General features: G+C 40.5%; 4 protein-coding genes across 4 annotated transcripts in view; 2 read left to right on the top strand and 2 right to left on the bottom strand.

Moving 5' to 3' along the window:
• Nucleotides 1-16210: 16210 nt before the first annotated feature.
• LOC137256523 (serine/threonine-protein phosphatase 6 regulatory ankyrin repeat subunit B-like) lies at nucleotides 16211-25464 on the top strand. Its single transcript, XM_067794363.1, has 6 exons — nucleotides 16211-17350; nucleotides 21215-21375; nucleotides 21702-21763; nucleotides 21951-22141; nucleotides 23917-24004; nucleotides 24419-25464. Exons 1-6 carry the CDS (start codon nucleotides 16211-16213, stop codon nucleotides 25462-25464), a joined length of 2688 nt encoding a protein of 895 aa, XP_067650464.1.
• Nucleotides 25465-40927: 15463 nt separating this feature from the next.
• LOC137256522 (ankyrin repeat domain-containing protein 50-like) lies at nucleotides 40928-42319 on the top strand. Its single transcript, XM_067794362.1, has one exon. It carries the CDS (start codon nucleotides 40928-40930, stop codon nucleotides 42317-42319), a length of 1392 nt encoding a protein of 463 aa, XP_067650463.1.
• Nucleotides 42320-46076: 3757 nt separating this feature from the next.
• LOC137256259 (uncharacterized) lies at nucleotides 46077-111951 on the bottom strand. The gene is made up of 12 exons (XM_067793991.1): nucleotides 111827-111951; nucleotides 70630-70782; nucleotides 62582-62691; nucleotides 61467-61593; nucleotides 60729-60875; nucleotides 54480-56565; nucleotides 52990-53145; nucleotides 52084-52344; nucleotides 50705-50935; nucleotides 49501-49712; nucleotides 48482-48578; nucleotides 46077-47865 (listed from the first exon to the last, which is right to left on the bottom strand). The coding sequence occupies exons 2-12, from the start codon at nucleotides 70642-70644 to the stop codon at nucleotides 47429-47431; spliced, it is 3879 nt and encodes a 1292-aa protein (XP_067650092.1). The 5' UTR covers nucleotides 70645-70782; nucleotides 111827-111951; the 3' UTR covers nucleotides 46077-47428.
• A 12067-nt stretch (nucleotides 111952-124018) lies between these two features.
• The window catches only part of LOC137255787 (dnaJ homolog subfamily C member 1-like), a 10610-nt gene continuing 6919 nt past the window's right edge, over nucleotides 124019-127709 (bottom strand). Inside the window, exons 6-10 of the mRNA XM_067793320.1 lie at nucleotides 127661-127709; nucleotides 126893-127015; nucleotides 126130-126196; nucleotides 125153-125568; nucleotides 124019-124163 (exon numbers count right to left, since the gene is read on the bottom strand). The exon at nucleotides 127661-127709 is cut by the window's right edge and continues 82 nt beyond it. Of these exons, the coding sequence (XP_067649421.1) occupies nucleotides 124080-124163; nucleotides 125153-125568; nucleotides 126130-126196; nucleotides 126893-127015; nucleotides 127661-127709 (739 nt within the window). The 3' untranslated portion in view covers nucleotides 124019-124079. The remainder of the gene's footprint in view (nucleotides 124164-125152; nucleotides 125569-126129; nucleotides 126197-126892; nucleotides 127016-127660) is intronic.

Here is a 127709-nt window from a genome sequence, read left to right as displayed (position 1 = left end):
GCATTATCATCCATCAGTATGAAATCATTGCCAACAGCACCTGCAAACGGTCTGACAATTGGATCCAAGATCTCATCCCGATATCTCACAGCATTCAAACTGCCGTTCCTAATCACATACAGGTCTGTGGAACCGTCAAGAGAGATGCCCCCCCAAACCATGATAGACCCACCTCCGAACCTGTCATGTTCCACCACATTACAGTTAGCAAATCTCTCATTTTTCATCCTCCAAACACGCCTCCTACCATCATGAAAATCCAGGCAAAAACGGGATTCATCTGTGAACAAGATGTTCCTTAAAGAAGCCCTGTCCATATTGACGTGTATTCTTGAAAATTCTAGGCGATTTCTTCTGTGATGCACAGCCAAAGGTGGACGAACAGCTGGTCTACGAGCACGCAAGTTGTGATGGTGGAGCCTATTTCTAACGGTTTGATCAGACAATTGAATGCCAGTGATGTTTCTGAACTCAGAATTAATCGATTTGGCTGATTTTAATCGGTCTCTTTTGGCAATGACTGCCAATTGACGGTCCTGGCGTTCCGTAGTTTTGCGGAGACGACCACTCCTGGCTCTTTCCTTCACTGTTCCAGTCTGCTGATGCCGTTCACGTAATCTGCTGACCACGCTGTGGCTGACGTGGGGTCTTCTGCCCACTTCTCTGTACGAAAGACCAGCATTCACAAGACCAATAGCTTCGGCTGCCTCTTCAATCGATAAATGTCTTCTGTTGGGCATTTTGGCTTGTCAAGATGTTAAGAAACTCAAATTTTGTCAAGAGACGCTCAACCAATGTCATATGCGTACCCAATTGCATCTCACAAATGTGAAGACTGAAACTGAAATTGACTCAGTTGCCTTTATAATGAACATTCCACAATTTCACGTGCAACACGGACTTGGCAGTTAGTGGAGAGCCAGATACCTATGGGGGCAAACTCACGAACATCATTACATTTTCTACAAAAATAGGAGTGGTCCTTAACTATTTTTTGTTGAGTATATTTAATATACTTATGACTGTGACACTTCCTGATTTCTTTACATATTGAATGCATTGACAATTCTTGTTGATTTTACAGTTTGTATTGTTTTTACAGTTTCCTTATTGATTGTTTATGTGACAGTTACATACTGTATAAGAAAAACAATTTTAAAAAGAAGAAAACAAAAAACAAAATGAAAACAAAAAATAAACAGTAGCTCCATGTAGATCTTCCTCCAAATTACAAGTTTAAAAAGCATGTACAACTTTGAAATACACAGAAATACCAAACAAGTTTGAATTAACAAGTAAAACAGATAGGACTATTCCGGACATTTCATCACGCGTGCTTAAAGAAAAAAACAGTAATTGTCACAAAAGATTGTTCACTCTTATGCAAAGTAATTTGGAACTGATCTTAAGCTATTTTGCATTGAAAATACGACTTACAAAACGGTGGGGGCTTTTTTCACTGCATAATATGTCAACCCCGCAGCTGAAGTTGACTTCTTCGCTTATTGTGAAAAAAAAAACATTGGAGGAAGCTTAATTCATGAGTAAAGTGAGTGAGTGAGTTTAGTTTTACGACGCACTCAGCAATATTCCAGCTATATGGCGGCGGCCTGTAAATATTCGAGTCTGGACCAGACAATCCAGTGACCAACAAGATGAGCATCGATCTGCGCAATTGGGAACCAATGTCCCAACCAAGTCAACAAGCCTGACCACCCGATCCCGTTAGTCGCCTCTTACGACAAGCATAGTCACATTTTATGGCAAGCATAGGTTGCTGAAGGCCTATTCTACCCCGTCACCTTCACGGGTCTCATGATTAAAGAGATTTATTTTCTAAACATTGTAATAATCTCCTTCGCAAGTTTATATTTATTTAATTACAAAAGGACATAGGAGGAAGCTTAATCTATGCTATAATATTTAAGTTGCAAACTGAAAACGAACTCTCATTCACATATTCGTGATGGCAGATGCACAGGTTAGAATTCACTTCATCGAGTCAGTTCGTGGAGGATGTTGCTGTATTTTGCGAGAAACAAGTTTCGCCTGAACCCACAGAAGGGAGACACGGGTTACTGGAAGTGCAAAGAGCCTGGGTGTTCAGCATGTATCGTGACAAGCGGAGACCGACTTCAGACAGCTGAGCACAACCACAACCATTCGGATCCAAACTGCATTTTCGAAGTGGATACTTTCAAGGCCAAATTACTACATCGCACCAAGACTGAGGTAGCCCCATCCCCCCGACCTACGACGACGACATCGACAACCTGAGGAAGCAACACGACGTAGTCCCCGATGGCCTTCTACAAGTGATTCCATCCTTCCTTTCTCTCAAGACCATCCCGTACGGGCAACGCTACAAGACCATCCCAGCGCTTCCCACCAAGACATCACTCTTGAGAGCGTGTGGACACAGACTGATGGAGGCCAGCAGTTCCTGCATATTGAACCGAGAAGTGTAACGATGTTAGCCTTCCCGGCCATGAACCGTCTAGACACTTATGAGTGAGTTTAGTTTTACGCCGCACTCAGCAATATTCCAGCCACATGGCGGCGCTCTGTAAATAATCCTGTTTGGACCAGACAATCCAGTGATCAACAACATGAGCATCGATCTGCGCAACAGGGAATCGATGACATGTGTCAACCAAGTCAGCGAGTGTGACCACCCGATCCCGTTAGTCGCTTCTTGCGAAAGCACAGTCATCTTTTATGACACGCATGGGTTACTGAAGGTCTAGTCTACCCCGGACCTTTACGAGTCAAAACATACTTGACATAGAAAAGGAAACTATACATATTATTTAAAACCTGTCGACGAAGGATAGTAAAGTGAGTGAGTTAATATTCAACGTCACATCGGCAATATTTCAGCCATATCGTGACGAGAACATTTAACATTTAATGTTAAATGTACACTATACGTAACTGAAACATGTACACTATAAAAACTTGTCGACGATGGACAGTAAAATACTAGAACATCCCAGATATAAATATAAAACTATCATGAAAAACTAAAACAGTGTAATTAAAGAAGGCTATACAATATAAACACGGGCTATAGATCGCCAAGAACTGAAAGCAGATCACCATACTAGGGATCATGGTGATTTACAGTACCTTTGCTACCTGCATGGACCCTAGTTGGATTTACACCATCCGTTCCCTGGGGAGTGTACGAAATATTAGCCAAAATTAAAACAACAAGAATACTACGATTAAAAACTCGGTAGATTTGAATTTACATCGAATGTTTTGTGACTTACGTACCCTCTCAGGTGGACAATAAAGGACAGTAAAACAACTAGAATATCACAGTTACAATTTAAAACTAGCATGGGAAGTTAAACTGAGAGAACTATCTGGACGGTATAATATGAATCCTTGCTATAGATCGCCTACAAGTGAAGGTAGGTCACCAGACTAGGGACCATGGGGACTTTAAGTACTTTTGCTACCTACATGGACCCCAGTTGGTTTTACATCATCCCTTCAGCTGCTAGCGAGTGTAGGACATGTTAGCCAAAATTAAAACAAGAAGTATTCTACGTTTTAAAAGCCTGGTGAGTTTAAATTGACTTGAAAGTTTTGGGACTTATGTACCCTCTCAAGGGGACAATAATTTTGCAGTACTTTAACCTTCCTTGAGGATACAGCAACTCACAATCGAAGTTACTAACATAAGCTTCCAACCACAAAATATTTATCTATGTACAATTCATTCAACAAATTGAATTCTTTTTAAAACACAATAGTTAAACGAGAGCTAACATTATCAAAATTACCCTTCAAGGTTCGCGATTTGAAATAGTTATCGTTTGTGATGGAACATTCAGTGCAGTCAAAGAAGACATGCTTGACCGTGATTCTTTCATTGCAAGGGATACAAAAGATTCTTAGTATTTAGATAAGTAAAACAATAACGATCGAAATGCATCATCTGGGCTGAAATAGTATTGAGCATCAATTATACTTTGCGCACACAACTATAGTGCGTACAATATTATCGTCCTTGAAATAAGTCCTTGTGGTAAGCCTCAAAACACTGTACACAAAAAGACACATCACAGCTCGAGCATCAGCACATGACATCTCGTCGTTTTCCACCTCTTCTCAGACGTCGACGGTCAGTGAGCCTGCTTCATCCTTGTTAGATATTCTCTTCCTCTTTCTCAAGCCCTGGAACTGGTCGATCAGCCGTTGGGATAAGGCGATACGGAACCATTGACACTGTCATCTGAATGAGTCTTTCATGAGGACGTAGGCTTTGGCGACGGCGACGGCGACGGCAAACCAGAAGAGATAGTGCCACCACTTATTGCTGGCGTGGTAGATGCTCAGCTCTGTCCTGATATGGTCTGCACGGTCGAGACTGTTCATGTCGTTGTTGTAATGGTCCATGACTTCATGACCTGAAATGAAATATACAGAATAAGTCATTGAGAAATATTGCAGTTGAGTGATCTGTTAAATCCTCAAAAAACGCTTATGAAGATGGGCGTGTTGTATTGACACTGAATGCAGAGAAGATTCATAGAATTGCAGATATGCATAAATATTTCAGCCAGGGGCTTGGCTCCATCAAGCAGGATGATTGAATGATGATACGTATGTGTATCAATAACGTAACTGATATACCGGTAGAGACATACCATCCTGCTTTTAACGCTGATGGATGGATTGAGACGGAGTTCATTGATACACTTGATAATCATACAGGATAAGATAATTACGGAGAGGTGCCAAGATCTTTAGTAAGATAATACTAAATACACACAAACTGAAACCAGATATTATACAGAGTAATTTACTCGAAACATGAATTTAACTTTACACACCTGTTTGTCCTTCCACGCGACTTCCACCAAAGTGACCTTTCTGGGCGACCACCATATCTCCTTGATGCTTTACACATTAGGAGTGTAGAATGGAACTCGGAAAGTCCTTCCAGTTGCTCCTGACGGGGCCTTTTGCATATATGCCGACATCAGTTAAACTCCGATATAGTTGAGGACTCATGAAATAATTGCCACAGTTCAAATGTGATGCCTGTTCTCTACGCCGAAGATCATATCCATGACGACTCTGGAACCAAGTTCAACTTCTCCCGTACGGTTCTCCTTGCCGGTGTACACTTGAAAATCACTGACGTCACCGTTCTCTGGGTCTGCCCTCATCCATACCTTGATTTAGTACTTGGTGGGCTTGGCTGGCAGGTACAGTCTGAAGGCAAGTCTACCCCTGAATGCCCCCATAGCTTCATCTATGCTAATGTTCTGGTTAGGGCTGTACTGCGTATGGGTTTGTCACGTGCAGGTCGAATCTTGTGTAGCTTGTCATGTCCTTCCTGGACTCGCCCAGCGTTGGTGCTGGAGTCTGCTACATGGAGGTACTGGGATGTCTTGTTCATTCGATCAATCTTCATGATGGCTGCGACACTATGGCCACCAAACAGGTGAGTGAGTGAGTGAGTTTAGTTTTACGCCGCACTCAGCAATATTCCAGCTATATGGCGGCGGTCTGTAAATAATCGAGTCTGGACCAGACAATCCAGTGATCAGCAACATGATCATCGATCTGCACACTAGGGACCCGATGACATGTGCCAACGAAGTCAGCTGGCCTGACCACCCGATCCCGTTAGTCGCCTCTTACGACAAGCTGAGTCGCCCTTTATGGCAAGCATGGGTTGCTGAAGGCCTATGCTACCCCGGGACCTTCACGAGTCACCAAACAGGTAGTCCCCTATACCTGTCAATGTTTGGTAGATGATTCACAGGCATGTGCACTCGAATGCACAGCCATGCTCGGAATTCTTCTTGGATAACATGAATCCAGTTTTCGTCTCGTCCATATCTAGCTTGCGGTTGCTGGGCATATAGGTTTGTTTGGCTGACGATGATGTCAATGATGTCATCAGTGAAGAACAGCTTCAAGAAGTCGATCTCTCGCATGCTGGATTCGAAGTCCGCTGTCGAGGAAGGCGCAGGTCTGGTGAGAGCTGTCTTCGGCACTGAAGTGAGACGATGTCTTCCATGTGTACCGTGTGTCTTGATGCTCCTCTGTGTCGCTGCTGCTGGATTCTTCAGACGTATCACTGAATAAAACATCACTGTCGCTCAGCTCCAAATTAAGCTCAGTATCGCTGCCATGATCATGAAGGATTTAGTGGAAATGCTCTAACTATGCCCCACAGGTTCTTTTACATCATTCGATGGTGTGTATGATTTCTATTGGCTATATCTTCCTGTTTCTTAGACATCTCATATCAACATTCGCGTGCAAACAAGCTGACTGAATATAAACAGTGGCTGGTCATTTGTTATCTATGACCACTTCAAAGAAAAGGACAGGTGATGGGCCATGGCCTAAATTTCTGAAAAGCACGTTTGGTCACTCAAGAGATTGGATGGGAATTGATTATTGTATGTGATTATCGGTATGTTGTGTTTCGGTGTCAGTTTTGTGTGTTGTAAACACTTAGCCAGTTATTGCACAACGATGTATGAAATGAACACATAAGACACATAGGAGTATACTGACACTTTGGCGATTTTATTTGTTATCAAATATCGAACACAGATTTGGTAGTATTTTTATGTAAGTAAACCAATAACGATTGAGTGAGTGGGTGAGTATTTATTTAACGTCACATCGGCAATATTTCAGCCATAGCGTGTTGAGAAGAAGACGGACATTAATTTTATGATGACTGTGTATATGTTATAAAACCTGTCGTAAAAGGACAGTAAAACAACTAGACTGTGACAGATAAAAAAAAAACTATTATCTATCTCTAATGTAGATTTCAAATTGGGACAATTAAAACGGGCTATAGATCACAAGAAACCTATGATTGTATGTTGATTCAGAAAATGATTGTTATGCATTTTGGGCATAGACCCTGATTTAGCGTAAGTGATTGTAGTTGTGGTGGTTCCAGCTATATGGGGGCGGTCTGTAAATAATCCTGTCTGGACCTGACAATCCAGTGATCAACAACATGAGCATCGATCTGCGCAACAGGGAATCAATGAAATGGAGTATATGTATGTTCAAAAATCCTGTCGACGAAGGACAGTAAAACAACTAGAACATCACAATTAGAATTAAAACTAGCGTGGAAAGTTAAATCTAGTAGCACTGTTTGGGCAATACAATATGGAAACAGGCTACGGAACGCCAACACCTGAAGGTAGATCACCCGTAGGTAGGGATCATGGGGACTTACGGTATCTTTGCTACCTGCAAGGACCCTAGTTGGATTTACACCATCCCTTCAGCCGCTGGCGAGTGTAAGAAACGCAAGCCAAAATTAAAATAACATGAATTGAAAACGATTAAAAACTCGGTAGAGTTAAATTTACACAGAATGTTTTGGGACCTACGTACCGTCTAAGGAGGACAATAATTTTTCAATACTTCAACCCCCTTTGAGGGTACAGCCGCTAACAATTCTAGTTACTAATCTAAACCATCAATCATTAAAATGCATCTATCTACAGAATATATTACTCAAAATTCAACAATAAAATCAATTTCCTTAAAAAGAACAATAATTAAGTGAGAATTAACTTTGTTGAAAAGATCCTTAACTGTTTTGTAGTAAAATATCTATCCTTTATGATGGAGAATTCAACAGTCAAGCAGAATTATCAAAGGGATGAAAGTGAATATGGGTCTTATTTCAGAAAAAAAATCAGGTTTCAACATGATTTATGTCTGATCTAACACTGAATGATAACGTCATTCTAGTCTAAGTTAGCCAAAAATAAGTCCTGTGCAGTAATCATGAAAAGGTACTAAAGCAATCTAGAAAATCAAGCTAAAGCATATCAAAAGAATTAAATAGACTGAAAGTTACATTTTGTGTCCGGATTAATTTCATCCTTTAAATCGTTCCAGTCCCACATGAATCCAAACAATGAATCGTTCTATCAACATCCAGTATCTGTGGTCGATGTCCGCGATTTTGTTGGGTAGGTATTCCGAGTTGAAAGTTCAAAAATAAATAATAAAATACCTGATACATATATTCGTGTAGATCATGGTTTAATTAGAATGAAAACATATTGTGTGTCGCAGGTTATACAGTAAGTGTTGTGTTGTAACCTTCGAAAGTTTTTACCGTCGTGTGTGTTGATCTTGAAGGACCGCCCGCGACCCGACACGTTCCACCTCCTCCCTTGACTGACATCACTCTGTAAATTGAAATGAGCGAGGTTAGAGCAATTAGAGTTACCCATCCTTCTCTCACAGGAGCAGCCAGTAAATATACGATGAATATAAAGGAAACTCGTAACGAATGTTTTCGTGAAGAATATGTGAAATATGTATAGATAGTTACTACATTCACATTATTATACTACATTATTTACTGAACGCTTTATGGGGATTTTCGTTTTTGATAGAACAAACATTAATAATCGAGAAACTTGAAGCGCTGTTAAAATACCTGGTGATTTTTTAAACAGAATATTTCCTTTTTTCTTTCCTATTTGTCATTGTGTTTGTCTCAGTTTTTCATGTTTTGCTTGCTTAATTTCATTTTTGTTAAGACAGTTCCATATGTAGTTTGTTTCAACTCTGATGCTTGACAGAGAACGGTGGTTCATTCCTGGTCGGACATAGCACTGATCCAGCTGCTTACTTTATTAAAATTAAACATGACATGGACTTCTTGGGAGAAAACAGAGGAAGACGGCTTGGTATGCTGCATATCATCTAATTGGGGAAAAACAGTTTCAGGGATCTTATTATGCTTGATTACAGATTTACATTCGAGGTTTGGTGAGGTGAGGTGAGGTTTGTTTTTGCACAGTGCTCGCCGCCAGAGAGTTGGTCTGTGAGAAGTCATTGCAGTAGGGTGGTCAAATCTGAAATTATAAATTTAAGAATGTGTTCAGTATCGGCGTCATTGTCTCGTAAGTTCGTAGCAACCGCTTTTTTCGTCCCCTCCACTTGAAAATACCTTGCGGCACATCCTAATCAAACCTACAACTTCATTTTCCGACCAGGATGTTTGAGCAACCTTTTTCTCGTACTGGCTAAGAGTGGATGCACTTTGGTCGTCAAGATTGACCAAAAGGTGAAGGCTGCAGTAAGACCCTTGCTCACGTTTGGAAAGGGCATGATGCCCCAGAATGATTTCCGAAAGGAAGGATTACCGAACGGCGCTCAACAGAGAGTTGAAGGTTTCTCTGTTGCTGCACGCCCAGACATGGTATTTCTTTTATACTAGTTACTATATTTTTCCCAGCGTTTGTCACGTCAGTTACACTTTCAAGATCAGAGGCAATTTCTTTGAGAGTGGAAAGAACGGAATTGGCCGAGGTATCAGCCATTTCTCTCACACTTATCACAATGTTATTGTTGTCAGCGTCAGTCACGATATGATTTTGAACCCTCTTCCCAAAATGGGAAGTCTCCTCACTGTAAAGTGTTATGTCCGTTGTATCCGAAAGCTGTTGTGCAAAAACATGCTGTTTAATGGCACTCTTTTTCGCCATTTCACCTACCGTAGGTACTGAAGGAATGGCCTTGGATTGAAGGTCAACCAAGCTAAAACAGGCCTTAAGTGTGAATAACCTTCATTTTCAGCCAAAAGATGCAAAACGCATTTAACCGTCTCTTCACTAAAAGCCTTCCCTTTCTTTAAGTCGATGTCTGTTAATTTGGAATCGGGTAGGAGAGGATCCGAAATGGGTGGTGTGAGACCAGAAGAAGTAGAGACTGTCACTGGGGGTACATTACTGTTATTGGTGCAAGGGTGGGATGTAGCAGAGGGCAGAGGTGTTGAAGTGGGAGATAGATTCATTTGGGAACTGGGAAGCAGAAGTAAAAGACTGAAGAGGAAATGGGTTGGTGGGTCAGCGGTTAGGAACAGGTAACATACAGGGGATGGTAACATAAAGGCGGTTGGGGTGGTGTAATGGGGAATTGTGGAATATGAAATGCGGGCGGAGGTCCTGTTCGAGGTGAAGGGGTATTTGCGTCTGGGTTCGGATAGACTGCGATAGTTTAGGGGATCTTGTCCTCTCTTTGCTTGACATATCAAATGGTTGATTTCGAAACTGTGCCAGTTTCTTTTTCTGTGAAGGTGTCTTGCTCTGTAGTAAACTCCTTCTCTTGGTGTCTAGTTGTTTCATTTTTTTATCTAAGTTTCCGCTTGTCTAAACAGGTTCTTGGAAACTGAACATTTTAGTAAGCCAGCTGTTGAAGGTGTTCTGAGTGGGCTTCAACTTAAATAGTTGGAGGACTAAACCCACAGTAATTAAATCCACATAGATCGGTGGAATTTGGGTCATGTGTCCCAGATCGGCTCAAAGTTGAGAAAGTCTGTCTCCACAATGGAGTAAAGCTTTATGAATATATCTATTGTTATATTCATAGTTGACATTTCTGTGTGTGCGTGTGTGTGCACAGTTGTACACCTGTTATGTATCATTTTCATCAGCATCCTTCACAATTACAGAAAATGCCATTTTATAACACTTCATGTGCATATCGATTACCTCCCTTTGAAAATAAGTAATGATTTCTCCCTATCCCACGATGCTTTGCATTCCTCTATGAAATATACAGTATTATAATTTCGCCATGCGAATTCTATTCATTGGTATAATACAGATATGATCTAAGAAACAATCATAAATTTTGAAAGATGTGAAATTTACCCATACCCTCGATCCGATGTCCTGATGAGCACTCGCTTCTCAAAACGATGTCAAATGCAAGGAGGGTGGTGTAATAAGATCTATTTATTAATTATGGCAGCACGAGGAGCACATGGTACAGGCAAAATCTCAATTTATTACCTATGAGGGAGAATATATCGGGGTTTTCATACAATGCCCTAGGGCAAAAATCACTTTCTCTTGGTTACGTGACGTCATTATGACGTCACGCTCCTTCTGTTACGTTGTGTTATATATTCGGCGACGGTGGGTAGCAAGCCTATGTTTGAAAGTAAATTTGTCGTTATTTTCCTCAATTTGGCGACTTCGGTAATGAACAGAATACTACATTCATGCCTTGATATTGGTATATCCCTCGCTCTCGCTCGAAAAATACCAACATTCAGGCACTCGTGCCGTAAGCATAGTATCACATGGGCACTCATGTAATATAATCGATATGGCACAAGCGCTCAGTCGAAAGCAATTTCCTCGTGGCGAGAATATCCATATCATTAAATGAATCACGAGAAATACCTATGCCTTTAGATATTCAGTAACCGATTCCTGAATGTTCGAGCGGAGCATGGAAAGTTCGCCATGTTTCACGATTGACAAGTCAAGCAAACCAAATGGAAGTAACTCTAGAGCACTTCCTTTAAAGCGCGCAGCATAAATACTACAAACATTGAACATTTATGATACGAAATATGACCCTTAATAATTAGCTCTCAAACCTTTAGACATAGTGACCCAAATAATAATTATCACTCAATCAGTAATATAATTTTGAGAAAATACACTCTCGTAACAAACGTTATTCAACTGTGTCCATGCTGAGGATGTTTCAGGGCATACAATTCTACCAGCTACATGTTTTGTTAATCAACAGTAAACTTGACACGATCAAATCCATATTGTCATCATTAGACCAGCCTACATAAGATTACATGAGGTGAAGAGGGCAGCATAAAATGGAATTCTTTCATTGTCATTGTAATTCCAGTGGTATTGCAGTAATCAAAATTAACATGAATCATCAAGTTAAATAAATTTATTATTCAAAAATGAGTGAATACATTTTGTTTAGTGTGATATAGTAACATGTATTTATTTCGAACATGACGTAACCTATCTTCCCCATTAGATACTAGCGTAACCCCTCTTGTGTACTTTCTCATATCTAGGCCGTCAGTTCTATGCTAAATTTAGTTTAAAACCGACCTAGTTTAAAACCAAAGGCGTGAGCGGGCGGTTTTAAGAGCTAAACGTTGCCTATGTTGAATTCCAGTGGATTCCAGAAATTGAACAAACCAAACTATTTATCTTCTAAACAGATGAGTGTTCAGATTAGACTGAAATAACATTGACACAGTGCATGCATGAATATTTAAATGGGAACAAGAGAAAACTGTTCAATCTTATCAATTCAAACCTCGAAACAAGAAAGGAAGTGTGACGTTTTCTCATTGCTTTTTGCTCCAAAGATGAGCAGATATATTTGTCTGAATCAGGACGCTGTCTCTGATCTTCAGATAAACAATGATGAACGCACCGGAAATATACGGCACACCGCTATATGAATTTGCTTAGAACTGTTGATCAACTGATATTTGCTACTTAGTGAAAAATACCCAAACTGGCAAATTCTTCAGGAGTCGGGAAACATTTAATTCTGCAAATAATCCTACAGTTGCAGAAACCACAACATACCTAACATACTTGTTACGTAAAACTCAATTGTTTTCATGAATCCTCTCTTCTGTTGATAATTTAAGTGCAAGGTTAACGAAAATTTATACGAACGTTCAAAGGTCGGTCAGAATGAAACGAACGGGAAATCTTTGTTCCTTGGTGCTATTTTTGATACTTGTATTACAGGTGTATCTTGGATCCAAGATTGTTCTCCGGAATGGTTTAAGCCAAGAATCGTTTTGATAGCATTTGAAATGTATTTATTGAAAACGATGAAGGTATTAACACTTCCTGCTTCCTTTTGTCCTACGGTGAATACAAGACGAAGCACGTAAACACTTGCAATGGCGAAAACCAGTCATCTCTACTTTTTTTAAATTGTGTTCGTAAAGCTTGATGGCATGATTTTCTTGGGATTGAAGTCCTGAAACGAAAGGTCATCTATCTCACTGTTATTATGATCCCTGCTTATTATGGGGAGGAGGGTGTGTTTTGATTAACGAATAGGATAATTACAGGATTTCATTGTATTTCATACTTCAACACACATTTTGTCGTATGATCCCTTGTCCAGCATGTAAAGATCCATGATGTGAACACGGTATTGCACGGCTTATTTCAGCACCGAAGGCTGGAGAACATGGATGTCAAGTTGGTTGGTTGGATTTGGCTGATGGTTCTGAAAGCTGATACACGGTCACTCAAAGGAAGTGACATGAGTATTATTCAAGAGTAATGTCGTGAATGTCATTCAAGGATAATGACGTAAGTATCATTTAAGGGCGATGACATGAGAGAAGTGAGGTGAGTACTATTCACGAGCATTGACGTGAAAGTCATTCGAGGGCAGTATCATTCGAAGGAAGCGATGTGTGCATCACTTCCCTTGTATGACCCACATGTCACTGCCCTTTAGGAACTGACATGAGGGCCATTTAAGTGTAGTGAGGTGAGTATCATTCAACAGCAGTGACGTGAGTGTCATTCAGGGGTAGTGTCATTGAAGGACAGTGACATGTGGGTCATACAAGGGAAATGATGCACACATCCTAAAGGGAACTGACATGAGGGTTATTTAAGTGTAGTGAGGTGAGTATCATTCAACAGCAGTGAGGTGAGAGTCATTCAGGGGTAGTGTCATTGAAGGACAGTGACATGTGGGTCATACAAGGGAAATGATGCACACATCTTAAAGGGAACTGACATGAGGGTCATTTAAGTGTAGTGAGGTGAATATCATTCAACAGCAGTGAGGTGAGTGTCATTCAGGGGTAGTGCCATTGAAGGGCAGTGACATGTGGGTCATACAAGGGAAGTGACTTGAAAGTGACATTCAAGGGAAGTGACACGAGTGACGTTCAGGGGAACAACACACCTGCATGGTGAAGTAAGCTGGCCTGAAAAGAGAAGCATAAGACTTTTCTGCTTGTTGCTCAGGACATGTCTCTCCTGAATTGAAACCGTTAGCTTGATTTTGCATCAGAATGTAACTGTGAGATGATTATATATTAGGCAGGACTGAAGCGTCCAAACTTCACATGAACCCGAATTTCCACTGAACTGGACCCACTTACTTCGTTCACTTCATGCACAGACAGGTCCATGGTCAAGAATTGTCTCAAAGTGGATAGGGTGGCTGTTGCTGTCGTCCTCCGAGGTGGGAAAGGATTACATGGACACAGCTGTCACAAGCATGGTTAGCTTCGTGTCCTGAGGGGGCTATCTGAATGGCTTATCTGAGGCTAGTGGTGCAAATTACAGGTAGTTCGTCCTCTGAGGTGCTGGAAGCATCGCGGTCTAAAGTGGATGGCAGTGGCACAATATTGATAAAAACACTTGTCAAAAATTATTCAAAATCTATGACAAATACCTTCAGTTTTAGTGTCAGAAGTAGTGAGTTTAAAAATGTATAGAGTAATGATTTTGTTTTTATCTTTTGTTATAGAAAAAACAGACGACTCACATGATGTCCCTGGAGTGTAAATATCCAGGAATAAAATCGTTTAGTTTCTTGGGATATTGATGACCGAGGATGTTCGATGGGCGCATAGTGATAAACTGTTGAAGTTAGTTTCAGTTGGTTCTCAGCTTGGTGGTATTAGGCTTCTGTTTGCCATATAATTCTTTTCAGACGCCAGACAGAGGTGTCCATAGCTGCCTTCCCTCTCTACCGTTTATTTGTTTCTCCAAACACAGTCTTACTGATCAATATCAGGCTGCTTCTAGACATCGTAAATCATCCGACAAAACTGGTGAGCTTTGCTTCTAACTTTAATATGATACAGAAGTGCGTATCGGACTGTGTGAAGCTGCTTCTGAAAGTCACTGTTATTCTAATGTTATTCCTATCGACGTCAGCCTTGAAGCAGTGTAGGCCAAGGACAACTGGGACTTGGAGGCTAGGTTATGTCACGTTCAGGAATGTTGGCATCAAGCTGTGTCTAGTTACATGTTCTCAGAATGGATTATGTATGGGTATTCAATACACTATCGACACATTAACTTGTCGTTTATCAAGAAATGGCACAATGAAGACCCAGAAGAAGGAACTATATGTTAGCCTCATAAGGAATCATACAGATGTAAGTAACTGCATGAAAACGTTACTATATGCATTAGTTCATAAGTAATCTTATAAAGCCGACTGTACCTGGTCTTCTCAAAAATGCGCAAGGACACATCAACTGTTAATAGTGAGTGAGTTTAGTTTTACGCCGCACTCAGCAATGTTCCAGCTATATGGCGGCGGTCTCTAAATAATCGAGTCTGGACCAGACAATCCAGTGATCAACAACATGAGCATCGATCTGCACAATTGTTAACCGATGACATGTGTGAACCAAGTCAGCGAGTCTGACCACCCGATCCCGTTAGTCGCCTCTTACAACAAGCATAGTCGCTTTTTATGGCAAGCATGGGTTGCTGAAGGCCTATTCTACCCCGGGACCTACACGGGTCTCAACTGTTAATAAAAAAACGAGAACATTACCACAAAATTAGCACTTGAACTGTATACACGATCTCAAAGCAACACTTACGTAACGTTCGCTTACGTTAACGTTAAGTTGTATTTATTGAAATATTATCAAAAAGCAAGTACACCAGCTATCTGGCGAAGTATCGGTTACTGAACAAGAATGCACGTGCATGTGAAATGTAATGTGAAATGAGTCTTACAGAAGGACACAACTCACACAGCTAATACTTTCGTAGTACGTACTTCTGTTGTTAGAGAATCACGACTGGCCCATGTGCATCCAAGATATGCAGTCAGGGGCAACGATGTTTGAAGACACGATCTAGGAAAGCTGTCTGCGTACAAGGTAATGGCAGGCATTTTTCATAGTTTCATGTAACCCTTGATTGGGAAAATGGAAGTCATTTTTCTATCTGCTAAGGTTAATGGGGTGATATTCATTGTAGTAACTACTTGAAATTAATTAGTCTAACGCTAAATACAAAGTGTTGAATTCCCTTACCCCTGAGACCAGCGCTAATGCCTGAAGCCACCTTACAGGGGCAAGCACAATTAACTATAGAGCCTACGGGTTCACCTTGAATGGAAGGCAACAGTGATTTAAAGATCTGCAAGTTACAAGCTCCACCTTATACTTGTAACCAGTGCTAATTGGCCATAACCTTTGATGCTGACATTGGATAAGTGACAAAAGCAAACAGTCGATTTTAGGTGCCCCCCACTTTGTCACGGGAATAAAAGAATAAATCTATTTTATCTTCTGCCTTTGCTGCAATAAATCATGTGAACAACCCACTTTCATTTAGTTGTTATAAGTTCCACATCTACATATACATCCACGTCAACAGATGAGATGCAGAACTATCCTGAGAAAGCTCCACAACACCAGGCTGCCTTGTTGGAAAGTTTAGTGAACAACCCTCTTCATGATGCCTGTAGGAAGGGGGACCCAAGCCGAGTGAGACGCATTCTGTCCCAGGGGCTGATTGACGTCAACAGGAGAGAAAAGAAGTACGGAAGGACACCACTCATGGTGGCAGCATACAATGGACATAAAACAGCCTTTGGCATTCTTATGAAAAACGGTGCCAACACGTCATACGTAGATAATAATGGCAACAATGTCTTGCAATGGGCATGCATGGGTGGACATGTGGCTATTGTGAGGTATGTACTCAAACGATACAGCATTGCCATTAACTGCAGGGCACATTACGGAGAAACACCACTGATGAATGCTGTATATTACGGACACAAACGCGTTTTTGCTTTCCTCATGAGTATGGGAGCTAACTTGTCACTGGTGGATAAGGGCGGTGACAACATCTTGCACTGGGCATGCATGGGTGGGCATGTGGCTATGGTTGAGTATGTCCTCTCAAAATACAGGTTTGATGTTAACAACAGGGGAAAGTCGGGATCAACTCCCCTGATGACAGCTGCAACTTATGGACACAGAGACGTGTTTGATTTTTTGAGGTGCATGGGAGCTAATGTGTTGCAAGTGGACGATGAGGGCAACAACATTCTGCACTGGACCTGCAGTGGGGGAATTGTGGGTATGGTTAAGCATGTTATCGCACAACACCTTTTTGATATTAACAGTAAAACCAAGACGGGAAAAACACCGCTTATGACAGCAGTATATTATGGATACAAAGCAGTGTTTGATGTTCTCGTGAGCGAGGGAGCTAATGAGTCGCAAATGGATGGCGAGGGAGACAATATACTTCATTATGCCTCACTTGGGGGACAAACGGAGATGATTCAGTATATCATATCACAAAACCTGGTGGACATCAACAGCAGGGGAAGATATGAACGGACACCATTGATGAGAGCGGCGTATTATGGACACAGGAAAGCCTTTGAAATACTTGTGAAGAGAGGTGGTCTAACACAGTTAGTGGATGATAAGGATTACAACATCCTTCACCTGGCCTCTTTAGGTGGACATGTTGAGATGGTGATGTACATTCTCTCACAGAACATGGTCAGTATTAACGCCAGAGACAAGGCTGGAAACACAGCAGCCATCTTAGCCAAGCGTAATAGGAACACGGATGTATATAGGTATCTAGTTTCAAAGGGATGTCATGTTAAATGAATTCTGCTGGGAACTACAAACAGTGAGCACTGTGGTGTCTGATATTAATATAACCTATATTTAGATGTGTTGAAGGTATTTGTCAGGCTCTATGCCATTTGACGGTGACCGGTTGCCAGGCTGATCACTAAGCGAGGGGCGCATTTTCTCTTTTACTTTAATGACTTCTCAATCATATAATTTTTAATCCACTCCTGCGGATAATTGCATTCCAGTCCACACATAGCTTCCAGTACTGTGAAAATTTCAAATTGAATCTTGTTGTATTTCTTTATCTCCATGTTGAAAAGTGGGATCTGAAGTATGTTTATCATAATAGCACTTCTCTTTCCAGTGCGCTTGCTGTAAGCAGGTGCGTGCCACCTGTATTGTAACCTCAATATGATGGATGATGACATCAAGATGTTGCTTTATTGTGTGCGGAAAAGATGGAACGATTGCAGTTCAGCATCAATGGGTACTGAACATTCTTGTCCAAACAGGAGGAAATAGGTAGAAAATCCAGTACTCAGTGTTGCCGGGCTTGTATTATATGCAAACATATCAACAAGGAGAAGATCATCCCAACTATCTTGGTTCTCACTGATAAACATGCGCAATGTTTGTGTAACAAAGGAAAATAAAAGTTCCTTTGGTTTGTTGGTGATAACTGCTCGTTTTCAGTTCTTTCCTCCCCAGTATAAAAAATCTAATGTTATCAATCAATAACACTCCGGGAATCCCCAACACACAAATATACTTGGAGTAAAATGTCTTGGTTACCTCTGCAGCGTCTAATGAAGAAATAGGAATAGCCACACTCCATCGTTAATATGCACAAGTTATCACTTAGAATCACAATTACATGACTCGAAATGAAGTCAAGAGAAATCAGTGTTCAACGGTTATTCTGCACAGGTATATATGCATATACGCTCCATGATGGACAATGTAGGTGCAGTATTCAATACTACTATTGATGTATGTTGCTTATTCGTTCGGTTACTTGTGGAGTAATAACTGAGATGTTCGATAAGATAAATACGTTGTTCACTTATCCCCCGGGGATCATGGGTTGAGGTATCTTCGATGTTTGTTTATGTACCCAGAGCCTGAAGGGTTGAGGTGCCCTCGATGTTTGTTTATGTTCTCTCAGCCTTTCGGCTCTTCGAGGTCAGAAAACATAGACAAACATCGAGGGTACCGAAAACCCATGCCCCACCCACCACCACCACCCCCTCGTACCCAGAGCACAACTGATAATAAACTGATGCTCATTTTAATACGCTGCTACAGAGATCCTACCTGACTTTTTCCAAAGCAAATGGGTGCATGTGTTCCAGTACAAATGACAGAGGTTTTACACGTCCTCAGGGATTGCTCTTGGGAGACACTAAAATTTGAAATAAATGACACATGTTTTCGATAACTTCTTTGTATTCTTTCCACGACGTACTACAGCTAATTTGTCTCTTTTTGTGACTGCTGAGTCGGTGCTCGGAGAGAGCATATGTAGATAAACCACATTGCAAGGACAGAGTCAGTGAGAGTAACAGCAGAACAATCTAATAAGAAGCCATGGCACTATAGACAACCCATGAGGTCTCCCGTCACGACACAAGTATTTGGAACATCCTGCTTAGTGAAACTTGTCTGCCATTTGTCACTTGCTGGATGTGGCTACAATGATAAAATGAGACTTTAGAGTTATGGCGATGCCAGACATATCATAAAAAAACATAATTTCTGTTGTCAGTATCATCAAACAGAAAGATTTCCCCTTTCACTTCATCTCTTCTCTTGTTAGAAATTAACGATCAAGACCACGTGACGTCCCTTAGTCCTTCGGAAACTAGCAATTGACTGGCACATAGTGGCTAGAGGTCGCTGTGTTCGCGGTGTTCGCGGTGTTCTGAGATCATCTGTGGGCGACTGGTTACACGGAGTCATCAACTTAGTTGAAGGGATCTCAGAACATTACTGTCTCTGTGGTCTACCGCCTTCAAGTCTTCAGACTTTTGTGTCCACAGCTTAGGGCTCAGTGTCTAGAGTGTGAACTTTTGACCTCGTGATTGTTGACCACCATCCTTTGTGGCGGGTGATCCTTCTCTTAGCTCTGGAAGATGGTACCAAGCCATTTAAGGAGCTGCATGAAACTACTGGAGTTGGCAATTATTCTGATGGGTTTATTTGCAACATCAAACTTAAAACTATGTGGACCAAAGACGGCTGTCATTATCAGGAATGTTGGCATCAAGATGTGCCAATTAAGATGCATTGAATTTGGTCAGTGTTTGAGGTATGACTATGATGTTGAAACTTTAACCTGTCGTTTATCAAGAGATGCTCCACCAAAGGCTGAGAAGAAGGAAGGACATATTAGTTGGTCAAAGAATCATTCTTACGTAAGTAAAATTAATGATAACCGTTTTGAAAATCTTAAGATTCATTTAAAGAAGCAACCTGTGCGATTTCGAATTTTTCATAAATAGGTGCGCATAAACTATTCTTGGATGGTTAGGATGCCCGGTTTATTCATGTTCTTTCCCAATCCATGAACCTAGTCGCAAAGACATGCAAAAGTCAACATAGAGGCTACTTTGTCTGTGCACAGAACATAAAATTCATGTCAAGTCAATGTTCGTGACGGGGTTCGTTTCATGTTGGACATGTCGGAGAAGGAAATTGCTGAGGGGCTTCACGATCAGGGTGTAAAGGCAGTAAACCGCATAGTGTAACCCAACACATATATTGACTTTTGCTCATACTCCTTTGCCACTGTCACTTATGTCTTTTGAATAATCTTTGTCTAAAGTTTGCTAAGTGTATTGTGTGATTCCGATTTCTTCATAAACAAATAAGCTAAAATAGTTTTTAAATAGATATTATCCCTTGTGTTTGTGGGCATGTCTCTCATCCAGTAAAGCAGTTTGGAATACATGCAAAATCAAACATCGAGACTGCTCGGTCTATGCTCAGAAGTGGTTATAGCTGACACGGCCCCACGGCAGAACGGCAGAACGGCCACTAAATGGATAAGGCAGCACTAAATGGTTTGGCTGAAATGGCCCCATCATTTGCCAAAATGGACGCAAAATAATCAATTTTATTTCTTTGTGTGTCCTTAGTCATAAATGATAGAGCAAAACGTATGCTTTTCAGTTACTTATTAAATTAAATAATTTTGACAATTTCATTATGATTTTATTCTGTTTAAATGGTCATGAGGCCAATAACACATGTCGAAGATATGAATCAAACGAAGTGAATAATGTACAGATCGTCTAACAATATTCACTAGAATTCATGTTTGACAATAAAACATTAGATTTCAGAGTCAGAATTCAAATTGTGTGACAACACACCAACACAATGAAGTCAAACACACAGTCATTATAATAACATTGAGGTAGCAGTTGCTCTCTCGAGTGAATCCTGACAGAGCTGGTGTTTTGACAAACAGTGGCAATAGTACGTGAGTGAACAGGGTAAAAAATAAGTCTGTGTTCTCAAGACTATGGTATGGTGTTCTCTGCGTCATTGATAAGCAGTATTTATTGCTGGGGATAGATAGTTACTGTATATTCACAATGACAAAAACGCTGGGTGATTTGCAATCACAACATCCGGAACACGCCATTAGCTATGGTGGTTATCAACTATGGACACACCGTCTTTGCGACACAGGGATTTGCGCTCTCAGAAATAATGAAGTATGCAGAAGCAAATAAGGTATTTCCTTCACACGCGAACCATGTTCCCGTTCATCAGATCAACAACTCCAGACACAGGATGACCAGTGGGAGTCAGACATTCGGCAGTTTCAGCACAAGTCTTGAATCCGACGTACCAGAGGCAAGGTTACCAGACATCACTGATGCGAACAACTTCATGCCCGCCACGTCTGAAGATGAACTGAATCAGCTGGAGAAGTAAGCCATAAAATTTACCTGAATACTGATTTTTGTAATGTGTTTTCTTCAACAGTAACATTGTTAGATATGTATAGGCCGAAACAGATTTTAATACTGACTCACGTGTAATAAAGAACTGCAGTCTTGTAGAAACACTGAATTAATTATTGCCAAATTATTCAGACCAAAGAAGCCCAAGGATTTGTCATTTCAGGTACTTTATCATTACTCAATAACAGTGCTTTCCACAGTATGTCATGAATGCAAGTGTATATCTGTAGAGTTTACGTTTGGATTGAACGCCCATTAAATCAACATTTTAATAACTTTTATTGTTACTGCAGGCTACTGAAGACTTCCTCCAAACTGGCCTCCTGCTTGGAGACATCAAATACAGATGGGAGAGGCATGTCCTTCTAGCCACTGACAGACATTTGAAACAGCTGAGCAGGAGTCGACAATTTTTTCAGGACGTTACTTTAACATTTTGCCAAAGGACCATTCTATCAACTATTCTCAATTCATGCTTTTGCTCGCATTGGGCAGGCCATCATGATGTTGCCTCTTGCTTTCGTAATAATGTCCTGCCGTAGGGCTGGTGACAACGTCAGTGTATTCCGACATCTCATCAGCGTCTTTACCTGCAGTGCCCGACGTCACGACCAGTGTCGACGATGTTGAGCTGGCAACCTGGAAGGCTGTCTTAGGCAACATAAGAATCCATGGATGTTTATTCCACTTGACTCAGGCAAAATGTCGCAAGTGCCAGGAACCTGGCCTTCAGGTAAGAGGGTTAAATATACCAAATCTAAAATCTGTCCTTAAAATGACCTAAATGATGAGCTTCCTTTGACTGATGTTTGTACTGTTCTTTTAACTAGGTGGCATAGATGAAAGAGGACTCAATACTCAAGTTCACTAAGACGTTTATGGCTTTGCCATTCCGGCACTCTTCACACATCTCAAGCTTGTTTGAAAGGATGTCAGAGAGTGTACCTCCCCATGGAAAGTTTCGTGATCTGGTGTCGTATGTCTCACCATATATTCCCTATATTCACACCAGAGTCGTGGTCAGTGTTCACTGTGACAGTTCAGACAAATAACCATGTCGAGGTTGGGTTTCAGTATATTAACATATATACCCTATATACAAGACGACTAACAATTATGAAAGAGAAACAAGGATCTATGTCATGCCCTCAAAGTATTAAACATTTGACTAATTCAGTATTTGGATAACATTATGGTACTGGTAATTGTTTTTGTATTCTTAATAGGATGGCGCAGACGAATCAACAGTAAAGTTGACGACCAGCCCCTTGGCATATACAAACTAATCCCTAAGAAGCCAGTCTGTTGCCCTTGCACGTTCGGATGATTCAAGAAGGCCGACTTCGAACCGACCTCTGCAACTCTGCCACAGCTGCATACTAAGACATCGTCAAGGCCTGGAGAGGTTACATAGATTGAGGCCTATCTCTGTGACAGCTTTTGACCAGATGCATACAAGTCCATGGACCCGTCACCAGCTGACTTTATATATAAAAACTGTTCCCTTGTTGGTATCGTGCTAAAACCATTGGAAGTTTTTTGTCTGTGTCGTTAGTGTATTTAATACCCAATATGTCACTTCACAATACACTAAAACAAATACGTGGTCAAGCATGTTAATTATTCTGCCGTGTGAGCTGCAAGGAGTGTATTATTAGGACATTCTCATGTTTTCAGTATATGTTACATGTCAATATAAAGACTCAAATACATTTCACGTCTTGTTTTGCAATTGTACAGGGTCATTTCAAGCAATCTCTGGCGGTTTTCACCTAGCAATTGTGCCCTGGGGCCGTTTTGCCATGGGGCCGTTTAAGCCTGATCCCCTTAGAAGAACCTACAGAGTTGTTTATGGATACCATTCATTAACTTCCTGACTAACAATATCAAACTCATCATGGGTAAAACAAAACACAACAGTGTGGAACATATTTGATTAAATAACCTATATGATGCTCATGTTGATTTATATACAGCCTGTATATGAAACTTGTGAAAGGATTTAATTTCTTGTAAATTCAGTTAAAAGTTATCGATATTAGCTGTGAGTTTTCACCATTGGCTACTGCTGTGCTTCGGTGTTTTAAGCCTGCATTGCCGTATGAATCTAAGTAATAATTCACTACCCACTTACAAACAGCATCGTTGAGTTTATTACTTCACAGGGTATATATCATGGGTTTCCACACTCATAAGTGTCGCATTGTGTTCAGTGCTGTCCCATTATTTTCAATGTGCCCTGCTTACCTTCTATATGCTCTGCAGGGTATATATGTATATCAACCTCCAGAAAAAAATTACGTCATGATTCGACAAAAAATTGTAATGAAATCCACCATAACACATCGGCCTTCATTGTTCTTCTAGATCCTTATGTATTTGTTGTGTTCTCTGGTATTCATTTCGTAGCTATATTGTGGGTATCCTTAAAATAAATGAAAGAAATTCATTCTGGTTCTTGTCGAATATTTGTACTATTTTAGTTTTGCACCTTATTCCTCCTTGAAGGTATCGACTGGATCGTGTGTAGCAAGGAACTGTAGTCTTGGACAGCGGTGTCTTAAGAGTCGATCCGGAAAAGTCGTCTGTGTGAAAGGTAACGTTTTCTGTTGACACCATTGTGAAATAGGTTAAAGGATAGAGAAACAGACCGTTAACGGTCTCATATTTGTTTATCATTTTAACTTTATCATTACTTTTTGATGAAGGCATTGTTTTTAATAGTGCTAGCACGTTACATGCTAGCATATATCTGCATCTCTAGTTGTCCCACTGCCCTTTGTTGACATGTGGTTAGATCGTTAATGTTTTACATCAGGTATGTGGATTTTGTAGTAAGGATATGGCTGAAATAGTGCCGATGTGACTTTAAATCTTAATTCACTTGCATATTCACAAATGGAGGCATGCACCATTCATCACTACAATGTATAATTTCCCACATATGTTTTGCAATGAAAGATGCTAACAATGTGCTGTTGTTTTATCACGTCACTATATACATCTACAGATGAGAAGCAGATACACCATGAGGAATCTCATAAACGTAATCTTGATGGGCTCGTAACTTCTGTGGCCAATCATCTGTACGATGCCTGTAAGAAGGGAGACCTGGGCCGAGTGAAACGTATCCTATGCCGAGAGTTAGTCGAAGTAGATATCAAAGACAAAAGGTATGGAAAAACAGCACTTATGGTCGCTGCACAGAACGGAGACACTAAAATGGTCGATTTCCTCGTGAGCGTGGGAGCAAATCTCTCTGAAGTTGATAATGACGGCGACACCATCCTGCACTGGGCTTGCAGAGGTGGACACGTAGATATGGTGATGCATCTAGTCTCAGTATACAGCGTCGATGTTAACAGAAAAGCAAAGAGAGGGAAAGTACCTCTTATGACAGCCGCATATCATGGACACAGTAAAATGGTCGATTTCCTCGTCAGCGTTGGAGCAAATCTCTCTGAAGTGGATGATGAAGGCGACAGCATATTCCACTGGGCCTGCAAAGGGGGACACGTGGATATGGTGAAGCATCTAGTGTCAGAGTACAGTGTTGACGTTAACAGAAAGTCAAAGATAAGGGAAATACCCCTGATGACAGCTGCATTCTTTGGACACCCAGGCGTTTTTCATTTCCTCGTGAGTGAGGGAGCTAATGTGTCCCAAATAGATGATGACGGAGACAACATTCTTGATCATGGCACAATTGGGGGACATGTAAAGATGATTCAGTATATCTTGTCAAATTACATGGTGGACGTCAACAGAAGAGGAAGATACGGAAGAACACCATTGATGAGAGCGGCACAATATGGACATAAAAAAGTCTTTGAAACTCTTCTGAAGAAAGGTGGTCTAACGCGGCTAGTGGATAATAAGGGTCGCACCATCCTTCATCTGGCCTGTTTAGGTGGGCACATGGAGATAGTAAAATGCATCCTCTCACAGAACATGGTCGACGTTAACGCCAGGGACCATTTCTGGAACACAGCAGCTATGACAGCAAAGCGTAACGGACAACTTGACGTATATAACCTACTTCTTTCGTGGGGCTGACCAGTTAAATAAATGCAATTGGGAACTACAAACAGTAACCAGTATGGTTTCTCAAACTGTTTGTGTTCGTTCAGTGTGTTTCACTTTGTCTAAGATTCATAGAACCATTTTTAGAGGTGTTGAAAGTTCATGTCACGTTTTAAGTCATTAGACGTTGCCTTGTAAGGAATGACGAATTCTGAGTAGTGTCTGGTCAGCAGGTAAAGATATTGCAGATATTGTTGTTTTGTTTTTTGCAAGTATATCGTGAAGTGTGTGACATTGCATTGCAAGGATATCAAGTGATATCACATCCCGTCAAAGCACCTCTGGATGATCTACCTTCAGTTGTTGGTGATATACAGCCCATTTTTACATGGTATTGTCTAAAATAGTTTTCTGCTATTGAAAATGCACGCTAGCTAGTTTTAACTCTTTATGTTAAAAATCATTTATGTTAAACATCATTTTCAGAGTCCGTCGATGACTTGTTCTTACAATACTTGTATTTATTGTTTATCTGCAACGTTTCTCGTCACTATATGACTGCAATCTTGCTCATGGGACGCTTGATCTTAACTCACACCTCTGGAGATCAATGCTGAGTATGATTTTGTATGTTATTGTATTACACGTCTTTTAATGGTTAATATAACAATAAAAGTTTGAGAAAAGTCATCCGTCATAAGTATGGTGATCTACCCTCTGTTGTTGGCGATCTATGGCCTGTTTTTATATTGTACTGTCCAAATAATGATACTATTATTGTTTTAAATTTCCACGCTAGTTATAATACTAACTGTGATAGTTTAGTGGTTTTACTGCCCTTCGTCGACAGGTTCTTCATAATATGCATATATATATATATATATATATATATATATATATATATATATATATATATATATATACATACATACATACATACATACATACATACATACATACATACATACATACATACATACATACATACATACATACATACATACACACACACACACACATATATATATATATATGTCACTTGTGTTCTCGTCACGATATGGCTGCAATCTTGCCGATGTGATGCTAAATATTAACTCACCCACTCACTCCTCCGTCATAAGCTATAGAACAAGGACACGTTCGATGCTCTGGAGCAGCCCCCCAGTAGTGAGTCCTTGGGAAGGCCAACAGCTCTTTTAACATGTGGACCAGGGTGATGTTGTAGAAAACGATCTGAGCGCTATGGTGGCCATAACTCCCAAAACTTAATACAGACTTAAGGTAGTCTGAGCGCAGTGGCTGCTTCCTGCAATGGTACCGTGGAGTATGGATCCTCAGTACCCCTAGGAAGCGTTCCTGTGTCGATAGAGGAAGAGATTCTGGTGCTGGTTCCAGGAGCAGCGTTCAACGCTGGGTGGTAGAATGGGCCCACTTCTATGTACCAACTGGTCACGCCTGTGCTGCCATGTTGCGCTAAACTGTTTACATAATTTGAAGGCAGTGGCTGATTGGCTAACCTGGTGGGAAAATTATTACTTTAGTTTTCTTCCTAAATTATAGGATCTCTGTGTGAATGGTACTGAAAGTCGGAAACTCGCTTGTGTTTAGTATTATCTTTTTGGCTCTTCTGTCCTAACTTGAAATTGCGTCGGAGATGAAGAATCAGCGGATATGTCAAACGTTTCACAACCCGTAAAAATAATTCAACTATTAAACTAAATACTTAATTCCTTTTTCTTCCCGAACCGGTTCAACGTTTTGAGAGGCAAATGTAAAATCAATGTGTTTTGAGCTCTGAGGTATGTATTATTGCACCTCGACTGGGTACGTGCATTTTGAACACACTGTGTTAATTCTTATATTCTTATAATAAGTTAATTCTTATTCTTACCTGGAGCTCAAAAGGCGATGGCTCATGGACCAACTTGGTTGATACTCTGGACAGGCTGGGGTATAACATTGGTATAACCCTTTTGGTGTCAGTTTGCTAGAACACTGCTTACTTATCACATCGCCCGTGAAGACCTCCATGGCAAGCATGGAATTATGTCATTACATCACAATATACTGTAAACACAATACAAAGGACAAAAAGGGCAGATCACTGATTCTGAACTTGATTTGCACTCGGCCTTGTTAGTATGGTGATCTACCCTCAGCTATTGTTTATATCGTATTGTCCTCTATAGTAAGTTTTTATACTAATCTTAAATTGTCTTCTGTGATATATACTAGTATTCAGGTGGATGACGAAGGGGCATAGCAGAGAAACGTTGTGAAAACAATAAAGAAGAAGTTGACATCCATAACATTTTGTCGTATATTAGAATACCGACTTTCCAAATGCCTCTCAAGAACCTCGACTACAGCTAAATTAGTTTACCTGCTCTGCACGCAATAGTCCTTTCCAGTGGTCAGGCACAGTCCTTCTGAAGAAGCAGTAGAAATTGTATGTAGGTGTCATCGAGCATAAACAGTTGACATGTTATGAAGATGGCCTTATGTTCCTGTCAAATAGAATCGAAGAAACCCTTTCCACATCCAAAAGGGAGCAAGTCGATTCTATGTTATGGGTGTATATTTGTTCCAGCAATAGTACAGCTATGATATGTTGTTAGCTAACACACCCAGTCCGGGCCAGACAATCCAGTGATTGTCAAAACACAATACGACGACGGAGCATGTGTTATTGTATCACTATGAAGTATTGGTGATACCAGGTTTTCGCGAAAAGGTAGCGTATCCTGCCCGAACAGTGGCACTCGTCATAAACATATGCAAAGTCTTGTCACCACAAACAGACTAACGGGATCGTGTGGTCAGGCTCGCTGACTCGGCTGACACATGTCATCGTACCCTCTTTTCGTAGGTTGAAGCTCATGTTGTTGATCACTGGATTATCTCTTCCAAACTCGATTGTTTACAGAACGCCGCCATATTGTTTGAATATTGCTGAGTGTGGCATAAACCCAGATCACCTGAAATAATTCGAGAACGGTAGATACCAGTCAAAGAAGGAGACTGCATCGAACGTTTTGTCACACATATCTTCAGACTTTGGACATTCCAGTGCTGCCGAGTTCTATAAAGGTTGGGTGTCTTTCTCTGCCTGTAGATCTTTCTATAGCACACCCTCCCCATCAGTTCTTCCGTCAGAAGTTAGGTCATGGACATATGGATCTGATCATGATTGCAAGATAGGTACACCTTTTCAGGAAATTATTGAAAACATGTCTCTGCAAATTCCTAACGCATGTATATAAACTACAAAAGGTTTCCTTCAATAAATATGTTGAGATATGTTATTATTACAGTCAAAATGAGTTTTACTTTTTTGAGACCGCCTTGCCTAACAATACACGACTGAAGTCGTCTGACAGTGTACCCCAGTACTCGATCACTTCTGTCCCCATGCCCTCAATAATTTGAAGTCTTTTTTTCGGTTTTAACGCCCAAAATCCCTTTCCTAATCCAGACACAGACATGTTATTCAGCATAATGCCTACACCCAAATAATAGAAATTAGTTGAAAGAAGCGCACATAAAAAATTACAGTCCTCTTCTTTGCCAATTGACAGTTCTATGAGTACATTTGAAAAACAGAAGTATTTCTGATAATATTTGTATCTATACTGTTAAGGACGTGGGGTATGTTTTGCTTAATGACATCGTTGGAGTCAGTGGAGTAATGGTACTGTGGCAGCTACTGGTATGATAATATACTTCCAAACCTGTATGACTAACCCAGAATAGCTGCACCTTAATTTTGCTAAAAGACTAACACTAAGAAAGTATGGAATATCATCAGAAGAATAAAACGGAAATGGATATCCTCGACATCTCAGGTTTCCATCACAAGGGATTAATATTTCATTAATATGTCAAAACAGTTAATGCTGTTTTCTGTAATATTAATTACCATTTAATAATTGACTTTTTAAAAGAAATATATTCTTGATAAATTTTGAATAACATGTTTTGTAACTAGATTAATAGTATTCCAGACATGGTAGTATAAATTAACAACTGCGATTGTTTGAGGCCGTATCCTCAAAGGGGATTGAAGTATCATATAATTATTGTCCTCTTGTCAGGATATGTAAGTCTCAAAACTTTCAAAGACACATTTAAACTTATGTTATGGTTACGAATTTACCATGACAAACGATGTAAGAAATCAACTTGTGAACCAGCAAAACAGAACAAAGACAAGTCGTTTACGTTCAAATTCTGCATTATTATGCAACGAGAGCAAGGTATACAAAGTCACAAGTCAATATGACAATGCTGATTACAAATACAATTCAGATGAGACAAAATCTAGGGCAATGGGTCACAAAAATATAATATATCAAACTGACCAAAGTCTCAGTATGAGAGGTAATCAACTATGCAGAATGTCAACACAGCGATCGGTTTGACAGCAGATAATGTAGGTCAGGCATGGACGGGTTTTCCAGCGTTGGCGGTGATGTAACGCCAGCAAATATCAGTGAGTGTGAGGGTCGCCCTCAACACGGCAACCAGCCTTTATATATATTTACTAAGTCATTCCCGAAAGTCCGGGCACAAACGAACATCGTCAACACTGTAGAATGCCCTAGAAGTCTCCTGGAAGTAAACACATCGAAAACTAGGAGCAGATAAATTCAGGAAAACAAGAATCCTAAAAGTGTTGACCATCTATTAAAAAGAAATGTGACCCATCATAATTAATATTCAAAACTCGAAATGTTGTGACCCAATAATAATTATTACTTAATTAATAACAAAATATACAGAAAATACCCACTCGTAACACTTACTAGATTTAACAAAAAGAAGTCTTTTATTTTTAAAATTTGACTAACACTTTCCTACAATCGCCAGCGGCTGAAGGGATGATGTAATTCCAGCTAGGGCCCATGCAGGTAGCACAAGTACTGTTAGTTCCTTCGGTCTATGGCCTGTTTTCATAGTGTATCGTCCTCTATGGCGAATGTAATTTAGATGTCATTTCTAGATTCAAATATATCTTAATATCTGTGATAGTCTACTTAGTTTTACTGTCCTTTGTTTGCAGATGTTTTAAAACTGATAACATTGTTTTCATCGCTATTTGTCTGTAATAATGCCATTGCGATGTAAAGTTTTAACTCACTCATCTCAGATGGCATTGTACTCATCAATTACGGAAATGAATTTTACATCCTCCAGAATTTACCAAAACGATGCGATCAGCCTCTTGCAGACAAATAGATAAATATTCAGATTAGATTGAGCAAATATTGCATGCATATTCGAACAAGAACTAGCGAAAACTCTTAAATCTTTGTCAATACAAACGTTGAAACAAGAAAAGGAGTGTGACGTTTCCACAGTCATATTTTCTGGATCGGGACGCTGTAACGGATCTTCAGATGGACAATGATTAACACACCGAAAATATGCAGCCGCAGTGCCATGCATATTTGATGTAGTTGCTTGGGACTGTTGATCTACTGATATTGTCACACTTGTTGGAAAATACCAACACTGGTATTTTTGTCAGGAGTCTGGAAACACTTAGTCCTGCAAATAGCGCTACAGGTTTCAGGAACCAGTATTGGTCATCACGGACCAGTATTGGTCATCATTGGACATCTCCGGCTTTGTAATAAAATGTTTTTAATCATAAAACCCAGAATGTTTTAATTGTGAATTCTCCATTTTGTCGTTTGTTTTTGTAGTGCATTCTCCCTTTTGTCGTTTATTAAACCGCAGATTTAAAGAAAATTCACATAAACGATCGATGCTTGGTCAAAATGAAACGCACAGAAAGTCTTTATTCCATGGTGCCGTTCTTGATGCGAGTATTACATGTGTTTTGGACCTAAAACACAGAGTTTTCTCGGGTATAGTTTAAGCCAAAAACGCTTTGCTAGCATTCGAAATGTATTTTTTTAAATGATGTAGGTATAAACACTTTCTGCTTCCCTTTGCTCTACGATGAAAAAGGAAGACGAAGCAGGTAAACACTTGCACTTGTAATTGTCAGAACCCTATTCTGTTTTTAAAAAATTGTCAGAAGGCCGACTTTTTAATTTTCCTGCTGGAGTATATCATCTGGGTATCTGGAGTATATCATCGGGGTATCCTTGGAAACCCACTGCAATTAGCATTGTCATTGTGATACTCCGTGGTGGGTGGGGAGCCCGGATTATGAATCAAAATGATCTTATCGTGCAATACTAAACCCCCACTAAAACAAACGTCAGCTCGACAACGAAAATGAACAGGGGCCATCCAACTCAACAGGCAATTAGACGTTTGCCACGTTCGCGAAATTGTAGACAAGACACTACTGACGCTAAACCCTTTTGTAATTTCTAATGGCATATATGACATCGCAGGGGAGGTGAAAAACATAAAAAACATGCTTTCTGGATCATTATTTTATTGAATGCAGCAGGAAGCAACAAGTCACTAACATGATAACTACAGAAACGTTTGCTGGAATCCATGTTTCAGTTACTGAGCACAGAACATTGAACACCAACATAAAAGACCGACATCGTTTTTGGCCGAACTTAACATCGTTCCTGAAATGAAAGATCAGGGAGGCAAGCGATTCCCCGTCCGCAAAAATAATGACACCATTCCAAGAAACACGTACCTCTTTTCGTTCTCTTCACTAAATCTTCCTAAGTATGTCAAGGTTGATTACTGTACTATGTCAGTCGATGTTTACATCTCAAATCCCTTACGATGTTTCAGATGCCAAAAATGTGGTCATAGTGTCAACACGTGCACAAAGCCTATAACATGTGCTCACTGTTGCAGGACTTCACACATAACTGAAGATTGTGAATAGTGCGTGAAAAATGCATTATTTGTTCAGGTAATCATTCATCCTTTTCTAAAGACTTACAGAATGAGAACAAAACAAATGGAACTGAATAAAGTTAAATTTACTCAAACGATTAGCTTCGCTGATGCTAAAAAGCTTGTTGAATCCACTTTTTCATACACATCAGTCGTTAAGACACCCTCTGAAAGCTTGTCAAAGGTAAATTCGACAGTCACCACTTTTTGCACAGATTTGACTTGGGTAACAAACGATACCCTCACCTTCGCATACCTGAAGGACAGTCTACTCAGACTTCATGTGTAAACAGTCGGACCGAAGGTCAGGATGAAGTTCAATTATTGCCTCAGTCCACTCAGAAACAAGTTCAAAGGAAGTAGTGAAAAATACAATCAAGTCTAGGGCACAAATGTGAAAAAAGGTGTCAGACCGTATACAATTATTAAACAAATATGGTTCACTGGACGTGGGTGTGTGCGGAAACATCCATCACAGAGCACATACCTTGTCGCCCTCGACGAAAGCAAGGGCTAGATCCCCATAAATCCACCTAAAGACACATCATTTTACTAATATCGTGCAGTGAAATTGTAGATTTCTAAGGAGTAATTTTAGTGAGCTGCTGTAGCTTTTAGTCCAGGATCTCACACCATCGGAATTCTGTCTGCAGGAAACGCATCTGCAACAGGCACAATTCCAGGATCCAGAACTATTTCTAAATGGCATCCCCATCAAAGCTGTCGAGGAGGCCTTAGTTTTTAGTTCCTAGTTTCGACTCACATTTAACTTTTTTACCGCATATTAAATCCCTTAAAGTGAAATGCATTGAGGCACTCGATCTGGTGAAAAAAGTTTCAAACTCAAAGTGCGGAGGGGATCAAACTACTTTCCTACACTTATACAGAGCACTTGTCCGTTCAAAACTTGATTAAGGCTCAATTGTATATGGTGGATCCTGTAAAAACAGCGTAAAGCTTCTTGATTCTGTCAACCACCAAGGCCATAGACTTTGTCTGGGGTCTTTCAGAACTTCTCCTTTTGGCAGTATCTATGTTGAAGCCGATGAACTAACTGTTACAGAACGCCGTATGAATATATCTTTACAATATATTACACAGCTATATTCTAACGCTTTTTCTCTCTGTCTGTCTCTCTGCATTTCACTCTGTCTTTAAACCCCTTTATGAGGATTTGTACGATATGGCTGTAATATTACCAATGTGACCATAAATTTTGACGCATTCACTCACCCATGAATATTTACGGATAAATACTTTTTTAATTCATCATGCTCTTCCATCAGGGGAATGTCAGTGCATTGTGAGAATATATGTAGGTAAACCATGTTTACACAACGCCGTGTGGGAGAGTGAGTGAGTTAAGTTTTGCGCCGCACTTAGGAATATTCCAGACATGGCGGCGGTCTGTAATTAATCGAGTCTGGACCAGATGATCCAGTGATCAACAGTATGAGCATCGATACACGCAACTGGGAACCGATGACATGTGTCAACCATGTTAGCGAGCCTGACCACCCGATCCCGTGAGTCGCCTCTTAAGACTGCCATAGTCGCCATTTATGGCCTATTCTACCCCGGATCGTCACGGGTCCAATGTGGGCTAAAGAATGTACAAAGATAACAACATAATAACAAAGCATATTATATAGAATTAATGTACAAAGATAACATCATGTTGTAATGACAGAACCAGGACTATGTACAAAGACAACAACAATATATTAAGCCAGTCAGGTAGGATTAACGTACAAATGTAGCAATGCGGGGATGAAGCCAATGGCATTAACAGTTGAACAATGTAAGTCGAAGCCTTTGATTATTGCCCAATAGACCTTCTCCCGCCCATAAGACAAATATTTGAAACATCCTGTTCAGTTAAGCTTATCTGAAATTTGCCACTTGATGGATGTGGCTGCAAGCATACGGTGAGGCATTAAAGTTATGGCAATGTCAAACACAGTGATTACAAGTCTTGCCAAAAACAGCAGAAAGAGAAACATATTTCTTGATGTCAGAATCATAAAAAGGAATGATTTTTGTTTCATTTCTTTCGTCTGGAAATAAACCAATCCCTTGTAATCCCATGGCCCTTGAAAGCCAGGCACTGACAACTGGCACATAATGGCTAGGAACCGTTATGTTCGCGGGGATCTGTGATCATCTGTGAACGACATGTTACGTGGATTTGTCAACTTTCTTGACTTGAACTGACGTCAGAACGTTACTATCTGTGGTCTACCACCTTCAAGACTCCAGGCTTTGGTGTCCACAGCTCAGTGTTCAGTATCCGCCGGAGTGTGAACATTCGAATTGTGATTGTTGACCACCATCCTTTCTGATCTTTCTGTGAACTCTGGAAGATGGTACCAAGCCATTTAAGGGGCGGCATGAAACTACTGGAGTTGAAACTTATCATGATGTGTTTATTTGCAACATCCAACTTAAAGCTATGTGGACCAAAGACGACTGTCATTATCAGGAATGTTGGCATCAAGATGTGCCAGTTAAGATGCATTGAAATCGGTCAGTGTTGGAGTTATGACTATGATGTTGAAACTTTAACCTGTCGTTTATCAAGAGATGCTCCACCAAAGGCTGAGAAGAAGAAAGGATATATTAGTCTTTTAACGAATCTTTCTTATGTAAGTAAGAGTAACAATAACCGTTTTGATCATCCTAAGATGTATTTATACATAAATACTTATACATAAATAGGTGTGCGTAAATTGTTTTCAAATTATTGGTGACGATGACCTGTGTCTGCATGTGTCCCCTCAACCATGACACCAGTCTCAAATAATTGCAAGAGCCAATAATTCCTTTCGAACCTTTTGGTACAGTGCTCATTGCTTGAAACAACAACACGACCGTTTATACACCTATATCACAGACAATTAAAACAGGTTATGTCAATATTAGAGTGTATGTTAATCCTACTTCACTCCAGTGCTATAAATGTCAAAGCTATTTGCAACTGACGTTTAAAATCCCTCAAATGTGGCATATTCTGCTTCATTCACTCGCCTCAGTGATATCACTGATTTTCCTTAGCCACTCAGTCGTCATCTGGATTACAGTTTTGGAGCTTGAGACGCCAACACAAAGAGTCTGACACTGGTCAATCGAAAGTGAGAAAAATGCATAAAAAGAAATCAGCTGCCGTTCCTCAACTGAACACATTTGGATAACAATACGTAGAGCTTATACTCTTGATATGAAGATCTCGTGCAGTTGTTTTTAACTTCCTGACAAAACGATACCAAAGTCATCAAGGGTATAACATCTGCGTGGAACGTGTTTAATGATGATTTGGCAGCTTAGTCATGTCAAGCATATGGAACATATTCGGCCCCATATCGTGCACCCAGCCATTCCATCTTGTATAATGAAACTGGAATGGTTTGTCCGCAATCACCTGTGTAGGAGAAAGACTTTTATTTCGGAGACAGTGTGCACTGAACCCTTTAACAAAATACCTGATAGTGTTCCCACTGACATCAAAATATAGGATTTGCGCCGACTGCGTCCAGCATGTCGACAGATTCTGTGGCAAAAGTGTCATGGCTCATGGTGCTCTGGCAGCATATCGATGCATCATCCTATGTCATCTATGTCGACATCGTTTTGACTGCATACCGCCAGACGGGATTATGTTACCATAACAACGCCATACAACACACAGCGTTACCAATGCCCTCTAAATCTCCGGTTCTAAACCTGAAGTGGCAGCTCTGGAAATCTAGAGTAGTGTATGTCAAGGTCAAGGTCAGCATACGCCAGTCACCATTACAACTGGCGAGCTCTTTCTAGGAAGGATTGGACGGGATTCTACATGACAAAAAGGTGCAGGGTAGAAATAGAATCACACAGTAGTGACACCCTGCATAGATCAGAACGCTCCTGTACAAGCCATCCAAGGGAAATGGTCATTATTGCCATCATGTCTTCAGAACACATGTTTATTACCAAATCCCGAGTGTTTAACATTCACCCTTGTGTCTGTAAACTTTAAATCACATGTGCAGAGGTGAATACTGTAAACAAATTTCCATGTCTCCTTTTAGCGAAAAAGTACAATAATACCTACCTGTGAAGGCTCGGGTTAGAATTGGTTTTCAGCAACCATGCTTGTCACAAGTGGATCGAGTGGTCGCGTTCGCTGGTTTGGTTGACACGTGTCATTGCATCCCAGTCGTGTAGAGCGATGTTCATGCTGTTGGTCACTAGATTTTCTGATCCAGGTTCGATAGCTCTTTCGATTGATGAGTGCGGCGCTAAATAAAATTCAAACAAAAAATGATGACAGGAATATACTTTAGAATGAAATATCGAGGGGATTTGTTTCTTTCCTTTCTACCGATAGTATGATTATGTGTCATAAACAACGTCTGTTTCTTACATAAAGCATTCGTAACATGTTAAGCAATGTACTTGCTTAAACGAAAATAAACCATTTCGAAACAAGATACCAAGATGCCTACCTAAATATAAAACATCCAATTTGTTTGCTACTTGGAAACCATTTATCTTATAACAGATATTCAATGTGATTTCCGTAAATACAGAAGTACCACTGATCAATTAGTTCGTTTATATTCATTCGCAACATGCAATTATTCAGAAACAACATGCAGTGTCAAGCCTCTTCGATTTAGAAAAGGTATACGACACCACATGGAAACATGGTATTTTAAGAGATTTACACGATTCTGGTGTGAAAAGCCTCACTTTATTTCCAAGTTTTAATCTGACACGCAATTGCAAGTTCAAGTGGGTTCAGCCCTGAGCATTAGCAACCTTCAACGTTTTGATTCAGTCCACCACCAAGGTCAAAGACTTTGTGTCGGATCTTCCTGAACCTCTCCCACTGACACTCTTTACGTCAGTGCCGATAAGCCATAAATATACTACATACAAATCCTTATATATAGATGGATAATATAGCTCCTTCCCGTCTCCTTTCTTCTCATCCTTGGCTATTGGTTAGGTTCCAAGTGAACCTAACATTGACAACATTTAAAAAATCAGAAATGAGTTACAACATAAACAAGAATATAATGAATTGAAACATAAATATGGCAATTGTAAATCCTTATTTACAGATGGGTCCAATGATGGTGGCGCCGTTGCTTGTGCCACTGTCAATGAATCCAGAACAATATCGTGTCGATTACCAAATAACAACACTATTTTCACATCAGAAGTTAACGCCATATTAAAGCGTTAAAATATATAAATAAACGCTGTGAATATAATCTACATAATCTTTTCTTACTCTCGTTCTTGCCTTCAGGCTATTACAAATATTTCTTGCAAGTGTAGCGGTATGTTATTAATGCTGTATTTCACAGCATAATACATACAAATCATTCATCACATATTTCATAGACATTATTATCTGTTCAATGTTCATTTGTTCCACGTTGTCTGTGTCTTGCCGTTGAATGCCACCTCTGTACATCTTCACCTTTTTCTTCTGTTTCTGGAGCCTTGTCAACAAGGATTTCCCTTCACTTCCTTTCTATTTTAGCCAGGTAACCCATTCTTTGGGAGTTACCCTTTCTATTAATAGGACACATCAAAGACTTCCTTTGATGTGCTACCTATGTTCTTATTGGCTATTGTGCCCTCTGTCCTGACTTCCTTTGGCCACCTGTTTCCCACCTCACTTCACTTGCTGTTGCTGAGGTAGAAGCACCATTTTGTTTTCCAGAACTTGACTCAGCAACAGCTTCATTCTCCATTTAATAAATCTTCATCTTCACCACCATTGCCTTGTGTCGTCTTGAGCAGCAGCCTAGAGCCGAACCATTAAACACACGGCTACACAAGTGAATCTCTTGTGACTGAATTATATAATGAGCTTGCTACTGGCCAGTGAGACATCGTCTTTTGTTGGCTACCGAGCCACGCTGGCATTTCTGCAAGCCAACTATTAGTTATACTTACTTGAATTGTCAGTCCAGATCTGAAGGTTCATTATGCGTCGATGTCGCATTGGATATACAAGATCCGGTCATGCGTATGATCCTCAGTTTTGTATTCCGTGAAGCATTTCTTGCTTGACTGCTTGATTTTTCCATCACAAGGGATAAAATATTTCAGCATAAAAACGGTGCAAGTTCTTTTTAACACAGTTAATTATCATTCAATTAGTGAGATTTTAAGATATATTAAACTGATTGATAAATTGTGATTGACATGATTTGTAGATAGATTTTTTTTGTCTAATGGTTGGAATTTTACGTTAGTAACTTACATCGTTTGTAGCTGTACCTTCAAGGGGGATTAAGCATTGTGAAATTATTGTCCTCTTGAAAGGGTACGTAAGTTCAGAAACTTTCGAGGTAAATTTAACACTTACCAGGATTTTAAGGGTTGAATTTTTATGATTAATAATTATGGCTACATTCGACTACAATCGCCAGCATCTGAAGGGATGACGTAAATCCATCTAGGGTCCATGTCGATAGCAAAGGTATTGTAAGTTCCCATGGTCCTTAGTAAGGTGATCAAACTTCAGTTGTTGGTCTATAGCCTGTTTTTATGCTGTCTGCAGTGATTTATTTTTATGATGGCGTTCTACTTTTACTTCCGATGACATGGTTTTATGTTCTGAATTTATTGATTTTATTCTTAATGTAAATTAAATCATTTTCGTCAAGATATTGCTGCAATATTGTCGCTGTGACGCTAACTATTAACTCACTAACTCACTCAAGAAATTGCATCATGATTCGAGAATATATTCTCGTGAAATCCACCACACCTCGATCTTCCTTATTCTTCGAAATCCTCAAGTGATTATTGCGTTCTCTGTGATGCATTTCGTAGCTATTTTGTTGATATCCGTTAGAATGAATGCAAAGAAATTGAATTATGCCCATCTGATTCTTGTGGGAGTCTCGATTTGTACCTTTTTCCCTCAATAAAGGTATCATCTGGGGCCTGTCTGGCCAGGAATTGTAGTCTTGGACAACGGTGTCTAAAGAGTCGATCTGGAAAAGATGTCTGTGCGGAAGGTAATGTTTTCAGTTGAAACCATCCGTGAATGTCCCGGGGTAGAACATGCCTTCAGCAACCCATGCTTGCCATAAAAGGCGACTGTGCTTGTCATAAGAGGAGACTAACGGGATCGGGAGGGTCAGACTCCCTGACTTGGTTGACACCATTCGTAACTTCTCCTCTCTTTCCGTGACCTACAAGAGGACTCGTACATCTCTCGTACGCCACTATTGTTAAGAATCGTGGCAAACCAATCAAATCGCGCGTAGTAAAACGCATTTCAAAACATGAAAATGGCTGAACCGTTGAACACTGAAACTTCGTTAAATTATACAAAGCACAATTAAACATAAACTTTGAGCTAAAGGAGGAACAACCTTCAACACTGAAACATATTTGCAAAGGGAATGGCCAAATTGCCGTTTTGCCCACGGGATGTAGGATATTCTTAGAGCCATGTTTGGAAATTCAGAGTTATTTTTCCTTGATAATAGTATTAGACTGTTTTCATCTCCATGTCCGTGTCCGCTTAGACAGGACCCAGTCTTAAGCATGGCCACGAGAGGGGTACGAGACGCCATCCGGCTTGCCAGAATGATACGAGTAGTTACGAATGGATTGACACATGTCATCGGTTCCCAGTTGTGCAGATCGATGCTCATGTTGTTGGTCACTGGACTGTCTGGTCCAAACTCGATTATTTACAGACTGCCGCCATATGGCTGGAATACTGCTAAGTGCGGCGTTAAACTAAACTAACTCACTCATTCACTCTGTTGAAGCCATTGTGAAACAGAAACACCGATGATTGCCACTCTCATCAGTTTGGTTTCATAGTTCGATTTGGAAAAAGGTATTGTCTTTAATAATGATAACACATTGCATGCTAGCACGTATCTTAATATTTATGTCGCTGATATCGTAGCTGTGATGCTGCCCTTTGTTGACGGGCGTTTATATTGCTAATGTTTTAAATGATTTATACACAATTTGCCGTATGGATATAGCTGATGAGCTAAAATAATGCCGATAAGACTATAAATCTTAACTCACTCACTCATTTACAGATGAAGACATTCATTAAAGCGAGCAATGCGTTATTGATGACTACAATGATTACCAAAATCGTTCGTTTCCCAAATGTGTTTTGCAATGAAAGATACTAAGCCTAAATAAAAAATGTGAAATGTTTTTCGGGCATAGGCGCGATACATTTGTTTGTGCAATAACATTTTATTGCCATTTTTTTAAGAAAAAAAATAATGTTGGCCTTGCCGCGTCCCGATCATCCATTTGTCCACTATAGGAATGAGTGTCTGTAAGAACAAGTGTGACTGAACAGTTCAATAACACTTGCTGAACGTTCCAAGTTGTATTCCTGAGAGAAAAAAATGAAAATGTGTTCCTCTCTCGTCACTTTTTTTCTATCATTGTTTTTTTTTTTTTTTTTTTAAAAAACAAAAAAACCGTCCTACTCTCTCGTCACTTTTGAAAACAAATGTGCCCGAGAAACATTTATTTTTTTTTAGCAGCCTAACCATGTCCTCTTGTCATTTTATTATATACATCTACAGAGGAAAAGCAGATCCAGTATGAGGAATCACAGCATCAAAATCTTGACAAGTTGGTAAGGGCCCACTTCACGATGCCACTTCACGATGCCTGTAGTAAGGGGGAACTGGAAAGAGTGAAACGCATCATATGTGGAGATTTGGTTGAAGTAAATATTAGAGACAAAAGGAATGGAAGAACACCACTTATGGTAGCCGCAAAGAAAGGACGTAAGGAAGTGGTCGATTTCCTCATGAGTGTTGGAGCTAGTGTCTCTCAAGCTGATGATGAAGGCAACACTATACTTGACTGGGCTTGCAAAGGAGGACATGTGGATATAGTGAAGCGTCTTGTGTCAGAATACAGTGTAGATGTTAACAGAAAAACAAAGACAGGACAAACACCCCTGATGACAGTTGCACTTTTAGGACACAGAGACATGTTTGATGTTCTGGTGAGTGAGGGAGCTGATGTCTACCAAGTAGACAATGATGATTTTAGCATACTGCACTGGGCCTGCAGAGGGGGGCACGTTGATATGGTAAAGCATATTGTTGCAAAATACAGTGCTGATATTAACAGAAAAGCAAAGAGAGGGGAAGTACCTCTGATGACAGCTGCATATAACGGACACAGTGATGTGGTCGACTTCCTTGTGAATAAGGGAGCTGATGTCTCTCAACTGGATGATAACGATTGTAACGTCCTACACTGGGCCTGCAGAGGGGGGCACGTGGGTATGGTGAAACATCTAGTGTCAGAGTACACTGTTGATGTTAACGGAAAAGCAAAGATGGGAAAGGTACCACTGATGACAGCTGCATATTTTGGAGACAGAGACGTGTTTGATGTTCTTGTGAGTGTGGGAGCTAATGTTTCCCAAATTGATGATAATGGCGACAGTATATTACGCTGGGCCTGCGCAGGGGGGCACGTGAATATGGTGAAGCATCTAGTGTCAGAGTACAGGTTGGATGTTAACAGAAAAGGAAAGTCAGGAAAAACACCTCTTATCATAGCTGCACAAAGAGGGTGGAGAAACGTGTTTAAGGTTCTCGTGAGTGGAGGAGCTAGTGTATCAGAAGTGGATGATGACGGTGACAACATTCTTCATTATGCCTCAATTTGGGGACGTACGAAAATGGTTCAGCATATCATATCAGAACACCTTGTGGACATCAACGGTAGAGGAAGATACCAACGAACACCATTGATGAGAGCAGCGTCTCATGGACGCGGAAAAGTCTTTGGAATACTTGTGAAGAACGGTGCTGTAAGGCACTTAGTGGATGATCAAGGACTCAACATCCTTCATCTGGCTTGTTTAGGTGGGCATGTGGAAATGGTGAAGAATATCCTCTCACAGAACATGGTCGACCTTAATGCCACAGACAAGGATGGGGACACAGCAGCTAAGATAGCAAAACGTTCAGGGAAACTTGAGGTGTATGACATTCTTGTTTCGTGGCGCAGAACAGTTAAATGAATACAGCTATGAACTACGGTGACCAGAATGGTTTCCCAAACAGTTTGCGTTCGTTCAATGTGTATTGCTTGACTTTGTCTGAGATTAATTGAATCTGGTTTTAGAGGCGTTGCAGGTTCACGTCACGCTCGGCGTTGTTTGACAGCTGTTAGACGTTGTATTAGGTTACCTGTGACAGATTCTTCACAGAATGTAGTCAGGGGGTAAAGATACTGCTGTCATTTTAATGTAGGCTTCTTGTTGTTTTGTGCAAGGAGTAAAGTGTATTCTGTGGTGCGTGACATTGCATTGCAAGGATGTCACGTGATGTCAAGTTCTGTCATAACACCTCTGGAGAGTAGTTTTTGGTATAAAATTATGTATGTTTTATGTATGTATTATTCACGTTTCTTTGTGGTTAATACAATATGGAAAATGTTTTCCATCATGAGCTATAGAACCAAGCACACTTTCGACAGGATTCCACGGATGTCCTGGGAAGTCAGACTCACGGGACAGTCCCCAAGTGGTCAGTGCGAGGTAACTCTTATAGTTCGAACAACTAACTCTTCTAAACTAACAATTAAATCGTAGGATCTGGTGCCCATTTCCATATATTTGCTCTGCACGCTCTTCCAAAAGCATATTGTCACAGCAGAGTGGAGGAATATGTTCCAAATCCTCTATGTTGTTATATATGTCCAACATGGACATGGTTCTCAGTCATGTATGCATGTACTTCAGCTCCCTTTAAAGTGATACAAATGGAACATCCCTACCTTTGAATAATCATTCATGAGTATATCTTGTAAAGCCAGTATGACATCGTCGCATTTGAACTCAAGCATCAAATCTGGGCTGATTCTATAGCGCGGCGGAATCGTCCATTGTGTTACCAGAAATTCCAACATGACTGGGTAACCAAACGAAAACCGTGTCTCATTTGCAAATATCGGGATCATTTAATAATTACTATGTTACTTTATCTAAGAGTATGTATGATAAATACACTGTACAGCAAACTACGGTATGATCAGATGATGCTAAAATATGTTGCATCTACTGCAAATGGAAAGCAAGCACAGTATTCTGCTAGTCACAGGTACTTAAGTCCAAAACATTCACAGTAAATTTAAACTGTCCACTGTTTTTAGTTGTAGCATATGTGTATTTTATATTTCTGGCTAAATTTCATAAATTGCTACCAGCTGAAGGGATGATATAAATCCAGCTAAGTAGCCCATGCAGGAAGCTAATATACTGTAAGTCCCCATGGTCCCTAGTGTGGTGATCTACCTTCAGTTGTTGGTGATCTATAATCCGTGTTTTATATTGTTTTGTCTTCTTTAATTACACTGATTCAGTTTCACATGCAAGTTTTAGGTTCACATCTGTGATAATCTAATACATTTACACACCCTCGATGGTGTGATTTTACGTTTTCAATTTATTTATTTTGAAATTAAATTGTTCTCGTCACGATATGGTTGCAATATTGCCGATGTGATGCTAAATATTAACTCACTCACTCACTTACTCAGTGCTAGTCACAATGAGCATAGTCCAACGGCACAATTATGGCTGGTGCATCGGCCTGGATAGAATATATCAGACAGGAACGGATCTGTGTTGAGCTTCTTTTAAAGAGTGAGTACATGAGTTAAGTTTTACGCCGCTTTTGGCAATATTTCAGCAACATCACGGCCGGTGGTACCAGAAATAGGCTTCACACATTGTATCCACTTACGGAATCGAACCCGTGTCTTCAGTGTGCCAAACGAATGCTTTTACCACTAGATTATCGCCTTTTTTGCTGAAGAAGAAAAACTGGCGTGAATATTCGTGAAGTTATTACACAGTTAAGCTGCCTATGATTAGATTCCAGTGATAACAGTGGTTGTTTATTGTGTTTCAGCGTGTAAGGGTATTGTCGAGTGAGTGAGTGAGTGAGTTTAATTCTACGCTGCTTTCGTCAATATTCCAGCAATATCACTGTGGGGACACCAGAAATCAGCTTCACGTTTTGTATCTATCTGATCGAACCCGGGTCATCGGGATGACGAGCGAACGCCTTACCCACTAGGCTACCACACCGCCCATACTTCCACGGGCATGAATCATATCATCATTGTATTCCCACAAGGCCGTGCGGGACAACTTAGGAATGGCCAGCGAGTCCTAACTTGACACACAGAAGGGAGCAAGCTACAAAGACATATTTTATATCATTGGAAAGATCTCGAGGAGATGAACACGAAAAGTTCATGTGCCAGTGTGTTCACGTGTTAATAAGCTCAGAAATTGGCTCTGAAAATGCATTTCTGCAGAAATATCTGGCAGAATTTTTTTTCTACAGAAATTTCTAGCAGAATTTTTTTTTCTACAGAAATTTCTGGCAGAAATTTTTTATTTCACTAACAGAATTATCTTAATTTAATAAAATTAGAGAGTATAAGTACTGATATTGCTGCATGAGTGGTAGTTTCGTGTTTATTCCAAGTAATAAGCGTGATCAACTGATCTGATATTTTTGTTTCGCTACCAGAATTATCTTAGTTGAATAAGATTAAACACCATCGTTATATAATTTAAGATAGACTTTCTTTACATGATGTCGTTTTCCCCTGTTTAAAGTCTATTAATACCAGACAACCGAGTATTTTACAGTGTGAATTTGACCGTACTTCGTTACAGCTTTTGCATTATTCCCATCCGTTTCATTATAGCACGGTTGTAACTTCTTAGTGGATTCACGTCGTGCAAGATTAATTTAACAGTATTTGGGTGCATTTTCCAATCCCAATAAGCTTACATTGTTTTTGTATGCGATATGGGTTGAAGGCGAATAGAGACGAAACCGGACATATACTACATACATACAATAATGACAATGTAAGACGTGTGAGCCATAATATGAATTCATCAACATGCCCGAAAAGACCAGCGTACCAGATGAGATGATAAACAATACCTATGCGACAATGCATCAGTGTTCAAAGTGACAATACCCGCGAAAATGTAATTGCCTCGTTGAAACAATGATTTATGCCGAAGGTAGTTACAACCGTGAGTTACAACCACTAAGAAGTTACAACCGTGCTATAATGAAACGGATGGGAATAATGCAAAAGCTATAACGAAGTACGGTCAAATTCACACTGTAAAATACTCGGTTGTCTGGTATTAATAGACTTTAAATAGGGGAAAACGACATCATGTAAAGAAAGTCTATCTTAAATTATATAACGATGGTGTTTAATCTTATTCAACTAAGATAATTCTGGTAGCGAAACAAAAATATCAGATCAGTTGATCACGCTTATTACTTGGAATAAACACGAAACTACCACTCATGCAGCAGTATCAGTACTTATACTCTCTAATTTTATTAAATTAAGATAATTCTGTTAGTGAAATAAAAAATTTCTGCCAGAACTTTCTGCAGGAAAAAAATTTCTGCCAGAAATTTCTGTAGAAAAAAAATTCTGCCAGAAATATCTGTAGAAAAATTAATTTCTGCTAGAAATTTCTGTAGAAAAAAAATTCAGCCAGATATTTCTGCAGAAATGCATTTTCAGAGCCAATTTCTGAGCTTATTAACACGTGAACACACTGGCACATGAACTTTTCGTGTTCATCTCCTCGAGATCTTTCCAATGATATAAAATATGTCTTTGTAGCTTGCTCCCTTCTGTGTGTCAAGTTAGGACTCGCTGGCCATTCCTAAGTTGTCCCGCACGGCCTTCCACCTAAATTGACAACAACATAGACACTTGAAGGCATTCTAAATAAATAATAATTTATTTACAAATCTCTGTGGGTATTGGAAACAACAGTAAAGAAAACACACTTCAGTTAACAAAGTACAAAACTGTACAAATAACAAACACACACCAGTCACTGTCGGTGGCAGTTGCTCGCCTGCCATGGTGCTAGACCCAGCCTATTTTGGTCGGGTTAATAAGGACTAATCATAGCTAGGCGATAACATAAGAAACAGATTATACATTACATATATTCCAATAATATGAACAGATATTACTTGTACTCAACGAGAAATCGTATGACGCATGTGTTCACATAGCTTTCTGCGATGTCTCAAATCTATTTGATGACATTAATGTCCTTCAAAGTGGTTCAACGATCGTCACAGCTGATTAAAATCATATTCCTTGGTTAAGGTGGTTTAACTATACGCCAGTGTGAGGGAGTATGTTTTTACGCCGCTTTCATCACTATTTCAGCAACATAACGGAGGTGAACACCAGAAATGGGCTTCATACTTTCACAATATATTGGTAATGGATCCTGGGGTTTGGCATCACAGTGGCTATAGCACCATAACTAGGAAACCATTTTGATCCTTATTTTTGTCATACAGTCTGATGTAATTTGATTACATAGGTGTTATAACCCTCGTGAGGATACTCCCCACGTGTTGTGGTAATTGGAAGGCTAATTAATGGTAAGTTAACACATAATGGCAAGTTGGGCTAAAGCGTAATATACAGACAGGGGCACGGAATTGTCATGTGGATATCATGGAGACGTGGAAAGATATATGAAGTTTGACCACAGGCGTGATCTCAAGCATTTCAAGAGCGTACATTATGCAACGACTACTTTACGACTCCCATATTTGTGAATGTTTTCATTCATCACAAAAGACATATGTTAGAGACATGACTATGAAGTGGAAACATGAATATGGCAACAAGCCCCTATAACAATTAGGTGCTAGTAGGCTACAGAAGGTGTCACTCTGACCATATACAATAACCACACATTCATTTGATGAAAGTTCTATGAAGAAGACATAATGCGTTTTTAATCAAAAACAATCTAACCTTCAATCTTAGAATACATCTATAGAAGGAACATTACTTTGCGGACACAACTTCTAACCTTCAGCCCGTCGCCTTCACATACAATCACATTATCATTGACTAGCTATCTTCATGCATTAAGTGAGATCATATTGGTTGCTGTGTTCATGAATACATGTTCCGTTATCTGTTGATACACAAAAACGCTGTTTCTTGCAGCCACAGTGAAGGCAGTGTTGTATAACATTATTTCAGCACTATTCCTACCAGATGAGTTGCACAGCCCTACAGCACCGTTATTTGTTCAGAGCTGTTCCTTCCTTCGATGTTCCCTTCTAGTTACCCAGTGGGATTTTTCATCTTTGAAAACCTTCTTGCCAAGCCTGTGGGCGCAGTCTGAGAATCTATACACAGTCATTCCGACAACCTGAATGACGAAAGAAAACCCATACAGGATTCCATTCATAATCCCGTAGCCACTAAGCGCGTCTGTCGTGTCGACGGATGAAGCATAGAAGAGACCGAGGCCAATCACCCAGATGACATTCGCCACCAGAATGGCAATGAGCGTCCTAAGCCTGAGTGATTTCAAGCCATCAGCCAGAACGTCCTTCTCGAGACCAAGATTGATGTCTTTGCCGATCAACTTCTCCACAAGTTGATTCCAGAAGAGCTGTTCCTCACCCCTCATTGGCTTCAGCTGTTCCAGGGATACCTCGGTATCTTCAGGGTCAACCTCCTCTGGAACAGAACAATGATAATCACAATGGTGAGTCTGATGGCGGGTTTGGTCATTACTTCACGACACAGCAGTGTTACAGCTATGTAATCGTGTCTGGATCTCACATTTCACGGGCCTTTGTAGCGAAGAACGATCATACAAGTCCATGGCGAAATTGCAGTCTCACCAATCAGCCAGCGAGCCAACCTATCAGATCCACATGGTCGCTCTTTATGGCCAACATATGATGTTGTTGATCTATATTCAAGAGGTACGTTAGTTTCAGACAGATTACAGATGATAAGACTTTAAATCAGTTGCAAATTGTCAGAATAGGAATATCAATCTTTTTGACTTCTCAAACACACTAAAATAAGAATATTAATTTTACAGGGGTTTTCTTTGTCTCGTTGAAGTCATCGTTGTACCGCTATACTCTATTTACAAGTATGTATGTACCAGGCAAAGCAGGGGTTGATATTATGAGCGTTGATTCATGTTGACCTCCAAACAGTCATGTTACCGAGTCAAACCAGTGCGACACATGCAGTTGTTGGCTCATATGGTCAGCATTTGCTGGCTTGGGCTTGATCTTGATCCTTGATCAAGTGTCCGACTCTTGACACAAACACTAACCTGCATCTGTTGATTTCTTGTCCTTGTTCTTCTTCTTCCTCCTTCTCCGAAACTTCATTTTGGGAAAGCAAAGTAACTTTGGTAACTTTGCTTTTTGCTGGAAAATACAATATTCGTGTTTATCTGTACTGTTTCCTGTTAAATATCTGAGCAATATTTTCATAAGGTTGGTCTTTACACTTTTGAATGTCAAGGAATGGATATTGCATGCACTAATATAAAGTAGAAAGGGTATTATACGAATGAACTTAGGAATGGTTTTAACGGTCAGTTTCAAACATCCCGTCATATTAATCTATTCTACTAATAGAGGATACTAAACGACCTTCCGTGTAATACCATTTTTATTAAACGAGTTAATGATTTGGTATCAAACGAGCGAGTTTAGTATTGCCTATGGTGTGAGGACACTCAGCTTTCAAGTCAAGCAAGGTCTAGTGAAATCGAGACATCAACATTAGCATTGTGACGTCATAACTTTGAACCATTTTGACGTCATACGTCAAGTGGTATTACACTAGTGTAATACTGAAGTGAAAATATTACACTGTGAGTAATAATAAAAAATATCATTTGACTATCTTGTATGACAATACTTGCTGCATCGGCTGCTGATTTCAATTGATACCTACGTAAGAATATAACCAAGTAGATCGGTCGAATTGTAAGTATAGTATTGTGAAATGTTTTGTCAATTGTTGCGATAGCTGTTGAAGCGCGGACATAACAAACGCTTTCTGTTGTGTATTGGAGCCTGTTATAACCGGGTGATTGAGTTTAGTCTTTGACCTGATGGGCGAACACCCCATCGCATTCCATGATTAAATGAGTGAGTTTTTAGGTTTACCACGCTTTTAGCAATATTCCATCAATATCACGGCGGGGGAACCAGAAAATGGGCTTCACACATTGTACCCATGTGGGGAATCGAACCCGCGTCATCGGCGTGACGAGCGAACGCGTTAACCACAAGTCTACCCCACCGCCCCCTCCCATGTTTAAAGGTCAAACTGACTCACGTTATCCCGTGTGCCCCATGTCTGATCCACAATGTTACACAAGGCATACACCGGAAGAAGCATATGCATGGCGGGAAAGAAGAAGAGGTAGAAAAGTCCATTGAAGAGCAGCCAGCACTCTTTAGGGTGGAGCAGAGCAGCGTACAGGAGACTTCCGGTCAGTGTGATAAGGATGTAGTGTTCCTGCAGCTGAAGGGTATCTTCCTGGATATCTGAAGAAAGCATTATTTGTCATCGTGTTGTTTAGTGGTGTAATCACAGTATTCCAGCATATGTTCCTCATATGAAAATATACGACTCTGGATGTCACATACCCGTGACTAAAGGAACCTCACAAGCTTTAATCTAAACAAGACGAGCATCAATCATCAGTCAATGAACCAATGACTGCGATCTCTGACTAAGGATGGATTGTAAACGACCGGATCTTGACGGAAGGAAAACGTAGATGGGACTTTGTGTTGAGAGTGAGTGAATGATGGTAGGTGAGCAGACGAGCATGGTTTATAGCACAGATATGTAGTTGCCTCGGTGTTGTTTAACGTCGCACCTAGTAATAATCCAGCTATACGGCCACGATCTGTCAATATTCTTGTCTCGACCAGAACGTCCAATGATCAACACCGTGAGCATCGATCTACAAAATCGCGATACGACGACGTGTGTCTACCAAATTAGCGCGTCTGACCACCAGACAATAACAAACACTCCAGTGACCAGCAGCATCGTAGGGTACCGTAAAGAGTGAGTTCAGCTTTACGGAGATTTTAGCAATATTCCATTATCACTGTGGTGACCTATGAATGGACTTCACACATTGTACCCAAATTGGGAATCCTTGTCTTTCGCGAGACGAGCAAACGCTCTAACCTCCACACTACCCAGATGTCCCTACTGTGAAAGGAAACATTGCTGAGATTCATTTCTTACACCAATACTTGATGAGCTTCGCATGTCCACAGACATTGCGACTAACAATGACGTTCCGGAAAGGTGATGAGCATCGCTACATTTCAATTCCAATTTGTCAAGTATTGTATATGCCTATTACAGATACAAGCTGATCTCTAGATTACTTTTGCATTATCAAATCGGTGGCACATATCACGTAATTTGGAAAAAGACCATGTAGCAGATTGCGTGTATATATTCTATAAGCCTGGGGTAACAAGGATACAAGGTCTCTACAAATTCAAGAACTCACCTTTCACCAAGTCCCTGATGACGAAGTAAGCAGCGCCAAGCACAACAGCAGACATACAGATGCCGAGCACGACTATGGAGAACTTGGTGAGGAGGATCTGCATGTTGGAGGAGAGGCGGGTACACAGGTAGCCGTAAAGGATCAGAATGAAGGAGACGATAGGCGTCAAGATGTAGAAGTTCAGACCGACCAGCATGTCCAACCCAACTGTTAACATTATCACTGTGGAACCTGTTGGTTATACATCGCGTAGTATGATGGACACGACTGATGAAAACTGATTTACACAAATACCTTTCGATCACTCGATTAATAAAAGCAACATACTTTATGGATGACAGAATCCACAATGCTAATGAAGGATAGCACTTGATCGGTTCCGTTGGTTTGACGACAGGTCATTGCAGTTTGGCAAGAGTTCTATATCGAGAAGAAATTAAAACAAACGAATTTGTACGAACTTCATAATTGGCTACTGCCACGGGCCTTCTGGTGAACACTGGGTGTCATCACTGATTTCCTGTGGTTTGTATAATTGTAGGTCAAAGAAATCGGGTTTGGTGGAAAATCGAGACCTATTATATTTCTGGAATGGATGGGGTAAATGTCTCCGGTTCCAATTATTCTTACCATCTGGTCTCAAAATAAGTTTTATGCATTTGTTTAACACTCACTACACGCATAACTATTGACAAGACAAGGTTGACTTTGCGTTCATATTTACAGTTATCTCCGTCAAGCTTAATGAACCTTAAGAAACACACTTAAACGGAGCCTGATCCTCGGGGTCACAAACATACGCCTTAATAGCCTGGCTACCCCGATTGTAGGGAAAGTCGTCCTCGGAAAACGTCCTATTGCAATAAAGACCTACTTATTCATCAACTTTGAGGTATTAGATTTCAGAAGAAAAACACATTGACACATGTTTCGTTCACTGTTTATGTTGTCAGTTACATTACAAGCCAGCGATTCTTCTAACTGATTAGAGTGAGTTTAGTTTTACGCCACACTCAGGAATATTAAAGTTACATGACGGCAGTCTGTAAGTAATCGAGTGTGGGCCTGACAATCAAGTGATCAACAGCATGAGCATGCGCAACTGGGAACCGATGACATGAGTCAACCACGTCAGCGAGTCTGACCACCCTTATCCCGCTTAGTCGCCTTTTATGGCAAGCATGGGATGCTGAAGACCGAACCTATCCCGGACCTTCACGGATCAGTTAGAATAAGAGGATAAACAAGACTGGGTTTCAGATTACAATCGGAGATGCTCCTGAGAACTTTTGTCATTTACGACAACTTTCCACATCACCCCCGAGAGAACAGGCCGAATAAGACTGAATACATCTTCAACGAGAAATGGATGCACCTACCAGGAGAGAGAAAAACGATGAAGAACAGTTGGAGTAAGTAGACTGCATAGATGATGGAGAAGCACCCGTTACTGCGGATTAGCTGCGGAAGATTGCGGAACACCATCAGTGAGTTGGCAAAATCTGAGAGAATCCAGCGTCTTCTCTGTTTGATGAACTCCTCCACAGTATCTGGGCAGTAGGTGCCGTTGTAGGCGAAGTTCGAATACTGGAGCTTCCAGCCACGTAACATCATCAAAGTACACATCCACCGATCCTCGCCTGGATTAACGAGAAGGCTTTCTTTCAGTCGGTAGATTACAAGCAATGTTCATCATACATTGTATATAATAGGTGTCAAACTTAGCTGAGCAGAGGTGTTTCCTATTTATTGTCAATCTTAATTTTTAGCCGAGGAAGGGGCAGAGGAAAACTTTGAAATTTGGAATTCACCTCCCTAATACTGATTTTTTTACACTATTTTCAGGTGAAAAGACTCATGAAAAGGCCTGTACTACTCTCAGATTGTGGTATCAGGTTTCTTTTACAGATCATCGTATGTGGTGGGGTCTGCGAGCATTTTCGTCACATTTAGTTTGTTGCCCGACAACACCTCAGAGTTAATGATCGAGAGTCATACAGCAGTCTTATCACTTTCATTTTGACATACTTTTGTTTTAGAAAGAAAGCAGAAATGGCCACCATTACATAAAATTAACAACGAATGTTTCTATTTCCATCAAAAGTTGTTACTCACGTTTTTGGACACTTGTCTCCTTTAGAGTCATGGCTTAGGCACAAAGCATTGTTTCATTGTGAGGTTTTGGTACAGGTGCTTGAAGAAGAGGGCACCTTGCCTAGATATAGCTATGAGACTATGCAAATATCAAATATATATCCACGTTTCACGGGGATAGCATGGCGTACCTGTGTCCTTGGTGAAGACATCTCCAGGTTTGTATGTAGGCTCGGAATAGAGGTGTAACACCCCTTCTAGAGCCTTCACTCTGTACAAACTGAAGCATCCCGGGCAGCACATCACAGATCCAATGATGTTCTGGGCACTCTTGATCAGCCAAAAGTCTGCAGAATACACAAATGGGTGTCAGCTTTACACATTACTGAAATGTAATTCATCCATTTATTATGGAGAGGTTATATGGAATTTCGAGTGGACACGTCCAACATGTGTTGGTGTTTATTGTAGCAAGCATAGAAACAAATTCATTTACCATTACCAGTTAGTGAGTTTAGTTTAACGCCACACCCAGCAGTATTCCAGCTACAGCTCGGCGGTCTGTAAATAACAGACAATTCAGCGATCAACAGCATGAACACCAATCGACGCATCTGGGATACGATGTCAACCAAATCATGGAGCTTGACTACCCATTCGTAACTACTTGTCTCTCTCCGTGACCTACAAGAAGACTCGTACCTGTCTCGTACGCCATTATTGCCAAGAATCGTGACAAACCAATCAAACCAATAGTAAAACGCATTTGAAAACATGAAAATGGCGGGACCGCTGAACTTTGAAACTTCGCTAAACTATACAAAACACAATTAAACATAAACTTTGAGCAACGGGATGAACACCTTTTAACAAACATATTTGCAAAGGTAATGACCGTATTGCTGTTTTGCCCACGGGATGTAGGATATTATAAGGGCCATGTTTGGAAATTCAGAGTTATCTGTCCTTGATAACAATACTAGACTATTTTCATCTCCATGTCCGTTTCCGTTTAGACAGGACCCAGTCGTAAACATGGCCACGAGAGGGGTACGAGACGCCATCCGGCTTGCCGTAATTACACGAGTAGTTACGAATGCCTGACTACCCGATCCCTTTAGTGACTTCTTACGATAAGCATGGGTTAGTGAAGACACTGGTCGTCACGTGTCCCATAACCGGGTAAAGAGTCTTGTACGTCAGTGTTGTACGTACATTGTCACTCGGCTCCTGAACACGACGGATATCGTGACGTCAAACACTTGCACGTTATATCAATTGAGCTAATTCAAAATTAGTAACATTTTTGCAATGCCAATCTGTTGTCAATCAGAGAAATGGCCAACACAATCCTGGAATGGTCACCAGTTAGGTTATTCCAAATGTCCCTGTGAAGAATTTATAAACAGATACAAAAACAACAGTAATTCGAACTCATTAGTCTCATTAACGTCAGGTCTACAAATTAATCTCATCAATGGATTGCTTCATGTAGTCAGGTCAAAGCAATGTGTCATGGACAAACACGAACAGTTGCAACATATGATTTGTATTGAGTGACTGGTTTCTCATAAGATTTTCAGATGTGTCATTAATAAAATATGCATGCATGACATTATGATAACACATGGTGCAGGATTTATACAGTGTAAGCCAAGATACCTTGAGAGCAAATACTAACCTTTAGCATATTCAAACATCTGGAACCAGACGATTGGATGTTTCTTTTTCCCCATGGGATGTGTCCGGCCGCAAGCTGCTCCGAGACGAAGATCGCTGTTGCATGTTTCCACCAAGTCAAGAACGCTCATGTCATTAAACTGCATATCAGCATCTGTCGCCAGGATGTACGTCCTGTCATCATATGTCGGAGTTAACTGGGACAGATCCAGCGCTGACGTATCTTTATAGATTGTGGCTATCTTCTCATCAGATGCAAACTCCAGCATGTTGAGATCCCTCGCTGAGCCTCTGATGTCTGACAGACTAGGCGCATGACTAGTGAGGGTTGAATCTGATGTAAATTCTGGCAGCCATTTTGGTGGCAGCAACTCGTTTTCATCGGGAATATAAGCAGGGTTGACTTTAGAAACAGAAAAGTCAGTTGAGATGAAGCTTGTGTAGGAAGCAGAGGAGGGAAATACTGTGCTGGGTCTCCCATCATCCCCGCTGGTGTGGCTTCCGGTTTGAGAAGAAGTTTCAGACATATATATTGGCGTGGTCTTCCCGACAGGATATTCTGCAGAGACCAAATTGGCATAGCTGTTGCTTGCAGAAGGAGGGTAGGTAGATCTCCCATTGCTATATTCTGCAGCCTTCTCCTGATATCTTTGACTGGAGGTCTCAGACATGTCATCTCCTGTTTCAATCCCTTGATCAGAACTGTATGCCGAACCACATTTACTGTGTATGGATCTCTTCTCTTGTTCCTCATCCTGATCCTTAAGGTTTTCAAGAAAGGATCTCATCTGCATGATCATCTGGGTGTACTTCGTGGGTCCCACTTCCTTCTTCAGCTTCATCTGATGCTGAATATCAGCGATCTGTGTTGTCATTTTAATACGGTAATCTATTATATAGTTCATGTACATCACTTGACTCCATCGTTTCTTGGCCTTAACAAATGTTGGGTCCTTAAGGTGAACAAACAATGGCATACCGCCTGGGAGGACGCATGAAATTTGAAGACCATAAGGAGTTTTATATATGCTTCCATCTGACCGACCAACAGCCAGGCAGTTCTGTACCAAAGCCATAAGCTGAAGAGAGAATTCTTTCAGTGTTAATCCTTCAGCGCCATTATCAAGGAAAATGTGGGCTTCAAGGTATATTTTCTTCTTCTTAAGGCGTTGAGACTTTGATATTTTGGCAAGACTTTTTAACAGTTGTTCCATCTCATAATCAGCCTCCCTGTACATAGTTGTACACATGAATACCCGGCTTCTCCCATTTCCGTTCAATCCTGTCTCGCGAAACATCAAAGGACAAGGATAATAGTTCAGAAGAGAGTGTTGATCGAAGAACACAGCACTGTAGCCAAAGGTGATAAAATTCTCGTGTTCCGGTTTGAAGAATGTATCAGCTGGTATAAAGTAGTTCCTTCTCATGATAAGCATAGGTAGCAGCCATAGCAGAATCACAAATCCGGCAACGATCAAACTTTCCTCTGACATCGGACACACATCGACACTTAACGTTAGGTAGATGCCATCAAAACAGTTCAGGATGTAAATTACCGATGCAATTGTTGTAGACAAGATGGATGGGATGAGAATGCCTGACCATGTGGTGGTATAGTAGGCGGAGATTCGGGTCAAAGCATACGTCAGCAATCCTGAACAACAATTAACAGCAAGGACGGACATTAAGACACTACTCTGTCCCAGAGATACTATGCCATCCCAAAGGAACTTTGGTGAATCATATATATCGACTTTTCCACCCATAGGGATCACAGCCATTGAGAATATTCCCAGGGATACGATTCTTACAAAGGACAGGAGGAGAGAGATGTTGTACCGGACGGTCTCTGACGAGCATTCTGCTTGAAATATGTAAACTCTGATTGGCTGGCTCCACACTACAGAAAGTGCGAGAACTGCTGCGATAAGGGCGACAACTCTTGGCATTTCCGTAATGTCAAGAACGATGAGGAGGCAGGCTGACAGGACGAAGATGCTGATGCCGACAATGGCTGCTACACTGTGCAGAACTCGCGACACGAAAGATGGTGACGGCACGTTGTGGTTAGGCAGAAAGTTTCGTGCCTGAAATCAATGATACGATTGAGCAATACGAGAATTGGAAAATCAGACGTACATTTGTCTATTTCACATTATGCTATAATTGATTGTGTAAATGTAAGTTATGTAATAACGCATACAGCTTTCGCTCCCCATCGCCTCCAGTTCATGGAGATTGACAAATAAAGACATTTTGACATCACACCACAAGCGACGTCATTAAAAAGCAGAGTCGATTTATCGTCATCATATCAACACCTCAGTAAATAATTACAGATGTCACAAATGCATTTTATGTATCACTAAAATATATGTATTTTTGTACAACATTTTTATCATGACGTATATCCTTCCTATGGTTCCCCAACTTAGCCGTTTTCGATCCTGAGTTTATTTAATATATTTTCATATAGAGAGGCTGTCTATATAGGTTTCAAACGCAATTGTGTGTATGAGCATCGTTTGACCATGTTGAACTATTGATGACATCTATGTTGTTGTTGTTGCGTATCTATAACTATAATTAACAAAGTACGTGACGTAGTGGGAAATATTAGACACTTTCCTTTCTTATAGGTGAGTCAGTGTGGTTTTACGACGCGTTTAGCAATACACCAGCAAACTCACTGTGGGGTGCACAAGAACAGGCTTCACACTTTGTGCCCATGTGGGGCATCGAAGCCGGATAGTCGGCCTAAGGAGCGAACGCTGTAACGACTAGGCTACCTCCACCGCCCCTCTTTTCTTATGGGTACTAAAAGGGCTTTCTTGTTTTTGTTGCACTGAAATAACGGTGCCTTCGTCAGTATACAAGTAGACGACAGCATCAACAACAATAAACTGCGACAATTTGAACGCATTTGTCAATAGGCTATTCTATCTTCACTCATTCGATAATGAACACAATAAAGAACAACTAAACCACCGGGATGTCGAGAAAGGAAACAGCTAAGCTACCTGTTCCTAAAGGTCCCCAGTTGTATGCTTCTGTCAGGCTTTAAACCGGTTTACAAAGGTGGGACTTCACAACAGAGGGCAAATCAGGAAACCCTCACTTCTTCCCCATTTAAGCTAACTTTAGCAATTTATCAGCAAGACATGTAATTCATGTTGCCTTTGGCTTGACTCTCACGCCTACACAAGGCTGTGTACACACTGTAGAAGCAGATGGGCCAATATTTGAACGATGGTTATGCCCTACTTCAAAGAACAGGTTTGATCTGAACATCCTAGTTTTTCCAGAAGTCCTCATTACTCATGTCAGGGAAGAAAATACAACGACCCTCGTGATTCAGAAGGAAAGAATGAGACTGTTTGGATGTGGTTTAAATTATTTCCGACGTTCTTTTCTTAAAGGGATTTGACACAAATACATTTGAATGTGTTGATTCAGACAAGCGTCAGTTTTCGGAAGTTTCCTCCCGCAAATTTGGAAATGTCGATTACAGCTTGATCACCTATTTAAAAAAACAACACCCTCTGACTGAAGCAGCTGATCTGATTATATCTTTACAAACCATCGTGTGTGTGCGCGTGTGTGTGTGTGTGTTTGCGTTTGCGCGTGGTTACATCGAAGATGATGTACTCCACTAACTTGAGAAAATTAACTGCATACCTTGTGCAGATGAAATGTACGAGGATCATGCATTGATGAAAAGCATGTGCAAATATCTAGCTTGGGATCAGATGCATTTTAGTGTAGGTTTTACGTAAGAATTCGACTAATCTCATTCACCTTCACCATTTATTGATCTCATGACAATGATCTTTTGAACGTTACGAAATTGTTTTACAATACACCAGTTCAAGTGGAAACAGTACTTTTGAAGAATATTTTGCAAAATCTAGTTAGACCAGTTGAGTGAAAATAGTGGCCACATTTACACTGGTGAGTCTAAACTATTGATAGGCACTATATGTCCAGAATAAAACGTCTTTCTCACTCACTATAAGTAAGCCCTACCACACAAATAACCACAGCGGAAAACTGAAACTGGTGCTGATCAATGAATGACAATCGGTTCGCTTCAGATGTAGGAGTCTAACACGCATGTTAATATTTGTTAACATCGACGGCAGACTAGCGTTCGCTGGTGTCGCCGAAAGGCTGGGTTCGCCTCTCATCATGGTTCAGCGTGTGGAGCAAGGTTCCCAGCACTTGTAATCGACAGCATGAGGGCTGAGGCACGAGCTGTCTGGCTATCGGATGAATGAGACTTGCAATACAAGCTCAAATTCAACATCGTTGCACAATGTCAGTAAACAAAGCTTCCTCGACGGGTGGCACGGTGACAGCACCAACGCCGTCACACGCTGAGTGGCTGTCTGACCGAGTAACACACCACCCCCGGGATAGTGGAGGGGGGAAGAGTCCACCGCTTAGCTAAATAAGACGACACTGCATCCTGCACACACGTAACGGTTAATCCCTGAAGTCACTAAAATCAACAATGACGTTGTTTAATGAGATAACGGACTTCTTTTTAAACAATTTAAAAACACTTCTTGTTAATTAAAGAGATACATGAAATTGGCGCTACTGTGTGATTTTGTTTTTTACCTGAAAGATCTGACCTTACAACTGAGGTGTTGAATTCCCGAAGATTTAAAAGATGACGGTGAAGACGGTTAACGATTAAGTCAGCATACAGTTTATGTACAGTAGAGACTAGAAACCTGCCACTTGTACATCAAAATTTTCAATGTTATTCAGCTGTCCTTAAAAAAACGTCACACAAAAAACCCGGAGGCACGCTTCGCTCATCACACAGAACGTCCCGAGACACGCTTCAGATTTAGCGATCCTAGCGTTACGACTGTCTCAACTGACGTAGTTTATCATACTATCCGTGGCTCTTCGATAACACTAGATCGGGCCGGATTCTCACAATGGGTACCAGGTGTGAAGCCCATGTCCACTCTTTATACATTGCTGGATGTATTGCCAGCAGCGGTGTTAGGCCATATTATTACTCACTCTTTAACACATACAAAAAGTCACATTAACCTCTTCACAATGGCACCGTGAAAATCCAGGTTATAATTGATCTTCAGAAACCCATGCTTATCGTAAGAGGCGGAATCGGATGGTCGGGCTCGCTGGTCTTTAAACAATGTCAGTGCTACATGTACCAACATACTGCATTTGAACCCTTGAAGATCCGGGTTAGAACTGATCAACCGTAAACCATGCTTATCGTAACAGGCGGGATCTGATGGTCAGACTCGGTGGCTTCGTTGACCAATGTCATCGGTTTCCAATTCCATAGATCGGTATAGAGGAAAGGTTACATTTATTGATCTATGTATCTAGTTGCGAAATTATTTGAGTGAGTGCGTATACCGTCTTCATAATGACTTCACTGCAGACAGAACCCCTTCCAATGAACATTTGATTCCAGGTACTTTGTTATCCATACCACACTGGAAAGCTAAGTTTTATGGTATGTGTTCCTCTTGCGCACACGTGTTTTCATCAGCATTTGTAAAGTCACCCAAAATAGTATCCAAAACGGTAGACATGATGAAATTGGTCATCAATGCCCAATGGACTACCAGATGCTCGTTTTTTCACAGTTACCGTGTCCTTTTGGTGGCTAAATGACATGCCTTAATGAACTTCGGTCCATCTCCGCAAGTTAGCTACTCCGAAACACATGCTCTTAACATGGTCGGAACTGTACAACTAACTCTGATCATGAGATTTCTTGTCGGTTTTATTTCGATCACATTGATCCTTTCAATCACACAAGGTTAGCGCTTTTTTTGCAGTAGACCCAGATAGTTTAGAGAACCCAGTCAGCCTGTTTTGGACAGATACTAAGACAGATGCCAAGACAGATACTAAGACATATACTAAGACAGATACTGGGACATATAAGACATATACTGATACAGATACTAAGACAGACATTGAGACATAAACTAAGACAAATATTAAGACCTATACTAAGACAGATATTAAGACCTATACTAAGACAGATACTGAGACCTATACTAAGATATACTGAGACTGATACTACGGCAGAAACAAAGACATACTAAGACATACTGAGGCAGATACTAAGAAAACTACGAATACAGATACTATGGTAGATTGTAAGATAGATAATGAGACATTTACTAAGATACTGAGACAGAGGCTAAGACATATGCTTAGGTACTAAGACAGACACAAAGACACTTACCGTGGATCTCTTCCACTGCTCGAGAAGCACCTGCAGGAACAGCAGGACGTTCATCAAGGGCAGGACCAGGTAGCCGGGGAGCTGGGGGGAGACCTCCAGAGTGAAGAACGCCAAGGCAGCTGACTCAAGGATTGTTGTGAACATACCCTGTTAAGACATTGTAGAGTGCTTCAAGTACGACAATAGTGATAAGAAATACAACTGTATATAACGTCGCTGCATATATCTATTGCAGTTGCAGACTACTTACAACTCAGAGCGTCATGACGCAAGTGAGTGCGTGAATGCTTGCGTGCATGAGTTTAGTTTTACGTCGCCTTTAGCAATATTCCAGCAAACATCACGGCGGGGGACACCAGACGGGAGCTTCACATGCGGGGAGCCGAACTAAAGCATTTGGCGTGGCCAGCGAATACTTCCACCCAAAGCTTACCCCAGCGTCCTCAAAGTGCCAGTGTCCCGTGATCATTTTACCCATCAAGCATCATCCATAACAGATGTTGTCGTCATTTCCCTCATATGACACCGTCAGGCTAAACGTTGAGGGAAAGCCCACAAGACATTCGTTAACGTCGAGAAATACATTCCAGGCATACAGTCACCTGTGTTTAGAACGTGCCAGCTTATATCGAAGTAACGGATGTTGTTGAATTCTTTCCTATTTAGTATTTCCATGCAATATCATATCTAGGGCTAAACGTTAGGAAAAACTGAGATCATTAAACAACAGAGACTTACGATGAATATGATTTTGCACGGCGGCCATCTTGTTAGTCGACCTTTCACCGCGAAAGAACTACCCCAGATGATTCGGAAAAAGATGACAATTTCTGGGACAAGCAGGACGAAAAATAATGCTGCATACCTGAAACCAAAACATAATGAATGTAGCAGAGGTATGCTAAAAAGATTCTTAATCCTGGTAGTTCCATGTAAAAAGGAACGATACCTGGGTCCCTTTCCCCATTGAGATCGTAGAGCTACGATCATCGTAACTAATAAACTTTAATATAGACGTACGACAGTCGTGACTCCCATACTATAACATAGACTTACGACAGTCGTGACTCACATACTATAACATCGACTTACGACAGTCGTGACTCCCATACTGTAACAGACTTACGACAGTCGTAACTCCCATACTGTAACCTAGACCTACGACAGTCGTAACTCCCATACTGTAACATAGACTTAAGACAGCAGTGACTCCCATACTGTAACATAGACTTACGACAGTCGTAACTCCCATACTATAACTCTACGATCGCTTTGAGGAACGAGGCCCTGAATAGCCAAAATATATCGAAATAATACGGATTCCAGTGTGCGTAATTTATTTTTATCAATATAGTATGTTACCCATAAAAGTGCTATTTCGGAGACCCAGGTGTGATGGGAGACGATAATCAGCACAGTACTTAAATGTAGCATTTGCAGGTGAAATGCAGTTATGTGATTAATCAAATGATCATGAAAAGAGTTATCAACTAATGTGCTCCGCGTTATTGTGTAATTCAGGTGCGTAGCAAGCCAAGTTTTGCAAGCCAGTGGGTCGGAGGGTTTTATATTTAGAGACTATTGAGGGCTTGCCAAACCTTTTTAACAACAGTCACGTGTAAGCCCGGTTTTGGGGGGTTTTTTTTGTTTTTGGTATTTTCGTTTTGTTTTGTTTTCAGTTTGGTTGTTTTCTGTTTGTTTTGTTTTTTTCATAATGTGAGCTACGTCAGTGGTAACTACTGTTATTTTACTGCTTGCTTCAAAGCCACAAATGTAAATAAATTCTGTGTGTTACGTCTGACCGTCTGTAATTTGCAAGTCATACATGAAGACTGTTGTTGACCTACACGTACCACTGTTTGCCGTCAGACTGTTGCTTCAAGGCCAAGAGATACAGGAAGGAAGTCTTCAGAGATGTGAAGAAGACCACACCCACCAAACACAACGCACATGCCAGCAGCACCTGAAAATAGACCATTTCCATGGTTACCCGTTGGAAATAAACATCACCAGGAAGTGTCACATGTTTGAAGATCAGATGTGTAGCCAGGAGCTTTCAGTTTTCTCGGAAAGATTTGGGTTCGAGTCCTATGGTGCGGAAATATTCGCTGCTACAATGTGCGAATCTACCAGTGCTGCTGAACTATTTGAAACAATTACTTTTTTTCCGAGTTACTTATCGAAACTTGTCTTCATCTAACTTGCTCTTGCTGACGACGTTTTGTGTAGCAGGTGTTGGGCTCTTGGTTTCAAAGTCTAAACGACAAATGTTATTAACAAATGCGTATAGATGTAGCCAAACTATCTATTAAAATAGATTCTATAGACATGGCGAGAGCTACAGTGTATGCACTCCACTTCACGAACACATGGGTCTTGATTTTAGGAGCTCTCGTTGCGTAGGTGCCACACATTAACATAAAATTACAGCTGTCTTAGCACTTACAGGGCTTCGAAAATCTAGGTCCTGGTGCCCTCACTCATTTGAAGTGGCACATTTATACAACTATCATCACTATGTTTTTTGTCCCATGGCATCTACCGTCGGATAATCAACCCTTAGCGAAGACTTACGGTAGTATTAGCACTAAGGTGACTGTCAGCCCCTGAGTGAGTTTGGCTTTACGCTAATATCTGGGCGGTTGTATGTAATCCAGTCTGGACGACCAGACAATTCAGTTACAAACAGCACGAGCATCGATCTGCGAGATCGATCTGTATTGAGATACGATAAAATGTGTCAACCAAGCCAGCGAGCCTGGCCAGCCCATCAAGATAGTCGATTCATTTCATTTTGTTTCCCAACATTAATAACGATTGATAACAATATTGATAATATTGATAATATTGCGTTAAGCGGACCAAGATCCCCCTCTCTCTCTCACACTATAAGAATGTCATTCTAAACGTCACTCTAAACGTTGCTCCGTATTAAGCGGACCAAGATCACCCTCACTCTCTCACACTACAAGAATATCATTCTAAACGTTGAATAGTTAGTTAGTTTAACGAAATATTATATTATTTCGTATTTTACAATGACCAGATGGTGGAAAACGACACCTGTCCAGTCCAAAGACTCCGTCGCCTGCTGAATGTTAATGAATGCTCATCCACTTCCGCATACGTAACAGGACACGTGTAAAGAGGAAGGATAAATTCAGGTGTAAACTCTCTGACGTCATTTGAACTCCCCCAACCTTCCCACCCACCACAGGATATATGCTACTGTTTACATTTACAAGGGTTCACCGCAGAGGGAAACCACAAAGTATATTTATTCTGTCTCTCGTCTCTAAATGCCAAAACTTTTTCCCTGTCGATCTGTCTTGTGTGCGCCGGACCCTGCAATATTCGAGCTATATGACGATGGTCAATAAATGGGCTTCGGCCGACAGTTAGGACCCGATTCATGTAATCAACCAGGTGTGACCAAACAATCTATTCACCTCTGATCACGAATGCAGATTGCTAGGACTTCTATCCCTGTGACTTTCATCGAGTCGAGGATTAGGTTTAACGACATCTTAAACACGACGTTAATTGGTGTAATAAGATAGCCTGTGGGTAAAATCCCGTTTGTCTCGAACTTTTGATTACTCGAGTTAATTTGGATGACACCAAAGACTTCGAGATAACAATGATTCGTAAGTCTGTATGTCAGTATAAACGGTAGAGTGTATCTGAATTCTGCTGTCAACAGTTGACTGGAGTGTACCATATATGTCTGCATCTAAACAGTGTGATTCGTTTTCTCAATAACACATTTGGAAGATTCCATACTTATAGTACTCGGCAATGCAAAGTCCTAATGCATGTATTCGTGACACTAATACATAAATCAAACTGACAACTATTTGTAGTTCGTAAAGTTCGGGAATAAAAACAAAGTTCGTCAATCCGTCAGTGCGTCAGTGCGTCAGTGCGTCAGTGCGTCGCATTATCCACAGCTGGAGATGACCGGGTGGAAGTTTACACAATTTTATTCACTCGAAGTATGTGGGCCACAGGCCCGTGATGTACTATAACACATGTCTTACAGTGAGTGAGTGAGTTAATATTTAACGTCACATCGGCAATATCTCAGCCATATCGTGACGAGAACATTTAACATTTAAATGGAATGTATGCATATATTAAAAATCTGTCGACAAAGGACAGATATATCACAGATATACATGTAAAACTAGTACTTATACATAAAACATTTTATCTAGAAGGGACAACACAATATAAAAACAGGATATAGATCGCCAACAACTGAAGGTAGATCACCACACTAGGGACCATGGGGACTTACAATACCTTTGCTACCTGCATGGGCACATGTCTTACAGAAGTGATATAAGTAACTGCATAGTAACTACATAGCTTTATCAATAACAGCTGACAACTGCTTCTGGTTATGGGGGTACAGGAAGCCCACACGACATTCAAGTACAGATGATAGGGTAAAACTCGTTTGACACTGCAAACTACTGACAGCGCTTAAAAGAGACTATTACGTTGAATGAGTGGGTGCGTGGGTTTAGTTTTACGCTGCACACAGCAATATTCCACTACATGGCGGCGGTCTGTAAATAATCCAGTCTGGACCAGACAATCCAGTGATCAACAGCATTAGCATCAATATGCGACATTGGTAGGCGATGACATACGAGATGTCAACCAAGTCAGCCACGAAGCCTTTAGTCGCCTCTTAGGACACACATAGTCGCCTTTTGTGGCAAGGATAGGATGTTGAAGGCCTATTTTACTCCTGATCTTCACAGGTCTATTATGTTGAGCAATACTTCTAGATAGATTTCGAAACATCAAGGTTTGATTGTACATCTGTTTTGCACCCTGAATTTAAACTACATCTTTATCCGCCCTAAAGCTCTCTTGTTTCCCGATACTAGCGGGAGTGTCGAACTAATTGATAGGAGTTTGTCAAGGATTATCATGGACCCGCTGGCTGTACCATAGGATGAGGCTAGTCCTCGAGCTGGTGTTATCAAAAGGTGATGCGCTGCCTGATGGTCGACTGAAGCCCTTCACTTCCATATATTAGTGAGATGTCATTGACTTGCACGATCAGTCCCGTGACTGTGATTATGGGAGCGGGCGAGTCAGTTGAAATTTAGAATTGTTCTACTCTCTTCAGTCAGTGTCAGTCAGTATCTCATGGATTGAGTCTTCGTATATCGACCATATGTACATCAGTGATACAAAGTCTTACACGTTGCTCTAAAGTTATATCTAGGCCCAAGCGGCCATACATTCAGAATCACCACAAATCCGACTATGAACAGAAATGTAAACAACTTGAATGGATGTCAAATTACGTGGTGCATCAAAATCTACATGTGCTAACTTGCGACCTGTTTTTCATGGCGTCTACACACATGCGTCTACACATGCTGAAGCAGGTCGTTATTTTGTACACTTGAGCTCATTCCTTAAAAAAAGCCTAGAATACCTTACTGTTTCCTCAATATATACGACAAAACAACTTACGTTTCCTGATTAAAAGCTTCAAAACTCTTTCTGTTTCATAAATTGATATTGTTAAAACCTTTGTTTCATAAAGAGAGGCGCCAAGACCCTTTCCCTTTCCCTTTTCAAGTCAACTATAAGAAAAGTCAACTATAAGAAAAGTCAACTATAAGAAAAGTCAATTAAATGTAATGTAAAAGTAAAGTCAACTGAAAGGAAAGTCAATTAAGAGAAAGGTCAGCTAAAAGTAAAGTCAACTAAACGAAAAGTCAACTAAAAGAAAAGTCAACAAAAAGTAAATAAAAAGTAAAGTCATCTAAAAGAAAAGTCTAAAGCATGTGCCTTATAATCATAAAGTGATGATTCCACTTGTTCACGAAAATAGTATTTTGTCTGTTTTAAATATTCTGTACTGAAATATACACTGTGTTCCCTTGTCATTTCTTCCTCTGTCAAAATGTCAGTAATTGCTCGATCATACAAGTTCGGCATTTGAATAGTTATATTTTGGGGGCATAAATATACACCTTTCACTACAGCTTCAAGTATTCCAATAACCTTTATCTAAATATTCTCTTTTCAACATTTACCACGCACTGTTATTTTCAACTGTCCCACATAAACAAGCTTTGGTTTTCAAGAACACCTGCTTTTTCAGATCCACTCTCAACCCAGATCAAATAAACAAATTCTCCACTTTACACAACGTAGCTATTGGTGGAGGCCCTTGTTGATTATTTGTGCCTAAAGCAATCTTACGGTAGCTAGAACAGCGAGGAACTCCACAGTTTGGTCAGAGGCTCCTTGTAGAACCAATGCCAGTGCCAATCGTGACAGTTAAGAGGTGTTACGACACCTGTATCGCCACTGGTGTTTAATCCACTGATCACGTGATGGGATGGTATTAGTTTATATCTTACAGTGCAGGTGTTAGGTCGGTGACGGTTTTGTTGTGTAATTCTATTCCTAAAAGGAGGAGCTCATCTGACGAAATGTCACGTCTGTCTTCATCAAGGGCATCTTGGACATTAAAGCTTTTATTTCAACATTAAAATACGACCACGGGAGTCGAATCTCGGGCCAAAATGTCAACATCTTTAAATGTTTGGAACCCGTAGGCATACAAAATGAAGAACCTTGTCAATTTGGTTTGCACGGACACTTCGTCATAGATTTCAATTTGAATCTGTTGAGTGTTTGTAAGGAAGAGTGTACTCTGATGACCTCGCTAGACAAAATACATGACTGTTTAATTCCCATATCAACATTGATGCGTTGTATTGAGACATATACAGGAGGCTGGCACAGTCTCTGTGGAAATACTGGTTCATACTGTGATACAATACTGGTATACACCTTGTGATAACACTAACATTTACACTGCATGATACTGGTATACACCGTGACATAATACTTTAACACACGTTATACAATTCTGGCATACCACGTGATGCGATACTGGAGTACCCCGTGATGCAATACTAGTATACACCACGATACAGTACTGGGATACCCCGTGATGCAATACTAGTATACACCACGATACAGTACTGGGATACCCCGTGATGCAATACTAGTATACACCACGATACAGTACTGGGATACCATGTGATGCAATACTAGTATACACCACGATACAGTACTGGGATACCCCGTAACACAAGGCTGGTATATTGCGCATTACATCGTGCATCCGTTTCTATAAAGATGGAATATCTGATAATGTTTCCGCTAGTGTGGGATCTCCAAACTACGTGAGGCACCCACCGTCCACTAGTACAGAAAATTGGAGATCGGGGACTTCGTATTTTTGTATTATGTCAGAGTTTCATAACACACAACAGCTGGGCATGACTAGCCCAAGTAACTGTTGTTGCTGATACAAACAAGGAGTATATTCGCAGAATGGTTAGAATACCCTGCACTACAATACCAGTTCTGGCTGCTTAACTGAATTAACCTTCCACGCACTCTCACTCACTGTCTCAGGACACAATGACGCTGATCTGACTCAGAAAGCGTGAAAGTTGTCATCTTGTCCAGAGCATGCATCTTGCTTGTATGTTAGAAACAGACTCTGATGGTGGCAAGAATTAAAGCAAATATTGAATTGATGGTGAATGAATGTTCAAACAGATTTGTTCGGGGAAGTGTTGATAGATGCGACAGAAAGAGCTAACAAAGATCATTCTGAGACACTTCGAAACAAAACGTTTCTCTTCTGGGTATTTTCACTATTTCATAAAACAAATGTTATGCATACCTTATTATTTGGTGTTACCTCTATTATTTTTCATATAACTGGTGGGAGTTTTGGGGATCGGTGCACAGTGTACAGAGATGGTGACGCTTCTTACACTCGTATAGAAGGCATATCCGTCATTTAGGATTGATAAGAGTTGTCGGTGACATCTGGGTTTACACTGTTGCAATGATAACGACAAGCACACCGTGTGTGGTGTTTGAGTTTCGTTGTGTTAAAAGGGTTATAAACCTTATTCTCTGGTATGTGTATACTGTATAAACTGTCTACTTCAGTGGATGAGAAGTCAGATGATAGGATTTAAGTCAATCACACTACAGCTACTTATTCAGCGACTTATCATGCGTGTGGGTGTGCGTGTAAGAATGTATGTTTCAGTGAGTGAGTGAGTGAGTCTTTGCTCGCTCGCTCTGTGTGGGTCGGTCTGCATTTCTTGCTGCTGTGCAAGTCCCGACTTAAGCTATCATGATTGCGAAATTCAATAGCTACATTTGAGCAGATATGAAAAGAAATCCAACTTTATTTACACTTTGAAACCATAAGTGGAAATTATCAGGTAGCCCATGGACAAGTAAGATGTCATTATTTGATTGCCCGAAGTATAAATGACTTGTACCGGGAGTCGGGCGATGGGACTTTTGAACCTCTGTTTTATTCATTCTATACCATGCGCCAGGGTCAAAATACCAGCTTTCAACTTTTCGGGTATTTAACCCCCGACATTCCGCTCTCCCAGCAGAACCGAGGGGTATACCTTGCTAACATGATGATAACTTCACCTTAAACTAATTTCCGAGTATTTTATAACAATAATGGATCGATTTCAGCTCAAGTGGCCTTGTCCATGCAACTGCAAGCTACATATATTAGAGGGAAAGGAAGTACTAGGAACTGAATACGCTATATAGAACTCGCGGTCTGTTTTCACCCTATGGGATTGGGAGCCAGTGTCTGCATGATGCAGCCATGTAAGGTATACACCCGTTTCACCTGTATTACCACTGTAACGGTAAAGCAACATCTTCAAGACCGTGTATACAATGCATGCACTATTTGAAACATCTGTAAGTGGCAATAACTTTGAAATCCCAGGAACGAATTTCCATCCCATTATGTGGCATTGATATTCCCTGAGATTTCCATTTAGCGCCATACGTCTACATTGTAAGAGGAAATGACTGCACCATGATGGGTTTCACAATGTCAGTCCTTTGGGTGGCACTTCAGAAGCTGGGAAGTACAAGAAAGACACGCGTTATGGATAACATTTGTTTTTATTTTCAGGGTGCGATGTTTCTCACTGAAAGTTGTTATCCATTAAGTTTGTCTATATAATACAAAGTTTGTCTATATTATACAAAGTTGAATGGATTCAAACCTATTCCATCGGCATGACAAGCGATCGCGTCAGCCTGTATGCAGGCCCGACTTCTGTTTAATAATACTACAAATACATTAGTGGCAAACAATTTAACCTTGCTCTACCTAGTAAAGAAACCACGGGAACTCTATGAGCTGTATCGGCAAATTCGGACTTCGCGTATTTATTGAACAAATATTTTCATTTATTTTAGAAATCTGAAAATACGCAGAAACGTATGAGCAGATGTTGATGACGTTTAAAAACGTTTACCTGAATAAATACAGTTTAAGTTCAGGGTGGAATGCGCGTTAAAACAGCACTGGTTTCACAACTGTATGTAGCTATCAGTTCAGTATCGATCCACTTTGTCTTTATGCATATAGTGAAGTGAACATAACTGTAAAATATAGTAAACACAATCAACCTGCGCTGTTGGTGAAGTTTTCAACATGGCGTGAACAGCCATGGAGGCACACTATTTCAGTTTAAACATCGCTGAACACAATCTTGAGTATATCTATATATCTATCTATCTATCTATCTATCTATCTATGTTACGTTTTGAGAAATTGTTAAGTCTTAAATTTTGTAAAAAGTGAAAAAAACACACTAATGTCCATCAAAGCAAATTACGTGCCAAGTCTTTTTGTCTTCTTTTGCATACCTTTATATAAGTAAAGTAAAGGGAGTCATGCAGTGTCATTCCAAGTATTGAGCAAAGTGGCCAGTATAATGATGTAAAGTAAGACATGGTATCTATTACAAATAAAACATCTTAAGTGCGACAATCGACCTACCTGGCTAAGTTTCATCTTGGCACGATGCCGTTACTGTTGAGTGCGGTCTCCACTAATTATACTCCAAATGTCAGAATTGTTGCCCTTTGCAACCTCTGTAGTATGGCACATAGACACTCGTAGCGATGTGACTAGCCACTTGGTCCTTGGTTTCTGCGGTAAGAAAACGAATGCAAAGTTTTAAAACATCAGTGAATGCTGGCTGTTCATTAGGAGTAAATAAAGGTGGAACAGACTACTGCGATGGCCAGTAGCCCTATCACGGTGTTTAAATTTCACGATTTAAGGTGAAAACTGCCTATTACGCGTTTCCACTTGGAGAAGACTGGCCAATCAGGGCCTAGAGTTTCATGACGAGTTCTGTTAGCCCAACCCCAAAACAGAAGGGCGGGTTGTTTGTTTGTGTGAAATCGGTGAAACTATGTTTATTTCGATCTTACTACGGCGGGTCCACTTCGCTGTACACTCAGGTGTTACAGGACACTATAAATCCACACGTTACCATGGCAGTGACGTGATTCCAGATAACGCCAAGTTTCATTGGTTGGCGTAGTGATGTAAGTCTCGCAGCCAACATCTAAGCTAACATTGATTGGGCAGAGTCGGTGACAAAGTGAAAACGTCAACAGTTATTGTGACGTTGATTGGTTATATCCTTTCTGATACAACTACGTCAACAGCGACGAACACAACAGCAAGCCTCCATGTGCGACAACTCCGTGGCGAGAATGTCGAGAGCGCGGGAGTTTGGAGATGGCTACTGTCGTGTTATGTACATAGTCAGTGTCAGTACAAACCCCTGTCTCAACTCATCACTCGTCCTCCACTCTTCAACCAGCCCGGCGCGCTCATTTCCAACATTTACTCAAAAAACATGTCGTGATTACCAGTGTGTCAAATAACAGAACAAACTGAGAACAAATGTTCCAATAGCAAACACTGATTTGTAAATATATGTCAGTCATTCATTTCAATATGTAAACCAGATACAAAATCTCAAATATGTGACTGATTATACAAAGGAACAGAGTATGAGCAATCGCATGAATCTGTTTAAATAAGGAAGCAGTATATCCCACAAGGAAACGCTGCTCTGTGATAATCCCAAAAACTCTCACTCTCAGCTCACACTGATATAGAAAATGTAGATGCGAGTTCAACTTTTCATTGCGTCCACAAATTTGCAGGATTGCAGGCGTGTACAAGGAGAACGATGTCTGAGTATGATGTATGTATGTTGGCTGGTTGGTTGGATTTTAACCAGCAGTTTTCCGGCTATATGCAGGCGGTCTGTAATCGAGCCTGGACCAGACGAACCAGTGATCAGCGGCAGGAGCATCACTCTACGCAAATGAGATACGATGACATGTGTCAAGCAGGTCAGTGTACCTCATCACCCGATCCCGCTGGTCGCATCTATCGACAAGCATCACTTAATGAAGACCAATTGTAACCCGAATTTTCGGATGAATTGTAACGGATATTATATTTCATAATGTGTACGAAATAGCAATACGGAATAAATAGGGAGATCTTGTATCTATATATATATACTGCAATAAATAAATATATATATACAAGATCTCCCTATTTATTCCATATTGCTATTTCGTACACATTATGAAATATAATATCCGTGAAAATTCGGGTTACAATTGGTCTTCAGTAAGTGATGCTTGTAAGTGATGCTTAATATATATATATATATATATGTATGTATATATATGTGTGTGTGTGTGTGTGTGTGTGTTCGGATTCTAAACATGTGTAAAATGCAAAATACATGCTCGGATCCTACATAAAATGTAAACTTGTCATGGTAGGCTCCACACAACACGTTCTGCAGTGTTGCCATTCAAGCTTCACGAATCATTGTCAAGAAACACGTTGAGTTACATTGTTGTCATCGCATGTGTCCAGCCGCCAGAGAAGACCACACAGACACTGAAATAACATTTGACCTACAAACGAAACACAACTAATGTATTTGGCTGATAAACACACTCTGTCTGTGGTGAGGTGATTACAAACGTTCCAGGCTCGTGGTGACCGTTTGAAGGCCACGGTGGTCAATCACAGATTTGCGACTGCGTCTGGTTATGAAGATTATTGAGAAAAGAAATAGGAAGTCACTCCTGCCGAAAGTTTGGCGTCAGATTCAGACTGTGTCATGGGCATCATAATGCAATGATGATACCAGGTGTAATGATGAGCGGATCCTGCCACGCTTGCTACTGTCTATCACAAACACGTGCAAAGGCAAGCCAGTTATCATCCACAGAACACGAGATCGTGTCTGTCCTTGGTGCATCTGGTATCCACATGAATCACCAACCATGAAACAATTCTAACAACGTACTGATATCAATAACAAAAGATTTCCACAAGCGATGAGAAGCAATCTTCTTTGTATCAATAAACACTATTGTCTCGAAATGAGAGAGTTTAGTTTTACGCCGCACTCAGCAACATTCCAGCTATATGGCTGCAGTCTGTAAATAATCGAGTCTGGACCAGACAATCAAGTCATCAACAACATGAGCATCGATCTGCGTAATGGGGAACCGATAACACGTGTCAACCAAGTCAGCGAACCTGACCACCCAATCCCGTTAGTCGCCTCTTAAGACAAGCATAATCACCTTTTATGGCAAGCATGAGCTGCTGAACAAACAGGCAGTATGGGTCGTGTCAGCACGTGAGTGTCACGCTGACCCAGCTGAGATCAACAGGCTCACGTGCTCTGGGACCCGTCACGTACAGGGTTTGGTGTCGTACGTCTCAACGAGGGACGGAAACCGTCGCGCCAGGAAAATCGAAGGAGAACAAAAGTTAAACCACTGGATCATTTCAGAATGTTGTGAAAATAGGACAAGGTCAAATTTTAATAGAATTTAATGACGACAATTGGCAGTGAGTGATCGGATTTAAAAAGCAACTTGATGAAGTATACTACCTGAAAGAAGTTGAAAAATACCCAAATCTGTCATGTTATTATACATAATATATTAGAGTAATACATAAGAATCCAAGTGTTCTTAAACATTTTATCTTTAGCACAAATGATCGCGCCTAATATAGTCTATATATTGCTAGATGACTGGTTCTGGATTTTGAGAAGTCGATGCCATTTGAAAATCAATAAGTCCACTTTGACAAATCGTCACAGGCAACTGATTTTTAGAGAAAGTGTATATGACACAACACCTTTTTCTTGTGTGAAACAAAGTACATTAATCAGGTAATATCAATGCCAGCTGATATCAACTTGTCTTCTGTCCAGCCTCAAAGCAAAATATATTCAAACTAAAATGTGAAAATGTGGTACACATATAAAAGAATAATCATAACTGAAAATCCTTTATGAACTTCTTGCGCTATTTAGGCTGTGAAACTACTTGATAAAACAGTGCAAGATGAAATGGGTTCAGTTTCGTGTAAACGTGCCCTTTAATTAACAAAAGCTCTGGGGTATATCTTTTCAGGACAAATAGACTGATGGATTTAAAAGTTGGAACCACTTTCTGTCAAACCCCTCAGTTTCACGCAATCACTGGATTGTCTGATCCACATCCGATTATTTACAGACCGTCGTCATATAGCTGGAATGCTGCCGAGTGCGGCGTAAAACTAAACTCAGTCACTGACCATGCGATCATGCTACAGTTTGACATGACACGGTTCCATCACGATATTTCAGAATTACGCGTTACGAGCAGAGGGGAGCGGTTTAGCGCTGTTTTCATCGGTGTGAGACAGCTGTGTAGGACATCCCGATTTACCCAATCTATAAATAGCTCCTCCTCCATGTCCTGCCGTATATTGCACTGTCCTACAAACGCCACTGACCTAGCACGGGTGACCATTGGTCACTGTTTCTCCATGCAGACATTACATTCCACATGTTAGCGGGCTGGATCAGTAACACGAAACAAGCCCAAAATAGCCTTGAGAGGAGAGACGTAGAATAAAGCTGCGTTTCGCGCTTTTTTTTAAGAAAATGAGCATTTACATACAATTTCATGAAAAAGTGCATGAAATCGATGAACTGACATTTCGCCTAAAATATTTGAGACTTGATTTGATAGCTGCAAAATTTGGAATAGTATATACATATATACATGAAATGGATTATGACACTAAAAGCGATTTGTTGCACACAGCGGAGTGTAAAACCAGTAAAGCTTCGAATCTGTTTTGGATGAAATTGATGTATTGTTAACGATTTTGCTATTCTTTAGTGCTTGTAGAGATTCTGTTTTCTTCGAAGTACAGAAAGTCATCCAAACTTCGAATTAACGAACGGGAAGTGGTTTATGCCATAGCCTTAAAAATTGTCATTACGATTTCAAGCCTAAATATTTCCGAGAAGAACCAGACGTTAATGGTGTGGCTTCTTTAAGCGGCATTTTGCAGCTGGTATGAAGAAGAGGAACAGTATTTATGTAAAGACATCGTCTCATTATGCTTGTTTCGAAGTGAGGATGAAAATTGTTCGTTTGTGAACGATTTAGGCTCGTGCAAATTGGCAGACCCAAAAACGTTGATTGAAATCGTTTAATATAACATGTTAAGCCATTTACGCTTTCATTTTGCGTATCCATAGCATACTTTATTTGGTCATTACCAACGCCTCCAAAACTGCGTTTTATATATATTATTATATGGACAGCGCAACTTGTGCGATTAACCACTCTATATATTGTGATCAGATGAGTTGAAACGGTTCTTTCCTTGAGACGAAAGAAAGGTCTTCTGTACGAATCTGAGAACAATAGCAGAGTCAAACATCCGTAGTTTCACTACAAACAAGTTTTCAAACCACAAAACACTAAACATTTGGACGTGACGGTATTTGAAACCATATTAGTCATGTGCCTCCCTGCTGAAAGTACCATTTGTTAGGAATCCAAAATACAGATCTTAGCCTTGTGTGATACAATTAGTATTTGTTGCTTCCACGACCATGGGGCATTATCGGCTTGCTATCTCATCTCGTTAAGACAGATTTGAAATAAAATACGTGCAGATAATGAAACGTTACACAACTTAAACATTTAAAAGTCATTTATACAAAACAATACACCGACTTCACAACACATAAGACCAGGTTAAACCAGATCTCTCCTTCAGTCAAGGTGATAAAAAACTGAGTTTTTCAAACAAAGCATTAACACTAAACCTGTGTTTTTACCACCACCTCCACTGTGAAATGCCCAGGTTTGTCTGCGGCCGTTGTAACACGACACAGAAGATGTGTCAACTGTTCCTCTGTGTAGATCTACGTTCGTCTGTTTGCTCCTTTGTTAAAAAGAAGATTGCTAAACCCTGCTGCACAATGTGGTAAACTTGCACAGCGAGTGTCATTAAAACAACAGTCAATAGCTGGCGAATTTCATGACTGCTTTCCTTAACACCGGTAATTTCCTCAGTAACATATAACATTACTCAAGGCATGCTCGGTGTAGCACTGCACATGCCTCGCAGTGCTTCACTGCTTAAAGGGTCATGGATACTACCATGGCCGCAGAGCAAATCCATACAATCTGCTTTATTTTGACATTGCAAATATACCGATGTATAGTTCAACACACAGATGCTTCATCGTGAAACAACCATGTCGAATGAACGGATGATTGTAGCGTTGACGTGAAGGAAATTGGAGGAAGTTTCAAACTTTTCCATTTGAACTTGAAAGCGTTTCTATCTGTTTTCTGTGCAATATCACAGTCAGCTTCTCAAGGTAGGCAACAGTGTCGACGTCCATTCATAGACTTTTTCACCAAGCTACCGTGCTAAAATTGGTCTTCATCAACGCTTGTAGTATGACACGCCAGACGGGATCGGGTTGTCAGGTACGTGGTGCTGATGGTGTGTATCCTAATTGCCGAGATGAATGCCTATGATGTCAATCACAGGGTTATCTGGTCCAGACATGATCTTTTACGAACCGTGGTCACAAAGCTGAGAGTGGCGTTAAACAACAAAGAACTTTGTGAATTGTATTTGTTGTCACATATCAAGCTTACTTCTCCATCATGTATAGTGTGAGAGTGAGTGAGTTGAGTTTTAGGCCGTACTCGGCAATAGTAAAGCTATATGGCGGCGGTCTGTAAATACTCCAGTCTGGACCGGACAATCCTTTGATCAACAACATGAGCATCGATCTGTGCAATTGGGAACAGATGACACGAGTCAACCATGTCATCGAGTCTGATCACTTAGTCGCCTCTTACGACAAGCATAATCGTCTTTTACACGCAAGCATGGGTTGTTGAAGGCCTATTCTACCACGGACCTTCACGGGTCCCATCATGGATACAACGTCTTCGCTAGAGTATATTTGTTTCCACAATCCACCGGAACAGTGAGTGAGTGAGTTTAGTTTTACGCCGCACTCAGAAACATTCTAGCTATATGGCTGCAGTCTGTAAATAATCGAGTCTGGACCAGACAATCAAGTCATCAACAACATGAGCATCGATCTGCGCAATTAGGAACCGATGACATGTGTCAACCAAGTCAGCGAACCTGACCACCCGATCCCGATAGTCCCCTCTTACGACAAGCACCACCGGAACAGATTTTATTGGACTCTAAAGGCAAATTAGTAGTGAATAAGTGGGATTTGATTATTGTCAGTGACGCTGAAAATCGGTTAAGACACTCGGTCTTCCTGCTTGGTAAACATGTTCTGCCCTACAGTAGAATCCTCACAAACCAGCCATATTGGTCCAAGAATGTGCACATAGTCTTGGGTTACCCTTAGCTTGTGCGCGTGGCTCGTCGGCCGTGATGAGTTGAGAATACATTTTATTTAAATTAAAGACGTATTTTAATGTGTTCGAAATGTGTATCATGTTAATCATAGTGTCCCAAATATCCTCATGAAGATCCGAATATTGTTCATGCACGTGGAATATCTTGGAATATCCTGGTCGTTCTGGTGAATGTCCAGGGGACTCGTTAGAGGGTATTTCACACACGTGGACACAGGGAATATGGATTACTCTCTACGGCGAACTAAGTGACAAGATGTCCTTACCTGTTCGTAGTTAAAGTCATTCGACTGTTTAAATTTATAACACTAGCACCACATTTACACACAACTAAGCGCTCATTTCCCAGTACGGAGTTATTAGCAAATCAAATAAAGGTTCTACTATACAGTTTACGGAACAATATACACAAAATATCATCATCTTGAAAATGGCATTGACAACTGCATAAAGAATCTTCATTTGTGGAATCGAACGGGTCTTGTGCGTGACGAGCAAACACTTTGACCACAAGGCTACCCCACATGCCCCTATTCACAGTAAGAATTAAGCACATTGGTGCATGTGCTGAATATGTATGTTCCTCTGTGCTGAATTCTTAGCGTGAATAGAAGTGGTGGGGTAGCCTTGTGGCGTAAGCGTTCGCTGGTCACACAGAACACCCGGGTTCGATGGCCCACATGGGGACAATGTGTGAAGCCCATTTCTGGTGTATCCCGTTGGGATAACGCCGAATAATGCTAAAGCGGCGTAAAACTAAACTGACTCACTTAACATGACTAACTGACACCTGACTTAAAAAGCATTTCCTTATGATTACAGGCCAGAAGCTTACAACCTGATCGTGGAAATAGTTGTAAGGCCGACATAACGAGCCAACTGCGACACTGACCTGTTTCCGGAGAAAGGAGTGTGCAGAAAGTACCCGACCCCTGGGAGTGCCATTCTCTCCCCTGATGTACTTGTGACCTAATTAATCGAAGAGTTGACACACATGTCTTATTTAAACATCTGGTAGGCAATGAGATGCAGCAACATGCACCGCTGTTTGGAAACATGGCCCGCACTTACTTACCAAAAGACGTTAATGAACCCGTAAGGTGGTTATTGTGTTGACATGTGACTTACGCCTGGATGGTAGATACCTATTTCTTCTTTGTAGCTGATCCTTCCAGAGAACATCAAGGTGAAAATTGTGGAGATGACATATTCTAAAAAATTTGTATATGAATATATTTTTATATTTTGTGCCCATTCCTGTTTCATTCAAAGTCTTACTTTGGTATGGTCAAATATGATCTAGATGGGGAGAGATGAAAGGTCGATGTAATTGAACTACGAATTTGCCCCCTTTCGGGCACCTCTTTTAAAAACATAAACGAAATCGGTAAATATATTGAAGGGAAATAATAAGGGATCACAAGAAATCACAAGTGATCCTTATGTTTTCCAGTTATTTTTCATACGCTAAACAGTACGGAACTTGCGAAGAAACTTGAGAAATACTAAATGAACTCTCGTCCTTTCGTATGATCCTTCAATTTTCTCCCTCAGTATACCTCTATGTGGCTGTGCTTTAAATATTTCTTAATCCGCTGGTTACTACTGTAACATCTTTTTACATCTTGAACTGACATATTTTTGCAGGAAATGGTTCCAACATAGGAAAAAGGTGAACAAAGCGCATACTCGACAACACATCAATCTTGCATTAAAAAGTAGGAATTAACAGCAAAAGTTCGGTTTCAATTTACCTGACACAATTCCATTCACTCTGTAGATATAGTTTATATTACACAATAGTTCTGGAACCCTACACCTGCGTTGTCGTTGTCCAAAACAAATGTCGTTTAAGTCGTTAAGGAACGTCCATGAGCTTGTTCTCAGAATGTTTAGACCTTGACTGTGTCCAGACTGTATGTATTTCTCTGTTTGTTGAGCATGTCAATTTCACCTGCCATATTCCAGTTTGTCCGGCAGTGCGTGTGTGTGTTTACAGCTTCTCATTTATTCAGAGCACCACTGTCTGTGTTTCAGCTGTTCCTGAAATAGCCCTTGGGTAAACCACTAAATACTCCACATTCATCTCAGTTTGTTAATACGTCCATTAAGGTGTTGAGTTCAAGTAATGCATTGTCTCGATAAATACAAGTATTCCGCGTGAAGAATGAAACTGGTACAATATATCAACATTGTCTTGGCTGGAACACCAATAACAGTTCAAATCTCCCCTTCGAGAATCCATGAAGCTATGTAAGGCCAGTGAGAAAATCGTATAAGTTTAGTTTATGGCATAATTTGAAATGGCATTATTTCTTTTAAATCTCAGTAAGAAAATACACTGTGATTCAACTGAAGTGATAAATCTAATCTGATTAATACAAAGGAATGCAGATCACACCTAGAGTGAGTGAGTGAGTGAGTGAGTGAGGTTAGCAAAAATATTCCAGCAATATCACGATAGATTGTACCCATGTGAGGAATCGAACCCGAACCATTTGTTTGGGTAGGTGAGCGAGTGGTGTATTTCGCTTGTATTCCTCATTAGGGTACCCCACTGTCCTTGCACAGATGTTTGGTACAATACAGTCGGGAGGTTGAATGAGAAAGTACAGATTGTTTCACACCGCAACAGAACAAATTCATCTATTCGCGACTATGTCGAGTGAAAATTGGAGGTTGTTTTCAAAAACCGATTACAACACTATCCACTGGGAGATTCAGCCCAATAAACTTATCACGATCCGATCCTAATGCACTGGAGATCACGTGGATTTTTAGAAAGAGTGAGTGAGTTTAGTTTTACGCCGCTTTTTAGCAATATTCCAGCAATATCACGGCGGGGGACAGCAGAAAATGGGCTTCACATATTGTACCCATGTGGGGAATCGAACTTTTAGAAAGACAGTAAGGCAATAATTTGTAGTGTCAGTACCTATTTCTAGATTTTAAAATGATTCTAGACTACATAATTATTACCAAGACAGAACCATTCACACACGTATAACCCTGTACATCCTCTACGCAAGGCGAGCTTTCCCTAAACAGATTATATAAACATATGGATTGATATAAAATACATGAAGGCTAACAATAATATTAATGTCATTATCAATACTAAGTTTGAGGCATAGACGCATCACAAAAGTACCTTATTATTTTAAGCACGGCATTAATTAATAATATCATAAATATCCTAGGAATAACACTCGATCAGATCGCTGGCAAACATAATTTATATTTATAGCATTTTTACATATAACAATCTCGAATTATCGAGAATTAAATTCAGAGATTAAATGCAAACGCTTCCAAAATGGACGGTCAAATACCAGATAAGAAAATACAATATGATTTCACATTTTCCCAAACAAATTATAGGTTTACCTTTAGATCTGGATTAAGTAATACCGCGAGTTGTCAGCGTTCCTCCACTAGCCGCTCAAAATCACAGAATGGAAACTCGCCTCTGAACCGAATCCAAAGATGAAGGAGTATTCGCATTTCTAACATTCTCTTTATAGGCCGAGGCATTTTATACACTCTCTGTGTAACACACTGGAATTCAAGGGACATTCCCAAGTATCGACCATTTAAGCGTTGTATAAATGCTGTAGAATACAGCCGTTTCGAGGACCAGGATTTCGCAGACAATAACTAGCGATTTATGAAAGAGTGATATATTTGTACACGTTAGTGAATGAATGAGTCAGTTTAGATGTACACAGCTTTTAGCAATATTCCAGCAATATTACGACGGGAGACACCAGAAGTAGACTTGACACATTGTACCCATGTGGGAATAGTCCCCGACATTTCAGCATGGCAAACGAACGCCTTAGCCACTAGGCTACCACACCGCCCCTAAACTTGTATGACTTACAATATATCACCGTGCAAATTGTTGAAAGGTAACTACATTTGAGCAAGTATGTCGGCATAAGTTGAAATGAATAATGTGTGAAGAAGATTTATTTGTGGAATCGAACCCGGGTCGTCTGCGTCACGAGCGAACGCGCTAACCACTAGGCTACCCGATCCCCCACCCCTCCCACCCACCCATTCACGTTAGGAATTAAACAAGAGAAACAAAATAACCTTCTGTGCTTAATTCTTACTGTGAATAGGGGCGTTGGGGTAGCCTTGTGGTTAAAGTGTTTGATCGTCACGCAGAAGACCAGCATTCTGTTCCCCACATGGATACAATTAGTGGAACCCATTTCTGGTGTCCCCCGCCGTCGTGTTGCCAGAATATTGCAGCAGCGTAAACCAAACTCACTCACTCACTCGCTTGTCCTTATGATCTGGCTTTTATAATATTAGGTGCAGATTTTGGAGATATAATTTAACCCGTCAAAAATATTAAGTTATTGGGTATCATTTTGACAGAGTTTCTTTGTGTGAAGGTAGAGACTGAGTAGATTTCGCCTTCCATTCCAGAGGCTAACCAACTCAAAATGGCCCTTAGCCGCGGCTGCTCCTTGATCATAAGGCTTCTGTCAGTAACACGGCGTAACACTTCACTCAAAAGTCTAAAAATTAATCACAAAACAGTCTCGTTTCCTGTTGACTGGGTTCCCTAGTCCTGCGCAACGTAGTCTAAATATTCTGCACTGGTTATTGCACTAATTCATTTAAGTGGATCCATAATTATTAATCAGTAATATGTGATACGTCTAAGCACTAGTGTATATATACACTACGTTCCTTGTAATCCTTGCAAACACGTCTTACAGCGTACTCTGTCGTGCAGCGAGCACGTGGAAATCTCAAAAATAGCTCGACAGCTAGAAACGTTTGGCGGTCTACTCGTAGTACGGAAATGATATAATGTCTCTTTGTGCGATACAGAACAACACAGAACAAGTGCAAAGAACGCATAACATGGGTAACCAGTGAGCCAAATGCATTGAGAATCATTTTACGACATCATCATACTGGGACAGTCTGTTAATGTCGTGATGCCTACATATCGCCAGGAAATATGGAGTGAGTGAGTTTAGTTTTACGCCGCACTCAGCAATATTCCAGCTATATGGCGGCGGTCTGTAACTAACCGAGTCTGGACCAGACAATCCAGTGATCAAAAACATGAGCATCGATCTGCGCAATTGGGAACCGATGACATATGTCAACCAAGACAGCGAGCCTGACCACCCGATCTCGTTAGTTGCCTCCTACGACAAGCATAGTCGCCTTTTATGGCAAGCATGGGTTACGAAATATGGAAATATACTGATATTAAAGTTAAAAATTTTAATTCATTTGTAAATACCATTTTCTCATGAAACAAGGATTTGGAATTCAGTGTAGCATACTTGTTTGAGATGTCTATTTTCACCTTCCGAGAAAATAGGTTCAGTAGTAGGTCTTTGGTTGAGTGAGTTAGTGAGACTTGTCTTTCGGTTTTTTAGTCCCTCACTCACGGCGGCTTTTGCTTCATCACATTGCTTCTTTGAGTACAACTGCTTAAAACTTCACTTACTTAGATGGATCTAACGGACTCCAGAACAGAAGACGACGGTTTCGTCCGCGGTTCAACAGCTATCAAAATATTGAAAATATTAACTGGAGCTAGGAATTCTGAAATGTGTGAGGCATTTCTGTCCTCTTACGTAACGTTTGAACAGTTATGACATTTGATAAACTCTATATATGATTCCGAAACATGTCGTAAAGAGACATCCAACAATGTTCTGGGTAGAAAGTCCATTTGGCTAGCCACAGAAATAGAGAGAGGCTAGAACAGAGGTTAATACTGCATACCACTGTACGGTGTCTCTAAGATGTGGGAATGTGGACAATTACACGGATCATAGATAGAAGTGTTGTACGTTTGATTGCGAATCGCGCAAGTTTGCCTCCTGAATTCCCGACAAAGTTCCAGTTTCATGCGGAATCAAAATCTACCTATTTGACCTATACTAAACAACAGAACCATTCCAAAACTTCATCGTTTACCGGTTTCATTATCTTGCCATCATCCACTTCGAAATGTTATCAAATCACTTTATAAAATTTAGAAGCTTACAACGATTGTTCTACCAGCCAATGTGACATGTTTTCTGCTGGTTGCCTGGTAACGTTGGCATAGCAGATTACACAAAGGCCGATGTCACAGTTGAAGCATTTTCTGTTCCCACAGTGGTTACTATGTCATCCTCTCTGTCAGAACCTCTGTACCAATACGGTCCTTTCATGATGTGAGTGTTTCAAGATTCGTGATTGGTTGCAATCAGATTTAGTTGTGGAATCAGCGACGTTGTTGCAAAAGTGATCATTCATAAGGCCTCAATAATTTCCGTGTTTTATGAGAACCGGGAAATATGACCCTATTAGAAGAGAGGTTTGTAAGAAGATATGGCAAGTAACCTCGGTGAGGAGAGAACACAGGTGAAGCAGCTCTTGACAAGCCCATATCTCGACTACTGATACTGAACAGTGACTTCCTAGTGACAAACCCACTATCAAAAGTTACACTCGTGACCTCATGCAAAAAAGGTGGGACAGTCAAGTAGGAATAAATAAACTTCATGAAATAAGGCCACCAATTGGTTATACCTACTCGAGTTGTCAGTCAAGACGTAATGGGGTAATTGCCGTACATGGCAACGAAGGCACTGCATAGATGTAAACCGAAACCTCGAACACAGATCAACGCAGGGACTGCACACAGGTAAACCGAAACCTTAAACATAGATCAAAGCAGGCACTGCATACAGGTGAACCGAAACAGTAAACACAGATCAACGCAGGCACTGCATACAGGTATTCCGAAACCTTAAACACGGATCACAGATAATGAATTTGCTTATTCCCTTCTGCAGATTAAATGTCATTGACTTATCAACAGGCCGCTGTCATTGCACTTGGTGCAAGTTCTGTGATAAAAGTAGTGTGTTTGACAATTCAGGGTTTACTACCTTGCCAAATACCACAAAAAGGAAAGCAGTTCCACTGAAATAGAAAATATAGCTGCTTCTTTATTCCATTTGAAGTCATTTATTATTGTTTGTAACGAGTGGTTTCTCACAGTGAGTGGGGCGTTACGCCGCTTTTAGCAACATCACGCCAAGCGACACCATACGGGTAATCGATCTCGCACAGTCGCCGTGACGAGCTGACGCTTTAACCATTGAGCTACCCGACCAACATCTGACGATCTGGAAGTGACCTAGCTCATTCGATGTAGACACTCATTCATTCAAATAAATATACACTCTTGGATTACGGTCTAATGACCGTGTAGAGACTCGAACCCGGGTCTTCAATACGACGAGAGGACACTTTAACCACTAGGCTAACGAATCACACCTTAGATGTACTTGCATCTGAAAACATTGTGGAAAGTGATATGTGTTCTAGACTTGGTTACAATCCCTCCGCGACACCTGGTGTTGTAATTTGGAATATTCTATATTCAATGTATTACGTGCAGAAGCAACTTTGAGGGACAAAATCATACAAATTTCATTATGGTCCAAAGACCAAATTGCATTCAGTGCAAATGTCGTACTTTAGTGAACACCTTCTAGTACTGCCATTTTGTTTTGATGTAAACACGGTGATGATTTGGGAGACGAATCATCGCTCAGAGTTAATATTCTACGCCATCTGCGCATGTTCTGACATCAACTAAGTGACGGTGAAGGTTACGAATCCAACATGGCTGTTCCCTGTAGGTACTCTGAGTGACGACTAGTCGCTAAAACCGGGATCGTCAGATTGTATTTGCAGCTCACCCAGTGGGTGTTCGACAAATATCTAATTGGAATTTATTCAGCTTACAGAATATAAAAGCAACGAGCGGGGTGTGTTCCGTTCTGAAGACATTATTTGTTCGCGACGATTTGCGACCTTGGCCAAGCGTCAACATTTAATCTGACGTTCACACTTTAGACGTAGATGGACGGGACTGCGCATGCGTCAAAGGTCAATACTGACCCGTCCGCCCAGTTCTGTCTCTGTCGCTGCGGTATTCTGGGTCGGGGGCAGGATTTAGCTCTCTTGGCAGAGGTTTCAGGGCATTTATCGTAAATCGCCGCATCTAAGCCGCGTGTATTGTTTAGTCTTTACGACTGTTTTCATTCGACTTAGCGTTGCTATTGTTGTCTGGGGGTTCCCCGCCCTTTGAGGAAGTATGTTAAAACTGCCTTGTTGTGGCGGTCGACAGTCTATAACGTCACGAATAGCAGCAAGTGGTATTTCGGAACATGAACAATGAACATGAAATAAGATACATAACAACAAACATTAAATCTACTGGCTGCGTATTTTCGGCATATTTCGTTTACGTGACTTCATTTAAAGCTGTCCTGGCTGACGAAATATTAAAAAATAAACCGGATTTGGGGAAGGGGTGTCTGAAGGAATATCGCTGGTCCTTTCTCAGTTCGCAAGGAGTGAGTGAGTGTGGTTTTACGCCGCTTTTAGCAATATTCCAGCAACATCACGGCGGGGGACACCAGAAATGGGTTTCACTTATTGTACCCATGTGGGGAATCGACCCCGGGTGTTCGGCGTGACGAGCGAACTCTTTAACCATTAGGCTACCCCTCCACCACGTTACGCAAGGAAATGATAGGTTAGTGTTTTTACCAATAACACGTAAGACATTACAGGGAAAACACTGTATAAGAGCAGACGTCATTTTGTCTGCTATTTTTTGCATATTATATTATCAAACCATAAGGGACTTCTGAAGATAAAGCGCCAACTAATCAACATGGCCAGGTGCGAAATGGGTACCAGGCAAAACGCATAGGTAATTTTGGCGTTTGTAATCAGTTTCACAGTGCTTGTCCTGTCGCAGAAAATCTGCGTATTTAACACACAAATTATCTCAAACATGCAGAGAATATAAAAGCTTGTTGAGTCAATGCAACTGGGGTCGAAGTTCAGACAATCTAAGCTTGTAATTTGCTGTTGTTTAGAAAATACTTTGTTTATTGTTTGCCAGTTAACTGCTCAGTGCTGATTGAATACCTGACCTGCTTTACGTTTTTACATATATATTAACAATCACAGTTGATGTCTTGATGTTCTATGGTACACTTTGTGTGGTACACCTTTCGTGATGTATTCAAAACTTCTCGAAACATGTTATGTATATTCCAAAATGCCGACACATATCTCAGTATAAGGAGATGACGTCGATACTATCTTGATTGTGATAGGGTCCTGCTCAGTCTTTGAACATAAAATTGTGTATCAGTTGAACCTGTTTCTTTCAGTCGACTGACTGTCCAATTGGCCAAGTGCTGGATTCAAACGGTCAGTGTGCTTGTAGTCCACCTTGGAAAACCGGGGAACACTGTGACATGTACTATTAGGGTTGGTGATGGAATTGGTTACACGTTGTAACCTGTTAACCTGTTAACAACTTTTAGATAGTCAGTTAATGGTAATTTATGTATGGAGTGAATGAGTGAGTTTAGTTTTACGTCGCACTCAACAATATTACAGCTATATGGCTGTGGTGTGTAAATAATCGAGTCTGGATCAACCCAGTGATCAACAGCATGAACATCGATCTGCGCAATTGGAAACCGATGACATGTGTCAACCAAGTCAGCGAGCCTGACCACCCAATCCCCTTAGTCACCTCTTACAAGTATAGTCGCTTTTTGTGGCAAGCATAGGTCCCTGAAGGCCTTTTCTACCCTGGACCTTCACGGGTCATCATAACGAGTATCATATCAGAAGTATTGAAAACGCTAAACGTACAGTTAGACCTGGGTCTGGCCGGCTAACTCGTGACAGTGACGATCGTGTTTAACAGTTCACGTTAAAGTTGATGTAACATCTGGTCAGTAAGTCCAAGTTACACAGCCAGTGACACTATGGTCACACCTTGATCTTTCAGCATCTGTTGGCGACGTGGTCACACAAGGGAGACAACCCTTGTTTAAACAGCTGCCCACAGCAGTTCCGACAGTGCAGGTCAATATACGTTGTGGGGGCAGGTATGCGTGTCAGTGTGTTAGCGGGGACAGTGTTAGCAGTGTGTGGCCCAACCATGTCACGATTCACACTGGGTCACATAGATATGCGTCGGTGAGGTACAGAGTCGTGCAATAACTATTCGGACACTTGACGTAATGTCTTACGTGTTAATTTAATGTAGGATAAATAATTTTCATGAATTTAATTTTCGTAATACCCATGTCAAATTTTGCACATTTGTGAGGGATCTTTATACCTACAATCACAAGTTTACTTTTCCATTGCTTATGTGTCGAAAGGTGACAATTTGCTGAACATATGCACAGTTTCAAAACTCCTTTAACATGGCAGCCTATGGGATTGTGGATTGTGGAACCATACGTTAGTTGACAAATGTGATGCCATTAGTTAAATAGTGGTCGGAAAATTGTAAAGAAATTGGAGTGAGTTTAGTTTTACGCCGCACTCAGTAATGTTCCTCCTATATGGTGGCGGTCTGTAAATAATCGTGTCTGTAGCAGACAATCCAGTGGTCAACAGCATGAGCAACGATTTGCATAACTGGGAACCGATGACATATGTCAACCAAGTCAGCGATCCTGACCACCCGATCCTGTTAGTCGCCTCTTCCGTGAAGCATAGTCGCCTTTGTGGCAAGCGTGGGCTAGTGAGGACTTACTCTACACAGGATCTTCATGGATCTACCAGTGATACAAGATGTTTGGTACCTGACGTATAAAAACAGAATTAGAACCAGGAAACTCATGTTCAGAATGCACTGGAGCGGTTGGATAGCCTTGTGGTTAAAGCGTCCATCCGTCACGGACAAGGCCCGGTTCGAGTCCCAAATGGTTACAAACAGCGATAAGAAACCTCCGATTAATTCGATAGGGGTACTGAAATTTGTTCAGTCAGTCAGTCAGTTCAGTAGCCAAACTCCATGAATGTATATCGCAAGGCGACCTTGTCGACAAAAAAAATAAATGATGGCATTAAAATGCCACATCACAGAACCGTTTATCAGTCAGTTGTGCTCCGTTTGCAAGTCTAATGTTAGTATAGCTTTCATGTGGTCCTTCCTTTAATGTTTTAATTACCTGTGGATATCGTACGTTAGCCATACAGCAATGGTATAGTATCTGCTTTTAACGCAGCCTTCTTTAATGAGTTATATGTGCTACTGATATATCCTATGTCAAAGTTTCGGCCCGTGGATTTGGATGCCTTGGAACTGGGAGGCCCAATGTGCCAGGGCACTCATCAGCATCTAGCAATCAAACAAGTGGCAATCCATGGCACGGTGGTTTGTCCTTATAGGCCATGGAAATCAGAGTGAGTGAGTTTACTTTTACGCCGCACTCAGCAGTATTCCAGCTATATGGCGGCGGTCTGTCAATAATCCAACCTGGACCAGACAGTCCAGTAATCAACAACATGAGCATCGATCTGCGCAATTGAAAACTGATGACATGTGACAACCAAGTCAGAACACCTGATCCCATTAGTCACCTCTTACGACAACCACAATCGCCGCTTATGGCAAGCATGGGTTGCTGAAGGCCTATTCTACCCCGGACCTTCACGGGTCGATGTAGGTCAGAGTTCTATCGATTATGCGCAACGTCCCTTATAACACAAATGATACCAAGTTTGTCAGCACCACATTAACAGACAGGCTTTTGTATTTGGTAATTTGAGCTTGAGTGAGTGAGTTTAGTTTTACGCCGCACACAACAATGTTCCAGCTATATGGCGGCGGTCTGTGAATAATAGAGTCTGGACCAGACACTCCAGTGATCAACAACATGAGCATCGATGTGCGCAACTGGGAACAGTTGACACGTGTCAACCAAGTCAGCGAGCCTCACCACCCGATCCCGTTAGTCGCCTCTTACGACAATGAGCTTGAGGTCCATAATACATACATTTGGCAAAAGTAAATACATACTGGGTAAAGATAAGTATGGTTTAGTATTGATTTATGTTACTTTTATTTATATATAGATATTTAAAATATGTATAGTGTCCGATGACAATCGGATGAAGGTATCATCGTTTCAGATGTACTGAAAAGCAATCCGAACTTTGTTGGGAACATTTTGGACATAATGATAAAACATGGAGTTTATCTTCTATATAGTCAAAGCCAACAGCATGACAAATGAGGCAGAGACGTGTGTTATTATGGCCACATTCCACTGCAAGGCTGAAGTTACAACACCAAAACCGAGTTATGATTTTACGTTGATTTGGTAGCAATTTGCTGGTTAAATAAGGTTCGACGCTTAGAGATGATTTAAATTGTGAATAATAATTACATCTGGATGAGCAAATAACACGATAACACGAACACACGTGTTGCTCGAAGTATTATGAACGACCACTCGCCAGATCTCACTAGTTACAGATCAATAGGCGACTCCTTGAATGCACGGGACAATCGTTAGCTATCCCTTACAGTTTGAAATGAATGTGAGCAGACATTTTAGCAAATCTCATTTTGTTTGAGGTGATCTGATGCTTGCGTAAAATCATCTTTGCGCCTGTGCCCAACATATATGGAGAGGGAGGTCGCCGTAGCTCTTCTAGTGCCTTGGTAGTAGGGTCGTCTTTACGGCTCTGCCCTACATGTATGGAGAAGGAGTGTCGCCGTAGCTCTTTAGTGCCTTGATAGTAGGGTCGTCTTTACGGCTCTGCCCTACATGTATGGAGAAGGAGGGTCGCGGTAGTTCCTCTAGCGTCTTGGCAGTAGGGTCGTGGCATGTGGGTAAGCCAGTTGGACACCTTGCTCTGTTCATCCGTCAGCTGACCAGTAGGGCGACATAAGGCGTGTGTCCACGATCAGACCGCATGTGTCAACACTGACCATGTGTTTGTCTAACAGCCATTACCGTCGAAAATTCACTGGGCTACAAACAGCAGCTTGTTGACCTTTCTGTCAATGCTTCTTTGTTTATTGTTAAAGTGTTGAGTATTCTTCGGCTTATAGTATTTTCACATGAGTAGGGTCTATTCACTTATTCGGCGACGGACGAAAAATAAAATGTGATATGTGCTATGTATTTTATGCTCATATTTCAAGAGACAGATCTCTTATCGCTGATATGTTTTGTCAATGTATGGGGAGGTCAGAAATCGAGGCTTGATATTCCGCCCCTTGTTTTAGATGCTACATACTCACTGATATTCCGTCCCTTCATTTGAGACGCTGTACACCCTCTGATATTCGGCTCCGTGCTTTAGACGCTGTATACCCTCTGATATTCCGCTCCTTTTTTAGACACTGTATACCCTCTGATGTTCCGCCCTTGTTTTAGATCCTGTAGCTTCAGTGCTCGTCTGTGTTTAAATATCGGTCTCACCAGAATTGAAAAATTCAACAAATGAAGTCCGATTTTTAGAATTACCAAACCAATTTTGAGTACTCACATTCTGTTTTTCCTTTGATTTTTTAAAGAATGGTTTCAATAGTGGTTTTAAATGTTTACATGTGGGCGACACCATTTACCTTCTTAACACAAGAAGAGTTTTTATTCATTTCTAACACCTTTTCTACAATTTAAAATCTCAGTACCTTTCAGTTCCTAAACTTGTTTAAAGACAAACATCTTTCCCTTTACGGTAATTCACATCACATCATTTATTTGCATCATGATCTATGTTTAAACATGTTTTCAATGATCAAAACGCGTATCAATGTAGAGGAATATTGACACTAAGGATGCTCCAGTATTTATATATTTCATCTGACCTGAAAGTCAAGTTATCGCGTCATCTATTGAGTCATTTGTAACTGTCGGTTAGTACTGTCTTGTACACACGAAGTGCTCGAATTTTCAAAGTCTTTACTAAATACGCTAGAAACGTGAGTGACCCGTGACCCGGGACCTGGTTGACACATGTCATCGGTTCCCAATTGCGCAGATCTATGCTCATGTTGTTGGTCAATGGATTGTCTGGTCCAGACTCGATTATTTACAGACCGCCGCCATATAGCTGGAATATTGCTGAGTGCGGCGTAAAACTGACTCACTCACTCACTCGAAATGTGAGCATGGAAAACTATGTTTCCTTGGTGCTGATGACCGCACGCAGGAACGTTCCAGTGATCAACAGCATGAGCATCAACGTACGCAATTGGGATACGATCCCAGCGAGCCAGACCACCCGATCCTGTTAGTCGCCTGTTATGACAAGCATAGTCGCATTTCATGGCAAGTATGGGTTGTTGAAGGCCTATTCTACCTCAGGACCTTCAAGGGTCCACATCACACAGCATAATCAACATAGTCTAAGACTGTCCCAAACAAATGCCAAGGAACGGCGGTAGGACACGATAGAAAGTGTCATTTATATTATTTCAGTGTTGTCACAACACCAGTGTACAGTACACAACTCTGTGCACCCACGAATCCTTTGGTATATGACCATATGGTGGCCTCATGAATACGTGCACACACCTAGTTGCGGGTACAGCAACGTGCAATGAACGTGGACAAGGGACCGTGACTGTGTGTCCCAGTCCACCCAGCTATTAATGGGTACCGTGTTAGGATGAGAAAGCCACAACAAACTCGGTGCACCAAGTGGCAGCAAGAGTTGTATACTCCCAGGGGAACTGAGATTGAAACACGATGTGCTGTTGAGAGTGATCGACGGAAAATACCAGCGCCTTTAGCTCACACTAGAGCGTAGATATGTGCACTATATAAATATCCTATATCATTAAGGTTTAACAAAATCATATCAGAAGAAACAATGAAAGTAAAATGTTAACCGGAGAAAAGATCTAAAACATAATGGAGAAACATTTCCTGCACCACATACATGGATTCTTGAAATAGGGTTTAACACCGCAAGACAATTGTCACAAAACTATCATGCTAGCCCTATATTTTCACGTAATACCAGAGCTCGGGTTCAGATTAATACATATCTTACATGACAGTTTTATTAACAAAGTCTGCATTTCTCTTCCTATCAGTGAGTGAGGGAGTTGAAATTTAACGTCACATTCACATGAGGTTTTATTAACAAAGTCTGCATTTCTCCTCCTATCAGTGAGTGAGGGAGTTGAAATTTAACGTCACATTGACAATATTGTGACGAGGATCTGAATAATAGTGAGTGACTGAGTGAGTTTAGTTTAACGCCGCACTCAGCTATCCAGTGATCAACAGCATGAACATCGATCTGCGCAATTGGGAACCAATGACATGTGTCAAACAAGTGCGCGGGCGTGACCATCCGATCCCGTTATTCGCCTTTCATGTATGGTAAGCAAGGGTTGTTGAATGCTTGTTCAACCTATGACCTTCAAGGGTAATAAAAAAGCTAATAATGAAAGTCAAATTATAAAACCCAGTCAGCGAAGGACAGTAAAATAACAAGGGGATCAGAGATACCGATATAACACTAACTAATATAAAAGTAGTATGAAAAGGTGAAAACTGTCAACTGTAGAAAACAATACAATATATATAATATATATACAATATATATGTATGTATATATGTGTGTGTACATATGTGTGTACATATATATACATATACATACATACATACATATACATATACATACATATATATATATATATATACATATATACATACACACATATATATATACATACACACACACTAATATATATATATATATATGTGCCAACAAGTGAAGGTAGATCACCATACCAAGAACCATAGGGACTGACAGTGCATTTACTTACTGAATGGACCCTAACTGGATTTACACCATTTCTTGAGCCTTTAGCAATTCAGTCAAATCTAGCCATACATTAAAAATGATACAGATTTGACTAAAGACGTGGTAGAAATACATTTACCTTGAACGTTTTGGGACGTAGCTCACTCTCAAAGGACACACTTCCTAAATGAGCATGAAAGAAAATAAGAACTCCGCTATCAACGCGTCATAGGTTTACTTAGAAGATAGCTGCGTGCAATTCTGTGCGCCAAATATACCGGTAGCTAGGTTGGGAGTTTCATTTAACGTCAAAAGGGAGGTAGACACTTTTTTATAGTACGTCTAGACTGATAGCAGCATCGTAAGGTACAGGCGCCGACAGCGATAGTTCTCATTGGTGAGCCATAAGACTCCGATATGGCGAACATGGTTCACGTGTATGGGTTAAGCGGTTTGTGGTGATTCGGCTTAAGGGGTGTGGGGCATTCCGGGTTAAACAACTGTTTACGGGGTAAAGGGATTGTTGAAATACGGGTGAAAGGGTTGGAAGGAATTCTGGGAAAGAGGGTTAGGTGTTCGTCGTGAGGGAGTAAAAGAATTCGGGGAAGGAGGGTTGTTGGAAAAGAGGGTTAAGGGTCCAGCAGGGAATTCAGTTTGAGGAGTGAGTGAGTGAACGGCTTTAGTTTTACGCCGCACTCAGCAATATTCCAGCCATACGGCGGCGGTCTGTCAATAATCGAGTCGACAATCGACAATCCCGTGACGAACAACGTTGTGGCCATGGCAAGCATGGGTTGCTGAACGCCTATTCTACCCCGGGACCTTCAGGGGTCTGAGTGTAATTATAAATGATAAGTGAGTAAGGTTTTTACGCCACTTGTAGCAATATTCCAGCAATATTCCAGCAATATTCCAGCAATATCACTGTGGGAGGCACCAGAAATGGGCTTCACATATTTTACTCTTCGGCGCGACGACAGAACGCTTTAACCCACCGCCCCGTAATATAAGGACTGGATGTAATATGGACGTAGAGCTTCAGAGTTACTGAGATGAAGGGTTTGCAGTGATGCGATACTGCAATAGCATATAATTACCCCTGCAGAAAATGTCTCATTATTACAGGCGAATGAGAATTTTAATTGTTTCAAGTGATCGTAACTCCAGTGTTAGTGAGTGAGTTTAGTTTTACGCCGCTTTTCGGCAATACCCCAGCAATATCACGGCGGGGGACACCAGAAAATGGGCTTCACACATTGTACCCATGTGGGGAATCGAACCCAAGTCTCCGTCGTGAAGAGCGAACGCTTTAACCACAAGGCTATCCCACCGCCCCAACTCTAGTGTTAAGAAGTCATCCTTGCTCTTGCTGTGCAACGAGGATGATAACAGGATGATCTCCAGTCGGTCAATATCATCATTGTCACAAATTATTTTGCTGTGAAAAAAAGCCACTACTTTTCAAAGCGAAGTTAAAGTCACTAACAAATATTCACACACAGGCGAGTGAGTGAGTTAATATTTAACGTCACATCGGCAATATCTCAGCCATATCGTGACGAGAACACTCAAATGAACACTTAAATGAAATATATGCATATTGTAAAAATCTGTCAACGAAGGACAGTAAAACGACTAGAATATCAAACTTTCAATTAAAACTAGCATGAAACGTTTAAACTAATATCACCATTTAGACAATACAATATAAAAACAGGCAATAGATCGCCAACAACTGAAGGTAGATAACCATACTAGGGATCATGGGTACTTACAGTACCTTTGCTACCTGCATGTACTGTAGCTGGATTTACACCATCCCTTCTTCAGCTGCTGGCGAGTGTACAAAATGCTAGCCAAAATTAAACAACAAGAATACTACGATTAAACACCTGGTAGATCTAAATTTACATCGAATGCTTTGGGACTTACGTACCCTCTCAGGAGGACAATAATTTTAGAATACTTCAACCCCCTTTGAGGGTACAGCCAATAACAGTTCTAGTTACCAATATAAACTACCAATTATTAAAATATATTTATTTACAGCACACACTATTCACACCTCAACCAAGAAATCAATATCCTTCAAAAAATCAATGATTAAATGAGAATTAACAGTGTTAAAAAGATCCTTGATAGTTTTGACATTGAAATATTTATCCCTTGTGAGGGAGAATTCAACACAGTGAAGCAGGATATGCTTGTCCGTGACTCTCTCATCACAAGGGATACAAAACGCAGGATCCTCACCTTTTAACAAGTATACATGAGTATATCTATTATGGCCAATACATCGTCGTAAAATAACATCTCCAAATCTGGACTGACAGACCCAAGTAGGTGTAACCAATATACGGTTTTATTTCATGTAATCTATACCTACTTGAGTGTCCCACTTCTTTTGCATCAGATTACGTATATAAGTTCTAATGCTAGCTTTGTAATCAGTGTGTTATAGTGTCTACTTCAGGACAGCCCTGTCCAAATATTTCTACAGACCCAAAAGTATGTAGCCAGGCTATAAGATATTTAGTTATTATTATTATTCAATCTGCAATCTTGATCTTTATCACTACAGCAAAGTACATTGTTTTGTCAGCTACCTTGTTCCCCTTTGTCAATTCCATTAATTATTGTATATGACATTTATGTCCTTTAATGGTCATCCCCCTTGGCAGTGTCTGTCATCACACCAACTGTAGAAGGAAGTGCTATTGTTTCTCTATCTGTCCATTGTTGAATCTTTGCCTGTCTATTGTTGTTAAAAACTATATGTATGTATGCTCACATCTATACTGGTACGTGAGACGCGAGATGTGAGTGTGGAGTCCGGCATTCCGACTGTCTTTGTAGGGACGACCGCGAGCAGGATTGTGCCGCGAGCAGGAAAGGCCCTGGGGTTGAGCTGGAAGTCCGCTCACCTCATTCATGTATACTTGTTTGTTATGTCTTGTGAAACCAACTAAAAAGGTTTGAACAACTAAACTATGCCTTCGTCTTCACCAACGTATTCTTTTCTCTTACCATCAACGTAATACTCATCTTAATCATGAGCACGTTGACAAGTGTATGGAATAAGAAGTGGTGTCACAGATTTGTTGAGTGCTGCCTTGGCAGCAAGATTGGCCATTGTGTTACCTGAAATGCCTACATGGCTGGGTAACCAACAGAAGACGATGTCGCACTGGCCAGTAGCAAGATTATTATGCAATTCAATAATGTCAATTAAAAGTGGATGTTTACATGATAAATTTTAATCGCCAGAAGACAAGAGAGAGAGTCTGAATAGATTACATATTGTTTACTTTTACGGTGTCTTTGAATATATTTAATATGGCGTTAGCTTCAGCTGTAAACTTAGAACTATTATCTTGTAATCTAGAAGATATTGTTCTGAATCCAATGACAATGGCACAAGCCATCTGTAAATAAGGATTTATAATTGCTATACTTATGTTTCAATTGATGATATTCTTGTTTATACTGTAATTCATTCGTTTCTGATTTTTTAAATGTAGTTACTGTTAGGTCATCTTGTGGCCTAACCATCTGCCAAGGAGGAGAAGAAAGAAGACGGCAGGAAGCTATGTTTTCCAGCTCAATGCCGGTCGAAGAAAGAAAGGGTTTAACTCTGTGCCCCAGAGGTAGAACAAGAGAAGACTTCTTGTCGCACAAATCCTCACGAAGTGGATTGAACAGACAGTTATATGCAGGGTTAGATTCACTGGAGTGTAATTTAGTATTGTATTGTAAAGATAATTTAATACGACGTTGTGTAAGAGATGGTTCATCGGCTTCAACGTAGAGACTCTCAAAAGGTGACAAAGTCTTAGACCTTGGTGATGGACAGAATCTAATAGTTTCAGGTTGCTTTTGCAGGCTCCACCATATATGATATACGATGACGTCATATTAAAGTTTTGAGCGGATGAGTGATCTATATAAGTGAAGGAGGGTAGTCTCCCCACTCCCCACTCCCCACTCTGAATTAGAAACAACCTTTCAAGAATTGCCTTCAAGGATTAGGCTTTTAGGGATTTAATATGGGGCAAAAAAGCCAAATGTGAATCGGAAATAAGCCCCAAAAACTTAGCCCCCTTGACAACTTTGATAGAGGTGCCACTAAGAAATAGTTCTGGGTCTTTATGAGGTTTATATTTACGGCAGAAATGTACACAATTGGTTTTGGATTTAGAAAATTAGAAGCCATTTTCAAGGCACAATTTATCTATTTTGTTCAGCACAGCTGCAGTTGCCGTTCAATAGTATGCTCATTTTTCCCACGACAAGAAATATCAAAATCATCCACAAATAACGATCCATCAATTGAATCGTTTAAAACTTTTGATAAACTATATATCTTTATACTAAAAAGTGTGACTGACAAAGAACTGCCTTGTGGCACAACCTGATCCTGATTGTAATATCAGACAGGGTAGAACCCACGCGGACTTGAAATTGTTTGTTATTTAAGAATTTGGCTATGAATTCACGCAAACGGCCTCGCAAACCGAAATCATTTAAATCTCTTAAAATGCCATATTTCCAGGTTGTGTCATATGCCTTCTCGAGATCAAAAAGATAGACACAGCGTGTTGTTTATTAATCAGCGAGTTTTTCACAAATGATTCCAAACGCATTAAGTGATCGACAGTACTTCGACAGTATATCTGTTATGAGGTTATTTGTTTCCAAGTACCAAACTTGTCAATTATTTATCATGCGTTCCATGGTGTTACACACACAGCTAGTTAATGAAATCGGATGGATAATAATTGGATGGATCCGTATGATCACGTCCAGGTTTAGGTATTGGTACTACTATGGCATCACGCCATGAAGAAGGAAATTTCCCGGAAGTCCAAATATCATCAAAAATTGATAAGAACGTCTCTAAACAGGATTCTGGTAAGTGCTTCAGGAGTTGATAATGTATGTTATCAGCTCCAGAAGCAGAGTCATGAGCTTGAACAAGAGCAGTATGGAGTTCATGAATAGAAAACGTTTCATTATAATCTTCCCCATTATCAGAATTGATGTTAATAATTTTCTTTTCTTGTTGTTTTTTATATTGCTGAAATTTAGGTCTATAAATAGAAGAAGAAGAGTGTTTATCTAGCGTTTCACCCATTTATTTGCAATGTCTGATTTATCAGTAAGTAATTGATCTCCATGTTTCAGATGATGGACACTAGATTTAGTACCCTTACCTTTAATTTTCTGGACCATGTTCCATACCTTAGACACGGGTGTCCGAGAATATTTTTTGGATACATAATTTTGCCAAGATTGGAGTTTGTTCTGTTTAAAAGTACGTCGTGCTTTAGCATTTAAAGTTTTAAATTTATTTAAATTATGCACCATAGGATGGCGACGGAAATAATGTTCAGCTTTTTTCCTTGCCTTTCTAGCTTGTTTGCATTCATCGCTGAACCATGGTTTTCGAATATGTGGAACTGCAGAGGAATTTAGTATACACTCATCAGCTATGGAATTCAGTTCATCAGAAAAACATTTAATAGCATCTGGAACGTCAATAAAACGTTCAGGTTTAAGTTTTTCAGCACACAGTGTTTCATATAAAGCCCAGTTAGCCTTTTTAAAATTCCGCCTTGATGATGGAGGAACATCAGATGGAGTTACAACTTTTAATATAGAAGACAAATGGTCACTTCCACAGAGGTCATCGTGGACTGACCATTCAAATTCATTTAGTAGTTCTGAATTTGTGAGTGACAAATCGAGAGCAGAATAGGTGCCTGTACCAGGATGTAAATATGTCTTGGAACCATCATTATAAATACATAAATCATTTTCAGAACAAAAGTTTTCCAACAATTTACCTTTAGTGTTTGTAGTTACACTACCCCAGAGTGGGTTGTGCCCATTTAAATCTCTCATTATAATACAGGACTTGGAGTTGGTCATATAGAGCTTGAAGATCAGTTTTGGCAAACGTCGAAGACGGCGAAACATAAAGAGAGCATAGCGTAAACGCTACATGTAAAGTAATTCTCACTGCCACAGCCTGCATATTAGTATTAGGTGAAACAGGGCTTTCAATAACGTTTTGTCTGACTAGAATGGATGATCCACCAGTGGCTCTATTACCCGGAGGGGAAAAACAATGATATGCATTAAAATGACGAAGGTCAAATGTATCTGTTTGCTTTAAATATGTCTCTTTGAGACATATCGCTGAAGGTGTAAAATCTTGGACTAATAGCTGTAATTCATGTAATCCTCTGCAGTTGCACTGTACAATATTATTGGAATAAACTATCTTTTGGGGGGATTTTTTGGGGATCTACCCCGCACTGAACAATTGAATTTTGCCACTTTGTTGTTTTGAAGCATCAGGCTTAGGCTTCGGTTTACTTTTCACCGTTTGTTGACTATCAGCTGTCGATTGAGACTTTGAGTGTGACTGAGATGATGATTTGTGATCGGAAGAAGACTTTGAGGTACTAGGAAGTGATCCCTCAGTCTGTGATGATATAGCAGGGTACAAAAGCTGTGAAGAATCGCAATTTACCCACGTCAAGGTAGTTTGACAGGCTGTGGTTGATGTTGTTTTAGAGCTAGACCCCGATGATGTTTTTGCTACTGTAGCATAACTTTCTGGAAGATCAGATCTCTTTACCAGTTTTTTTGCCTCAGAAAAGAAGATATTTTGAGTAAACTTTATTCTGTTTATCTCCATTTGCTTTTTCCAAATAGGACACTGTTTAGAAAATGAGGAATGGTCGCCTGAGCAGTTGGTGCATTTATTTGACATTACTGTCACGCTCTTCTGTTGTGTGTGTCTTTTCACTGCAGTGAGCTCACACAACAATGTGCTGGTATTGACACCGTGGCCGAACTTTTGGCATTTGAAACACCGAAGGGGATTCGGAATGTACTTTTCCACACTGATATTACAGTATCCAGCTTTAAGTGGTGTTGGGGCACTTGGTGGTGAGACAGAAAACAGGTATTAGTTTGAATAGTTGTGTTGGTTTTACGGGTTGTGAAACGTTTGACATATAATACACCCTGATCTTTCATTTCGGAAGCGATATCAAGTTCAGACATGTCTGCCAGCATGCGATCTCGATCACGTATTATTCCCTTACTCGTGTTCAATGTTTTGTGGGCCGTGACGATAACGGGAGTGCCAACGAATGTGTCAGTGTTCAAAAGGTTCATTGACTGTTGCTTTTTGGAGCACTCGATCAACAATGCACCAGAACGTAATTTTCTAACGGTCTTTACATCACCGGCAATGCCTTGGATACCCTTAGACACCGCAAAAGGGTTTAACTTTAAAGGTGCATTATCTTTGGTCTCGATGACGATGAAACATGGTCAGTAGTCAATGTGTTTAGACGGTCTGAGGTCATCAACAGGGTCATTTTCTAGAGGACGTTTTCTCTTTTTAGTAAGGGTTTCGTAAGCCATGGTGAGTTATTTAGGTTTCATCATCCGAGCTCCGCACCCATCACGGAGTATCACAAGGACAATGCTACAGCAAGCAGGCCTCCGGCTTGCAGCACCGAGGATACCCGGATGATATACTCCAGTAGAAGCATTATGAATAATTGATCCACCAGATTAGCCCACGAGTCATCGCCTTCTGGGCATAAGACTCTAGGCAAAGTTCTAAACGTCATAATTCAAATGAAACATGTTTTTAAAAATAAAACCAAGAACAAAATTACATCAATTTCAAATTATACTTGTGCAATGATATATATATATATATTCATTCCATGCACAGGGCTTGGCATGACGAGCCGATTGGTTGAACCGGGCCCATTCAACCTCCCGTCTAGGTGAAGTAAGGGTCGAAGGGTGTGTTGAGCAAAGGGAACGCGGTCACAGGCCCCAAATGCCCTCAACCCCTACACTCCCGTCCTCCACCGACACAGGGCCGCAACACAAGGCAAACGGGTTGGTGGATCAAATATCACCCAGGTCCACAACAGGGCTGTCGGCGATCTCTTGGCGCTACCCAGCACCCACCACGAGGAGGTGGCTCGCCACGGGTGCCCACACCCAGGTGTAGAGAAGGGGGAAAGCAAATACTGTCTGGTTACTTTGCTTTGTAATACATGCGTACAGACTTCTAACGACTTGTCACAGCACTGAAGAAGTCATTGTTGACACAGTCCCAGTTAACACCGCAGTTATAAGAGGGACGTCGTTTACAGCTGACCAAAAGACGTGGACAATGGACGTTGTGTCCAGCGACATCAGGAAAACAAAGGCATATCACGCGTCAACAGTGGATCTTGTTGACTATGTAAGATACATGACGAGAGATTTTTTTCTTATTTCTTGGCCTTATGAGTGAGTGAGTAAGTTGGGTTAGAGAGTGATTGAGTTGGGTTTTACGCCGCTTTTAACAATATTCCTACAATATCACGAAGGAGGCAACTAGAAAGGGGCTTCACATTCTACCCATGTGGGGAATCGAATCCGGGCATTCGGTGTGACAAGCGAACGCTTTAACCACTTGGCTATACAACGCGCACCTTTGCCTTATGACGCATTCACTGCTCGGTGATAATCATGACAATTGTCTACACACATGCATAAGAGTGAGTGAGTGAGTTTAGTTTTACGTCGCTTTTTAGTAATATTCCGGCAATATCACGACGTGAGACACTAGAAATGGGCTTCACACACATGTGGGGAATCGAACCCGGGTATTCGGCGTGACTACTAGGCTACCCCACCGCCCCGCCATACATACGAAGAGTGGTGGGTAAGTTGATTAACTATTAAAACTACATGTATAAAGTGTTAGTACTGACTTCATACAAAATGGGTGGGCGAGTAATGTCCATATATTCTAGCTAATTAGCATATCACCAATATTCCAGCTAATTAGCATATAACCAATATTTAAGCTAATTAGCATATCACCAATATTTAAGCTAATTAGCATATCACCAATATTCCAGCTAATTAGCATATCACCAATATTCCAGCTAATTAGCATATCACCAATATTCCAGCTAATTAGCATATCACCAATATTCCAGGTACACAGTGGCTGTATGTAAATAATCTGGACCAGACAATCCAGTGATGTTCAGCACGAGCAGCTATTTACGCAATGGGGATACGATGACACGTGGCGACCAAGTTAACGAGTCTGATCATCTAATCCCGTTAGTCGCCTCTTACGAAAAACATCTTCACCTGTCTAGCTTTCAATCTCAGCATATTAATACAGACATCTGAATATCTATGCATTATATTGTACCTGAATTCTTACGATTTAAAAGGTCTTATCAACATTCAAACCATGGTATATTTCATTTATTGGTATTGATACATATGTCATGTTTGGGATGTGGACCTTGGCCACCTCAGATTTGACATTGTGACACAGAATTTGGTAACCACCGATGATCGTGAGGTTTCAAATGTTAAATGAAGTCCTATTAGAGCCGCAAGTAACCTCCACTACACACCGTGTTTATCCCCATTCTACCATGACAAATAACGCGGATGTTTTGAAAGGATACCGAGTGAAGCGACATGTTCGCAGCGACATACTTTTTGTGCGATTCGCTAGGAAACACCGAAAACGTCTTAACCAAGCATGGCGTTGTATACGCTCAGGTATGTGTTTTTGACATCTCATATCCCCCTCGGGTGAGTGAGTGAGTGAGTTTAGTTTTACTCCGCACTCAACAATATTCCAGCTATATGTAAATAATCGAGTCTGCACCAGACAATCCAGAGGTCAACAACATGAGCATCAATCTGCGCAATTGAGAATCGATGACATGTGACAGCAAAGTCAGCGATCCTGACTACCCGATCCCGTTAGTCGCTTCTTACGACAAGCATAGTCACCTTATATGGCAAACATGAGTTGCTGAAGGCCCATTCTACCCCGGACATTCACGGGTCTCTCTTCCAAGGATTCCAGTGCCCTCCGCGGTGATATCACAAAACGTGGCATAAAAGCCAACTCGCTCGCTAAAGGCATGCCTGTACACACAACGGTCGTTCTGACAAAATGTACATAATGTTTCATTCTGTTGCAAAAGACGTCAAGTTCTCCGCTGCCCCAAAATCATGAAACATTCTATCCGATTCTACCAGAGACATTATGTCACATATCCACAGTGGACACTGTGGAGAAAAGCAAGTGAGTTTAGTTTTACGCCCCTTTTAGTAATATCAAGGCAAGAAAACCAAAAATTGACTTGATATATTGTGCCTAGATTTTCGGAGTTAGGAGCGAACTCTTTAATAACTCTGTTACTTAGTGAAAGAGTGAGTATAGTTTCACGCCGCTTTTAGCTCAGATTTAGGGCATGGGACACCAGATACAGGCTTCACACATTATACCCATATGGGGAGTCGAACCCGGGTCTTCGGTTAGACAAGCGAATGTTTTAACCACTACGCTATCCCACCGCTCCTGCATACCTGAGAAGAAGAACGTAAAGGTGTATAAATAGATGTAACTGTTTGCTGTGACGCGGATGCCAAATCAGCTAGTGATTCTGACCTCTGACCACTCAGAATGTCAGATGTCCAAACCACATAACCAAAGGAACTATGCTAAAAAAACACACACAACTTCTGCCATGTCCAGTGTCTGTTCTACGAATCGGAGTGATTTCAGTCGTGTATCTGAGGTAGTAAGTAGATGATATCGTCTGTTTTAGCAGGGTCGAACTGTACATCGGGGATTTGTCATCGCCACAACAGCCCGTTTAACCCGATGAATTGCAATCTAATTCGAAAAGTAATAAGCATAAAATACTCAATGAAACGATGATCATAATAAAAACATCTGACCAAGTCTGTTATCTTTTTCCAGAATTGATGTACTAACAATTAATAAAATATTTGACAAACTATCACTAAAATACTGACAGCGTTCACTGGTTGTTACGAGCGAGGAATGCAGAGAAAGGGACAGCCATGTGTTCGAAAACTCAACCCAAAGAGTAACAGAATCTGTACTTAATTAAGGAAGTATACTCCAAATATAACATATGCTACATTTGATCACTTTCTAAATGATAATCTTATGACATAATAGTGTAAAAGTAAATAGTATGATTTACCCAAATGTATTGAAGTAGCTCATCGAAATTAACACTTAATCGTAGATAAACAACAGACCTTTAACCCACAATGATAAAGATCAATGTGGAAATAATCATTATAAAATACAAAACAAAATTATAAGCAATCTCTGCTATAATTAGCCCCTTATGATTGTATAAAGGTTGTCATCCTATCTTAATTGCATGGATCGATGCTCATGATGTTGATCACTGGGTTGACTGTTCCAGACTCGATTACTTACCGGCCATATAGTTGCAAAAAGGTTCTGAGTACGAAATCAACCAACAAACAAATCAAACCCGCCCACCTCGGATGATAAAGTCTTTCAGAGGTATTCAGTAGTTGTAGCGATATACATCCAACCAACCGACCGACCAACCGACCGAAATGTAAAGGTAAATGTCTCGCTACTATGAAATAAATTATATATTCATGCTGAAAATAAAGACGTGTAAAACAGACAAGCGAAGGTTATCTTATTATCGTCTTACCTTAACTCAGAACAAACCGTCGTGGGTTTCTGTACGGGAAGCTGTTTCAAAGTGCGTGTAAATATCTATCTTGCACTTCGGATCTTGCTCGTCTCGCAACGGCTTGAAATTTTATCGCTAAATGTCACCACTCCAACTTCATATGTAACCACATTAGAGAAGATATTTAACCGCTAAAAACAGGTGTGTCGACATCATACGCGAATCCTCTAGACCTTGGACATACAGCACACGGTTTATTCAGAGAAATACAATAGGATAGGATGTGTCTCTTTGCTATCTTGTGTGACGTCATCAAGAGCGCGCCTAATGAGAAGTCACGCAATGATCGTTGATACGGCATGTCTTTTTTTTTTGAGACGTAAAATATATTTGTACCTATCGTAATGTGTACAAGTTCAATGCACTGGAATCATTATTTGAAATACTTTGATTTCTAACCATGGGAGATTTTGTGGTAATTGTTTCGGAAAAATCGCTGACTCATCGTCTGTAAACAATATCGCTGTTAACAACATGTTTTATTTGTAAACCAACTTATTTCACGATTTCCTAAAATGATCTGCAAAATCTAATGAGGAATGAATGTAAGATAAAATTGTTAATGTAATCGCGACAATTATTTGAAAACCTACGTGTTCACTGAGTGAATTGTCTGATGTCACTGGATTAACTGTTCAAGGCTCACATTATTCCAGATACACCAATGTAAATAACAAGTGATTGATAGCATGAACATAATCTCACATAGTTGGATTAAGATAGTAATTTATCAGCCAAACTATAGCACCTAACCACACCGTATAGTCGACTAATACCTTTTCACCTCCGACATCCACAAGAGTGAGTTTGGTTTTACGCTGCACTCAGCAATATTCCAGCTACATGGAGGCGGTCTGTAAATATTCGAGTTTTGATCGGACAACCCAATGATCAACAGCATGAGCATGGACCTGTGCAACTGGGAACCGATGACATGTGTCAACCAATACACCCAGCCTGACCACCCGATCCCGTTAGTCGCCTCCTACGATAAACATAGTCCCTTTCTGTGGCAAGCATGAGTTGCTGAAAACCTATTCTACCCAGGATCTTCAAGGGTAGAAATCCACAAGAAACAATCCATTCAAATACAGTAAAAAGTGTACAAACATGAAAACTTGTTTTTCTTTTTGTATACATAGTACAGTTGATTAATACGATGTCAATGTAATCAAACAACTGTTTCGTTGATGTGTATTAGTACACAGTATGGCATCTCAGCAAGGTAATATTTGGATGAGGCATATGGTCCCATGACCTTTGTCAGTTAAGAACACTGTTATTTGTTTAGTGAAACTAGACGTGTTCGTGTGTCCACCATCTGGTCACCTACCTTCGGATGAGTGGGTCGTGTACTGCCCACTAGGGGTTGTGACAACACTGAAAGATGAGCCTGCAAGTCCAAGTTCCAAGGTTTTTACGCCCTGCCACAAGTGGGAATCGAGCCAGGCACCTTCCGCCTACCAACGCGACGCTCACCTTACGTTAATGGTTCACTTCTCCGTACGCTTAAACATAAGGCTACCACAACGGCCCGATGAAATACGCCTGGGGGTTCTAAATTTAAGCAGTTTTCCAAACGGTTCCATCTGCACTAATCAGACATGATTATGTAACAATAACTTTTTAACAGTCGGAAACCTGGGACATTCCAGCCATACTTGCATCTACCAAGCTGTTAACACTGGTTGAAGTTAACGATAAGATCCATGCGACCAATAGTTTTGACATTTAACATTTTATGACATCAATACGTTTAGTCGCAAATTCTACACACAGTGAAATGCTTCAAGTATTTTCCATGAAACCAGGTGTCGTTACACGATACGAAATAGTAAGTGAGTTTAGTCTTACGCCGCATTCAGCAATTTTCCAGCTACAGGGCGGCGGTCTGTAAATCATCGCGTCATTCATCAGTAGCATGAGAATCGATCTGCGTAATTGGGAACTGATGAACCAAGTAAGGTTGTCTGACCATCCGATCCCGCTAGTCGCCTCTTACAACCAGCATAGGTTACTGAAGATAGGACCCGTGAAGGTCCGGGGTAGAAGAGACCTTCAACAACCCATGCTTGCCATAAAAAGGTACTATGCTTGTCGTAAGACTCGCTGAATTGACACATGACATCGGTTCCCAGTTGCTCAGATCGATGCTTATGTTGTCGATCACTGGATTGTCTGGTCCAGAATCGATTATTTACAGACCGCCATATAGCTGGAATATTACTGAGTGTGGCGTAAAACTAAACTCACTCACTCACTACTGAAGATACATTCTAACCCGTACCGCCACAGCTAACGAAACGAAATAAATAATATCAGGTAAGATAATGGATTCAGGATGAAACTGAAGCGAAATGGACTGACCGGTATAGCCCGGCAACATCGATTATTTACAGACCGCCATATAGCTGGAATATTACTGAGTGTGGCGTAAAACTAAACTCACTCACTCACTACTGAAGATACATTCTAATCCGTACCGCCACAGCTAACGAAACGAAATATAATATCAGGCAAGATAATGGATTCAGGATGAAACTGAAGAGAAATGGACTGACTGGTATCACCCGGCAACATCGTCACGTAGGATGTTATCAGAGTCAGATATATAAGGACGTCCGGGTTTCTTTCTCGCGTGATCTATCCCCCATGTGCAGCTCGTGACTGTGGGGAGTCTCGGTCTACTGAAATTATGAGTGAGTGAGTGTAGTTCTACGCTGCACTCAACAATGTTCCAGCTATATGGCGGCGGTCTCTAAATAATCGAGTCTGCACCAGATAATCCAGTGATCAACAACATGAGCATCGATCTGCGCAATTGGGAACCGATGATATGTGTCAATCAAGTCAGCGAGTCTTACGGCAAGCATGGTCAACGCCGGGGTTTGTTGTCTGTTCTTCCTGTTTTTTCGGTGTGTTTCCGGATGCAACTGGGAACAGAAACGTTTCACGCCAGAAGATGTATGCCCTGCAGATGACTGTTTCTCGGCAGCTGCAGATGACGTTATCGAAGTTTCCAACAGGATGGAGTGTCTTGCCGCATATGATTGTCACCCGACCTGCGTGTGTCCTCATCAACTCTTCGAGTGTTGCCAACGGAATGCCGTCTCCATGGCAACGGTGCAAGTTCCAACTGCATGTGTCAATCAAGTCAATGGCTCTGACCACAACATCCCGTCAGTCACCTCTTACGACAAGCATGGGTTACTGAGCTACATATTCTAACCAGGATGTTAACAGATAACAACCAAAGACGTCAGTACAAGTGAAAAGGCGACGTCGCTATCGATAAGGATAAGACATGGATACGTCTTGATTGTGATAGGGTCCTGTTCGGTCTTTGAATAAAAAAATGTGCATCAGTTGAACCTGTTTGCTTCAGCCGACTGACTGTCCAAGTGGCCAAGCGCTGGATTTAAACGGTCAGTGTGTATGTAGTCCTTCTTGGAAAACCGGGGAACACTGTGACATGTGCTATGAGGGTTGGTGATGGAATGCAACACGTTGTAACCTGATAACAACTTTTAGATAGTCAGTTAATGGTAATTTATGTATGGAGTGAATGAGTGAGTTTTGTTTTACGCCGTACTCAACAATATATAAAACCGATGACATGTGTCAACAAAGTCAGAGAGTCTAATGTAATTTATGTATCGGATCGATATTGGGTGAGTGAGTACAATTTTATGCCGCACTCATCAATACTAAGGCTGTATGGCGGCGGTCTGTAAACAATACAGTGATCAATACCATGAGCATCAATCTGCGCAGTTGGGCGGGATATTATATACTTTATGTATGGGATATAGTGTAATATATGTATGGGATCTTGTGCAGTTTATTTATGTATGTGATGCAATGTAACGTATGTGTGGTATGTAATGTCATGCAGTGTTCCCAGTGCTATCTTCGGTGACTTACTTAGGTATATTAGAAACTGAATATCTTTAAGACGATTAACATCAGTAAAGCACATTTACAATCTTCAGTCACTGTGTTCAACCAATCCCCATTCAACAAGTGTGGGACCCGTGAAGGTCCCGGGGTAGAATAGGCCTTCAGCAACCCATGCTTGCCATAAAAGGTGACTATGCTTGTCGTAAGAGGCGACTAACGGGATCGGGTGGTCAGACTATCTGACTTGGTTGACACATGTCATCGGTTCCCAATTGCGCAGATCGATGCTCATGTTGTTGATCACTGGATTGTCTGGTCCAGACTCGATTATTTACAGACCGTCGCCATATAGCTGGAATATTGCTAAGTGCGACGTAAAACTAAACTCACTCACTCACTCAACAAGTGTGGAATTTGTTCAACGTCTTGCCAACTGAATGCGTGCGTGAGTGGGAATGGTTTTACGCCGTATTTAGCAATTTTTCAACAATAACACGGAGTCAGTCACTGGGTTTTGGTTGTACACATTGCACCCATGGGGAATCGAACCAACGTCTTCGGCGTGACGAGCAAACGCTTCAACCATTACGCTACCTTCAACACCTCAATTTGGAAACAACTACAAAGCATGAAGTTTGATCAAGTGAAGTTTTGTAACCTACCATTTGCTGAATAATTGCCATGCCTTGCATGTGTTTATCGACCGCGAATACAGGATAAAATCGCGCTAATGTACTGATTCATATGAACTGTAAAGTTGTGCCCATGACCACGTCGGGAACTTATAGTGGACTCTGCTTCAGGTAAAGACTTTCTGTAATTGTAGAAATGATTACGCTGTTCTACACAAACCATTTATCATCGCTTTAGTAGTATAAACTATGAGGGTTCGACTACTTTCGTTTTACTTGTCGTGCTTGTTTTTACTACGTCATCAGCAATACGGACAGAAAATGTAACTGTGATTCATATTCTTAAATTATTCTCATATTATTAAATATATTCTTTGAAAGTAAATAAATAAGTAAATCAATACATATCCAACGCATCTCCTTGATATTAAGGCCGCGAGTTTCAGTTTGTACGAGCATGTAAACACACGGTACTCACATTTGGATACCTGCGGTCTTGTAGTACGAACTTAATACAGTATAATAATGTGGTTTGTGAGCTGCTGAAAGGTGCTAATATCTGGAACACATCTTTAATGTTAAACAAAGCTTGTTTATATGTGATAGCAATGTAGATTTCACGGCTTTTAGTTTTTAAAGCACGGATTTTTGACGATCAAATCCTGAATGCCTTAATGGCACGGAATGTAACTAGTAGATATTTGAATGTTTGTCGAAATATAACATCACCTGTTTGGAGACGACACTAGTAACAGCAGTACTCATAGCGTGACGAGTATCGTTTCATTTACGAGATAAACGTACTGTATTAGGAAATTAGATGAATGTTAAGCAGAATTCCTAGTCTCTAAATTTCATTTGGAACCGGACGTGTAGCGTAAGGTTTCAAATGATTAATTAAGAGATTATCAATTCTGCCTATCATTCATCTAATATGCCAGCACAGTACGTTTGTCTCCATTCTACCATGACCGATTTACAATGGAACTCCTTCCTTCCGCGGAAGGCACTGCGTATTCCGGCATGGTGCGCAAGGCGAGCGAATTGAACTCGTCTGTGAAGAGAGTGGGTGGTGCCGTGCGTATGTTTCTAACAGTTCAACATGAAAGAATATTTTGTCCAAAGAAAACAAACTACTGTTTATTCAGTGCAATAATGTAATACCTAAGATCTTGATGTTTATAATACGAACTCCACACGACTGAAACCAGCCTATTGTTTTGTGAGTCATATGTACGACAGAACAAGATAACCAAATGTACGCCAACTGCCACATTGACAGCTCCCTGACACGGAAGTGCCGTATGCAGCCAGCCTCGATATACAGAAAGTTAAATGCGGGCTACAAAGCAGAACCAACAAATGTTGTTTTTTTAAAGGAGACTGACAGAAATAATCTTCAGTCTCAGAAAAATCTTCAAGAGGAGAGATCAACAATATTCTTAAAATTCTTAATTGAAATAATAAACCTAAAGGTATTGCATTTGAATAACCGGAAGGTTTTATTCAATTTCAGAACCTCAAACTATTATCTTCCATTTGAAACAGTACTATGAATTAAAGCACCAATGAAAGAAATAATATGCTGTCCTTGCAATTAAAACGACACTGGGTATGAATTTCAATTTCGAGTTTTTTTCTCTACCTTGGTCGTACTCGTAGATAGTGAAGAATAGCTATGCTCTGACAAATAGTAATTTCTCATTATAATCAAGTCCCAAATATCAGAGAATTCCGTATGAGTGTAACATTGTTCTTTGAACTGGTTAAATCTTTGCATGTATACTCACAGATAAGCCTTTCACCCAGCCGATATTATATACTGTTGTTTTGTATGCCATACATGTATGTAACATATAATATGTATATATGTACAAGAGTGAGATGGTTTGGCAAGGGTACGCCCGTTATGTCATACATGTATGTAACATATATATATACATATATGCAAGATTGAGATGGTTTGGCCCGTGATCCTTGCTTGAAATGTATTCATTTTTTGTATATATTCCGGGGTTTTAGGGTTAATTTAGACCGAATGTCACTCAATGAAAGAATGAGTGAGAATGGTTTTATGCCGTTTTAAGCAGTATATCCCAGCAATATCACGGCGGAAGTGACCTTAAATGAGCTTCACACATTGTATCCATGTGGTGAATAGAACCCGGGTATTCGGCAAACGCTTTAACCTCCAGGCTACCCAGGCCCATCGCCCGTCTTTTTCGCTAGTATATCTGTTGAAATATTTCATATTGTAATTAGGTACAACTGTATAATACTGTCCAAACAGATTATTAACCGTATGTATATTATAAAGAACATGCGTGTAATCGACATGTTCGGAGAAGCGGTGCGTGTAATCGACATGCTCGGAGAAGCAGTGGGGTAGCCTTGAGGCACTCGCACGTCATGCCCCAGACCCGGGTTCGATTCCCTACATGGATGCAATGCCTGAAGCCCATTCCTGGTGTTCACCCGCCGTGATGTTGTTGGGATATTGTTAAAAGCGGTGTAAAAATGCAAAACTCCTTGACTCGCACGTTCCCAAGGCTCTAATCGTGGATTTCATTCACATCAATGAGCACAGTAAAGCATTGGAACGTCACAGATAACCTACCTTCTATGCCGTAGGTAGATCTGCCATTTCAGAACACAAGCATGCAATTCAGGTCCCTGCTACTGACACCAGCCCCATGTGTATTAATATATCCTCCATGTTGCTCTGTAAAACTTGCCATGTGACAGTTAATATCAGCACGAGCACTCCTTGTTCATGACACTGCATGTGGCCCGTGCTGCACGTTTTGCCGCTTCTGTCAGCAAGATGACCGTTTACATTCTGAACTGCGGGGATTTCTTGCTTTGCTGAAACTGAACCCTACATTCCCCCTTGCGAGACATGGAACATAAAAACACTTCACGTTGGTCAAGTGGTATTTGCCTTATAAAGTGAGAAAGAGGCCGAATGCCGCGTTCTTTCCTGTACAAACTGTCGAGTGAACACCAAACACAGGAGATCAGAATTACCCACAACCTTGAAATGTAACGAAATTCAGTCTCAATGAAATCAATACACTCCGTGCGCAAACAGTCAGTGAATACATGCACTGAAAAACATTTTCTGCAATCCTTTCCAAAATGTATGGAGCACACACTATTTGTGTGCTTTTTAAGAAAAAAATACACATACATTTTCTATTATTGTGGGGTGCAAGAAACCAGTGGAATCCAATCAGGAAAAACTATAAAATACCATGAAAACACTTAATGAGAGTGCCAAGCAAGGTTAGAAAGAAATTAAAGAAGAAGACTTCTGTTGTGAGGTTTGGAGACCAAACTGACATATGTTGGTTGTGAAAGTCATGTCACAATAAGGGAACATCCCATTTGATGATTATGGAAGTGGGACGAGGTTGTGGGGAAAGGAATTTATGCTAAAACATTTATGAAAATCCTTGTCGTGCTGAGTCCCGTGAAGGTCCCGAGGTAGAATAGGCCTTCAGCAAACCATGCTTGCCATAAAAGGCGACCCTGCTTGTCGTAAGAGGCGACTAACGGGATCGGGTGGTCAGGGTCGCTGACACGGTTGACACATGTGATCGGTTCCTAATTTCTCAGAGCGATGATCATGTTGTTGATCACTGGGTTGTCTGGTCCAGACTCGATTATTTACAGACCGCCGCCATATAGCTGGAATATTGCTGAGTGCGGCGAGAAACTGAACTCACTCACTCACCTTGTCGTGCTGAAAATCTTTTGAGAAAAGTACATGTAAAAATGTGCCCCCATTTATTGCTAGAGAATTACCATGTTTACAAAAGAGCAGACATCCAAAAATCATCAACACATGCTTAAGACGTTTTCAAGGTGGAAATGATTGTCTAAACACCAACATATGGTGATGACACGCGACAAGTAAATTTGACAGGGCTCTTTTTCTCCAAATATACGAGTACAACAATGATCTAACAAAGTGAAATCAAGATTGAGAAACCTTGTGATTTTACCTTGCCAACTGAACGTTAAAACCTCAGAATGTTATTCACTTTGGATAAAAGTGTTTAACAAACGATCGCAGATTAAAATCGCTTTATTTCTTTATATTAGAAAATAATAAATAAATAATAATAATAAAATGAAACACCGAGAACAAGTAGTGTTGGTCTAAGTTGGCGCTCATCACGTACCGCACGTGCATTTGTTTCCACCATTCCAACTACTACGCTTGAGGATGTCAGCTTCTCTGCTTTTGCATTTATGTATTTAATTTGTTTATTTACCTATTACACTTTTCAAAATATTCATTGTTCAAACCATAAGAAATAGACATGTGAAGACAAATATGGGTTTGTGAGACGTGAAGGCGACACCTGAACAGAGTGAGTTTAGTTTTACGCAGCTTCTTAGCAATATTCAAGCAATATCACGAGGGGGGCTACTAGAAATGAGCTTCGATCATTTTACCCCTGTGGGGAATCGAACCCGGGTCTACGGTGTGACGAGCGAACGCTTGAACCACTAGGCTACCCCACTGTGAATACGCGTAATGATATATAACATGTGTGTACACAGATTGCACTGTGGCGGTCGAAGCTGGTTTGACTGTACCTGGAGATATCGAGGTTATCGAGATAAAGCCTCTGGAAGTCGATGAACCGTTTAGGGTGAAGTGCTACCTCAATGATGGGGGATACACCTACATCGTGGAACTTACCACGAGTTGTCACGTCGACTTCATGGACAACGAGTACAACGACTACAACATGGGCTTCGGCGACGTGGTGGGTTGTTCCTTTTTTCTTGGCCTCGACAAAATTCAGAAGATGCTGATAAGTGGGACTTACAACCTGGATGTGGATGGTGGATTCTCCGGTCATGCTTAATACAGCAAGTTCTTTCTGCAGTCCCTCCTAGATTCCACGGCAAATTTGTAAGAATTCCGCAATTATGCAAATTCTACACCCCACTTTTCAATATTCAGCAAAACATTCTGCGGCTAAAACATTTAGAAATAAAACGACAAAAACGTTATACAGGCCTTCAGAGTTTAATTCCCAAACACAGATATAAAGTCGACAGTACATATCACATCGTGAGTGACAACGCACCCACACCTGTGTTTGAGATTTAAACACTCGCTGAAACACTTTCTCCTCTCTATTGATGCAGACGAAAAACTTCCGGTTTCATGCAGACAATTTTTTACCAAAAAGAAATCTGAAAAAATTTCAGTTTTCAAAATCATCGATTTTCAGAATGTAATTGCAGTGTCAAATTCATCTAAAATTATTTGAAAAATGCCTAAACCTTGCTTTATTAATAAAGTATCTTTATCTGAAAATATTGTCACAATAAGTATGTCAGCCCTATTTACGTGTAACCAACCTTACTTTTGACATTAGCTCTACTTTTCGTTTCGGCTGACAGTCAGTTTTCATTCAGTTTTTAAAATGAGCAAATTCCGCGGCAGAAATGTGGCAAATTCTGCATGGATTCTGCACGCAAATGCGTTTTCCGCGGACCAGACGTTTTTCTGCACGGCAAGGTAAATTGCGCGATATTTTCTGCATGTATTTCAATTGGACGGTGTATCTCCTGAAGCAAAATGAATGTCATGAAGGTCCGAATTGGAAGTGGTCTTCAGGAACACGTGCTTGGAGTAAAACGCGACCGTCGGCCTCGCTGACTTGATTCATTTACGTTTGTTTCTGTAGGTTTTTGTTTTTGTTTTACGCCCCATTCAGCAATATTCCAGCCATATGGCGGCGGTCTGTAAATAATCGAGTCTGGACTAGACAATCGGTGATCAACAACATGAGCATCGATCAACGCAATTGAGATATGATACGGAGCCGGTTTGCCGCCTCTTGCGACACGCTTTGCTTGTTGTAGACGATTCTACAGTTGATCTTGATGGGTTCCTGCCACATGAATTCACTTCCGAGTAACACATTATTCTTAAGGAATAGAGAGTTGCGAGGATACTACCGTACCTAAATGACATTCTAAGTATTGGCAATTTTATAAGCCAAATGTAATGCAGTGGAATGATGTCACACATGTAATTTCATGCCAAGCCTTGTTGAAGGATATACATGTACATCATTTACGGTGCGTGCCGGGTTATCATATTAATGAGGGTATTTATACTGGACAATATTCCACGAGTCTAACGGACATGCTCAAAGCGCGCACAAACAATGTTAAAAAACAATTTAATTATTTGGAGTGGCAGGCTCGGCTCATTTTGTGTTTTTCACCTGGATACGTCATGAATATAACCGTTGGTTTACCAGCACGGCAAACCTTGATAGTGGGTGAGTGAGTTTAGTTTTACGCCGCACTCAGCAATATTTCCGCTGTATACAGGCGGTATGTAAATAATCGAGTCAGGACCAGACAATCCAGTGATCAACAACATGAGCATCGATCTTCGCAACTTGGAACCGATGACATGTGTCAACCAAGTCAGCCAGTCTGACCACCAGATTCACCGAGTCACCTCTTACGACAAGCGTAGTCGCCCTTATTGTGAGCATGGGTTGTTGAAGACCTGTTCTACCCCGGATCTTCACAGGTCCGTTGATAGTAAGATTCACCGAGGTTGTTGCTACAAACGACTACGACCTGTGTCCGTTCCGTTATTGATATCCAACATGACTGGAACGCGGCCTAAAATACCTTTCGGTCACTCACTGATGCTATCGTTGAACGTTTTCACTACAGTCCGTTTGAGTCAGAAACGGACCGATGACTTGCATATTTGATCATTGCAAAAAATTGCTAAATAAATATAAATAGTACTCTTGTTAGTAATATATAATTTACTAATACCCAGCAGCTTTCATATATTTGAAAATTTTCCGGACTCTACCCAAAAAAAGTTGTTTAAGAAACTATCAAATTTGAAAACGCAAAAGTTGTTATCTGTCGAGGTGGGGTTGAAACCGCAGAAACGGAACAGCCAGTCATGGCGGGGGACATCTCAAAATCTATTCCGGATACCTGTTGGTCGTACGTCTGTCGTAATGTCCTAATCATGACTTAAAGGGATGACAAGCTGTGCCACAGTTGCCTAGTGTAAGCCATCCCGAGACAAGTAACCTTGTTCAATGGCGTTAGCCACAGTGTTGACTCAGTTTTGCCAAGTTTCAGTCGTGATTTTGTCAAGGAATTCCTTAATTCCACAAGTCGAAGCCTGGGAGAAAGCCTTTGCTGGAGCACCCCGCATGGAGAATGGTTACAATAGTCTCTCTCCTCTCCCTAGAGGCTGCTTTCTACGTGACCCCTTATCACCCCCATCAGGTACCCAGTGACTACTGGCAGTGTGCGAGGCATTGACCCAAGCCTCGTCCAAGTGCACTGGGCTCGAACCCTTCCTCGCGTTTCCTCTTTTTCACCCTGAGAAAACTATTTCTCAAGCGAACGATTTCACTGCGTTGACAGAGTACTGACCTATTCTCCCCTGAAATTGTCTTATAACATATCCGAAAGAGTCACCAGAGTGATACTTTGATACTCTGAGGGTGTGTTCTTGTGTTCAAATGCTTTCTTAAAATTTTCATCGACATGTATTTGCTTTCAGAATTGAGCTTCTTGACAGACTGACTTACAAGGTTCTTTTGAAAGTTGTTCAAATATTTTACTTTTGTGATTTTGACACGACCCCTACGTACTTCACATCACCCTCACAATGTTTGTGTTCCAGAACATTTGTCAGTACCCTTGCTGACACTCCTAAAGCTTTCGATGCCCGCTTACGGAATTCATTAATGACATAAAATGGTTTGCCCCTTTCGGCTTCAGCACAGACAAAATCGCACACTTAAATCACCAACTGTTTCACGTCGGCACTCAACTTCATATTTCATCAGGCATGTGTGTCCCATGCAAGACGAGGTAGTGGCTGTTCCGTTTCTGCGGTTTCACCCCCACCTCACCCACAACTTTTGCGTTTTCAATGATGATAGTTTCTTAAACAACCTTTTTTGGTGGATTCCGGAAAATTTTCAAATATAAGAAAGCTGCTGGGTATTAGTAAATGATAAACGTGTACTAATTATACTTGTGTGGCAATTTTGTACAATGATCAAATTTGCAATTCATCGGTCCGTTTCTGACTCAAACGGACTGTATGCCATATTCACGCAATTGTTCTGTAAGTGTAGAAAGGCTTGGGGGATCAAAGAAACGAAAAGTGGAGTGAGTATGGTTTTACGCCGCTTCTAGCAATATTCTAGCAATATCAGGACGGGGGACACCAGAAATAGGCTTAACATATTGTAGCGATGTGGGTAATCGAACCCGAGCGGACACTTGTACCTTCAGGTTTCCTCACAGCCCCGAAAAGTGGAACACAGTGAATATGAAGTATTTCGAAATGCAGTAAGCAGTTTGAGTGAATATACATTTCCATTGTGTCCAGCTGACCACAGATTTCGGTATGTAAAATTTGTGAAAGCCTCATAAAATTGGGTTTTTTTTCATAATTCCGTTTAACCCCTAAAAACGCGTAGCCTTGAAAATGTCCCTCCTTGTTAATTTTTTCATGCAGCATTGCTTGAGTCTGTTGGTATATGACTGAACATCAAAATATCTACCTTCCTCGGTCTGAGTCAGCGCTGCATCTCTGACTTACAGCCTTCACAAACGTCCTCAACGTGTCCACCGTCATTTTGTGCATCATCAGTGTGTACACTGTCAATGTGAACACCAGCAATGTGTTCACCGTGAACAATGCCCTGAATCCTTGAACATCTAGATAGCTTACGCTTTAGACACACACACACGCACGCGCGCACACACACACACACACACACACACACACACACACACACACTGACACATTGATAGACATCGTTTCCTTCGAGGATGTTGTTGTTGCTGCTGCGATACGTCGCCATCGTTCCATGATACCATTTCGTATCTGGCCCTCATGGACAGCATGGGTGGAGATGCATTCCGATATAGCACAACATGCTGGGACAAGCTCGGTAATTTTTACTTTAGCTGTACAATAAAGTAAGAATAAAACCTTTGTGTCAAGTATATGGAGCCAGTCATCTTAAGGATGGAGATGAGAGCTTCAGTGAAGGCTGTATGATAATTGTTGTTAAAATGTTCTTGAGTGAGTGAGTGAGTTAAAATTTAACGTCACGTCGGCAATATTTTAGCCATATCGTGACGGGAACAAAACACTGAAATGGAATACATGTGTATTATAAAAACCTGTCGACAAATGACAGTAAAACAACTACAATATCACAGAAAAGAATGTAAAACTAGTAACTATACCTAAAACAATTTATCCATAGAGGACAATACAATATAATAATGGGCTGCAGATTGCTAACAATTGAAGATGGATCATAAAATGTTCTTGACATACTGTACCGACATAGTGTCGCCTTTTACCAAACAGGCAGTTTGCTGGCCACCTGCTCTATCCCTGAATCCGAAAGGTGAGGAAATTCATTCGGAAATTTGAGTTCTGTGAGGTTAACTCAACTGCTTCCTCGCAAATGAACATCAGCAAACAGAATACTCCACAGTATGGGTCTCAGTCGTCACGCGTAAACGCAAACGGAAAAGCATTAGGTAGTGTGATGTGTTGAATGAAGGTCTGGGCGAGTGATTGAGTTTAGTTTTATGCCGCACTCCACAATATTCCAGCTATCTGTAAATAATCGAGTCTGGACCAGACAGTTCAGTGATGAACAGCATAGGAATCGATCTGGGCAACTGGGAATAGATGATATGTCTCCGGCAAGTCAGTTTGTCTGACCACCCGATCCCTTTAGTCGCCTCTTACGACAAGCATGGTCGTCTTTTATGGCAAGCATGGGATGCTGAAGACCTATTCTACCCCGGATCTTCAGGTGAATGAAGGTCTGAATTGCCATTCGTGCAGGATTAATGTTCAAGCCAGTTAACATGCATATATCAATTTCATTCCTAGTCTTGTAGAGCATGTAGACATAGTCATGGTGCACCCCGTATCACCACTACAATTTTCTAAGGTGCAGAGGAAGCGAGTGTTTTTAACAAATTAAATATTCCAGCTATATCACAAACAGGGGGCGGCAGGAATGGGCTTCACACATCGTACCAGGGTAGGAAAATCCAGCCAGGCCTCGACGACAACAGAACGTTTTAACCACAAGGCTACTCCAACGATCCAGATTTCTTATGAACTGTCGCTTCTAATTACTAACACAACCCAAGAATATGAATATAACAACTTTATTTTACTAACGACAGCCTTCCCTTGAGAATTCATTGGTCACAATATGTAAAGTATGTTCACTACTCTGATCTTAGCACTATTTTTTATTCAGTTTCACAAAGGATAAAAAAGGATGTTATATACTTTCAATGCATTTCTGCACTTAAGAACCTTTGGCATTACAGGAAAACTATGACGCTCAAAATATAAGATATATAGCTCATGATATTTAAACAAAAAACACGTGCAACTTTGTGCAATAGATAATCAACATTTTCAAAATATCCATGTAAACATGAAAAAGGTTCCTCCTACCAAAACATTCACAATAACATCAATACGAAATCAAAGAGCAGAAACATTAGGTATCGTTTTCAGAACTTTTCACCTTTCACAGTTGCAGACAGGATGTGCGAATAATGGGTAAATGACATGGGTAAATGGCGTGACAGAATCGGATCCATGGAACTGGGTCACAGAGAATGTGGGTTGTTAAGCACAGTAGGGAAAAATAAACAAAATGATCAACATGAAGTGAAAAAAGGCTGCATTTCACTGCATTGCAGTCTCCTCTCTTCCTTGACAGCAAAAGGCTTGTACTATGTATCCAGTCAAGATTGGTGATGCGTTTTCAGAGTACTTTTAGCATTCTTGGATCCTGAGTGCATAGTATTTGGGGACCCCCTCATGCCATAACACTTTTGACTAGATGAGGTGCATTTTGAATTTCAGGCCTAATGCCTGACTTATCTCACTAACTCATCTGATAACATCTCCAGTACCTCCGAGTAATAGCAACATGGTAAAAGTTATCCATGTAATGCTCAAAAACAGTTACACTATTGAGAATTGTCCCTTCACCTGATTACCAGCAAGTCGCCCAGAGTGATTTCTATTGCTCAAGCCACAACCAGATTTACAAAAGATAACATCTGAAAGAAACTAGGTATCTAAATGTGAGCAAAGGTTTTCAGTATTTAAGGACATAAAGGTAGTGATTTGTAAATGTGTAACATTCACCCAGAAAAATTCTGAGTGGAACATGGACATACAAGCAGTGAGCCAAATAGCCACCTGAGGACTAGCTATACCTGAAGGTTACTTGCCCACATAATACTTCACCAACCTGAAATTTGAATGTAGAAACTATGCAAACAATCACACAAACATAAGCTGCTAATATGGTGAACATTCTTAATAGGCCATAATCTTGCATGATTTAAATGTGTATTATCACCTAAGAACTGGAACGAATGTAATACTTATGAAATGGCCCCATGAAAATGCACTTGCCAGTCGGGCCAAAGAATCTGGAGGATTACTGACCTGACTGGCTTTATACTTGAAAACAGACTGGTGGGTCAGAGGCTGTTTGAATGTGCATTGTATTTGCATTAACCAGCAGGAAATATTGGCCAAGAGAATAAAAACCAAAATACTACTGCAATATTAATAAGCCAAGACTTAAAAATATAGAAATCATAATATATCTTTGGTGGGGTTGACTAAATTATGGAGTAAGCAAAGAAAACCTTTTGATGGAAGTCTACAAAATAACAAAGTCAGTGGCAAGAAGATTCACATCCTGTCAGCTTGGAGTGAAAGGAAAGGACAGTGATGATGGACTGTGCCCTTTTTCTGGAACTGATTACTTCTTGAAAGATGGATGAACAATATCACTCAGGAAACAGGATCTGCTGCTGACTTGATCTACATACAACACATGGGATGTATCAGTTGCTGAGTTATGTGTCTTGCACTGTCTTGAGAAGATGGTGGTGGTGTGTGCTTGTGTGCATAGACCCCATGTCACGAATCAGTTGAAGTTAAGCTATGTCAAGCTTGGAGAGTCTTTGGATGGGAGACTGTGTTTGGCAGCTTGACTCCTGAGAGCTTCTAGGACTAAAGTCTAGCGCCTAACGGGCATCTAGGTTTATCCACGGTAATAATAACCAGATTCTGATTATAGCATCCAACTAATAACTAGTCACATTGATACTAGGTGCTAAATAAATGAATGACTGAAGAAAATTTTATGGAGACAATCACAAAGCTAAATTGTCATTGTAAGTTATTTGTCCTAAATTATCATCATGATTGTCTTGTTTTTACTTGAGCTGCATGAAACCACAAAATATGATACATATCACAAATATTAGGTAACAATAACATTCTACAGAATAAAATAACAAGTCAGCAGTTGTATTTTTCATTATATTCAGTGAAAAAAGTGAAAAAGGTATTTTCTGTATGTATTTATATGATGCTGACAGTGTTAAATTAACATGACAATGACCAATGATAGATCCAATCCTGCCAGTGGTGAATAAGAAATTTAAGTTAGGAACAAATATCAGGAATGGCAACAGGTGAAAGTGATTTCACCTGAAAATCGTCTGGTGTTCTGGGGGCCATAGGCCCTCAACCAGATCAGGGTGGGTCAAGATCCATTGGTTTGCATTTACATCAGCGGGTTTCCACAGATTCACAGAAAACTGCCATCCCTGTTACAGTTCATTATCAGATATATGAGAAAACATGACGACTCTATATATTTATGGCCGGATAAGAAAATAACAAAAATCAATCACCTTTAAATGTTTATATATAGATTTGTCACTGATATATTGCTTTGCGGCAATTCACATTGTTAACTGACACAACATATCAGAAGTAAACAAGAAGAACATATGAAGTAAGTATGTAACATATCAGACAACATATACAGTGTCTTTGGCCAAAAACGTTTTGAATGTTTAATGTGGACAACTTTGATGTGCAATGAGTTGGAAAGGGTGTCATGGCTCCGACGTGAAATAAATGCTTGAATGTGAATTAGCGATGTCACGATACATAAGTTTCATGAATCGATACATATCACACCCATGTCACGATTTACAGCATTATTACCTAAATGTATTTACATTTTAAACATTAATATTTCATATCTTATAATCCATAAAAGGTCAACAAATTTTATTCTTTGAGAAGTTCTAATTTCCCATACCTGAGGATGAAAAATAATCATTTATTCAAAATCTTATAGCATCCAAATACATGATACAATGGCAAAATGTAAATGATACTTAAACATATTTAAACTGATACTTTCCAAAGTAAATATTGACACATCTCTAAATGTATATCAATAACTGTCTTTGAAAAAGTATTGATACATCGATGTATCATGGAAACCCTAATAGGTGAATACTAGTGCAGCAATTTACCTTGAGTCCGGTATTTGAGGGTCCCTGGGACTCAGACTTAATTTTCACGGGTCCTGGAGTACAAAATGTGGGTCCAGACACTTACACATTATCATTGATGCTATGTTGTAAAACTTTAGTAATTCAGTTACTGTTACTGCATTATGTGTCATGATCATCATATTGTTACAGTGATTAAACTGTAAATGATAATATTTAAAAATATTTGGACTTTTCCTGTGTCCCTGTGGACGCACTAATAAAGTCTGTTGCTTTCACTGTCAATTTTAAGTATATAGGTCACAGGAATTCATGTCCCCTAAATCCTTGCTTGTGACCACTCAGTACTGCCAACTAGAAATACAATATGCAAAGGATGTAGAGAAAAATAACATCGCACATCAATATTCATTATTCCAAAGAGTGCACAAGAAATAAGAAGGTCCCATTAATAAAAAAATATTTAATGTTACAGTAAACATCATTCATTTTGTTTGCAGAACACAACGAGCCTTGAAATTTGCTATTGTGGGTCCTCTGGATCCTCAGCTTTGAAGGTCAAGGTAGAACCTTGTTCACTGTTTGTAAACACAATGATCCTCCCTCACCAGGAAATAAACTTAGCCAATTTCCGAAGCAGTTGTAAGTCATAATCAACAGGTCAAGAGATGGACTGGTTAAAGCTGGGGAACCCAGTGAGTGTTTCTATCTAAGGTAAAGGAGGCATTCGCACAATGTTCATTATTAGAGTTCATTTGACCTCTTTGATTCATAATTGGCCTTAATATGTCAGATGATCAAACACATTAAAAGTCAGGCATGTGTATTCATCTTTGGTGAAACCAGTGAGAATGGTTTCACACCACCTTTAGATAAGAAATATTCAGCAATATCACAGTGGGGGTTACCAGAAATGGTCTTCACCTAAAGAAAATTACCCAATGTTGGAGCAAAACAAAAGCTTCAACCACTGGGCTACCCCACCACCCTGCTGAGTAAGTATTGCTTAATTCAACATCAGCAATTTTGCAGCTATTTGCTGCAACCACCTTACTGATGAAAGTAGAGTAGACAAAATCTTTGGTTACTGTGCCAAAAAACCTAGACTATATATTTAGTCTTAGAATATTTTACCTGCAAAATATATGCATAAAGATATAAAGAATAATACACATAAAGACATACACTAATGTTTCTAAATAGAATCCTGAAACCATATCACAAGCACATGACATACATTCCATCAACACTCACTGTCACATAATCAGCAACATCTCCAGCATCCCCTCAACATCATACACCATAGCCCTTATGTACACTCCTGTATCACAGGTCGCAGAGCAGCCACCATAGTATATATTTCACCACAGGTAATGCTCATCCAATAAATGCATTGCTAGGTAATGTTAGCACCATGAGAAGATCTAATCTCCAACACCTCAACTTTGTTCTTCAGTATTCTGGCCTGTCTTCTTCTTCTTGACTAAATCAGCCAGGTACTTGAACCTCAGTATACAGTCTTCCTGAAATTGATTGAGTGAGTGAGTGAGTGAGATTTGTTTGTTGGTTTGTTTGTTGTTTAATGGCACACTCAGCAATATTCCAGCTATATGGTGGACCAGACAGTACAATGATTAACATTATGATCTACATAATTGGGATACAATGACATGTGTCAACCAAGTCAGCTAGCCTGACCAAACAAACATGTAAATCACCTCTTACAACAAGCATTGGTTGCGAAGGACCAATTCGAACCCAGATCTCAGATTTCAGAGAGTATGAACACTGCTTTTAAACCATCACATGTCAAATTTTTTCTGTGCAAGCTTTAGATATTTACCACTTTGGTGAAAGGACCATTACGAGAAACTGGCAGATAAATCACAAGAAACTTTGATCAGATGCAACAATCAGAGGACTCTGGTATGCCCAAAGGGGAAGCTCTCAACAGTGAATTGCAGCACCTTAAGTGACAAGGTTACCTGTACCCCAACTCCTAAAACAAAAACTTCAGTGGGTCAAGAAATGTCAGCCTCGTGAAGGTCTCGGGGGTAAAATAGCCCTTCAGCAGCCCATGCTTGCCATAAAAGGTGAGTAAGCTTGCCATATGAGATCAGGTGGTCAGGCTCACTGACTTGGTTGGCACATGTCATCGGTGCCAATTGTGCAGATCAATGCTCATGTTGTTGGTCACAAGACTATTTGGTCCAGACTCGATTGTTTACAGACTGCCACCCTGTAGCTGGAATATTGCTGAGTGCGGCGTAAAATTAAACTCACACGAAATGTCAAAGAAATATGAATGGGTGTGTTTAATGCCCTCCTGGCCTTCCACTATTCCAGCAATCATGGTAATATCATTGAAGATGCAAAAAAATAAGTTTTGCACCTCACCAGAGTCTGATACTCAAGATTGGAATCAAAGATGGAATTTTGTGATCTCAAGATAATGCTTAACTACCAGACAATCCCAAATGGCATGTGAAATCCTGTTTATAGGCGTACTCACTTTTGATTTTCCTGGAATTTGTTCAGCAATTTTCTCCCATCTCTTGTCCACCCCCTTTGGTGTATGCTTCAGAGCCCACTCAAATATCACCTGTTGGTTCTGAGTCCATGTGCTGTCCCCTGTCTTTAGTTTCACAGACTCTGTGGTATTACTCTGTGAGTCCTGACTCACTGAACCAACACTAGCAGGTGCCCCTTTCTCAGAGGGCGGTGCTGCTGCAGGTTTAGAGACCGGCTGACTGTGAGCTATTTGCAGCGATCTATCAGCAGTTTTCACAACTTTGGATGGTTTGTTTCTTCTTCTCGGTTTATTTTCCTCATCCATGTTTTCCGAGGATGCCAGAGGATCATTTGTTGTTATGATAGAGTCACTTATATCCCATTCTTGTTTCTTGCTTTTTCCAGAGAAGGCACCACCTGTCAGAAAAGTACAATCAGTATTCTACAAACTGAGTGAGTTTAGTTTTACGCCGCAATCAGCAATATTCCAGCTATATGGCAGCGGTCTGTAAATAATCGAGTCTGGACCAGACAATCCAGTGATCAGACAGTTTCTTGATTCTCCTCTTTGTGTACACCTAAGCATTAAAATGTCCATTATAAAGCCTTCAACAGTAATAACCATATTTTAATAAACATAAAACACGCTTTTGTCTTGTGGAACCAACCCTACAAGGCCCTCAGGGCTCCCTAAGCCAAGAGCAGGTAACTCTAGCCATCAACCTTGCACCTCATTTTTCTTGCTGTCATTCATCAAGAAAGAGTTCATCTGATGTTTTGATTACGATCAGCGTTTCACTCAGTATTTTAAGTTTTTTAGTTTTCAACTTGCAATTCATTGCAATTCATCGGTTCACTTTTGAGCCTAACATACTGTAGCATGCATACATATCTTCCACAAGATAATACCACTGTCTCAACTTGGTTAAGTAATATAGCTGAAAGTAAGGTATACAGTAAAATATACCAGTGTATTACCTTGAACAGATGAACTCAGGTTCATTGCAAAGGCACCACCTTTCACCTGTTTAGACTTAACAGTCACCTGGAAACAAATAACAGCCTTTAAACAATGTCAATTAAACCAGAAACACTCAAATAACATGAGTTTTCTCTGAAGATATCATGCAACACGCTTTGATTATAGCAATGCTACATGGGCCTGTAAGTTCACTCTTTTACAACATGTATGTTTGCAACATTTATTAAAACTACACATTATCAAACATATCCCTTAGCCTCGCAGTGAACAAGACTGACGAATATTTCAATGTTTCAGTTATTACAATAACACATATATGTATAAGTTTCCATGTGTCTAGAATGTTTTGATTGAATGTCAGCTTCTCCAAGTCTCCAGTCAAAAGTCCTGGGATCTTTAAACGGTCTCAAGGAGATATATGTTAAGATTTTATGTCAGCTTCCCTCATTACATGTTTGCAATAGTGTGATACTCTTTAGGAGTACACTGTCTTAAGACACAAGCTGAAAAGATCATAAAAATCAACTTTGGCTTGAATATATACATAAATTATTGCCAGTCAGTAGGACAAGGCTCTGTACCAAATCACTTCCAAAATATCATACTAAAAATGTTTTTATCCTAATATGTGACTACAATGCCTACTTTGTGTCGAATCAATATCTAAGTGATGTTTCCATTCATTTCTTTCAAGAAAGCTTATATTGACCACCACTTCGTAAGAAAGACAGTGGGTATGTAATTTATGGCATATCCCACCTCCTCAACTGTCCTGCCTACAAAATCAGCTATCTTCTCCCATCGCTTCACAGTTCCCCCTGGGAACTTGTTGACAGCTTTTGCCAGCAGTATCAGTTCCTCATCTGACCAGTCTCCATCTTTCTGTAACATATTGACACATCAAGGGTGAGCAAGTCAAACTGATGAGCGTTGAAATGATACAAGCAGAAATAAAATCAAATTCAGATTTTAGCAAAATATCTCCTCTCCTGAAAATATTTTGTACTGTGTAATTTAGGAAATGAAGCCTGGCCCTCCACTATGGCTATGGAATATATGTCTCTCAGACTCTTACAGATCTCCAGTGACGTCACTGTTGTCTCATCAGTTTCACCTTATACAAATAAACCTCCACAGGCAGGTTTGTGGGCATTCTCCTAGAAATCTTGGGTATTTTCTACTTAATTGCCCACAACCCTGGGATTTTCTGAGGAACAGCCATTGACTTCGAAATATTTTATATTTTAATATTACTTTTTCAAATAAAACTTCGGAATCAGTTTTGATCCTTCACATAAAACTATCTAAATTTAAAAGTGAGTCTTGTCAGCTGTATTCCACAGGAACTCAACATCAGGATGAAAAAATAAAACAAAGGAAATGAATTGAATAATAAAAGATTCCAGAGACTTTGTCTGCACATGAGGAAACCAAAGAGTCAGGAACTATCAAAACTGTGAGGAGGCCTGGAAAATCATATTGTAGCTAATGCCCAGTTTACTTAGGAGTTTGGGATTATTGTACAACCTTGATGGGTTTGTGTTCACCATCAGCAGCCTGAGCTCTGACTTCAGTG

This window comes from Haliotis asinina, chromosome 11 (genome assembly GCF_037392515.1).
Source record: "Haliotis asinina isolate JCU_RB_2024 chromosome 11, JCU_Hal_asi_v2, whole genome shotgun sequence".
Classification (NCBI taxonomy): Eukaryota; Metazoa; Mollusca; class Gastropoda; order Lepetellida; family Haliotidae; genus Haliotis; species Haliotis asinina.
The sequence above is the reverse complement of the archived record's forward strand: the minus strand, read 5'-3'. Positions and strand labels throughout refer to the sequence as shown.

Excerpts from the sequence above, each read along its gene's own strand:
- LOC137256523 (XM_067794363.1), top strand. The coding sequence starts at position 16,211 with ATGCAGAACTATCCTGAGAAAGCTCCACAACACCAGGCTGCCTTGTTG. Across the intron at positions 17,351-21,214 it reads ACATTCTCTCACAGAACATG|ATCAACAACTCCAGACACAG; the intron begins GTCAGTATTAAC and ends CCCGTTCATCAG. Across the intron at positions 21,764-21,950 it reads ATCAAATACAGATGGGAGAG|GGCTGGTGACAACGTCAGTG; the intron begins GCATGTCCTTCT and ends GTCCTGCCGTAG.
- LOC137256522 (XM_067794362.1), top strand. The coding sequence starts at position 40,928 with ATGCCACTTCACGATGCCTGTAGTAAGGGGGAACTGGAAAGAGTGAAA.
- LOC137256259 (XM_067793991.1), bottom strand. Across the intron at positions 50,936-52,083 it reads CATCGTTTTTCTCTCTCCTG|GTTCCACAGTGATAATGTTA; the intron begins GTAGGTGCATCC and ends TATAACCAACAG. Across the intron at positions 47,866-48,481 it reads CAAGAAATCAACAGATGCAG|AGGAGGTTGACCCTGAAGAT; the intron begins GTTAGTGTTTGT and ends GTTCTGTTCCAG.